The sequence below is a fragment of the Nuphar pumila genome, chromosome 3 (assembly GCF_984573655.1).
Source record: "Nuphar pumila chromosome 3, dmNupPumi1.hap1.1, whole genome shotgun sequence".
In the NCBI taxonomy this organism is placed as follows: domain Eukaryota; kingdom Viridiplantae; phylum Streptophyta; class Magnoliopsida; order Nymphaeales; family Nymphaeaceae; genus Nuphar; species Nuphar pumila.
The window spans coordinates 114,533,089-114,677,267 of NC_143251.1; the positions used below are offsets into that span (position 1 = coordinate 114,533,089).

The 144,179-nt window shown below is 37.0% G+C and overlaps 3 protein-coding genes and 1 long non-coding RNA gene across 4 annotated transcripts; 2 read left to right on the forward strand and 2 right to left on the reverse strand.

The window, feature by feature from the left end:
• Positions 1-21,332: 21,332 nt before the first annotated feature.
• On the forward strand, positions 21,333-27,750 carry LOC149843372 (protein SHOU4-like). Its single transcript, XM_089999750.1, has 4 exons — positions 21,333-22,238; positions 22,578-22,733; positions 23,616-23,827; positions 27,558-27,750. Exons 1-4 carry the CDS (start codon positions 21,333-21,335, stop codon positions 27,748-27,750), a joined length of 1,467 nt encoding a protein of 488 aa, XP_089855876.1.
• Positions 27,751-36,409: 8,659 nt separating this feature from the next.
• Positions 36,410-38,921, forward strand: LOC149843373 (uncharacterized). The gene is made up of 2 exons (XM_089999749.1): positions 36,410-36,551; positions 38,019-38,921. The coding sequence occupies exons 1-2, from the start codon at positions 36,450-36,452 to the stop codon at positions 38,304-38,306; spliced, it is 390 nt and encodes a 129-aa protein (XP_089855875.1). The 5' UTR covers positions 36,410-36,449; the 3' UTR covers positions 38,307-38,921.
• A 165-nt stretch (positions 38,922-39,086) lies between these two features.
• Positions 39,087-47,096, reverse strand: LOC149843374 (uncharacterized). The gene is made up of 3 exons (XR_016430868.1): positions 46,708-47,096; positions 45,661-45,737; positions 39,087-39,229 (listed from the first exon to the last, which is right to left on the reverse strand). It is a non-coding gene; the product is annotated as an uncharacterized LOC149843374 (long non-coding RNA).
• Positions 47,097-51,810: 4,714 nt separating this feature from the next.
• Positions 51,811-103,355, reverse strand: LOC149843375 (non-canonical heme oxygenase HOZ, chloroplastic-like). Its single transcript, XM_090001805.1, has 9 exons — positions 102,978-103,355; positions 83,450-83,638; positions 83,197-83,299; positions 83,011-83,090; positions 82,841-82,903; positions 60,225-60,316; positions 53,852-53,963; positions 53,648-53,773; positions 51,811-52,128 (listed from the first exon to the last, which is right to left on the reverse strand). The coding sequence occupies exons 1-9, from the start codon at positions 103,275-103,277 to the stop codon at positions 52,009-52,011; spliced, it is 1,185 nt and encodes a 394-aa protein (XP_089857931.1). The 5' UTR covers positions 103,278-103,355; the 3' UTR covers positions 51,811-52,008.
• Between the last annotated feature and the right edge of the window lie 40,824 nt (positions 103,356-144,179).

The window sequence follows — 144,179 nt, forward strand, 5'->3', positions numbered from 1 at the left end:
GAAACTAACAACCCTAAATAACATGAACTGGGCAATAAAATGGGTACTCAGTTCTTAATTCGCCAACCCCAACAACGACGCCAAAAATTTGATGCATCTTTTTCAATAGAGTAGTTTTGAGATATATTTTTAGTAAAAATATTTGTGCAAACCGTGCATCAAATAATAAAAACCGGTTCACACTAGTGGTGAAGTCCGAGTCGAACTCAAGGAACGGGATAAGTGCATTTGTACCCCACACAGAACTACTCTTGTTGCCTTGAAAATAAAAATTAATGAATTAACTTAGTGAATAAAAGAGTGCTGCCCTCTGCGGAGGGCTTAACAAAAAAATTTAATGATTTTATTAAAGACCCAATTAATAAAATAAATCCTAATCTAAAAAGAAAAGAAAATGTCTTCCATGCTCGAGTTTCTAGTCTCTCTTGTTTTGTTGATATAACCTTTCATTTCTTTTGAAGGCTCTTTGAGAGGCCTGAAGGGTCTTTTAAGAAGACCTCAGAGGGTTTTTAAGGGTACTTTCGAGAGTTCACCGCACGTCTCAATGCTTCCTCGCAAGAATAAAAAGATAAAACACAAAATAAAGTACAAAAACTAAAAAGAAAATCAATGTTAGTTTCAGCCAAAAATCACAAAAACATGAAATAAACTATCATAAAACACTCGTAACATGTGACTACCTACTACACTAAAAGACAAAATAGTAAAACTAACTCCTAACAAGAAACTAAGTAACTAAAGATCAAGAAAGTAATTAAACTAATATGGATAACTAATCACTAATCTAACATGAATAAATAGCATGAATAACTATAACGAACTAATGAATAAAGTAAGCACTAACAATAACAAATAAAACAATGCCAAGCGAATTATAATACTCAATTAAAGCTAAAGATTAAGCTAACAATTAAACTAATGACAAAGAATAAAAATGTGTTTTATGGATTTCAACACCTAAAAATAATGACAATAATAAATGTCAACCTATGCTAATTATTCTAATTAACTAATTATTAAATAAAACTAAGAATCGGCTAATAAGTATTTAATTAAAACTAAACTATCACTACAACAAACCAGCGAATTAGCGACGACCTAAATCCGTCGCTAATCCGATGCTAATCCGTTGCTAAACATCTTAGCGATGGATTAGCGTCAGATTAGTGACAGATAGCTTCCATCACAAATTTTTCGATGCTAATATGCGATGGCATATATCCGTCGCCCATTCCGTCGCTAAGTAGCGACAAACTGTATATGTTGTCAGTTTCGTCGCTAAATTGCGACATAATAACGAATGACAAAATCTGTCGCAAGGTCGTCATCACTAAACAACGACTTCAATTTGGTGACGGATTTATAGTCGTCGCTAATCCGGCGCTACATACAACAGTAATATTAAATAGCGATGGACATATCCGTTGCTAATCCGTCGTAAAAAGAAAAAAAAAATTAAAAAAATATTTGAAAATTAAATATCGAGAAAAAAATTCTCGTGATACAATTTATATTTCCTGTATAATTTATATTTCCTGTGAATAAAAAACAAAATACACATCAAAATACATATAAAAGGAAACTGAAACAATTAATCGATCCATCATAGAATTCGCAAGTTCTAATTATTTACAATTTCATATTTATATTTTTGAAACAAAAAGAAGGTAGAACAAATTCAACACATAAATCTAATCATCACCAAGATTTTGTGTGTCCTCTTGTTCAGTGTCTCGATCTGTCCCTTCAACTCTACTACGCTGATTATCGCCAGCAACCTACACGAGAAAAGAAATGTCAGTATTGATAAATAAAATATACTGAAATATAGCCTACTCTATATGTGATTCTATCATGCACATATGTGTTCTAAGGCAGTAAAAAAACTTTATACATGATTCTATCATGCTCATATGTGTTATAAAGCAGTAAAAAAACTTCATATGTGATTCTATCATGCTTATATGTGTTCTAAGGCAGTAAAAAAATTATATATGTGATTCTACTATGCTCATATGTGCTCTAAGACAGTCAAAAAGTTGTATATGTGATTCTACCATGCTCATATGTGTTCTAAGGCAGGCAAAAAACTTTATATGTGATTTTATCATGCTCATATATATGTACTCTAAGGCAGTAAAAGAATTATATATGTGATTCTACTATGCTCATATGTTCTCTAAGGCAGTAAAAAAACTGTATATGTGATTCTACCATGCTCATATGTGTTCTAAGGCAGACAAGAAACTGTATATGTGATTTTATCATGCTCATATATACTCTAAGGCAGTCAAAAAACTGTATATGTGATTCTACTATGCTCATATGTGCTCTAAGGCAGTAAAAAAACTGTATATATGATTCTATCATGCTTATATGTGTTATAAGGTAGTAAAAAAACTTTATATGTGATTCTATCATGCTCATATATGCTCTAAGGCAGTAAAAAACTGTATATGTGATTCTATCATGCTAATATGTGTTCTAAGGCAGTAAAATAACCTTATACATGATTCTATCATGCTCATATGTGTTATAAAATAGTAAAAAAACTTTATATGTGATTCTATCATGCTCATATGTGCTCTAAGGCAGTAAAAAAACTGTATATGTGATTCTATCATGCTTATATGTGCTCTAAGGTAGTAAAAAAACTTTATATGTGATTCTATCATGCTCATATGTGCTCTAAGGCAGTAAAAAAACTATATATGTGATTCTACTATGCTCATATGTGCTCTAAGGCAGTAAAAAAACTGTATATGTGATTCTACCATGCTCATATGTGTTCTAAGGCAGGCAAAAAATTGTATATGTTATTTTATCATGCTCAAATGTACTCTAAGGCAGTAAAAAAATTGTATATGTGATTCTACTATGCTCATATGTTCTCTAAGGCAGTAAAAAAACTATATATGTGATTCTATCATGCTTATATGTGTTATAAGGCAGTAAAAAAACTTTATATGTGATTCTATCATGCTCATATGTGCTCTAAGGAAGTAAAAAAACTGTATATGTGATTCTATCATGCTAATATGTGTTCTAAGGCAGTAAAATAACTTTATACATTATTCTATCATGCTCATATGTGTTATAAAGTAGTAAAAAAACTTTATATGTGATTCTATCATGCTCATATGTGCTCTAAGGCAGTAAAAAAACTGTATATGTGATTCTATCATGCTTATATGTGCTCTAAGGTAGTAAAAAAACTTTATATGTGATTCTATCATGCTCATATATGCTTTAAGGCAGTAAAAAAATTGTATATGTGATTCTATCATGCTAATATGTGTTCTAAGGCAGTAAAATAACTTTATACATGATTTTATCACGCTCATATGTGTTATAAAGCAGTAAAAAAACTTCATATGTGATTCTATCATGCTCATATGTGTTCTAAGGCAGTAAAAAACTATATACCTGCCAAGCACCATTGCTCATGTTGAATGCAGACGAAGTTCTCCTGTCCGAAATAACGTTGCACAACTCATTACGGACAATGTTGGGAATGACTTCATCTAAAAAGTACTGCATTTTGTCCTCAAGACGCTGACATTCACCATCCCAAGACATAGCAGGGTCATTTGGACGTTGAGAGTTGATGCTGGCAGAAGAACTCTGTGGGCCCGAGCTGCAGGAGGCAACGACTGGTGTGGTGTTCATGTGACTCCCAAACCCGAACACACGACCCTTTTTGGGTTCACCGGTTGCAGTCACCTATGTTGCAGAATCAAAAGACGGATGCTGAGTGGAGTCATCGTCATATTGTTGTACCATTTGCTGCTCGTATGACTCCTACAATGTAATGATTAAAATATAAATTAAGAATTAAGAATTACAATATTTGTGATAACATAATTTATAGTAACTTGTCTATTACAATGTTTATTAATAAAATAAATACATACCGCTATCGCTCTCGCCTTCTCTGATACGAACTCTCCCGTGGTCTTACATTTATGTGTTTCAACAAACACATCCTTGTATGGTACAATGTCTCCTTTTTCTGCTTTCTGCAAAGTGAAATGATAAAAGATTTAGTTAACAAGTTTGCAACAATACTTATAAAACTGACAATATATATTGATGAGTTACCATTTTCTTCTGGTGGCTCCCAAAAGTCCTAGATCCACATGTGTGTAGATGGGCTTCGGACATTTTCGCTCGATTTTGTGCAACCTTCGCTGAGCGGTTTCAAAATGCATCCCCCGCCCACTTGTCACACATTCCCTCCTAATAATCTCTCATGATAGTAATAGGGCCATGACCCTTCCACTGTAATGGATCATCTATTTCGCCATATGCTTTTTTGGCTGCAGTCTTCATATTGTGTAGCATGTCTGCAAATCGATTGACAACCACCTTCTGCCACACTTTCCTTGCATCATGTTCCTCCACCGTAGTCGCGAAGCGATTCAAAACCTATATATATTTTCAGAAAGTTAGTAGACATGACTATGACAAAAAATTAAATACGAAACACATTAACTATGACAAACAACTATATACCGTGAATGAGGAGCACAATCTGTCTATCACCTCTTTTGGATACTCTTTCTATTGAGCGACCAGTCCTGGTAGATGTTGAAGTAGCGAATTCTTAATATCGCGTACTACTTCTTGTGGCTCAAACCTCATGCTGCACATGAATTGGTACACAATAAATATCAATATACAATATTTATAAGATATACAATAAGTGAAAATGAAATACTTACGATCGATTATCGATATACACTATTCGAATGAGTCTTCTTGTGCCAGACTGAGAAGACCCTGCATCCTGTGTTGGCTCCTGACTTATATGATCAACTGGTGTAGGTGGGTCATGTACATGCACAACATCATCTGTAAAAAAATATGTTAGAAATTCTCAGAATGCACATTTCAACTAATCAAGTATCTAATTAGTTAAATGATATACCTATCAAAGGAGCCCGTGAAGATGAAGGCTGAGACTGGCTACCACTGGGTGATCGACCACTGTAACATCCATAAACCATATTCTAACAAATAAAAAATGTTAAAATATACATTCAAATTGTTTCAAATCAATCACATCAAGTATTTCAATATATTCAAATAATTCAAATCAAGTATTGCAATACATTCAAATCATTGAAATTATTCACATCAAGTATCATTATACAATTTCACTTGGAAGTCATAATTAAATTGAAATTAACTACATACAAGCATGAATATAATCACATCAAATATTGTAATACATGAAAATCATTCATATAAAAAAAATGTCAAACATGTACCTGCAGCAAACACACTTCAATATCTTGCTAACTACTACCATGCCTAGCATGGAATCCATACTTCAAAAATAAGAACACTTCTATTCTCGTACATTAAAATCATGCTCAACATGATCTCCAAACTCCAACAAAGCAGTCCTAGATATCAACAACTAAGTGAGTGTGTGAACAATAAAGTGTTGCATCCAATAAATTAAATAACATGTGAAGTGCTTGCATCACTTACTCACCACAGGTATTTACCTGATTTGCATTGTTTTTGTCAATTACTTACCACGGGTGGCGGAGCACAAGCAGAATACGTTGAGAAATCTGCAAGAGATACTGTGTTAAAATAAAATCACACTGTGTTAAAATGAAGACACTCCAGAGGCAGTGATCGTCTCCCGAAGCGACAGGCACAGGGTGATGACGTGGTTTAGGAACTCCACGAGCGTCGGGTTCCTGAACCACGACCCGTCGCCCCCTGCCAAAAAAAAAACAGAGGCCGGAGGGGCGACCACCTGCCGCAAAAAAAAAAGAGGCAGGATCGCCCCCTTCCCCCCTACTAGAGGATCACGGGGGCGACCCCCTGCCCAAATAAAAAAATGAGGCAAGGGGCGACCTCCTGGCGGAGAAAACAAACGAGACAGGGGTCGCCCCACTGCCGAAAAAAAAAGAGGCACGGGGGCGATCCCTTGCCCGAATAAAAAAATGAGGTAGAGGGCGACCCCCTGCCCAAAAAAAAAGAGGCAGGGGGTCGCCCCCCAGCCGAAAAAAAGGGGTAGGGGGCGACCCCCTGCCGGAAAAAAAAAAAAACAGGCAGGGGGGCGCCCCACATGCCGAAAAAAAGGGGCAGGGAGCGACCCCCTATCGGAAAAATAAAATAAACGACAAAAAAAGGGGCAAGGGGCGACCCCCTGCCAGAATAAAACAACGAGGCAAGGGAGCCTCCCCCCTGCCGAAAAACAGAAAACGTGGTAGGGGGTCGCCCCCTACCTCGGTTATTTTTTTCGGCAGCCCCCCCCCCCCTGCCGGAAAACAAAAAATGCAGCAGGGTTGCACCCCCCTTGCCAGAAAACAAAAAACGCGACAGGGGGATTGCCCCCCTGCCGGAAAACACAACACGCGACAGGGGGTCAACCCCTTTGCCGAAAAATACTAACGAGGTAGGGGGGCCGACCCCTTGCCGGAAAATAAAAAATGTGGCAGGGGGGTCGCCCCCCTGCCGAAAAACACAACACGCGGCAGGGGGTCGGCCCCCTTGCCGGAAAACACAACATGTGGCAGGGGGTCGACCCCTATGCCAGAAAATACTAACGTGGCAGGGGACCGACCCCCTGTCGAAAAAACTAAAAGGGGCATCCGCTCCTTTTATCAGAAAAAAAATGTGTCTTTTATCTGAAAAACCTGGGCGACGTCGGTCGGGGGGCGGCGGACCGGGGGCAACGGGAAGGGCGGCAGGCCGGGGAGCGACGAGCGGTGGGCGGTGGGGGCCGGGGAGACGCCGACGGGTGAGATATGGGGCAGCAGGAGGGAGAGGGCGGTCGGCTGGAACAACATAACAAAAAAGAGAAAGAGGGCTCTGATTAGGGATTTACACGACATTTAGCAACAGATTTCGTGACGGCCTAAATCCGTCGCAAAGCCGTCGTAAATTAATATAACTACGTAGCGACGAAACTATTCCGACGCTAAATCTGTTGTGAGATAGTGATGACACACTTTCCCTCGCCAAATCCACCGCTAAAATACGCGGTTATTACGACCAAACATTCTGTCGCTAAGTCGTCGTTAATTTGCGATGGATTGTGTGACGAAAGCTATTCCGTTGATATTTTTGTAAATATTACGGTTCTTAGCGACGGATTTGTTTCTCTCATAAATTCGTCGATAATTAGCGATAAAAAAAAATTGTCGCTAATATCCGTCACTAATCCCCTATTTTCTTGTAGTGTATTGCAACTACTGAATTGAAATCAATGATTCACAAACTAACATGCATTAAACTACAACTACCTAATGAATTGAATGAAATAAACTGCAGAACAACACAATTATTCTAAAAAGAACACAGCTACTGCTTTATCAAATACATGAAAATCGACAAAACCTAAATCAGCTACCATTACTTAATCTAAACTAAATTTTAACTAAACTAATTTATACAAGTAAATTAATTAATTCTACTAACAACAGCAACTAACATGAATTAAAATTAAGAACTACTAAAAAAATAAGTATCTACTTTGGCACACAAATCGAGAAAATGGCTACACTAAACTAATTACGACTTTTTTTTTCTTTTTTTTTTATATTTTCACATGCAAGAAATAAACTAAACTAAATTAAATGCAAGAAATATGCAATGAATAAATAACTACATGCAATGATATGATGAATGTCATGCAAAAGCTAAAACTAAAACTACGAAGATAGGGAAGAAAAAACATACCTTCTGGTCCATCTCCGACAAAGGGGTTGAGAAAAAGAAAGTGATTTTTACCTTAGAGATGCATGTACCTTCGTTGACCAAGGCAAGAAGAACCGGCGATAGAAACATGTTAGAAGTAAGATGAATCAAAGGAAGAAAGAAAGAGATCGAGGGAGAACCGGTTGGGAATGAAGAAGGGGAGGAAGAGAAGATGGAGAAGAGGCCTACATTTTCTCAGAAGGAAAAAAATGTGGGTTATAGGCTGAAAAATACTATTTATACTAAATATTAGGTCAAAACACGATTTTCTATGGAAGTCCAAAATTTTTTAGAAATTCCAAAATAGATCTTCCTCAAAAACGTATTTTTCTAAACTAATTAAAATTAGTAAATACACTCATAATCTAATTAGGCTACGAATTAAAAAAAATTCTAAACTAACTAAAGCACTGAAAAATACAGGGCAAGTTATGAAATATGTGATTTTTTGATATTTTCAATTTCAATGTGGTTTCTCGAAAATAAATATAAGAATGAGTTTTTAATGTGATTTTTTTATGGATCATGCATAAGATAATATGAATAAAATATATGCATGATCATGCCCCTATTACTATGATTAAAAAAACCTTTGTGATTGCATTAGGTATTTCTTTGCATGAACTTGACCTCTACAAGGGTCAACTTTTCCTCATTGTTGAGTAGTGCTTCCTTGGACAGTAAGAGGTGGTGAAATTCACTGTAGATATGAGTTCAACATGAATAGTAACAGATATGCGAAAGAAGGCATATTTATGTGATAGGCTCCTAAGGATATACGTCACATATCTTTATTGCGGACATGCTTGCCAGCCATGGCCATTTGTTGCTAATAGATTTGGCCTTCTAGACATAGTCTTCAATAGACTTGTCAACCTTATGCATAGTCTATAATTGGCCTTTCAATTGCATCATCTTTGACCGAGAGTGGGCAGCATACCCCTCTCTCAAGGCCTTCCAGATGTCAAAGGAGTTTCTCAAACCGATGACTTGTGTGTGCACAAATTCGATAAGAGACGAGATAATCCAGCTCAACAAGGTCTGATCTTGCCTAAACTCCATCATTTGGATAGGGGTTTGATCCATATGAACCCTCTCAGATGATGAGAGATAAGCAGAGTAAATTGAGACTCCCATAGCATATAATTTTCTATAAAAATTTGGTAGAGAGCAAATACTGCAGGGAGCTAGAAGAGTGTAGAACATGCGAATATGAAACAAAAGAACTTATCTCAGGCGTTGAATGTTCTATCTTAGATCACACACACAACCACAACAAGACCAAGCTTCACTAAAATGGCTGCTCAGTCTTATGTTTTAATACCATAAAGAAATCAATGAATGTGTGTATGGTAGACACACGACCAAGATGTCAATTCTCACGATGGGTTGCACACACTCATGATTTTAACGTGATTCAGTCTTCACTGACCTACCTCCACGATGTCTCTGTCTCTCTCACTATGAAGTGAGATAGAAACTCTTCTATTCAAATAAGAAGAGTGATAATATGCATTGGAGTCTCCCACATATTATAGGAGAGTTACAACATGCATTGGAGTCTCTCGCATTAGGATATAATATTACATTAGTCTCCCTTGTTAGAACCTCTTCCTTCCAACGTTTCCTTGTAGGGCCAAACTTCATCCTTCTCATTAGGAAACGTTAGTGATCAAATTTAGTGGTGGCCATTCTTGCAAGCTGATTGTCTGGACCACTTGTATGAACTTGCGTTTCAGTTGGCTGTTTCTGAAGACAGTCCAAACGGAGAGGGTGTTGCGTGTTCTCCCCCGAACACGCACTGTAGCTACAGCGCATGTTCGGGGTCCCGATTGAGCGCCGTGTGGCGCTCAGTCGGGTGTACGGGGTGCCGTACAGCCCGCAGGCTGGTGTACGACACCCGTACACCCGACTGAGCGCCACACAGTGTTCAATTGGGACCCGAACAATAGCTACAGTGCATGTTGGGGGGGTGCACATATAACCTGCCCCGGTCCAAACGATTGATTTTACCCAACGCAATGTTATCACAGAGCACAATTTTGACATATTTCTTGGTATTTGGGAAAACACTTCAAATTTCGAGAATATAACAGTTATTTCTTGTAAATTATCTAAGAGTTATTCATCACTTTATATATATATATATATATATATATATATATATATATATATATATATATATATATATATATATATATATATATATATAAAGAGAGAGAGTTGAAAGCATCATATTGCAGTGTTATAGGTTGTACTATATAACACTCAGTCAAAAACACTTCACCTAACGCTAAATCCCAAACTAAACCACCATGTATTTTTTCATCTGTCCCTTCAACACATTTTTTAAATCCACTGCCATGTGATTAGGTGCTAACATAACATTCAAAGGACAAAAGAAATCTCAAACCCTCTAGAGCAAGTTGATTGTGACTGGAGAATATATGAAACTTAGTCAATGATGTCAATTTCATAAAACGACTTCATGGATTACAACATTTTGTGAAAGGCAAGAAAGCCCACGTGTTAATAACCATCACCAATAGAAGTTAATGATCTAATTCACAAGTTCTATAAAATACTCAAATCTGCTGCAGTTTGGCAGTGAGAGAGTTGAATATATAAGCTGCCACTTTGGAAAGTAAATTTGTACATTTATGTAAGGTGGATTGACAAAGCAATCATCTGCTGTTTGTCTACGCCCTTAAGTAGATGAGTTATATTTTATGATTGGCTTACTCATGCTTCAATTTTGGGGGAGTTTACAGTAAATTGTATATTTAAGTTTGTGCTCTTTTTATAAAATACTTCTTTAGAATAGGATATGTGACTAAGTTTCATACAAAAATGCTTTAAGTTCAATGACCAATGTAGCTCCCTCTTGCTGTGATAGAAGACCAGTGTCTTCCATATGTTGTTTGATAGGTAGTTGTAGCATGACATGAAACGTTGGTCTTCCCATTAACAAATCAACCGTTAGTCTTCAAGGACCACTACCAAGTGTTCGCCAGTCCCTCCCAACCAGGTGCATTTTGATTGCACACACTTTTAGTGTGCTGCTGCACCTGATCACCCACCATCTTTAGGATACAACCTGTTCACTGTGAGGCCCAACAATAGATGATGATGGGCGATCAAGTATGTGATCTCTCTCTCTCTCTCTCTCTCTCTCTCTCATCTCATCGTGCGCGTGTGTGTGTGTATATATATATATATATATATATATATATATATATATATATATATATATATATATATATTATTTGCTTTTAAACAATTTTGTCTCTTAAATGTCTCACACTTGAAAAAATTTATAGTTACATGCATTTTTAAACTGATGGAAAGTTGTAGATGTATTTGTCATTGTTAATATTTAGTAAATTGCATATTTTGGCTCGTACCAACTTAACCAACAATTTTGATTTTTCCTCTCATCGTCAAGTTTTTAATACAATATCAGCCAATTCGTAGGCATTACATAACCTACCCATGACAAAAAGTGAAAAAATGCATAATTGGCAAACTCGTTACTTGGGCTCGGATCAGACTCTTACTGGGTTACCGAGTCAGCAGCTTTTCTCAGTAACTCGAACGAGTCAGGACTATATTTTATAGTGTAAGCAAGCACATGAATAAGACATGAAAATAACTAAACTTCAAGCTAACATGTCAATAGTTAAGTTGCAAAATTATATAATTAATTATACATGATAATTAACTTTTTTTCATTGAACAATATTAGATTCTTCTTAACAAGTGAACTTTATATAAGAATTATACATTAAAATAATAAAATACATGATAGAAAATTTTATTTAATATGTTGGATCGGCAGTCCTAAGTCGTGACCCAGTTGGGGTCAGACCTGAGTAGACTCCCCGGGTTTGCCAACTATGAAAAACGGCCTTGTTTTTGCACCTTGCTCATCAAATGTTGATGGTGTTGAAAAATCGCAGGTCTATAAATCCATGATTATTATATATTTAGCAGGACTATCTTAGCACGTATTGTTTGGATGTGGACCGTACTTAAAGGGGAGGACATTAGTTGGAAATCAATGGCTATTTTGATTGCACTTGTGGTCATGTTAATTTCTTTGTAGCTGTCTACTTTTATCCGTGCCTACTATATATGCTATATGAATGGACTCTTGGATCATCCTATTCTGACACCGGCATAGGTTTTTATAAGCTTTCCCTGCATGGCCAGCATGGTGGTTGTGAAGGTGCCAAGTTGAATGCTCCGGATCAAACTTGGCGGGCGCATGGGTGTGTTCATATATTTCAAAGGTGAGCCACCTAAGGCCAGATGGTCATAGAGCCCCCACAGGGTTTTCCTTGTCATACAAAAATATTTAACGGTCTAAAAATTTCATTAAACCTTAAAATTCACATTTTTTATAAAAAAAAAACATGATTTAGTGTTGTTTTCTAGCAAATTCAAAAAGCCGAGTTTAAAACTTGAATATTTCCATTTGTCAATATATCATGTTTTTTTTTTACGAGAAATTCAAAATCTCACCTGATTTTGTGACTAGGACCATGGGCCGGTGGGTCCCACACTCGGAGATCAAGCCATGAGGTGGAGGACAAGGTGAGTTGGACACTATAAAGTAATTCCTTATGTGCCCGCAGCCAATCACATGACAGCATTTCATGGGCCCTACAACAGCAAAATGCAGGTCTGACTCAAAATGCTATCATGTGATTGGCTGTGGCATAAGAGATTCGTACATCCCAAGTTCAGGGTTGTGCACCATACGTCCAAGAGGACTTTGGATAATTCAAAACCTAAACCCGTTCTGGGATCAAGTATTATTGAACCTTGGAGGTGCTACCAGGCCCATATCCAGTACCAGTTGATCCAAGTATGGGTCTGTATTCAGTTGGACCCAGGTCCAGAAACGGACCTACATTAGGACTGGGGGGCCTGCCCCCCAAGAATTTAAAACTTATATTGGAGTCTTTATCTGGCTGCTCCCAACACAGGTAAAAAAAAAAATCTGCACTCTTTAGCTACTGTCAGGAACCTCCTCTAAAGAGCATTTTTTGAAAAAAAAAATTGGACAACCCTAGCGTTCAACAATATGCTCTCTCTCTCTCTCTCTCTCTCTCTCTATATATATATATATATATATATATATATATATATATATATATATATATATATATATGTGTGTGTGTGTGTGTGTGTGTGTGTGTGTGAAAACTAGAATATATTTACCAACAAAACATGTTTGTTGGTTTGAACTAGGCATTTTCGACACTTTTTTGCAAATCTAACCCTGCAGATGCATTCAGCGTTAGATCATGTATTTTCAATTAAGAATGCAGTTTTTTATGCTTTAATATTTACAAAAAATTTGAGCCAAGCCTTAAAAGATCCTTCTTATACATCTTAATCTAATGATCTAAGAGTCTGTTTCTATAAAACCAAGCTTCTACATCACATCTGTACGGTGAAATTTTAGTAAAAAAAAAACTTTTTAATATCTCGGTTCGTACTAGCAAACATGTTTTGCTAGTAAATATATTTCAGTTATATATATATATATATATATATATATATGAGTAATGGGTCGGTGCTAAACCTATTTGACAGAGCCGTACCTGTGATTTATGGGGCCTGAGGCCGAGGGAAAAAATGGGCCCCCTATTAATAGTAGGAGTTCGGGGGGGGGGGGGGCAGCGCCTCCGAATTTTTTTCAAAGAATCAAAATAACAATAAAATTTGCATTCACATTAAATAAATATAATATTCCAAATATTTATATTATATTAAATAAAAATATATAAAATATTTATATAGAATACCTAAACAATACTCATTGGCCTTAAAAATGGGCCCCTAAATTTTTTTTGGCCCAAGCCTCATTGGCCTCTTTACAGGTCCGGCTCTGCTATTTGATGCTAAACTGCATACTAAATAGGTTTTTCAGGCTTTTTTCATGTTATTTTTAAATTTTGACAGTACAAATGTGATCTATATACTTGATTTTATAGGGATCACCTCTTAAAGCATTTGGTTCCAACACATGCTTTGGCTTTTAAAAAGTTCAAAAAATCAATGGCCCAAAACTTTTATAAATTTTTGAGGCTCCAAACATTATTTTTTTCATCGAAATCACATGGTCCAGGTATGGATTCTTAGTAAAACAGCCATGCCCAACACATTTATAGGGCTGGAACTGCATAAAAAGCACCGGAATAACTGAAAAAACCATTTAGCATGCGGTTTTAGCACCAAATGGTTTAGCACGGAACCATTACTATATATATAATGCATTCCTTAGGCCCCCTTTTTCGTTAGGTCTCGTTAGGCCTATTAAAAAATAATAGTTTTAAGTATTTTTTTTCTCACGTCTAACACCGTAGATATGATCTATAGGTTTTGTTTAGTGAGAACCAACTTTTGGATCGCCGAAATCTGACCTGTATACAGTTTTTTTTTATGATGATTCAAAATCAATGGTTACGAAGGTACCAGTTTTTCTAAACTGATAAAAATATGTTTTTTTCTAAGAGGTGATTCCCACTAAATCAAGCATGCTGAACACATCTAATGGTTCAGATCTATCATAAAACACTTAAAACCTATGAGACAGAATGGGGCAAAACAAGAAATGGGGCCTAATATGTTCAGTTCTCATATATATATATATATATATATATAACTTTTAGATTACAACTCTTTTTTTTTTGCGGGGGGGGGGCTTACATTTTATAGGATTGACAGAACCTCAAACCATGACTACGGATCCAGTCCTTTGACAAAGGATGGATTCAATCCTAGCCATCCAATCAATGGCTAGGATTATTCCACATTTTTGCCTGAATGAAGACTAATCCTAGCCATCCAGATGATTCATCTGGATGGCTATGATCCACGTAGGATGGAACCCATCCTATGTCAAAGGACTGGATCCTTTTTGCCCAGTGACATTATTTAGGTGGGACTCTTTACAGTTAGTCCCTCATGGGGTAGGAAGCAGAGACTTGTCCACTTAGTTGGTGCAATTCAAATGTATCCATGTGAAAATCCCACAGCATTTTCGTTGTTTGAAAAAATGTGACCCTATGTCCTTAATTTCAAGACAGTCCAATTATTCTCATAACCTTTTTTCCATTAGCCAAGGACGAACATGTTACTCTTCCTCATTAGCAGTACTACAACTATAAAAACTACTAAGGCTGGCCCTTATTATATTTATGGTTGCAGTAGTTGTCATCACCACTATTATTATTGTCATGATCTCCAGCATCCTTTATTATTTTAAAGCTTAGGCTCTTCTTATAGTCTATTCTCTTGGTGCCAAACATGTCCTTGATAAAAACGCTTGAAGTAAAAATAAGATTTGTTTGAGTATGCAACTTGAATTGCAATGGAGAATGACTTCAACAGCCCTGCTTATGCATGACTCATGATGTATAATAGGGCTAGCAAAATTGCTAGGATGGAATGTGTGCAAATAAGCCTAGGCTAGTTGTTCAAAACCTAACTTTATTGATCAATACAATGTTGCATACAATGAATATGAGCAAAGGTGCAGCAAAAAAAAAAACAAAGAAATTTAGGAAAAGCATTTACTCTATGTGGTATCCTTTGAAGTATTTGTGCATCCTGATTAGGGGTGTCAATGGGTCGGGTGTGGTTCGGACCCAGGTGCAACCAGACCTGGCCTCGATTTTCGGGTATGGCATCGGGTCTAGACCTGACCTGAGTCTAATCGAAACCACCATAAGAAAAATCATACCCAAACACAATAAGAACTACATGAACCAGATCCAGATCATACCCGGGAAAACAATATTTTTTATCATTTTTACATTGAAACATTACGGGTCTTAATTGGAACTCGGGTCGGGCGTGAGTCTGGTATAAAATTTCACAAACTATACTGGGTCCATGTATTAATCGGACCTTTGGGTCAGACCAGGGTCTTTCTTATTTATCACTATACCCGAACCTATAGGCTTTGGTTCGGGTCAGGCCCGACCCGTTGACACCCCCTAATCCTGTCCTTATCCCACTAAAAGTAGTTTTTTATTGAATTACATAAAAAGGCATTATGGGTTCACACATCTTTTACTCCTTTCCAAAATATACTGCTTGCTTTGAAGAAAAGGGACAAATAATGCTTAAGATCAATCCATCATCAGACGAACAGTTATTAAGCCAAAAATTCAGATACATTATGGGAAAATAAAATTTTCATGGTAGAGAAGCAAAATAAGGATTTTTTCAATGGTCGCTCCTTTTTTAAACTGATTTTTTTAAAGGCAAGCTGGGGTTAGGCAGCCCCCCACCAGTTACTATTCAACGCACCACTGGGTTTTGAACCTGAAACGTCCTACCACAAGGGGATGTGCACTCACAGCTCTTACCAAGCATGCAGAGGCCCCCGCCCCCTGGTTCCTTTATAAAACTGTTAGCTTTAAGGGCACGTTTGGAAGAGAGAAAAACTCTCACGGAAAAAGAAAGTTTTGCCTATGAGAGTTTTTGATATGAAAAGTTTACTTTCTTATGGAGGAATGTTTTCTATCGAAAAGTGTACTTTCGAAAAAAAAAATCTCTTAACTAAATAGTTTCTCTTGTTTGAAAGGGTCAGAAAATTTGTATAAAATTTTCATTTTGCATTACTTTTCCAACATTTTTCTCGCTTCCAAACGTGCCCTAAGTGAATTGACTACCAGACCTTTGTAAACATGCAAGGAGTTTGATTAGAAGCAGGACCTAGATGGTTTTTTTTTCTCTGTCACAATGATTCATGGACTCGAAGTCCTGGGATTCTGTTAGACTTTAAGTTCAGTGTTTTTCTTTCAAAAATTGAGACACGAGTACACATAATTTTTAATCTTTAATCTGTATATTTTAACATTAAAAATTAGTTTTTATTGAATTAAAATTAAAACCAATAAAAATATTAAAATAAGGACCGTACATGTCAGTGTACGCAGCCAAAATGGTTTTTTTTTTATCTCTAAAAATTGTAGGATCTAGATGTCATCTCGTGACAAGAAGCCTACCACGAAGTGTTTGAGTTTGATAAAAAAATAATAATAATAAGTTTCCATGATTTTATGCCGAGACATAATTAGATTTCCAACTACAAAGCCTAGCCTGTTCTATACTTGTGCATCTATGTTGCAATTGGCTTAGAATTTAGATGTAATTATATGTTTGGTGCATTTGATGGTCAACTTTGTCCCTTGTATGGAAAGAAAGGGACCTAGGCTAGGCTCATGCCTATGCATAGGTCGTCACAAGCCAAACAGGCCTACCTATCCCACAAATGGAAGGGCGTGCGCCATCACGTGAAGTATGAAGTACTTTGGGTAGGGATGTTGGAGTTCGTGATCTTGGTCATGTTTTACCCGCCCCCTCTGGCATGTAGACAAATAAAGTTTGCAAACTCGGTCACGTTTCACCTGAAGCCATAAACGTTTTATTGGCACTCACGAAATCTTGAGGCTGAATGCATATCCTACAAATCATTGTGAATGACGGTAAGGATGTGATTAGGGGTGTCAATGGGCCGGGTTTGGTTCGGATCCAGGTGGAACCAGACCTGGCCCTATGGTATTGAATCCGAACTTGGGTCTAATCAGACCCACCATAAGAGAAACTATACCGGGACTTTATAAGAACTACATGAATCAAATCCGGTAAAATAATAAATTTTTAATCATTTTTACATTGAAAATTTGCGGGTCTTAATTGGAACTTGGGTCGGGTATAAAGTTTTACAAACTATACTTAGCTCCATGTATTAATCAGACCATCGGGTCTGGACTTGGGTCATAATCGGGTATTCTTACTTATCACCATACCTGGACCCTATACGGGACACCCCTGTCTGAAATAATTAGTTTCAGATAGTTAGTGATGCCTAAAACATTATCTATTTGTGAAACAAGGATTAAAAAACCATTTTATGAAGCAAACAAGTAGGGATGCAAACGGTTCGGTTTGAAATAGCTAAATACAAAGGAGAGTCGGATCCCGTCAAATCAGAAACAGTTAAAATTTGTGAAACCTCATCCGATCCATTTGAATCCTTACTAACAAGGCAATTTAAAAATTTCCTCGCTTCTGTTAGGGTTCCTCGCCATAAAATAAAAAATGTAATTTAAAATGACTAATCTGTCCTTTGGTGTTCTCTATTATATATATTTTTTCATCCAACTTCCCAATCCAAATTCAAATCAAACCCCATTAAATTAGATTAAGTAATGCCTAAATCCAAAGGGAGTCTGACCTGTTTTATTGGATCCAAATCTGATTAGTCACATATATATGTAAATTCCTCATTTGTATAGTAGTTGACAAGGTAAGCTTTTTGTAAATTATCCTTTTTTTAATAATGGTAGTATAATTTGTGCTTCCTTCACCTTGGCGACGTTTTGTTTCGTGCTCTTTCCCATGAAATAGACTCTCTTTCATAGGAAATAGGGCAGTGGAACAAAACACATGTCTGTGAGAAATTTATGGTAGGACCCACATAATTACAAAGATTTAGTGTTGGTGTACTTTTGTTTTTTGATGTGAGGTCCGCACCAAATTAATAACCCGGTCCGAAATCAAAGCGCACACAGATCCCATTAGAACAGTGGGAGATAAAAGCAAACAAAGCATAAAAGAACAGAGGCAGTGGGTTGGGGTGTGTGTCACTGTGTGGGGGATCCTACTACCAGAATGGGAAATCCAATCCCTAAAATTGAGGACTTCTGTTAGCCATTACCAAGTTAGAACTGTCACAGTCAGGGAAACGTGAGACATCTTTTGACAAAAAAAGACAGAAAAAAATGTCACCGAATCCACTGCCAAAGAAGCCAAGGGCAAAAAAAAAAGAAAAAGCTCAAGGGTAATATAGTCATATGAAGAAATGCAGAGAGAGAGAGAGAGAGAGAGGTTCAAAAATCAAAATCTTTCAAAATCCAAACCGTAAGCGCTATTGATATCACAAAAGCTTGTGGCATTTTTGGAATTTGGTTGGAAGAAGAAAGGAGAGCTGTAGAAAAAATAGTTGAGAGAGAGGTGTAGTACGATGGGCATGGCGATTGCCCTAAGTCCCTTGTTTTTCTTCATCGACTAGTCCTGCGTAAGTCTTGTACTCCCCCACTATCTCCTTCTCTCTTCTTTTCTTTCTCTGTTTCTTGGGCCTTCTCTTTCTCTCTCTAGAATGGAAACCTCTCATTCCTAATGCTGCATTTTGTGAAATCCCAATGTACGCCTCACCATTGCATTTCTTTTCGGGTATTTTGTAATCACAATGTGGTTGTTCGCCTGCATATTCAAGGATTTCTTCGAGTGCTTGGGATGATAGAATAGTTGTGGTTTTGTTTGGTCGTTTGTTTTATTTGTTGGGGTGGTTTTGAGTGGCACTTTGTCATAGTTGTGGTCTCCCCTTCTTGGGGTGAATTGTTGTTGGTTATGGTGGGTGAAACTCTTAGTTATCTTATCTTTTTTTTTTTTTTTTGGCTTTTTATGGGAGGAGAAAGGGTTAGAGTTGTTAATTTGAAAATGGTTGTCATGGTTGCGGTTTAAGCCTTATCCTTTTTATTCAAAGTTTCCTTTTGTGCTTGTAATAAAATGAATTTCGTTATATTGTTTTGATTTGCAATCAATGGGTTCTTTTCGGCTTCCTTTTGTTTGTCGTGGGGAGCTCATGTGATTTTTGGTATTCTTTTTGGTAATTTATTCTGTTATTTCTCTTGTCCTGTGTCACTAAAAGGGAATTTGTTTGGTACTGATTTTTTATCTATAAAGGTCGAAACTTGTGAGTACTTAATTGTTGGTGTTTCTGATTTATTGCTCTTTATCTTTATTTTCTTTTTAAATCGTGTGCTGTTCTGCTTATGATTTTTGGTTTTGATCTTTGCACCTCCCCAGGTTCATTTTATTCTTTTCAGAATTTAGGTCAGTGCCATGTTTTTCGTTGGAGATTTTGTTTTAGGCGTCTTATTTTGAAATCTATGGTTGCTGCATTTTGATTTAGCATTCTAGTTTGCTTGTAGTATTCACTACAAGTTGAAATCTTACGACTATTTTGATGCTTGAAAGTACCAAGATAATTAATACCGATGATTGTGATGATGATGTTTTATAGGTGCTACTTTAAAATCTGTGATTTCAGCATTGTAATTTAGCATTCTTGTTTGCTTATAGTATACACGATATGTTACCATGATTCCACTAGTTTTATGCTTAAATAACTGTACGAATAACTACTATGCTAGTAAGTTAATAGTGATGATTTTGATGATAATGTTGTTTTCTTGTTATTTTATTTGTGTTGTTTGGGTATTCTCAGGTCATAGTATTTTCAGGTCTGTAATTTTATTGTTGATTTTCTGCTTTTACTACAGAAAAAAGGCTCTTCGATCTTCCCTTTTTGCTTTTAGAGAAAAAGGGTGTGTAATATTTTGTGTGGGTGCTAGGGCTGGTAAACGAGCTGAATGAGCCAAGCTTAAAGTGTTCAAGCTTGGCTCATTCTTGTCACTGGCCAAGCCGAGTTTGAGCTCATATTGAGCCCAAGTTAAATGAGCCAAGCTCGAGTTGGTTTGTTTATAGAAAAAATGCATTGGTTTAGCGCTGGAAGAAATAGGATTACAAAAAATACATGCAAAATATATTTTTTAATACCTAACGAGCTTATATGAGTTGAGCCGAGCCGAGTACCTATTGTTCATATTCATCTTGCGGAGTCTATTTTATGTGTTTGAACAAGCTCTTTACGAGCCGAACATAAGCCTAGCTACAAGCAGCTTGGCTTGTTTCCCTGCCCTAGTGGGTGCAAATATATAAGTTGGCTTTGAATGGTACTGCATGCCGTTTGACTTCTCTGCTTCTCAAATCAATGAGCAACTCGTTGCTTCCTAGTTTGTTATATGTGAAACTGGTCATGCTCTTTATGACATTTGGTTTACAGTTGCTTATATTTTGTTTGGGACGCTTAGGAATTTTCTGTTACATTTTGGTCAAAAGTGGCCATTCCGTACGGAACACTTCAGTTGTTCCTAATTGTTCAGTCATTTGTTGCCTTTTCTCCCAGATATTACTCATGTTTTCAATCTCAGAAAGGGCTTGAAGTAAATCCTATGATTGGGACATTGATATGCTAATAAGTGAAGATATTTGGGTTGTCTTGTATTTGTGATCCCATGCAATTTATGTGTTTTTGATGCAGGCCTCTAGAAGGTTGTCATAAGCTGTTTATGATTTCTTGCTATTAGTACTTCATTTCTGAGATTACTCGTGGGTTGGGCTTGTTGGATCAGTGATCATTGTCATGTGCATCTACCTTTTTATGTCAAATCGTTTGACTACTGTTGTTGATTGTGCATTTGCAGCTTTTGTTCAAAGATTCTGTAAATTCTGAGCAATGTGTTTTTTTCTTTGTTCATCTGCAGCAACATGCTCGAATACCACATCTAGTGCAACTCCATAGCTGAAAGAAGATGCCAGTAGAAAAGAAATGGGACACCCACCTTTGACCTGTGCTTAACTGTTTGATTGCAAGTGACAGACAACACTTTGGGATTGGAACAAGTTGAACAGCTTTGTTGGCATCTTTGTTTGGTCCAATTCTTTAAAAAAGGTTGATGGGTTCAAGATTTCCATCTCATCAGCTCAGTAATGGGCTGTATGTCTCAGGCCGGCCTGAACAGCCTAAAGAGAGGCCAACTACAATGAGCTCCACAGTCATGCCCTACACAGGTGGAGATATTAAGAAATCTGGGGAGCTTGGGAAAATGTTTGACATTCCTGTAGATGGTTCAAAGTCAAGGAAGTCTGGACCTATGCCTGGTGCACCTTCAAGAACTGGATCATTTGGTGCTGCTGCTTCACATTCAGGGCCAATCACCAACTCTGCAACAAGAGGTGGCTTCTCTACATCAGGTCCTGCTTCAGCTGGTTCAGTTCCCGGTTCTGCTCAGGGACCTAATAGACAAAAGTCCAACTCTGGGCCACTAAACAGATATGGAGATCCTGTCAAGAAGTCTTCTGGACCTCAATCAGGTGGAGTTACACAGGTGGTACGCCAGAACTCTGGTCCTCTCCCCCCAGTACTTCCTACAACAGGGCTTATAACTTCAGGCCCCATTTCTTCAGGGCCACTTAATTCATCGGGTGCACCTCGCAAAGTGTCTGGTCCCTTGGACTCTCTTGGATCAGCCAAGTTACATAGTGCTTCAAAGATTCACCAACAAGCTGTCACTAATCTCAGTCATGATGATGGGCATTCCTTTAGAAGGAGCTTCCCAAAGCTTGTTTTGTGGTTACTGATTCTACTGTTTATAATGTTATTTATAGCTGCTGGATTTATTCTTGGAGCTGTGCATAGTCCCATTCTACTTGTTGTGATTGTGGTCATCTTTGGGCCAGTTGCTGCACTCTTCATTTGGAACACATGTTGTGTCACAAGAGAAATTAAAGGTTTCATTGCCCGGTATCCAGATGCAGAGCTCAGGACTGCTAAAAATGGGCAGTATGTCAAGGTCTCTGGGGTATGTAAACTGCCACAATGTGTGTGTGTGTATGTGTGTGTGGGGTTGGTGTGTGTGTGTGGAAGAAGAGAGAGACCATTGGTGATGCTGGAAGTGTTTGTGGTGACAGTCCCCAAGGACACCAACCTTGCTGATCTTTGCAATATTTTGAGTCAGTTTGATATTTTAGTTAACAAATTTGACTTGTATTTGCCAAGGGCATGCTGGTCTTCATCTATGCAATAGTATGGTCATTTGATTAAAAAAATTGGCCTACGTTTGCTTCTCAAATATATTGTAAACTATGTTTTTAGGAGCCAAATCATCTTTCTGGTTATGATGAGATTTATTTCTTTTCAGGTTGTTACTTGCGGAAATGTCCCCCTGGAGTCATCATTTCAAAAGGTTCCTAGGTGTGTCTATGCTTCAACAAGCCTATATGAGTACAGGGAATGGGATTCCAAAGTTGCTAATGCTGAGCATCGTCGCTTTACTTGGGGACTTAGGTCTTCGGAGGTAGGTTTCATGCATGCAACCAATTTAGTGTGCTATGTCTAGTGTTTGATGACCTTGTTCATGATCATTTTTTTCAATGTTTATTTTATTACCATTTTTTCACTCTTTGTGAGATAAGTATAAATTATGTAACATAAAAATTGATTACTAGTGAATGTCTTGCTTTTTTTTTTAATCTTTCTGTGCACTGAGAAGTTGTAACTTGATCCAGTTCTTAGTGAATGATAAGTATGGCTATCATATACTTTGTGGTTTGGTGTGGTATCAAAGGCAACCTCAAGGGTTTCAGATATATCTTTTCTTTTTCTGATAACTATAATATTTTGTTTTCAGGAAAATGTACAAGTATATGAGAATTGTGAAGAGAAAAAATGTTTTACTATCTAAGAACCAAGCATTACTTGCGTAACCAAAGATTTTTCAAGATTGCTGGCATTTATTCCAGCTTAGTGCCATATACGGTGAGGCTGCCTAGATATCACAAGGACCAAATTAAGCTTAAACCTGAAGCTGTTCTCTCAGCATTCATGATGTTTTTTGTTAGTGACAGTCTCAAATTGTATAGTGCCATTTTTGTGTGTTTTATGAACCTGATAAAATGACAACATTTTACCATTCTATCTTATTTAGATAGGTGCTGTCTGTACAACTAATTCAAAATAATGTTTAACACTCAGGTTATTGGTTTCATCTTGAGAATTATTATGTCTTTTGAACAGCTTGAGCTTCGTATAATTTCTTTCTATATTGTGTACCAGTAAGATGTCTTTCAGTGGCTTGGGTGACATTATGCTCTTAAACCTTCCATCTATTATGCATTGTCTTCCATTTATTCTCTTGATATTCACTTTCTTTTCTTTCTTTTTTTATGAATTATGGCAGAGGCATGTAGTCGACTTTTACATCTCTGATTTTCAGTCTGGATTGAGAGCGCTGGTGAAAACTGGCTATGGCGCTAAAGTAACTGCCTACGTAGATGAGTCTATTGTTATTGACATAAATCAGAAGAATAGAGAATTGTCTCCTGAGTTTATTAGGTGGTTAGGGGAGAGAAATCTGTCAAGTGATGATCGTATTATGCGTATGAAAGAAGGGTAAGTTGTCTTAAAATCTCTTTTACTTTCTAATCCTTTGCTTTTGATTTGATTGCTTAGCTTTATTTTTTTATAATTTGCCTTTATTTCACCAGTGTTATGTTTCATCATGTACAACTTATGAGTTTGGAAATTGCTGACTTGTGATCTTTTAAAACCTATTATGCTCATAACCAGAAGATAGTTTTCATGGCTTCTACATGAATTAAAAATCTTAGATGTGCTCCTGGTTTCATGTTCATCTTTCAGCCATGTTACACAAGAGCTATTAATTGACAGGTTGTCAACATAATCGTGATCATTTTGTTTTTGAGCCACCTAATTGTGTTTTCTGTTGATGATACAAACTTACGGACAAAATAACCCAGTAAACATTCCTGATTCTTCTTCAAATAGTTGGAACATTAGTGCCATAATTGCTAGGCATTAGTGCATGTACCGAGTCTGATACTAGGTGCAAGTTCACCGAGTCTGACAAGTATTTGAGTGCAAGTTCACCGAAAATGCACGTTGATATGGTTTAAAAAATATTGGTGTTAGTTCCTTGTAAGCTTTGATGCAAGTTTCTAAAAGAACTGGTATGTATAAGTTGAAGAAATTTTATTACAAATTTACTTGAAAAACTTACTGCTATAATTTTCAGCAAATTGCTAAAGGTCTCTCATAAGCATTCATACACTTTCTGAAAGAGTTGGAATGAATTAATAGGAAATTGATTATGATTCCTTGGCAGTATTGGTGAGATGTTCGCATGTATAGAATTAAATAGCAATGCTAGTTCCTAGTTCTTGTTAACTAAATGGCTGTTTGAGTTTGTAGTTTATTTTCAAAGTCATAAAGGAAATTCAACCTTTAAATAGTGTCTTATTTTGAGGTCTGGCATGGTTATGTTTGGTTCAAAATAAATTGGCTTCTGAAAAAGTCTAGTCCAAGGTTGCTAAACTAGGAAGCGAAAACGGGAAATGGTATGGGAAGGGGAAACAAAAAGCGAGAAGCGATGCATTTTAAAATGTATAGGAAGCGGGAAGCGAGGAATAAAAAAAAGCAATATAAGAATTGAATGGGAATTATGTAGTCAAAGACTCAAAAGAGCTAGGTGGTGCCTAGTCGGTGGACCCCTAAAAGACTAGTTAGAGACTAGGCGGACTGGTCAGTACCTTAATTAAAAAAAATACAAATGAACTGCTAAAATTAGTAACAAACGTGTATGCAACATAAAATCAATCAACAATAAGTAATAGACCAAAAAAAACATGTTGAACATTACAAAACCTGTCCAAATATTAAAAGCTATTGAATAAGCAAAGCAAACATCTATCAACAAATGTCAAATAATTTAAAAATAATCTAAATTCTTAAAATAAAGTGCTAAAACTAACATGTATCCAACATAAAATTAATCAACAACAAATGCAAGAAGCATAAGATATTGCTATCATCAAGCATAGTAAACATGTTATATTACAAATCCTGTCCAAATATTATTAAGACTAACAATAAAGACGTACCCAACTTAAAATTAATCAACAAATGTACAAAGTACAAAATACCACTATCGTGAAAAATAGCTGTATAGTAAACCTGTTATATTACAAAACCTGCCCAAAAATTAAGAAGAATTGAGTACACAAGCGAACAATTGCCAATATCAACAAAAGCTATGCAATTTAAACATAATCTGAATTCTTAAAATAAAGTTAATCAACAAATGCTTAAGTATAAAATATCACTATTATCAAGCATAGTAAACATATTATATTACAAAATCAGCCCAAATAATAAGAACAATTGAATAAACAAAGCAAACAACTGCCAATATCAACAAAAGTTATATAATTTAAATATAATATCATCTTAAAGATATTAAAATAACATCCACGTTGTTGATGCTCCATCATTAAATCTAAAATAAAAGACAACCAATTAACCTTCAAATAAAATATACATATGCATATTCATTCAATGTCACATCCACACACATAACAATTCAATGTCACATCTACATAAACAAACACTTAACTAATATACATATATATATGTATTGTATTTGTATATGATTTACAATTAACAATTATACGATAAAAAAATCAAACAAGTACATGATTACATAATTTACATAAAAACACATAAATAACATATATATATATATATATATATATATATATAATGAGTAATACTAAACTCACACCCAATTAAAAAAAGTTAATAAAAATACACAATTTAGAGGAAAATAATCAAAGAAACATATACATATTACATGGATACTAATAAGTAATAAACAGTTGTACACACAGTAACAAAATTAAGAGCCGACAAAATAGGGACAGAGCAATTACAACAATTACAAAACTTATAGCAACAAAAAAAATCAGCAGCAACAAAATCTGATTAATCATCACTCTTGGATACAACCTCTCCTATTAACCTTTTCAGCAAACCAGAAAATTGTTTAAAGAAGGGAGAGACAAAGATAGAAGAAGATTAAGAAGCGGCAGGGTAAGGGAGAGAGGGAAAGAGAGACACAGAGAAGAAGAAGAAGCGGCAAAGGAAGGGAGAGAGAGAGTGAAGAAGAGGCAGTTTCTTGTGCTGTAATTGAAAATTCTTTTACATTAAGATTCAAGATTTATTACTATATTGTTTTTCTGTTTGGCTGTGACTTATACCCAATTAAATTTTCTGCTATGTTAAGAAAAATCTGAAAATTGTTTAAACAGAACGAGTTTGTCATTTTTTTATTCATATTTGTGGCATTTTTACAATTTAACAATTGAATTTCTTTGCATCTTCAATGCTGTTAGATTTCAATTTTTTCTATGAAAAAAAAAACATCTTGGCTTTCTTGTGATTGCTAAGCAGCTTCCTTATTTTGATCTGTCCTGTTTAAAATATTAGTATTTTTAGTTCAGAGGTGTCGATATCATGCCAAAAGAAAATTTGTGTACTATTTCACATGGATATGGCTGTGGATAGTGGATGAGATCATTTTATGAAGTTTCCAATATGATTAGTATATAAAGGGATATGGAACTGGAGTCAAAATGAGGTGTGGTGTGTATCTTGGTAGAATAAAAGGTGGTTAATTGGCATCTAAGTTATGCATTGTTTCTTATTTTCATTTGTTAGGTGCCTGTTGTACAATGTGCTTTTGCCCATTTTGCATGGCGTTTGTATATCCTGCAGAATACTAAATTTTCTTTTGGACTTTTTCTTTTCACACGCTATGGAGATTAGATGAGGAAGAAAGGGCAAATTACTTTATATGCATTCTGCTCAGCTCTTTAGTTATGGAGTTGGGTTCCACTCATCCCCTATGTCATCCCCCATCTTCATACCCCTCGTAGATCTTATGATGCAGGTTGTTTTGATCAAATTTGTCCTTATAGATGGATTCGGCATGGTTGATTTAACAAAAATCTACCTATGTATCATATTGTTTCAACCAAAAAATGTTTTTTTAAATCACAATTTTTTTTGTTTTATCAACCATTGATTTTTGAATAGCCGAAAAATGCTGCACACAAGTTGGATTTCGGTGATTTAAATGTTGATCTTCACTAAATGAATGATGTAGATCACATCTATGAAGTCCTATTTCACCAAAACAACTTGCATCAATGAAATCCCAAAGAGGGGTATGAAGATAGGGATGACATAGGGGATGAGTAAAACAAACTTCTTAGTGATGTCTGTAATCACCTTCTGATCTCTCTCTTTCTCTCTCTCCATATAGGTATATCAAAGAAGGGAGTACTGTCAGCGTAATGGGTGTGGTCCAAAGGAATGATAACGTGCTTATGATTGTTCCTCCTGATGATTCATTCTCCACGGGATGCCAATGGGCCAAGTGCTTCTTTCCCGCCAACCTAGAAGGGATCGTGTTGAGATGTGAGGACACATCAAACATAGATGTTATAGCCGTCTAGTTGTTGCTTCATGGTGGCCCTCAGGCACAGCAATATTTAGCTTGCACGAGGTGAGGAGAAATTGACGGTTTGCTCACAGTTGCTTGTATAGCTTTCATGTGTTTTTCTTTTCTTTATGCCTTTACCCCTTTTAATTGTTTAGCTTTTCTTAATTTTTGTCCTTGTAAGGAAGTAAGGAATATGGCTTTAAATGATTGATAGTTGAGGGTGTGGTTTTGTTCTTGAAGAGTATGCTGGGTTTGGTTTTATTTTGAAGAATTTAGAGAGAGAGAGAGAGAGAGATTACTAAGGCAGGGGATCAACACAAAGTTGAGCCCGAGAAAACAAAAAAATAACAACAGATCCAAAACAAAGAGCCGAAGCACAAAGGCAAAACATAAAAATAGAACATATAGATCATCCAGGGTCTTGAGGAAGAGAAGGCGGCTGAAGGGGGTGGATAACAGGGGAGGAGAGGCGCAAAATTGCGTACATATCAGTCAAGATGCAATGGACGAGGTTATTGAAAGCAACCGGAATTTGACGGAAGATTACATTGTTGCGAGTCATCCACAAAGCCCACCAAGAAGTAGGGGTGGCAATTTCTGACCGACCCACCAACCCGACCTGCCAACCCGCTTCTTAGGTAGGTTGGTTTGGCTTAAACGGGTTCGTGTCGTAAACGGGTTGACCCGCCTAACCCATTTATTAAACGGGTCAGGTTCGTGTTAGGGGTATGCCAACCCGCCAAACCATTTAATAAACGGGTTAGGCGGGTCGGGTCAACATGTTTACCCAAACCTGACCCGCCAACCCGCCCGCTAACTTGCCAACCCGTTTACCCAACCTGACCCGTTTATTAAACGGGTTAACAGTGTCGGGTTGGGTTACCTGTTTAATAAATGGGTTGGGTTCGTGTTTGCCATAGCTGACCCGTTTAATAAACGGGTCGAGTTCGTGTTGAGGTATGCTGACCCGCCAACCCGACCTGATTGCCACCCCTACCAAGAAGTAAGAAGCCACGTAATTGTGAGACAGGAATCTTTCACGCTCGACTTTATCTGGGGTCCACCGCAGGTTATGATGGTACACATTTGTAGTATAAATACATTCAATTTGCTAGCCTGCAGGAATTCTTTTCCACATATATAGTAACACAAAAAGCTAAAACAAGGGATATCTATGGGACTTCAATTTGCTAGTATAAAACATTCAATTTGCTGGCCTAGGTTCAGATCCCATGGGTGTCACCCCCTGCGTAAGCTGAAGCTTGGCAACTCCCTGGGTCGGGGGCCATGCTGACAGGACAGTGACCGCAATTAGGGCAGGCTGAGCCAGTGCAGTTAGGTCTCCGTGCCTGGCGGTTTCTCTGATTAAAAAAGGGATATCTATTGGACTTCAGGTGCTGGTTGATAATTCTCCTTTCTCAAGGATTATGTTGTATCTTGAAATAGCACCAGGACATGAACCTGCCAAAGTGTACTGTATACGGATTATAAAGCGTTCTCCAATCTGATGGATGACATTCCGCTCCAACCTGAATGTTGGCTATTTGTATCTCATGTAATAGCCACTTCATTGAACTATGGAATCTTTAACTATGGTTATGTTCATGAAGGCTTCCAACAATTATTTGGGTATTCCATTTCTGTTTTCATTTGGGGCAGCAGCAGTTTCACAGTTAGTCAATAGAGGAGCAGCTTTGTTGATCCAGTTTTTAACTACTGCATACTGCAATTTTCTAACTTATTTTGTACACTGCAAATTTTCAACTTATTTTGGTGTATCTTTGCTTTGGTCATAGGTGGAGATGAAAAATCACAGCTGAAAAAGTAGCAGTGATTGTTGGTCACAAGATCAATTTTGTGTCCAACTTTCACAAGATTCTAGGCAAAAATAACAACAGCAGGCAATGTAAACTTTTCTCATTCACTAACTTTGAGAAAGTGTTGTGATTGTGGTCTATCACAAGATTTTGAAAAAATGGAAAATCACAAGGCATTAAAAACATGCCTTAAAATCACAATGTATACATTTCTAATTCACTAACTTTGACTGTGGTCTACAATCCCAAGGCATTGAAAACATGCCTTAAAAGTCCAAACGCCCTCAGCCCTTCTTATCTGAAAAGTTGGGTAAGTTCGTGACTGCATTCTAGTGCTCAATGCAACCTCATCCTGCTTTTTTGGATGAGCGGGTACATCCACGAACCTTTTGCAGCGCCTTGTCCAAACTTTTGCAGAAAATGATTGTATTCTTGAAATGCTTCACATTTTTTGAAATCGGTCTGGTATTCAAATTTCCAAATGTTTGACTTCTTTAGGACAATTTTACCTTTAGCATGAGCGAATCTGAGCATTATATTGGTACATGTTTTGGGTATCACAAACTCTCACTAAATGGTAGTTGTATGGGTAATTTGACACGTTTTTTAAAATGCTTTATAATTTTTTATATTCTTCTCAAGTTCAAAAATATAAATAACTAGTTTTGAATGTCTTTTTTACCTTTTACATATGTGAAATTCACGAAGTTTGCATGAAATATTGTTTCGCTCTCGGGTTAAAATGAGGTTCACATGTTTTTTTTTCAGACTTCACGAAATTTGCATAATAATATTTGTGAACATCCTATCAAACTTGAACAAAATGAGGAAGTCCATGTATATTTTATGCAGATCTTCATATATTTTATGTAGACTTGAGTAAGTCTGCATATATTTTTTGCCGACTTTCTCAAGTCCACACATATTTTATGTGAACTTTCTCATCCTTACCCATGTTTGTTGTTTGCATGTTTAGGAAAAGCAATCTATCTTGCAAATGATGTTTTTTCCCAACCGCTCAACAGATTAAGGTGATCTTGCTGGCAGTAGAAAGCTAAAATATCGACTTGCCGCTTTTCTTTTTCTGTTTTTCTAAAAATTTTATGCAAGTGGCTAGAAAATAGCATAGACAAGATGAAAAAATGTACAATCACTCTTGTTCATTTCCTGTTTTAGGAATGCTGTCAGAGCTTTATCTCAATGCCCTTTCGTTATTTTTCAACAAATTAGGTGTCATTCAAAAGGTATTTTTATCTAGTTTCTTTGTTCTTTTTGTATTTTTTTGAAATCCTTTATTTTCTATGTCAAAACATCTTTTGAAATATAGATTATTTAATTGTTCCAGTATGCATAGCATGCTTTGTTTTGGTTTTGGAACTAAGAAATGAGAACTCTAGAGGAGTTTTCAGTTTTGACTCAAAACATTAAACTTATAGGCTTGTGTGTCAGCTTTTCAACAACTATAAAAACATAAGTTTTTGATGTCGATTCAGAAAGATACATATATGAGAATAGAGATTATTCTAAAAAAAGTCATACATTTGAGAGAAAGTTTGCATATATAGAAGAAAGTTTTCATGTGTAAAAGGTAAAAAGGTTTCTTTAAATTCAGTTATTTATAATTTTGAACATGGGAAGAGTATTAAAATTATAGGGTTATTAGACTAACACGTCAAATTAGCCATACAGTATGGTCATTTTTTATTTTTTTTGCATACCTCACAAAATTTGCATAACCAAGTCTACAAACTTCCTTTAGTTGAAACTTGTCTAAACTTTATAAATATTTTACTAAATTCACATATATAGTAAATAACAAAATCTATGATCTTCGTATAACTAAAACTTGTTGAAACTTCATAAATATTTTATTAAATTTTCATATATAGTATGAAGTTTACAATGAAATTTGTGAACTTTCTATAATTGTACCTATCAAAACTTTGCAAATATTTGACTAAATTTGCATATATACTACAAACTAACCAAATCTGTGAACTTTTTATATTTGAAACTTGTCATAACTTTGCAAATATTGTACTAAATTTGTATATATAGAACGAAGTTCACATAACCAAATTCATAATTTTTTTGTAATTAAAATCTATCATAACTTCACACATATTCTACTGAATTCATATATATAGTATGAAGTTTGTATAGAATCCTTCAGATCTCCTTTAAGTAATTGATCATCAAGAAGATCTGCAAATATGAAGTGATTTGCGTAAATTTTTGGCATACAAATTTTCTTATATTCACATTTTTGCTGAATCATGTATAAAGTCAATTTTGTTCACTTTGTTTCTTTTCTTGTTTGTTTATGAAAAGAACCCCAACCAGTTTTTTTCTAGAATCCTCAATATTTTCACTATATACCTTTTTGGCAATTCCCATAAATTTTTTTTTTGCATTTCAATGAGGTTGTGGTATCCTTCGCATCGACTTCCTCTGTTAGGTTGGAAGATGAGTTTCATATAAACAATATATATACGCATTGATTCATCATAATTTTTTGTTTGCATTTCGATGAAGTTGTGGTATCCTTCGCATCGACTTCCTCTGTTAGGTTGAAAGATGAGTTTCATATAAACAATATATATACACATTGATTCAAGCCATTGCTTCAAAAAAATAATGGTTTCAATAATTAAACATATGCTTATTACTTAAAAAACTTTTCATCGATGATTCTGAAAAGCCAACAATGAATTGTCGTCAATGACTCATTGGTAATAGTGGTCGAAAACTATTGCCGAGGGAAAGTATGTTGGGGACCACTGGTTGAAGACCATAAAAAATACTTTAGTTTATGCAAAAATAGTCTTGAGTTGCGGATAATTTGTTTTTAAACAATCGAAGGGTCACATTTAATGATTGTACGAAACTCAACAAAAAAACATATTTTATTCATTCTCGATATTTGCCTCATTCAGTTGAAGTATCTCTTCCTGTCCCATCGCGGTTTCTTCAGTCAAGGATTTCGTATGGTGGCTCCCACTCAGGATAAGGGTCAAACCTGAACCATTTGCAAGAGGTCATTTACTTTAAAAGTTATTTCAGTCTCAGCAATGAGACGCCCAATTTCTTCCCCTTTTCAAAGCTTTAGGGAACCCTATATTTTTCTCCTTTAGCAAAACCCCTTTCGGATTTGTTCAATTCATAAATATGTTAAAAAATCTACATATAAAGAGTATATTCACAATGACCTTATTTATGAAGTTAGTATCTTATTTGTGATAGTTATTTCAGAGTGCAAACTTCACGAAACTTCACAACATTTATATGTAAAGATTATCATATATTTAAAGATCTCATTGAGGATCAGTTACTTAAAGAGATATGCATGATTCTATGCAAACTTTATACTATATATGTGAATTTAAGAGAATATTTGAGAAGTTTCAACAAGTTTCAGTTATAAGAAGTTTGCATATTTGTTTATGCAAACTTTATACTTTATTTGTGAATTTAATTGAATATTTGCAAATTATAAAAAAGTTTCAGTTAAAGAAAGTTTGCAGATTTATTTACACAAACTTTGTATTATATGTGTGAATTTAGTAGAATATATGCAAAGTTTCAATAACTTTCAGTTACATAAAGTTCATAGATTTGGTTATGAGAATTGTGTACTATATATGCAAATTTAGTGAAATATATGCAAAGTTTTGATAAGTTTTAGTTATAGAAAATTCGTAGATTTTGTTATGCAAAATTCATATTATATATACAAATTTAGTAAAATATAATAGATTTGGTTATACGAACTTCGTTTTATATATATGAATTTAGTAAAATATTTGTGAAGTTTCGACAAGTTTCAGTTACAAAAAGTTTATAAATTTGGTTATGCGGGTTTCGTGAGGTGCAAAAAAAAAAGTGTGAATCTATCTTTTATTGAGAGTTTGTGATACCTGAAGAGCGTAATGATATATCGTACGAACTTCATAAGGTTCGCTTGTACAAAGGGTAAAATGATCTTAATAAAGTCAAATATTTATGAATTTGGACATAGTGCAAATCTTGAAAATTGTGGGATATTTCAAAAAATTATGTCATTTTTTAGTGTACAGTCATCTTTCAAACTTTTTGATCCTCAAAATAGAAAAAGGTGTGGATCTCACTTTACATGGCAGTTCTATTATCATTTTTATCTGCCCCCTAATGGATCTTCAGAGGGCTCTCAATGGACCATTTTGGCATGAATCAGATAAGGATCTTTCAATCTCAACTCCTTACAAAAGAGGTTGACATTGGTAATTTGGAACAAAAAGAAGAAGCTCTGATGTGCAGAGGACGCAATAGTGCCAATGATTGCGCTTTAACAGGGTTTGAATTAATCCAATTTGCTTAGGTAGATGCATGTGGTTCTTGTTGGATTCGATCAATGGACAGGTATAGTCTATTTCAATCAGGATGCTCACTGGTTCTAACTCCAATCCCTTCCAAGTTCTATGTCCCTTTTCTATTTCGAAGGCATGGTCATTCCTTTGGGACAAGGGGTAAGCCCACATGTGATCGTACGTATGGCAGGCAGAGCCTGCGCAGCTAAGTCTCTGATCTGGAGGTCAGTTTCTACATGTATATAAAAAGAGTTGAATCAGTTTAATGTAGCTTATACGCATAGGCCACGGGGGCTGGGGTCCTAGCCTCCGAGTTTTATGCAGCCAGCATGACAACCGTAGGTATGGCAGGCTGAGTCAGCGCAGCCAAGTCTTAGTGTCGAGTGCGGTATTTTCGGGTTATAAATTCAAAAAAATCAATGCAAGTAGTATGTTCTAAAAAGGTAACCTTTGTGCTCAATATAAGTCAGCCTTGACCCATGGGGTTTGGCGTAGTGGGATGGGGCCTAAACTGTTAGACGGACAGTCTAGGCTCAAATCCCATGGGCATCCTCCTGATCAAGCCTAAGCTTGGCGACTCCCTGGGGTTGAGGGGTAAGCCCTCTTTACACCAACATGGACGGAGACCATAGTACATCAGGCTGAGCCAGTGCAACTAGGTCTCTGCGCCTTGGGCGGTCTCTCCCAGAGAAACTTGAAAAAAGATAAGCCAGTCTTAAAACATTTTGTTTTTGTCTAAGTAAAGAAAAGTTTGGTGAATTTTCCAAATTTTCCAAAATCATAGGTGCATTTCAAAAGTTTCCTTAAATATTTATAAAGCAAAGAGCCGCATTTCATCCAATAAAAAACCATTGTTTCCTACCTTCTCTCCAAAGAGTCACGTTTAAAGTTGGTACATGAGACAGGTTCCAGTTTGACTTGTTTTTTGTGTTGAGTCAAGCCAAGCTTGCACTCATGAAAAGCCCAAGCTAAAAGATCGGATCACCAGTTAGCTCATATATATATATATAGGCTACTAATAAAGGTAAAAAACTAATGAGTAGAAATAATTTTTTTTTATCAAATATTATTTGTTTAGTACGAAACTTATTTTGAATCATGTGATTATGACAAGTAATTAGGTTTTTAAAAGAGTTCAAAAATCAATGGCTCATAATGTGCTAAACTTTTACAACTCAAAAGATCATAAACACATCTATATGGTTAGACGATACAATTTGTACCTATCATTTTTAGCTAATTAGTTCCTTACTTTCATTAGCAGTATATATATATATATATATATATATATATATATATATATATATATATATATAGAGAGAGAGAGAGAGAGAGAGAGAGAGAGATTATGTGTGTGAGTGACTGAAACATGTAAATCAACAAAATATGTATATATATTAAAATAGTAAATAATAAAATTTAAACCTTAAACCTATTAAGCTAAGCTCAAACTGACTCATTTACAACATAAGTAATTGTTTGAAACTTTGGATTAAAACTCGGAACTTATTGATTGCAACCAAAACACTTTAACCATCTTCATTCTATGATAAAATATATTTATTATCAATTAACAAGTAATAGCTGAATATTGGCCGTACTTGTCGAGCCAGTTTCAAAAGTTTGAACAAGCTTTTTATGAGCTGAGCCATGAGTAGCTCATCTCGTTTACTGCCCTAGTTGTGCTTATTAGATAGGGATGACAATGGACCGGGTTGGGGGCAGGGGACAAGGTCTCCACCCCCACTCCGTGTCAAAATCCAAACATCCATCCCTGCCTCCATCCCCATTTCATGTCCTCCATCCCCGGTCCAAATGAGGGCAAGGCAGGGCCCGGTTTCCGGTCCATCTATTGTCATCCCTTAGAAGGATTTGGGATGGGGCGGGAAGGGGATCGGGATGGGGATGGGGATGTGGCAAGGTGAGAGAAAGCATAAGTTCATCGTTGCCTTCATCCCCGCACGAGAATAGATTTTAACCTTCATCCCCGCCTCCATCCCTGTTTCATTTATCCCCGATTCAAACGGGGTGAGGCAGGGTGGGACTCATTTTCCTCGGGTCCACTGCTATCCCTATTATTAGATGGCCCATTGAGCTTGGTCAGATATAATTCACATTGGACACATTATTTGATGATGTGGATCTCCAAAATAAGATCCAACTGTTTCTTTGGATCGGTTTCAGATGTATTTAATCGGATTATTTTTTCAGATGCAGCCAAACATTTTGGTTCGGACTTATTTTCAGATTTTGTCGAATCAGAACCATTTGCAATTTTTACATGTAAAAGGCTTTGTCCTTTTTGTTGGATCCTGTATTTCCACTACATCTTGGGTCACAAATCAACATTACCTCTTTTTGTATCATGGGATCCAGGCTCGGATCCCGGTCTCTTGATTGCATCTCAGATCCGAATTTGGATCTGACAAGACATGATCCGGCCCCAACCCGCCCGCACCACACATCCCTTGGGTTTATAAGCTCGTGGCTCCAGCGTTTCCCATAGTACTCAAGAGCAGCAGCAAGTGAAGTGTGAGGTGTGAAGTGGGATGCCGACTCTGAATCTCTTCACCATTGATTCGGTGGTTGCGTCTGACATCCTCAAAGACGCAACCAAAGCGGTTGCCAAAATCATTGGCAAGCCTGAATCTGTATGTCAGTATGACACTCCATTTCTTCTTCTTCTTCTTCTTCTTCTTCTTCTTCTTCTTCTTCTTCTTCTTCTTCTCTCTCTCTATATATTTCAATCATGCGAAATTCTGAATGTTTTTGTTTGGTTCTGTTGACATGGGTTTCCTTCATTACTCTGTAATATTCTTTCTTGGGTTTTTTTTTTTTCTATTCACTTATGTGTCTGTCTTGTTTGGTTGCTTTAATTCTGGCTTCATGGTTGTGTAGGGGATGTAATGCCGGTTTCTTTCCTCTCATCATGTCTTTTGTATTTGTTGGTTGTGAATTATGCGATAATTTTTGAAGGCCGAGTGGCTATTTGCTTCTTTAATTTGCATTTTGATGATTTTAGTTTTTTTTTCTTTTTCAATATTCGTCTGAGTAATGATTTTTCTGCATATGATGATTTTATTTGATGAAATAGTGGCTCTCTTTCATGAACCAAGTCTCAGTAGATAATTTTATTTGTTTGAGGTTTTTGTCGACTTTTTCCTTCCTTCTTTGCTGACATGGATTTCTGTGAAGACTTTGACAATGGCAGTTTCTGCTTTAATCTTCCGCATCTTTAGTGATGCGGGTCTCGTTTTTTCAGCTTCTAAGCTTATACTTTTAATGGATAATTTAATGTTTCCTTTTAAGTTCAATTTAAGGTTTTTCTTTGGTTTCTGGGCTTCTGATTTCTTGGATAATTTAAACTATGGTGTGGTTTTTCTCTTTTGGGAGAGGGTGTTATCTGGGTGGATGATCACAGATAACCCCTTTATGAAACCAACCCTACAGGTCTATTGGTTATTGTCTATGTCACATGGGTGCGGGTGCGACACGGGTGCGGCGGAATTTCAAAATTTTTGGACAAGGGGACTCGGTTATATATATATATATATATATATATATATATATATATAATAATAATAATAATAATAATAAATTAATAAGATAGCATCGGGAACGATCGAAGTAATAAGATAGCACTGGCCATGTGACTGTGCACACGCTATATATATATATATATATATATATATATATATATATATAAATTGATTTTTTTTAGTTTTTTGCCCTCAAAAATAAACTTGGTCAAAGTTGACCGAGTCCAAAATGTGAACGGACTTGGCCCCGGTGCGTTGACTGAGTCTGACACTTGGTTGACCGTGTCCGAAGCCGCACCCATGTCGGGGCGTGTCGATGTTGGTGCGTCGACCCCCTAGCTGAGTCCGTGTGACATAGATTATTGTATACCCATAATTTTAACAGATGAATCCGTGGTTATTCTTATTTTTCTTTTATTGCTATTGGCTTCATGTAATTTAGTTGTATGTTTTACTTACCTTTGTTTCTTTTTCTTTTCATGGTATATGTACTATGTAGCATGTGATGATTATGGTGAATGTAGGTGTAGCCATTGTATTTATTTAATTTTCTTTCTTTTTGCTTCATGGATTGTTCAGTATGTGATGATTATACTGAATAGAAGTGTGCCCATCACGTTTGGTGGAAGTGAAGAACCTGCTGCATATGGGGAATTGATTTCCATTGGGGGCCTTGGTCCAAGCGTTAATGGAAAGCTGAGTTCAGCTATCGCAGAAATTCTTGAAACTAAATTATCTATTGATAGTTCAAGGTTTTATATCAAGTTCTATGATGTAAAGGTAAACATTAGTATGTTAGTTTTGACTTGTTCTTTTGTGCATTGTTTTCTTATGTTGCTTTTTCCCCAGAATCAGAATTATGTTTGATATTCATGGTTATTATCAGATTCATTTGCATATAGGCTAAGGATTGAAAATTGACTGCATTACATTCATGCATCTCATCCTATGTAACACAGACTCTTCTAGCACTTAGACACAGCTTCCTTTGTGTCAGGTGAAGCCAACCACACTAAGGCTCATTTCTGTCCAAAAGTAGATTCAGTTAACCCTAACCAAGTTCATTTTTATTTGTATTATATATATAAATACATAAATGCACACACATACATGTAGTGTTAATTTAAAACTGCACCCAAGTTTTTTTAAAGTGTCGCATCCGCACCGGTATCCGCACCCTCACCTATGTGACATAAATCTCATCCTATTTGCTTATCTGCTGATATGCCGTTACTGTTTTGGATGAATAAACACATTCTGCATGTAGACAATCCTGTATGTGAATGCAGATCTACCAATTGCTTATTCTAATAATGAAATTCCAAGTTCTTTATTTCATTCCCTTTTTTCCTCATTGATGCCCATGTGAAGTTTTTTATTGACTCTATGTATGGACTAGAAACTTCATTAACTGAGCATCAGAAATTGTTTCATCTGCCACAATTTTTCTGCAACAGGCCTAGAAGAAATTAGATGTATCTAGAGATCAATGTTGTCAGTATCAATATCAGCCCTATATCATTTGGCCAACAATTCAGGTGAATTGACCGATACCGATACTCAAGTGAATCGTTCTGAATCGGCCAAAAAATAATTAAAAAATATTATGTGTCAATCAGAACGTGACACATGTTAAATCCATTAAAACAATATTTAAATAATATTAAAAAATAATTTTAAGTATTTTTTTACATTTATTAAAAAATAGCCAATTCAAGGGTGAAGCATAGCAATTTTCTGCCAATACGTACTGACAACATTGCTAGAGATATCAGCAAGAGAGTCATCTTCTGCACCATACAAGAAATTGTTGAATTAATTAAATGCGCATGTAAATGAAGACAAACTACCTTAATGAATCCAGCAAGGAAACATCAGATGTGAGTGCATGTATCTCAACCCAGTGTCACCTATATTGGCAATATTTCAAAAATATTGCTTCCTTATCGGCTATTTCAAGGTGGACAATATTAAAGGGAATATCTCGTAATATTTTCAAAACGTCGCCAGGAACCGCTTTGGACATCAATAGAATGTGGTATTTTTCAAAACTTGGCCAATATAGTGATATTTTTGAAAAAAATAATTTATATATTTAAAGCCCAATTTTTTGAAAAGCTTTTCAAAGTTATTTCCTTCTATTTTTTTGAAGAATACCTATTGTTTTCTATATTTCTTATTATTCATATTTTTTGTATTTTTAAAACTCCTGAGATTTTTCAACTTTTGAAAACCTCTCTGAGAAATACCCTTGTCAAGAAATACCTTGAACAATATAGATGACTATGCCTTAACCAATGAAGATAAGGCTTTGTGTTGGAGCCGGTGTTGGAGAGGAGATGAGAGGGGCGACGAGAGTGAAGATTAGCCTGGAGTTGTCAACAACATCCTTGTAAGGATGTAGTTTAAACTAGCCCATCTCCACTCCCAACACCATTCACATCTCCCAAAACGTTATTCTCAAACACCTGTGAGGGTAGGTGGTATTAATTACACCCTCATTAAATACCATCTCCACTCTTATCTCGGGATCCCAAACAAAGCCTAAAATGCCTTAATGAATTCAACAAGGAAACATCAGATGTGGACTCACAATATCATCATGGTCAAACCAAAATGAACACTCAAAGAACCACAAATGGGTTCACTCACAAACACCCACTAAAGGGAAATAAAGACAAGAGCTAAAAAATAATGATTTTATTTATCTCAACATATGCAAGATGCATTACATTATAGTGGGGCTTTGCCCCATATTTATACACAAGTGAAGGAGGCCATAAAGTGTCATTGGGACCCCAACGATTTTCTATGTTGACTAGTTCAAATACTACCAAAAACTAAAGAAAACCTAAAGAGACTTCTTAATTATTATTCTTAGTTAAATTACATGAATATATATATATATATATATATATATATTTAACACTCTTCTTCAAACTTGAGGTTGGATAACCAAAAGTTTGTCCAAGAAAAAGTGAAATCTAGGAACGAGTGGTTCGGTAAAAAGTTCTGCCAATTGATATTCTAAAATAACATAGGAAAGATCAATAGTGCTGTGTAGAAATTTCTCTCGTACATAATTGTAATCAAACAAGAGTGCACTATTAGAACGCCAATGAAAGGCTACACAAGTGCACGAATATAAAATGATCACTAATGGACCAATAGCAATCTCACGAACGTGATACCGAAAAATCACTCTCAAAAAATAGCACAAGGCTTAAAGCCAAAGGAGAGTTTTATAAACACACAAAAATGCAGTTAGACTGTCTCCCAACAGTCAAAAATTCTGACATGTACAAACAAAAAGCAGAAAAAGTAAGAAGTGAACATAAAATAAAAAATTATATTTCAGTCCCTAGTGAACTGTTCTAAATAAAAGGATAGAAATACCCTTGTCAAATATTTGTATACACTTAAATTTTACAATAGTGACAATCCATCTCAATGTGTTTGGTTCGTTCATGGAAGGTCCGATTGCCAAAAATGTAGATGAAACTTTTATTGTCACAGTATAGTCGTGATACTCTTTTACTCTGAACACCCATGTCAGCTAACAATCTCTTTAGGCAGACTACTTCTATAGTGGTTGTAGCCATGATTTTGTATTCTGCTTTAGTTGAAGAGAGAGAAACTTTTAGTTGCTTCTTGCACTTTCAAGAAATCAATGATTCACCTAAAAACACATAAAAACCAGTGGTTGAGTGTCGGTTATTTCGATCACCTTCCAGTTAGCATCAGTATAATCTATTAAATGTAAGGATAAAGAAACAGCCAAGAAAAATCTTCGAAAAATAGAAGTTTTAATATATATAATAATAAACAAAATTGCTCCCACATGAACAATAATAGGAGCATGCTAAAACTGACTTGTTATGTGAATTTCTTGCGCAATGTCAGGTCTCGTAATTGAGAGATATGACAGTGCCCCGACAAGTTATTTGTATGGTGTTGGATTTTCAAGTGGTTTTTTGTATCAATTTTTATTTTGACATTGACAATTCCGGGAGTGTCAACCTTCTTATCATCCGAGATACCATACCTGACAACAATATCTAAAGCAAACTTAGATTGAGTCAGCAGATAACCTCTAGAAAAATAAACAACTTTTATATTAAGATTTTTTTTAAAAAACCTAAATCAGTTATTTAAAAATTTGTTTTGAGAAGCTTTTTAATGTGTTCAGCTCCCTATTTATCATTACTAGTGATGATCATATTGTTCATGTAGAGGAAAAGTATAATAATACTTGCATCAAAAATTTTAACAAACAAAGCTGAGTCAGTAAGACAATATTGAAATCCAACATCAAATATAACTTGATTAATACTTGTTTAAGACCATACAAGGCGTTGTCTAAGCGAAAAACTTTTTCTTTAGGGATAACTATGTCAGGCGGTATTTTCATATAAACTTCTTCAACCAAGTTTTCATTAAGAAAAACATTTTTAACATCAATTTGATATATAGGCAATCTCTTCAAAGAGACAAGGGCTACTAAGATACTAATTGTAGTCATTCTAGCAACTTGAGCAAAGGTTTTCTTATAATCTATTCTATGATCTTGAGAATATCTCTTGGTAACTAATCTGACTTTATACCTTTCCAGAGTTTCATCACTCTTGATTTTAACCTTATATACCTATCGACAACCTATAGGTTTCTTTTTGGGGGAAATGTCTTGGATAGTTTAAGTATTCGCCTTTTCTAAAACATCTAATTTCACTCTCATAGCTTCTACCCACTCAGGATGTTCCTTTGCATGTATTAATGTAATGTAGGCTTGATACTTAAGGTAAAAATGACTCATAGGAGACAAAATTTTCAAGAATTTTTAATACTCTAGATGACCTAATTTGTATTTCTATTTATTTTTCATAATTGGTATACTTTTCAAGAGTACATGGATGTTCAGAATTACCACACCTGGAATATTGGATACAATCTTAATCCTTATGAGATTGTTCTTCACTCATCACATCACTGTTAACTTCTTGATCATCATCAATATCACAATCACCAATCTTGGGAATTAAATCCAACAGAATAGGAGATATATTTTTTAAAGAAGAAAATGACATTCTGTTAATAAGATAAACTGCAGTTAATGTGGCTTCAACCTAAAAATCTTTAGGTACTTGGTTTGTAATAAATAAAGTTCTTATTGTCTCTATAATATGCCTATGCTTTCTTTCGTCTAAACTAATTTGTTGAGGGATATACGGACAATTTTTTATGTGTGATATTGTATATGTGTAGGTAATCTTTAAATTCTTTTGATAAAATCTCTTTCTGAATCAGTACGAAAGATGAAAATATCATTCTTGAATTGGTTTTTAACTAAATTGTGAAATATTTGAAAATATGAGAAAACTTCAGACTTGTGTTTAAGAAAATAATCCAAGTGTATCTCATAAAATCATCTACAAAAATTATATAATACATAAAACTACCCTTTGATATAACAGGTGTTGGACCTCACACATTCACATGTATTAACTCAAGTGATCAAGAAGAAACAAAGGTTTATTCTTGAAATGATAATCTCTTTATTTTACCAAGAATACAATTTTCACATATAAAAATTTTAAAATTACAAAAAAAAAATCATCTTTGGAAAAAACTGAATCTTGGATATACTAGGATGACCAAGTCTCTTACGTTATAGATCCAAATTCAATTTCTGAACATTGCAACAAAATGTATTCTTAGGTATTTCCAAGAAATTCATGTAGTACAAGTCTCCTTCTCCATGATTGTCCTTAATAAGCTTTTATGACCGGCGATCTTACACTCGACAACCATGAGAGGAGAAGGAATGTAAAACCCACGTTTAAAAAAAAAATTTAATTACACAGGGGGGGAGCAGGAGGACGCGACAAGGGCCATCGGCCTTTTGCCGGCCTCCCGGCGAGACGTCAGAGAGAGGAGGGTGTGACAGGGAGACGACCGACCTCTCGTCGGTCGTTCGATAGCCCACAGGGGAGGGCGGGTGCCGCAGGGGCCACTGGCCCCTGTTGGCCCTCCGGCAACCTCAAGAGAGAGGGGGAGACAACAGGGGCCCGTAGGCCATCTGTCGGCCCTCCGATTGACACAGAGGGAGAGGGATTAGAAAACAGGAGAGAAGGGGGAAAAGGCGTACCTTCAAGGTCGCGGGCGGTGGTCGCAGCGACGGCGTCAATCGAACCAGAGGGAGGAGGCGTCGGGGTTTGCGAGAAGGGGCGCCGATGCGAGGAGGAGGTGGAGACTCGAGAGGGAGGTGTGCCCCCTCTGCCCTCCTGCGATGCTCTTAAAGAGCTCGGGGGGGGGGGGACGAGAAATGGGAAAACCCTGATGGGTTTCCCTTCTCAAGTCGAAGGCGCGGGTGGGGTGTGGCGCTCGGAAAGATGATTTGTTTAAAAAAAAATCTTCTTCCTGAGTCGGGTTTTAAAAACCCTAACAAGGATTGGCCCAGGTCGGGTCATCCCCCTTTTGTCGTCGTTATTTTGTCAGGCAGGGGATAAGGCCCCTGCCATTCGTCGGTTCATCAGGCAGGGACCGAGATCCCTGCCATTCTTTGTTTGTCAGGCAGGGGTCGAGGCCCCTGCCGTTGTTGTTTGGTCAGGCAGGGGCCGAGGCCCCTGCCATTCGCTGCTTTGTCAAGCAGGGGCTGAGGCCTCTACTATCCACCGTTCGCCGTTCAGTTCGTTCCTTGTAAGCAGGAGCCTTGACCCTTGCTACTTATCAGACTCCGTAAGACAGGAGTCTCAACCCTTGCCACTCATCTGATTCCGCTGACAGGGCAGGTCTTACCACTGGCCTTATGTTCTTTTTGACAACTACGTCATAATAACTCTCACACTCTTGCAGATTTACGCAACGAGTCTCGTTCGTGCTCCGCGGCCCGACCCTCGTATTATCTACACACGTAGGCGTACGCAACTACACAACATCCTGAGGTAGGGGAAAAATCGTCTGAAGACTTTGGGAAATGTTTGGATTCTGAGATATTGCATGTCTGTATAGATAAGTATGACTTATTCCTGTTTGTCTCGGACTTGTTCATTCACATGCCAATATGCATTCACTCATGAATCATCTCAATTGGGACAAGTGAACAACTCATGCATTTATGTACATGCAAAACACACATCAATGCATGTATGCACATGCATTTGAAACAAACTTCATATAGTATGATGCTTAAGCACGTCACATCAAGTCAAAGCATATAAATAATTCCAAATCTTGACATGTCTCGAGAACCAAAATACATGCGCACCACACATTCTAGAAAGTTATATGCACATTCAGAAATACCAACATGTATCATGTGTATGCTACAAAAATATTTATAAGCATGTCTTTGTTCAATTCGGATGCATACTCAAGTCAAATGCATACTTTTATTCATGAACCAGTTCCAATTAAAATATGTGAACACGCATGCCATGAGGTACGTGCCAAAATATGTCAATTCCATGTATGCACATGTATATGCAAGCAACCTTGCACTAATGTCTTAATCAAGCATAACATGTCGATTCTAAGCACAAGAGAAATATCATTCTTTCCTTGATTCACCTCTAGCAAAACATGCATACAAGTATATAAGCATGCGAGTGCAATAATAATAAACTTTCATGATCCATGTTTTCAATATATGCACATGTCCATACATTCACATGCGTATAAAGAAAAACTAAATCTTTAACACATGTAAACCAGGGGATAACATGAACACTTTTCATATGAGAATCTGTATATAGCCATATGCAATTTGCTGAGTCAATGAACTTGAAAACAATTTTGCAAACCTAATCACCACCTAAGCCTTGATCTTAACTATGCCTAAAAAAATCAATTTTATAAGCATCGATCAAGTCATTCAAACTATATCCAGCATGAACCCAATTCAAGAACAGAAAACGCAGATTAAGCTATATATATACAAGCATAAATCTTGATCATAACAAACAGAAATAAATCTCGATCATAACCCAATATGAGTCTGTTTTTGTATAAAAACCCCATACACAAAATTTTTATGTGTAAAGAACCGAAAACACCCATATAAAAGAGGATCTATGGATTCTCATCCATGTAATCTGGATTCTCATCCATGTAATCTAGAGTGAACACATAGAATCACTCTTTAACCATGGATTTGCACTAAATATTGCATGGAAATCGAATTGTTATTTGATTTCTCACATGATTCAAAGGAAAGAACCCATACCTCAGAATCGATGCTTGGGAATAGCTCAGGGATGCAGATGGCGAGGAACGGCTCAAGCGGGGCTCGTCGACCGAACACTTCAGAAAATACGCAGTTTTCATTTCATTATAACACATATCTACTTTTGTGTATGCACAATAGTGTGTGTAGCAAAAGTATGAGCAGAAATTTCGTTCTTATTACTTAATCTCAATACCAAGCAAATCATAGGCCCACATATTCTGAAATTTTACTGTCAGATGGTTTTCCCATAGACTTTACTTATACCAGAATTTTAACAAAATCTCCAAATGAGTCGGGACATGATCACAGACTAGCAATCGCAACCCGCACAAGACCAAATAGCAGTAACAAGTTCCAATAATGTATGCCGGTGCACGCACGCGCTACCTATGGTTGATCAGTCTCACAGAAATGGTGCATAACTGAGAAACTAAATAAATAAACAAAGAGTCTGAACAAGAACTTTAACTTACAATCTTGATATTACCCAAACCACTAAATAACCCTAGAATCGGGTGACAAAAAGAGAAAGAACCATCACTAAAGAAAACAATCTCCTTAATCGTATGTCGTTGGACCCAACTGCATATCTGAGGAGTCCTATAACCTAAAAATAGGTAAATCGAGAGATGTCAGGCCGATATCCCAATTTCCTTTCATGCCAAAACCAAAGTTTCTGTGTATATATGTGCAAAACCTTATTCACGCAGGTTATGCCCATATAAATGGGTTGAGCAATGCTACTAGCATACTTGAGACCTATGCACTGCAAAAACCCTCGTAACCCGAAACCAAAACCCCTCCTTTTTTTTATTCTTGGCAGTTGGAATCTGAAATCTCTTGAAATCTGAGCCCCATAGCTTGTAAACATTCTGAATCAACCCTCCTGAAATTCTGAAATCCCTCAAATCAGAGATTTGGGGTTTTCGGTAACATAAGCTCCAACATCTCCTTTACTATTCGAATTAGGGCTTCCCTGCAACCCACATCGACTGCTCGAACACACTCAATACCCAAACAAGTAAAAATAGTAGTAAGACCTACCTTTCCAAGCTTTTCCGACATCCTGGAGGATGTTGCTACCGAGAGAGGGTGGTTCGCCGGCTCCGGTTGCTCCTACCGTCGTGCAGGTCACGATTGAGAGGCTACTGTCGAGAGACGATGGTCGGTCGGCCCTGTTGTTTCCATTGCCGCGACACCGGTCGAGAGGGAGAGTGAGAAGGCGAGAGAGAGAGAGTGCCAGAGAGCACGAGAGGGAAAGAGAGAGCGCTCGGGAGGAAAAGGGGTGTGAGAGGAGAAGGGGTTCGAGAGAGACCCCTATATAGGAGGGTGCCCGAAAAGGAAGGAGGTTTCCTCCCCCTCCTGGTGGCTGCGCATACCTCCCCTCCCTTTTTACGATTTTGCAAGTGTTAGGGTTTTGAACCCTAACACACCCCTTTTATCGGGCAGCCCCTTATCGGGCTTCTTTCCTTTTTCTTTTATAACACTTATCAGTAACAGGGCGCGGCCCGGGTCCGAGTCTCAGCTGTAGCGTTGATCCGTGGTTTGCCCACGGTTTGTATCTGTAGGTCTCGCAGTGTGGATCCGCAGGTTGGATCCAAATGGATCCACCTGCGGGTCCTCGTATTAACAAGTTATATATATGTATATATTATGTTTAATATTATTTGTATTAGCCTTAGTTATTTTTCTTTCAAATATATATATATATATATATATATATATAAGTTATTATATGTATATATATTGATCCTGGATCCGAAATGCGGATCCCATGCCCAACTGTAGAAAAATACCTATTATTTTCAGATAAATTTAAACAATTAATGTCAAAAATCGAGGTTATTACAATTTTTTTGCTCAAGGACAACCTACTTTTGTGCCAAACCTTTATGAACTTGGGAGAAGGCTAAATTTGACTCAAGAATTTGTGTGTTTTCCTCTTTGTTTACTAAAATGTATTTAAGTACTTGGTTTGACTCAAGGTTGCCGGACTAGGAAGGGGGAAGCGAAAAACGATACGGAAAGTGGAAGTGAGAAGCGATGCATTTTAAAATGTATAGGAAGCGGGAAGCGAGGAATAAACAAAGAAATATAAGAATTGAATGGGAATCAAATGAAACATAAATAAAAACTAAAATAAAAGTGACTAATATTAAATGTCATGATTTTTTTGTGTAAAAATTAAATTTTTAATAAAATCTAAAAATGATGACTGCCAATTTAGAGAAAGCACATGGAAGTTACTGAGAAGAGTGAGAGAAAACATATAAAAAACATGAAAAGTTGAATATGAGAACATATAAGAAAAATAGATGAAGCGCGTGGAAAACATAGGAGAAGTGTGGGGGAATCGAGGTTCTCATTAAGTTTTGAAAGCAAGGAGTATCATGCTTCCGAAGCGAGTGTCCGGGAAACAAGCTTCCCACCTATTTAAGAAGCTTCTGGTAACTCTGGTTTGACTCTAGTTACCAAATTTTCCTGTCATGAATAAGATGCAACTGTGGAGGTGGTTTTTCAAAGGACTTGCAAACTAAGACAGTGTATTCAAATGTCTAGATATACCTTATTGTCCAAGCATTTTGTCATTTGACTCTGTTCGAGTTAATCTAGTTATCCAACACATTATGTTGATTCAGCAAGGCTATTTATTGCCTTCTAAATAGAGTCTCTTTGAGAGGCAGAAGCTTGAGCAATGGTTGTGTTTGGGCATAAACTCATGATAGCTGAAATCAGTCCTCTTTTTTTTAGTGGATTAATAGATGACATTGGCCAACTTAGTGTTGAAGTCTTCTGCATTTATCTAAAGCTCAGGATATATGTAACCTCTAGGTTGAGTTCTGAACAGGATGAGATGAGCTAAAGGATGGTTTCTGGTCTTTAATATTGAAAGCATAAGCTTTGATTGTAATAAATTAACTGATGCTCGATGCAGCTTATTCTCTGGAGGCTTTATGAAATTTTTTAATCTTTTGTAAGCTCATGTACTGTGTTTTTTTTTACCATTTATTGGAAACACTGATTCCATCTATTTTTTTCATTATTCCTGATTGTTGATCTGTGCAATCATGATCGGTTCTTTCCATTTCTTGTGAAGGGAAACTTTTTTGTATTTAATGTCTCTACATTTTAAGCATTTTGCTTACTGCGCCACAAATGTAACCATTTTCTGAAGATTCTGGCAAAAACTCTTGGGGGTTCTGATTGTAGCTTTGGACCTAGATAAATGAGACTTTGTTAACTCCAGCATGAAGTGATGTAATTGTTCATGTTGTATTACCTTTTTTCTAATGAATTATATTTCCTTCTTGAGCCATAAAATTTATCCTGCAAATATGAATTCATTTGCTAGACATCATATATAGCTTTTGACTTGCAGATGGCCACAGGTTTCTGAGGATTTTTTCATGTGCTACATTTTACCTATTCCCCAAGTGATGGCAGTGATTAAATTTTCTTCATTGCAGAAAGTTGTCATACTTTGCCTAATTCTTCGATGTTCTCGACTGGACCTATAACCAGATTTACACAAAAAAAATATCGATAAATAGTCCCCTTCATGCATGGCATGCCAACTAAAGCTCTTGAAACAACCAGCAAGCAAAGCATTACATCCAACTCGGCTTCATCTGCCTCTTCTTTCTGAGGATGCATCTTCATCTCTGGCTGCTTACTGATGTTCGTACATACATAGCTCCATTAGTTGTAAAAGATATACATTGCCTAATTTGAGGTTCGCAATACATTGGTGGTTTCTACCAAAAAATAGAACTTTGGACAGGTCATCCTAGGACGGCGCACCAGAGAGAGAGAGAGAGAGAGAGGTGATCTTGCTGCATTCTAAGAAGGTTGCTTTGAAGTGTTTCTCCTCCAGCTATGAACACCCACTTTAAGTTCTCTTTTACCGTGGAGAACACTGAAGGGTGCTATGCGTGTGACAATGTATCTTATGCAAAATTTTGGTATCCGGACATGGACCTGTCCTAAAAGAATGACGGTCGGTCACCTCAGGCCCATTGAAACAGGGATGCTGGCTAAGTTTGGATTACATTAAGCCATCAAAATCCTTTGATCTATGTATGTAAATGAGTGGGATTTCGTTATCAATGCAGCATATAATACACCCAATCCATCAGATATTGGCTGATTGGTTTGAATTCAGACAGAGAAAGGGTAGTACTGAATCTGACTAATTACGTATATTCAGATTTGGATGTAAAATTCTAGACCGAATCCAAATCCAATTATTAATTGGATTCAATTTCCTTTAGATATTGGATGACATCCCTCCTTTTGTCCCATGCCTCTCCCATAGCGAACTTGAAACCAAGCAAGAGACAGAAAACAGGGCCCAGACATATCGTTGCATAAAAGGGAGAATCACTTGCTTTTCATCTAAATGTGGAAAATGAACCCAATCTTAATCGCTTTGAACCGGGTTTGTAACGTAGAGCACCATGTTTGTCTTTCCATTTGAGATGATCTTTCAGATTGATTTATTATGTCAAGTGAAAATAAATCCAGGCCTGATTGGGCCAAGGGCATGACTAGTCTCTCCTGGACACCTCTCAAAAGCAGTAGATCTTATGGTACATATGGCCAGTTTGTCCAGGAACAGAACGTGCATCACTTATGAAATTTACCTAAGGACCAGTTTAAGCCAAGCGTTACCCGGGCTTTTGTAATGCAATAGTTGGTGAGAACGCTGTTTAGGAAGTTTGATAATCATTCTTCATCCATGTGACTCGGGTTTAAATCAGCACATGATAACATCAGGGATGTTATCAGCTTCAGTTTTGACATGAACTCGCATATGCATTTTTTATTTATGCATAAAACAAGACCGAAGAGGGTGACTTGTGAAACATCACCAAGGCTCTGTTTGGAAGCCGGTGTTGGAGAAGAGATGAGAAGAGTGACAGAAGTAGAGAAGAAAATGAGAGATGAAGCTGGAGTTGGCAACTACATCCTTACCAGAATGTAGCTGTAGTTGAAAATGGCCCTTCTCCACTCTCAACACCATTCTCATCTCCCAAAACAGAGTTTCCAAATAGGTGGTATTGATTAAACCCTTATTGAATACTCTCTCTCCTCCCACGTGCTCCCAAAACAGAGCCCAAGTTGATGAGGCATCACAAGTTGGAAACTCACATCCCATGCCACAAGGTCGAATCTGGGTGTACTCCCTGGCAGTCGGGCAAGGGGCTACCTCAAGAGTTTTACCAACTAGAGATCTGCAGCCTAGCCAAGAAATAAACAAAGAAAAGAATGAAAAAAAGAGCCAGGCTGTTGGTTTTAGTTAGGGATGCAAATGGGTCAGATCCAGAATGGAGGTTTTGCAAATTTTGGCTGTTCCGGACCAGTCCAGATCCGAATCCCCATGTATTTAGTTGTTCCAGATCCGAACTGTTTGCATCCCTATTTTTAGTCATGGGATCAAACCTACTCAGTCCCTTTCATACAGAAGTCATTTGCAGAGAACTATAGGAATTATCCACGATCTTCTGAATGAAAGTTTGGCCTTCACAAGATCTCCGACTCTCAACAGAGAAGTAGAGGACTATGAATAACATGCTCAAATGGGTATGACATTTTTCATGAAAAGGATCTCAAAAAAATAAACTACTCAAGAGACTATTTGGGACCTAATATGTAGCATATTTAGCATTATGCTTCAAGGGACCAACACCTGTGAAAGATCCTTCATCCAATGGGAAAACCAAAGAGGCACAAACTTTCACTCGTTTACAAGGAACTTTTATCAGATCATTTTGACAGAAGATAATAATTCTAGAAAGTGGAAATAGCAATCTTCATGAACCCCACATTATGCCAGATCCACGGAATTTATAGGAACATCACGTCCATGCCAAATTATAAGTTATAGGACAGTATAGAGATTTAAGCAATTCCTTTGTTTTGGAATCAAAATGATGCACATTGACAAGCCCACAAGACACCGTATGATCAATGGGCACTATGGGATCCAAAATTATACACCACATACAGAAGTTATTAGCTTATAGCACCTCTGATAGAAGACAAAAAAAAAGTAGCCAGATCCACAGGTTCAAACATCATGAGAAGTATCACCACGCTAATACCACTCCAACTTATTTGCGAGGAAGTAATAAAAGTAACATCTACTTGTAAACAGGATTTTTATATTCTAACAAGTGCCCAATGGTTCTTGTGACATCACAAACTAAGTTTGTTTTACAAACATATATAATCATCTCCATATTCATGGAGAGGTGCATTTAGCTTTGGCTATAGGAAAAAGAAGTGATGGCCTTTAATTTTTTTCCACGACCAAAAGAGAGGGACACGCAAAAAAGGTAAAGGTTAACCTTTATAAAGTAGATTTAATCTAGAACCCTTTACCAATTTTTGGAGAGCAGCCTTCGCTTCCTCAAGAGTTTCAACTTCATGGCCAGCTTGAAATGGTATTCTTTGAATGTTGAACTGTGCATAAAATGAGGTCAGACATGGCGGGTAAAACAAGTGACAACATACACATTACAAGGAGTCCAAAAGTGGTGCTATACAACCATCAGACATCTGTGCAATAAGACCAATCAGCATGCAGATTAAACCCAAACACCATCATGCATAATCACAACACACCTACATCGTTTATCAACTTTTGTTTACCATAAAGAGATTATTACTTCCTCCTGAAAGTAAGAATGTATGGAAAGCTGACATGCGTGCAGACACAACTGTACACAACTGTGCAACATGAATGCAGCATCCATTAGGAAAGATTTTAACAGCAATGTTTGCATGTAAATTTGCAACGCTGACATGCATGCATCCAAGAAACATAAGACCAAATCTACATGTATACATACGTAACATGGTTCACACATCGTGCCTTTGCAAGATGCAACTCTAAATCTGCAACTACAGACAAACAGGCTTTTTTTTATCTATAGACTTCCCTTAATATATATATCATACTCACTGATATTTTGAAAATATGCGATATTATCGCTTTTCAAGGTCAGCCGATATTTTACCGAGATTTTCAAATTTTCACCAGAACCTAAAATATCGTGATATTTTCACAAGATATTTCTGAGATATTCCCAAGATTTCAAAAACAACTTTTTTATATACTTTAAATATCTTTTTTTTGTTTATTTTTATATTTTAAAACCTTTTTCAATTGTTTCTTTATATTTTTGCTAAAAAAACTAAAATTTCTATTATTTCTTATCTTTTTATTATTCATAGCTTCCAAGATTTTCCCGATATTTTCCAAGAAAAATCACTTTTTGAAAATATTTCCAAGAAAAAACATCGCTGAGAAATTTTATATATATATATATATATATATATATATATATATATATATATATATATATATATATATATATATATATATATATATATATATATATTGTTTACATCCATTGAAAGTTATGCAATGAATAGCAGTTTCCACAAACCAGAGAACCAACTTGAAACATTAGATACCCCAAGTTCACAGAAGGGGTCATACGGGTTTAGGATTTGGCATCAGTACATGGCTCTTGAACTTACCTTAGACATGGCTTACTCAACTTTGCCTAGGTGCAAAGCTAAAGCCATCATGGCCTCAGGCCCAGCTGGAGGAGGCCATTAACAAGTCAGCCACCTCAACTACCCAAGTTAGACCAAGAAACTCCTAGATTGAGTAATCTGAGTGTCTTGGCAGCTTGGACCAAGGTAGTTGAGATCTTATCAATGTTAGTTTCCAATAGCCCATAGAATCACCAGAACTCATACAGGTGGGCCAGTGATAATGTCTGATGGCTTCCCATGTTAGTTCAGTTTTAGCCATCTTGTGACAGTTCTTAAATAGCTGATAGAACCATCCAAACTCTCTGCAGCCAGATTCTCTGAATCCTCCAAGTTCCAAACTTGAATCCTGGATTACACAATTAATAACAAGACTTGCGAATCACTATGAGAAGACCAAATGCTAAGTGAACCACACCTGTGTACCCTGTCTAACTCGGATATCAGTGCCTTTGCTGTCTAGGGATATGAAAGCTGCATCATCTATCTCTGAGTCTACTGATAATAGCTCTTTAAGCGGCTTTGAGAACATCGCATTGAGTTCCTAAGGAAAATCCAACCAATCTTATATCACCAAGAAAATCCACAAACTCTGAGAAGCATTTTATAATTAGAAACCTACCTTCAGATGCTGTTCTCCCCCATTCACAGCAATTTTATCAGGCTGAAGAGTTTCATATTCGTTGACATCTACCCATGCAACAGTGCCAAAACCACCAATAAAGTAGATATCACTGCAGATTATATCGCAAATATGATAATTAAACCCTGAAGAAGAAAATGACCCTTCCTAGCAATAACAGAGTTCAGAAAAACAAAGAGAAGAGGAGGCACTCGAGAAAATCAAGTATCAACAAGCACTTTGGTCATTACAAAATACACTATACTTTTTTCCTACCATCCACATGCAAAGGTAAGGGTACAAGTAAGCTCTATTTGATTCAATAGACATTTCCATATCTGCAGCTTTACAACAAAAAATGAATCAATAGCAATTCAGAATGAAAATTTCAACTCTAGGTTAAAGTTTGGTTAAATTTGTAACTGACAAATGATTCAGATGGACAGGATCCTACATTGAATTGGTCTACTGAAAGTTGTCTTGGTCTAACCAATTTCTGACTTACATCAACAGTACCCAAGCCACCTGAGTTCAAAGAAGACTTCAGCCAAGACGTGAGTTATCACATATAATATGCATGTATGCAGATCTGATTACATTTCCAGCCAACTTATTTTCAAATCAATCAAGTAGGTGAAATGAAATGGGGATCTTCGAAACACGAGCTTTGATTAACAAGAGCAAGTGTCAAGAATGACACTAAAGCATAACCCTTAAAAAGGGTATAACTGGAAACAAAATAAAAATAAAAATGTATTCTTTATTGATATGAAAAACCAATTGCTTAAGAAGCATTGGAGTGAAATACAAGAGGGGCTGCACCCCTTTATATACACAGCTGAAAGAGGACTCAATAGAGCTGTTGGGCACAGTCCAACAGCTCTATTTAGAGCTGTTGGAATGTGTCAGTCCAACAGCTCTTAATAGAGCTGTTGGACTGTGTCAGTCCAACAGCTCTATTGCTAGTCAAGTCTGGACAGGACTTGACTAGCAACAGTCATTCTAGTTCAAGCTGAACTAGATGACATAAAGACAAAAAATAAAAATAAAGGAAAAAAAAATACAGAAAAGAAAGAAATTAAAAATGTATTTATATATATATAATAATATAATATTATTATATATACATATATGTACAGTTTTACATTTTAACACTCCCCCTCAAACTTACGGTACAATGAGCGAAAGTTTGTCTAAGAGAAAGTGAAATCGGGGAGCAGCGAGAGGCTTTGTAAAGAGGTCTGCTAACTGATATTCTGAAGTGACATATGGCAGATCAATTATCCCGTGTAGATATTCCTCTCTGACGTAGTGACAATCCATTTCGATGTGTTTGGTGCGTTCGTGGAATGTTCTGTTACTGGCAATGTAGATCGCACTTTTGTTGTCACAACACATTTGTGAAGCCTTTGTTGCTTCAACTCCCATGTCAGCAAGCAGTCGTCGGAGCCAAACTACTTCCATGGTCGTGGTTGTCATGGCTCTGTATTCAGCTTCGGTGGATGAGAGAGATACCTTCTGCTGCTTTTTACACCTCCACGAGATTAATGATTCCCCTAAAAAGACACAAAAGCCAGTGGTTGAGTGTCTGTTATTGGGATCACCTCCCCAATCAGCATCAGTATATGCAATTAAATCAAGAGAAGAGGAGGAAGATAAGAAAAGTCCTCGTGAAAGAGAGGACTTGATGTATCTGATAATACGCATGACTGCTCCCATATGAACAGAAGTAGGAGCATGTTGAAATTGACTTGCTGTATGAACAGCATGTGCTATATCTGGTCTGGTAATGGATAGATAGGAAAGTGCCCCGACAAGCTGTCTGTAAGGAGTAGGGTCTGCAAGAAGTTCTCCATCATCAATCTTCATTTTAACATTAACAACTTCTGGAGTGTCAACTTTCTTATCATCAGTAATACCAGACCTGAAAACAATATCAAAAGCAAATTTAGTCTGAGATAATAAATATCCTCTAGGAGAATAAGCAACTTCAATGCCTAAAAAATATCTCAACAAGCCCAAATCAGTCATTTTAAAATGAGATTTAAGAAGTGTTTTGATTGTTTCAACTCCCTGTTTATCGCTTCCGGTGATGATCATATCATCCACATAGAGAAGAAGCACAATGATCCCTGCATCAGAATTCTTAATAAACAAAGCAGTGTCAGTTAAACAGAATTGAAAACCAATATCAATCATAACACGACTAAACCTATCATACCAAGCTTTTGGTGCTTGTTTAAGTCCATAAAGAGCTTTTTCTAAGCGAAGGACTTTACCCTTAGGAATACTTAGACCAGGAGGGGGTTCCATATATACTTCTTCAACTAGCTTTCCATTTAAAAAAGCATTTTTGACATCCATTTGAAAAATAGACCATTTTTTGATAGAAGCTAAGGCAATTAAGGTTCGGACAGTAGTCATACGAGCCACCGGAGCAAAGGTTTCTTCATAATCAATCCCATATTCTTGGGCATAACCTTTGGCTACTAAACGGGCTTTATATCTTTCAAGAGTACCATCACTCTTGGTTTTAATTTTATAAACCCATCGACATCCTATAGTTTTCTTCCCTGGAGGAAGATCTTGAATATTCCATGTAAAAGCCTTTTCGAGTGCATCTAATTCAACTTTCATGGCTTCTATCCATTTGATATCATTTTTTGCTTGAAAATATGTGGATGGTTCTTCATATGAGTGAATTAATGCAATAACTGCCCTATATATGGGTGAGAAAGACTCGTATGATACAAACTTTTCTGGAGGCCTCGAGATTCGGGATGATTGTCTAGTTGGAATGTTAGAATATTTCTCAAGTGCACATGGAGTATTAGACTCTTGTCGCTTGGAATATTGAATACTAGTATCTCTATGAACTTCTTCATTTTCAACATTAAGATCAATAATTTTTGGATCATCATCAAAGTTACAATCAAGGTCATATTCATCAGATGTTGATGTTAGATCTAGCAAAAAGGAGTACTCAGTGACGTCTTTTAATTTTCTAAAATCAAAGAAGCTCTCCTTTTCAAGAAAGGAAACATTTCTAGACACATATAGTTTATTATTTTTGAAGTCAAAACATCTATAACCTTTCTGGTTTTCAGCATATCCTAAAAAGGCACAGGGAATCGCACGAGGGGAAAGTTTATCATTTTTGTCAGTAAATATGAAACATTTGCACCCAAATATTCTTAATCTAGAGTAGTCTGGAGAAATGTTCATAAGTTTTTCAATGGGAGTGATATTTTGTAACGAAGAAGATGGCATCCTATTAATGAGATAGGTGGCAGTTAAGGCAGCTTCTGCCCAAAAGTCTTTAGGGACTTGATTTGCTATTAATAAAGTTCTAGTGGTTTCTATAATATGGCGATGTTTTCGTTCTGCCAGTCCATTTTGTTGAGGTGTATAAGGACAAGATCTTTGATGTGTGATGCCATGCAATTTAAGATAATTTTGAAAATCTGTGGATAAAAACTCTCCCCCTGAATCTGTGCGAAAAATAGTAATATCATTTTGAAATTTGTTTTTAAGCATATTATGAAAAGTTTGAAAGTATGAAAATACTTCAGACTTATGTTTGAGAAAGTACATCCACGTATGTCGGGAGAAATCATCGACAAAAATAACATAGTAAACAAATCCTCCTTTAGAAATTACTGGTGCAGGACCCCAAACATCCGAGTGTATTAATTCAAGTGGTCTTGAAGAGAAAAAGGTTCTGTTCTGAAATGGTAATCTTTTCATTTTGCCGAGAATACAATCTTTACAATCAAATGATTCAGAGTTACAAAATTTCCCTAGATTTGGAAAATGTTGGATTTTGGCTATATGTGGGTGACCAAGTCTCTTATGCCACAGTTCCAACTCTATTTTTTGAATATTATAACAAAAAGCTTTCTTCGGCATTTCCAAAAAATCCATGTAATAGAGTCCTCCTTCTCTATGGCCTTCCCCAATCAGCTTGCCTGACTGGCGATCCTGTACCCAACAACCATGAGAAGAAAAAGAAATATTACACCCATAATCAGAAATTTGAGATACAGATAAAAGATTTAAATTTAATTTGGGAACATGTCTAATTTCTGGAATAAAAAAATTTTTTGTTTTATAAATTTTTTCAAAATCTCCTATTCCTTCTATTTCAAGAGAAGTCCCATCAGCAGTAAAGACCTTTGACACACTTGTTTTATTTTTAACACATTTGGATAGACTTTGATTATTTGGGGTCATATGAAAAGATGCACCAGAGTCAAGAAGCCAAGAAATTTTACCTAAATCAGAAAAAGATGAGGCTGCTGCGCCGGTTGAAGCTTCAGATGAGGAAGAGGCACCTTTGATGAGAGGCTGAAGGATCTCCATTAGTTGGGCCAGGGAAACTGGTGCATCCTGATCTTTAGGCTCCGATCCAGCAATTGCAGCTCTTTTTTTCTCTCAGCTCCTTAAGTTTGGGACATTGTGGCCTGTAGTGTCCCGGTTCATGACAGTGATGACAAATAACTTTCTTCTTATCATAGTCACCATTTTGTCGGTTAAAGTGAGGAGGCCTATATGATCGAACATGATTCCCTGGTCTAGACACGGCTAAAACAGAATCATCTTCAATTTTTAAAGAACCTTTCCGGAGACGATTTTCTTCCATTGTTAACTCTTCAATAGTTTCAACAATAGAAGGAATTTTTCCCCGGTGAAGTAGGGCCGATTTAGTGGCTTCAAATTCCGGCCTTAATCCAGTGATAAACTGGTAAAAATGTTCAACATCGAGTTGTTTCTGACGAAGCTCGATGTCTTCGGCACAATGCCACTTTGGTTCTAAAAGGGAAAGTTCTTCCCAAAGTTCGGACAACCCATTGTAATATTCACGAATAGTTTTGTCTCCTTGTGTCATCATTCGAACTTTTTCTTGGAGGTTGCACACGTGTGCAATATCTTTAAGGGAATACATATTCTTAAGGTATTCCCATGCCTTATCGGCATGATCAAATTTGGCAAGACTTGAGCATTTTTTAATGTCAACGCTATTGATAAGCCATGACATTATCTTTGCATGAGATATTCTCCATTCTTTCCATTTCTTCTCGTATGAGGCAATAGCCTTGATTTTCTCTTCTTCCGATAGAGGGACGTCTTTATCTCCCTCCTTTTTAGTAAGAGATAGCTTAGGTTCCGAATCGGAACCATCCACAATCCCCCATAAGCCTTTTTCCCATATATGGTGCTTCATGATTGAAGCCCATGTTACATAGTTCGTATCGCTTAGTTTCATAGGCATGATGGTGACTTTATCATTGTCATCCATCGATTACAAGGAGAGAAAGAATAGGGATAGAAGAGAAACAAGAAGGAAAATGAGAAAGAAAGAAAAAAAAAACAATACAACAAGATGTGAAATCTTCTCCAATGAAGTGATAAAACACTTCTCTTCAAGTGGCGAACACTTTTGCAAACGGGCACGGAAACCGAGGCAGCTTTTCCTCAAGATTTAGTACTTCCGCGGCTTTGATACCATGAAATGAAATGGGGATCTTCGAAACACGAGCTTTGATTAACAAGAGCAAGTGTCAAGAATGACACTAAAGCATAACCCTTAAAAAGGGTATAACTGGAAACAAAATAAAAATAAAAATGTATTCTTTATTGATATGAAAAACCAATTGCTTAAGAAGCATTGGAGTGAAATACAAGAGGGGCTGCACCCCTTTATATACACAGCTGAAAGAGGACTCAATAGAGCTGTTGGGCACAGTCCAACAGCTCTATTTAGAGCTGTTGGAATGTGTCAGTCCAACAGCTCTATTGCTAGTCAAGTCTGGACAGGACTTGACTAGCAACAGTCATTCTAGTTCAAGCTGAACTAGATGACATAAAGACAAAAAATAAAAATAAAGGAAAAAAAAATACAGAAAAGAAAGAAATTAAAAATGTATTTATATATATATATATAATAATATAATATTATTATATATACATATATGTACAGTTTTACATTTTAACAGTAGGTCCTCCACAAATTGCTCACATCTAATAGCAGTACAAAAAGGGATTTTGCCACATGCAATTACCTTACCATTCATACACTTATTCCTATTTTTAACTTTTGTTGGGTTGTGGTTTTTGGGGCAGGGGGGCAAAGATTTTGATCTAAAACAGTTCCATGATGTGGATTGAAGAATTATTTCCTTTTGACTAGAATAATCCTATTGACTGAACAACCTCTCTCTCTCTCTCTCTCTCTCTCTCTCTCTCTCTCTCTCTCTCTCTCTCTTATGGAAAAAACAACAAAATGCAATGTGAAAGGTAGATCAGAAAACTGAACCCTTTGCAACAGCAGCTTCAAGAATGCAACTCTACATGGTGTCATTCAAGGACAAACCTGATACATTCCATTCTGTAATAGTAGAAATTTCCCCACTGTTGGGATGCCCCATGTTGATGTTTTGCAATGTAGTGTTTATGAGCCCATTCCTACAAATATGATCCGTTAAATAAATAAATTGCAACAACCATGTAACAAACAACTGCCGAAGTCAAAGCCACAAGAGAAGTTAAGGTTTACCTTTTATTATAATAAGCTAAGAAAATACCATTAGTGATTAAAGGACACCGGCATGAGATGAGCTAAGACAGTTTCCATATGAGGCCTGGGTCTATGCCTCAAAGGTTTCATTGATCAAAAATGCAATTACATAATGAATTTACTGTATGCGAGGAGGTTGAAACTGACAGTTGAAAAAAATTTACTTTGAGGAATTGCAGTTAGCAAAAAAATAATAAAAGAATAACAGGAGCAGAAAAATGATAACAATGAACAGAATAATGATGTAGCAGACAACCAAATGCTTCTTATTTATTCTATTTATGATGCACATACTAACATGATTCCATATATTTGATGTACTTGGATTACAAGTCCTTTTCCTTATTTTTCTTTGCTTCTCTCTTTTTTGGAGGAGCACCCAGAAAAAAACTTACCTGGAGTGTAAATATTGATCAATATCATCAACCTTTCTATTGTAAATTAAGCATTTACCCATTAGTACAGTATTGCTTTTACAAATATAAACATGTATTTGTGAATGTTATAACTTCCACGGCCATCTATCACGGCTAACATGTTCACCACAAACTTAAACTATTAATAAATCTAAAACACCTTAACGGTTTCATGCATTAAGTGTTACCATGATGGCATTTTTGTACTTTTATAAAGAATAATGACACATTTATTAGCAGCACTTTAGATATGCACGATGACTTTAAATTTTTTTTAACATAATTACTAATGTTCAATGATGGTGACACATTTAATTATTAAATTTGTTAGGGTTTATGTAGTCAAAAGCACTAGGAGATACCTATGTGTTGGCTCATCTAGGTGCCTAGGCTTGCCTATGCAATGATTAGGCATCCCTTAGAAATCTACACAAATCCAATAATTTTAAATTATAGTTACAATTTCTTCTAATGCTACGAATAAAAATACATGCATGATTTTCTAAGTGTCCTCAACCCAGGGGATTGCCTTGAACCTAGTTGCTGCTAGGCATTGTGTGACCACCTAGATCACATAAGGGTTGTTTGATGCAGCGTTTTGCAGGTCGTGTGGGATGCCACATCCTTTTTATCATATTATTTTCATTCCAGCCCCTCTGATATGGTTAGAACATGGACGAGGGAAATATTTAAAAAAAAAAAGTCAGGGGATGGGTCCTCTCTCTCTCTCTCTCTCTCTCTCTCTCTCTCTCTCTCTCTCTCTCTCTCTTGCAGCTGATGGATGAGGTCGACAGGGGGTGAGGCGGCGTTGGGGGTCACCGGCACCGGTGGTGAGGTGCCGACGACTTATGTTAAGATGTATGTATATAATGTATACATACATTATATATATACATTATATGTATTTATTTATCACTATAATAGGTAAATACCCTTTAGGGATATTTTCATCTTTTCTTTGTGTAATAGGTTCTGTCCTCTAAGACAGATTTTCCCTTTTTCTTTATTTTTAGTTTTGTATTGTCTTTATCCCAAAGACCAAGGATACTAAGGACTTTTGCTCTTAAGAGTCGTTGGAAGCATCCCAACGGCTATATTTATAGCCATTGGGAGCTCCCAACGATTTTATGGGAGCTCCCTTTTGGCTCTTCATTTGTGTTAATGCTTTTCTTAAGCACTTATGCTCAATAAAGATGAATATTTTTTATATTTTGTGTTATTCTATTTAGTTCCTTAATGTTTTGTATGCACTTAGTTTTTGTATTGTTGTCCCTTGTTGGCTATTGTTTTGTCTTATAGTGGACTTGTGCTTGTGCACATTATGATCGCCATCTTGTAAGCCCTTAGTGTCATTGGTTTGTGCTTATGCAGTTTTGTGATCGTAATCTTGTAAAATCCTTAGTGGCATTATTTTTGTATTTTTTGCTATTTCATCATATGGTATCAGAGCTAAAAAATTCTTCTTGTCATTTTGCCTCTTTGGGGTCTTGGGATTCTTTGGTTCGAGTTCGTGCTTCATGAAGGATTCATGATCATTGTGTAGCTCGGATTTAATGAAAATATAGACTTGGTATATATCTAGTAGTATTTCTTGTATTATCTATTGCATGCATTATGCATGAGAAAATACTTATTTTTTTATTGTTAAATATATATATATATATATATACTTATTATTATTAAAACAAAAAAATTTGTTTAAATAGTTTTTTTTATCATCGTTGGACTTGCCTTTTTATTAAATATCTTATAAGACTTATTTGTTTATTTTTGAGAAATTAGATATATGTATGTTTTGAAATCATGTTTGAATCTTAATTTTTTAAAACTTGCTTTATTTGATATATATATATATATATATATATATATATATATATATATATATATATATATATATATATATATATATATATATACACACACAATCGTGTATGCTTGAGCATGTATTGTTGGCATTTAGATGCTTTATTTGAACAAGTCATGATTATAAATGTCAAATCATGTTCATATTGTTGAACTTGGTTTTGTTCTTTTTTAATAAATTGTTATATATTTTAAAATAATTTGAGATATTTTACAATAATGATGTTGTGTGTATTTCACAAGTATAATTTTATAAAATTTTGCTTGAACTTGTGTTTAATATTTCTCTTTACTCTTTGTGGATTAAAAATAGCAAATGAAGTGTTAAAAAAAACTAGCTTATAAAATAACTTTAATTGATATTTGATCCTTATGCACTCATGAGTGCCTTACATGATGAACAAGATTGTTTGTTCATGCATAAGGTATTAAGCATAATTTCTTATGAAAAGTCATTCACTTTAATAAATGTCTTTTATGGGTCTTTTGTGGGACAATAGTTATGATATTAGGTGTTTATATTGTTGATCCTTTTTGTGGTACTTATGATTATGTTAGTAGTCTCATGGCATTATTTTACATGTTTTGCATGTGATTTAAATATTATATTGCATACTTAGTTTTTAATAAAATATTAAGTTAATAATCATGAGAAAATTCTTTATATTTTTATGGGAGTTATATGTCTTTTTCTCATGGTTCATTTTAGTACTTGTCTATTTTTGATGGACATGTTTGTCCACTTAGATCTTTGGTGGACATGTGTGTTCTTGATTAAAGACTTTTGATTCATTGCATACTTGTTATTTATAAAATATAAATTTTTATATTGTGTTTTTGATGCCTTAAATCTATCACTTGTATATATGCTTAAATTTGTTCTTATGCATGTCTTTTATATAAGATATATGGCTTTAAGTTATTTAGATTATTATTATCTCTTTGTGAGCTATGTCAGATGGGTGCGGGTGTGGGTGCGAGTGCGGGTGCGGGGGTGCAGCACTTTCAAAAAACTTGGGTGCGGGGGTACGACAAAAATATAATATAATATAATATATATATATATATAAAGTCCAAAAGTTGGACATAAATGACCCTAGGTGCGGTCAACGCACCCAGGGTCAGGTTGACTGCATCAGGTGTTGCACCTACGTCGCATCGACGCGGGTGCGACACCCAGTTGGCCGAGTCCCTGTGACATAGTTTGTGAGAATCCATGATTAGTTGTACTTGTGTATGCACTTGATTTTTATATGGTTATTTGAGAATCTCTATATATGTTTTGGTCCTCTTTAATGGCATTGATTATCTCATAATAGACTTGTAATCTAGATTCAGCTATCTCTCTATATTGCTTGCTTATATTAATGATGCTTATGATTGCATGTGCATATAATTGTACTATATTCAATTTAAGTTTTTCATCTACCATTATTGGATTCGATTTGAAACTTTGTTTTTTCAAATCGGTTCTTATATTTGAACTCACTTGCTTGGAAAATGATTTCTGTGAATATTTATTGTCTTCTTATGGCATTTGTTGTGTCTATCAGAGAATTTTATACGATGCATCATTTCTCTTTGCCTTGTTATATTTTATTCAGAGATGTTATTGGGGTGAGTTGTGTGCACCTCGTTTTATGTCACTTTAGATTGTCAACTTATGGTTTGACTCCAATTGACAATTGTTTGATCTCTGGATCTGAGTGTCTAGTATCACTCATTTGTTATATGGTCATTGTTATTATGGATGATTATAACTCTATTTATCTGTGATGACTATCTATTTTTGAAACCATGATGTTTCGAAAGATGGTTAAAATTGACAATTTTATTGATAATATTAGTGTGTTTTTCATTACAAGCTCTCTTACCTTTCGTGTTTCCTCCTATTATGCATTATATGTAGACAAGAGATGTTTGTTCACACCTTCGTGTGTGTTTTTAGCCTATTATTGACATTGTGATTGTACTCTTGATCTAATCAGTGATATGTTGAGATTAAATGTCCTGTTGAGGTTTTAAGCGTAAGTCTTCTAAAAGGTAAGTTATTTGATATTTCATAAATAAAGAGGGATGTGTAAGTAATTTTTTATATAGTGGCGTCTCTCTATTTAATGAGGAGATTAGCCCTAATAGAATTAAAGAGTTCTCTCTTCTCTCAGCCGACTTCTCTCTCTCTCTCTGCCTCGATTCTGGTGCACCTCAGATAAGTTTCCACATGGTATCAGAGCGGTGGATCTCGAGAGCGTGAACATGTGATCGACCTACACCAAAAAGGCTGGAAAAAAATTTATACAATAAACAGGTGTGCGTATTTCTTATTCTTCTTCTAATTGCATAGATCTGATTACAGATCTGTGTCATGACACAGATCTGTAACCAGATCTAAATGTCACGGCGATGGTGGTGTCAACTGAATCTGGTTGCGGCAGAGTTGGGTGTTTTCTATCATACCAAGGATCTGGATGTCGGGAAAATTAATTTTTCTTTTGTTGACTTACTGGCTGTCACAGGCCTACCGCAACCCTCCTCCTTTATCCGGGCTTGGGACCGACAGTGTATAACTACACAGGCGGAGTTTAATTTTTATGAGTCGTCAGTTTATAGATAATGTAGTTGAGGTCCGTAGGAAGGGTGATAGAATTTTACTTATTAAATTAGTATTAGGTACGAATATTATTAATATTATTAGTGTTTATGCACCTCAAGTAGGTTTAGATGATTCCATTAAGCATCAATTTTGGGAAGATTTAGATGGAGTAGTACAAGAGACATCTTATGGAGAAAAGCTTTTCATCGGCGGTGACCTTAATGGACATGTAGGCATTAGTAGGGATGGATTTGAGAATATCCATGGAGGCTATGGTATAGGAGAAAGAAATGAAAGTGGAGAAAGGATTTTAGATTTTTGTTTGTCCTATGATATGATCTTAGCAAACACTTGGTTTAGGAAGAGGGAGTCTCACCTAGTAACATTTAAAAGTGGGGTTAATACGAGTCAGATAGATTTTTCCTACTTAGAAAGAGAGATAGGGGTTGTTGCATCGATTGTAAGGTTATACCAGGAGAAAGTTTAGCTACACAACATAGAGTCTTAATTTTAGATCTTAGAATTAGACAATGCCGCAAAAGGGATAGACATAGGATAGATCCTAGAATTAAGTGGTGGGCACTGAAAGGAGCTAAACAAGGAATGTTTGTAGAGCAGGTAGTTAAGGAAGTTGATTGGTGTCTCGAGGAGGATTCAGAATCAATATGGAATAAGATAGCGGGTGGTATGAGAAAAGTAGCTAAGGAGGTATTGGGTGAGTCTAAAGGCGGTGCACCACTAGGTAAGGATACATCATGGTGGAACGAGGATGTCAAATTAGCTATTAAGGTTAAAAGAGAGTGTTATAGAAATCTAAGTAAGAGTCGTGATAATGAGAATTTGGAGAAGTATATGATAGCAAAGAAGGAAGCTAAAAAAGTTGTTCGAAACGCGAGGGCTAAGGTATATAAGGAGGTTTATGACAAGTTGGATACCAAAGAAGGCGAGAAGGATATTTATAGGCTTGCAAAGATGAGAGATAGGAAATCGAAGGATTTGGGTATGGTTAGATGTATCAAAGATGAAACGCAAAGGGTTTTAGTCAAAGATGAGGAGATTAAGGAGAGATGGAAAGATTATTTTGATAAGCTATTTAATGATAGTCATGCTCAAGATCTTGGAGACTTCTCCATTCCTTTTCATGAGATAAATCGTGACTTCATGCGCAAGATTCAAAAGAAAGAGATTGCAGAGGCTTTGAAGAAAATGAAATCAAGAAGGGCAGTTGGCCCAGATGGTATACCTATCGAGGCTTGGAAATGCTTGGGAGAGAAAGGTTTAGAATGGTTGACAAATCTTTTTAACTTGATTTGGCGAACAAATAAGATGCCTAATGAGTGGAGGAAGAGTACTTTGGTGCCTTTATATAAGAATAAGGGTGATATACAAGATTGCACAAACTATCGTGGTATAAAACTCATGAGTCATACTATGAAACTTTGGGAGAGGGTGATTGAGTCTAGGTTGAGGAAGGTTGTCATGATATCGGAGAATCAATTTGGTTTTATGCCTGGAAGATCAACTATGGAAGCTATACATCTTCTTAGACAACTTATTGAAAGATATAGAGAGAGGAACAAAGATTTGCATATGGTTTTTATTGATTTAGAGAAGGCATACGATAGAGTACCTAGGGACGTTCTCTGGTGGACAATGATGAAGAAAGGTGTTTCTCTCAAGTACATTAGTATAATTAAAGATATGTATGAAGGAGTAGTAACCAATGTCCGCACTTGTGGAGGGGTGACAACCAATTTTCCGATAACGGTTGGGTTACATCAAGGATCTGCTTTAAGCCCTTTCCTATTTGCGATAGTGATGGATGAGCTTACGAGATCAATTCAAGAAAATGTTCCGTGGTGTATGTTGTTTGCTGATGATATTGTTTTGATCGATGAGTCTAGAGCTGGGGTTAATGCTAAGTTAGAATTATGGAGACAAACATTGGAAGCTAGAGGTTTTAAGTTGAGTAAGAGTAAGACTGAATATATGGAAGGTCGGTTTAGTAAGCAACGAAGTAGTGATGGGAGTGTAGTGAATCTTGGTGAGCAAGATATACCGGTGAATGATTATTTCAAATATTTGGGATCCATTTTTCAAAAGTATGGAGAAATTGATGGAGATGTAAATCATAGGATAAAGGTTGGGTGGATGAAATGGAAAAGTGCTACTGGAGTGCTGTGCGATCGTAGAATGTCATTGCGGTTGAAGGGAAAGTTTTATAGGACGACTATTAGACCCGCTTTACTATATGGTACGGAATGTTGGGATGCCAAGAGACATCATATTCAAAAAATGAGTGTAGCTGAGATGCGGATGCTTAGATGGATGTGTGGAAATACAATAAAAGATAAGATTCGGAACGAAGAGATACGTAAGAAGGTAGGTGTTGCACCCATTGAAAATAAGATGCGAGAGAATCGTTTACGGTGGTTTGGACATATTCGGCGAAGGCCTAATGATGCTCCAGTTAGAAGGTTGGAGAAATGGGAAAATATATTAGTTAAAAGAGGTCGGGGTAGGCCTAGGAAGACTTGGATGGAGATGATAGGAAAGGATATGAATGCTTTGAACCTCACTGAGGACATGGCGTTGGATAGAAATGATTGGAGGAAAAGGATTCATGTGGAAGACCCAAAATGAATTTCTTTTTTGGTTCATATCGCTGACCCCAATTGTTTTGGGATGAAGGCGTAGTTGTTGTTGTTTTGTTGTTTTGTTGTTGACTTACTGTAAATCATGCTTCGTGGGAGCTGGTGTGATTTATGTGTCATGTGTAGTTGCTCATATCAGATCGTGAAATTTTTTTTAAGCAGTCGTGGGATGTATGTGTCGTATGCAGTTGAACAAAGTAATCTTGTCCTTGGAGGTCGTGTTCGATGTTGTTTTGGTTCTCTCAGAACTACATTCCTGATCTAATTTTTTTTAATTGCTTTTGATATGGGTTGAATAACCTAATGAAGCCGTGAATTAGGTTGTCATATGATCGTGAAACACACTATTTTTCTTGCTCTGTTGGCGTGAACTGATTTCTGATATGGTGAAACAGTATTATGTTGTCGTGGATTTGAATGACGCGTGATCATCAAACACGTTGTTCCTGTGTCAACTGCCGTGTGCTTGATGAACATCCCAGAGTAAAAATTTGAGTGATTAAGAAAGTGAACTTTTTGTTTTTTTTGCAGCTGTATTAGCATCAAATATATCTCTTATCTTGTCAATACTACTCAGTATGGGTGAAGCTTCGAAACTTGATTCCAAAAATGATGTTATTGGGGAGTATAAGGCTTTTGCAAATCCCTTCTCATATGGTTCTTCTGTGAGATTTAATGAAACTAACTATGCCAGGTGGTCCTGTTAAAATATGTATATATATACATATATATATACATATACTTATATATATACATTCGTATATATATATAAGTATATACAGTTTCCCTTTTATTGAAATACCTGATAGGGGTATTCTTGTAAAATCACAATATAACTTTTTCTTTTTTACTTTTTCCTTTTTCTCTTTTTTCTTTTTCCCTTTTTTCCTTTTTATTTTCTCCTTTTTTTGTAAGACCACAAGGGCCCCACACTTGTAGTCGTTGGGGCCCCAACGGTCAGATTTATGACCGTTGGGGCTCCCAACGACTACAAGGGAGCCCCTTGTGGTCCCTTCCTTTAGTCTCCTTCCTCTATAAATAGAGGAGGTATTCTCCTCTTGTAAGCATTGGGTTTTCACCCTTCTCTTCCTTTCTTCAATAAATCCAACTTATGACTTTAAGTCATTTTCCACTTTTGAGAGTTTTGTGTGTGCACTTTTAGTGTTTGTGTTCTTGGCTCTTGAGGGCACTCTTAAAGAGTGTTTTTTACTCCATAGGTGCTTCCGCCTCTTTTCATTACATGGTATCAGAGCTCGGTTGGTGATTGGGCTTCTCTTTACTATCTTGGAACGTGTGCCTCTCAAATTTTAAGAAGAAATGAAGGATATTTGGTGCCGATGGAACGTGATTCTAAAGTGGAGCTTTCTTTTAAACTAAATGGGTCCAACTATCTCATGTGGGCCTTCGCGATGGAAAATCATCTAAGAGGTAAGAAACTTTGGGGTTTTGTTATGGGAACTACTCCCGAACCCTCTCTTGTTCTCACTAAAATCGAAAATGAGGTTGAAAAAGCTTTAGATGGCGATGAGCACATCAGAGCTATCAATGACCATCAATCCAAAGTTGAGGATCGGGAAAGTAACCATGCCAGCCAAAATTTGGCATGGTTTATGAACAATGTTGACCTTAAAAATTGTGCTAATATTGCCAAATTTAGAAGGGCCAATGAAGCATGGTTTTTCCTTGAGGGTATGTATACCCAAAAGGATCTTGCTCGACAATTTTTTTGTCAAGAAAAAATCCGTTCCACCAAACAAATGAATATGAGTGTCCGGGACTATTTTAGCTCTCTAACCCCTCTTTGGGATGAACTTGCTCTTCTTGAGCTTAAATAGGTGGCTCCGAAAGATATTGAATTAAGAAGGGAACAAATTGAAAAGGAGCACTTCTTGGTCTTCGCCCAGAATTTGAACAAGTTAGGGCATCTCTTCTCCATAGAAGCAAAGCCCTACCTATTGAAGACGCCCTCGCTGAAATATGCCAAGAAGAAACTCGACTTGGCTTAAGCATTAAGAATGATGAAGTTTTGGCCGTTACTAGGCCCAGATCAAATGTTAAAGCCTATAGACCTCCTCACTTTAACAAAAATAGTAATGGGCCTAGAAAGAGAATAATATGCCATTATTGTAATGAACCGGGACACATTAGACCGGTTTGTCCAAAACTTAAAGGAAAAGTAGCCGCAGTTGGAGAAAATTCTCCAAAGAAGGAAGAAGAAAGTGCCAAAGAGGAAGATATCAAAGAGACTCTTAATCATATCTCCGAAGTTCTCCAACATCTTCTCAAGACTTCTTCCTCAACATCCAGAGCCGCCATCGCCTATTCTTCATCACCTCCAGGTATGTGGATAATAGACTCTGGTGCTTCTTTTCATATGACATCTCATAAAAACTCTCTTTCAAATATTTTTTCTGAACCCATATCCTCTTATGTTTCAACGGCCGATGGAACATCATTGAAAATTGAAAGTATTGGAACGCTTGATTTTAAAAATTCTCAAAAAAAATTCGTTCCTAAAGTAAGAATCGTTCCAAAAATTAATTTAAATCTTTTTTCCGTCTCTCAAATCACCGATCATGGATGTCAAGTCTCTTTCTCACCTAAAGATTGCACCGTGCAGGATCTCCAGTCAGGGAAGCTGATTGGGCAAGGCCATAGAAGAGGTGATCTCTATTTTATGGACTTTTTTACTCTTCCATCTAAGTCATCTTGCAATCTTGTAAAAGACAAAAGTATTGGAATTTGGCATGAGAGACTTGGTCATCCAAATTTTGTAAAAATGTCTCTTTTTCCGTTTTTGAACAATACTTGTAAAGACAATCACATGACTTGTAAAGATTGCATTTTTGGGAAATCTAAAGCTACTCTATTTCCTCAAAGAAGTTACTTTACCACTCGGCCATTTAAACTTGTTCATTCCGATGTGTGGGGACCTTCCCCTATTTTGTCTAAAGAAGGATTTTCGTATTATGTGGTCTTTATTGATGACTTCACTCGATTCACGTGGATTTACTTCCAAAGTCGCAAATCCGAAGTTTTCTCCTTCTTTAAAGAATTTCATGCAATGGTTAAAAATCAATTTTTGAGAAATCTATCTATTCTTAGGTCCGATTCGGGAAGCTATGTCCAATGATTTTTAAAGCTATTTAAAAGAAAATGGAATTTGTCATCAACATTCTTGTCCCAACACTCCGCAACAAAATGGTCTTGCGGAAAGAAAACATAGACACATAATAGAAACTACAAGAACGTTATTAATTTCAAAAAATATCCCAGAATCCTTTTGGGCCGAAGCAGTTCTAACCTCAACGTATCTTATTAATACAACCCCTTCATCCTCTTTGAAAAATCTTTCTCCATTTGAAAAACTTTACAATATGTCTCCCGATTATAAAAGACTAAGGATTTTTTGATGTAAATGCTTTGTTCTAACTCACAAAAATGATAAACTTTCTCCTAGGGCTATTGAATGTATTTTCTTGGGATATGGCGAAAAACAAAAAGATTATCGATGTTTTGACATACTAAAAAACAAACTTTATATCTCAAAAGATGTCACATTCCTAGAAGAAGAAAATGGTTTTTCGCACCAACCAAATGAAAATATTGATTATTCTTTTTTATTTGACTTATTGCCTCAAGAAAACATCATAGATGATCATATTGATCCCAGTGAACCCCTTGGTGAAGATCATTTTGAACATCCAAATGATGATCAAAACTTGGAAGAAAATGTTTCAAGACAAATACAAGTCTACTCTAGAAGGAATGAAAGAAATCCTCCTTATGCCCTTGAAAAATTCTCCCAAAGTGAGTCAATCGAAGAGACCTCTCAAAGAAAATCAAATCGGATTTCCAAAATACCCAATAGATTTGTTTCTTATGATTTTTTTTCTCCTAACTTTCGAGCATGCCTACTTGCTCTTCACTCCTTTCATGAACCATCTCATTACAATGATGCTAAACAATATGCTCATTGGAATGAAGCTATGGAACTAGAACTTAATGCTCTTAAAAGGGCGCAAACTTGGAAAATCATTGATCCTCCCAATGGCAAGAAACCCATTGGATGCAGATGGGTTTTTAAAGTAAAAACTAAGAGTGATAGTTCATTGGAAAGATATAAGGCTAGGTTGGTAGTCAAAGGGTATGCCCAAGAGTATGGGGTAGATTATGATGAAACTTTTGCCCCAGTTGCTCGAATGACTAGTGTTCGAGCTCTTATTGTTATAGCCTCTGTTAAAAAATAGTCAATCTTTCAACTTGATGTCAAAAATGCCTTTTTGAATGGTAATTTAAATGAAGAAGTTTATATGGAACCGCCTCCAGGTATGAATTTAAATAGAAAATTTTTGAAATTAAAAAAGGCTTTATATAGACTTAAGCAAGCTCCTAAAGCTTGGTATGATAGGTTTAGTAATGTATTAATCAATTTAGGATTTTCTTCTTGCTATACTGACACTGCTCTTTTTGTTAAAAGGACAGGTGACTCCATTATTATGCTTTTGTTGTATGTTGATGATATGATCATCACTGGGAATGACAAAAAGGGAGTAAATGATGTAAAGTCTATGTTAAAAGAAACTTTTGATATGTCTGATCTTGGATATTTGAGATATTTTTAGGAATTGAAGTGGCTTATTCCGCGAGAGGATACATCCTATCTCAAATGAAATTAACTGCAGAAATTTGTACCAAATCAGGAATATCTGATGAAAAGAAAGTTGAGACTCCCGAAGTTATTAATGTGAAACTGAGACTTGAAGATGGTGTTCTTCTTGAGGATTCAACCCCCTACCGTTAATTAATCGGATCTCTCACCTATCTATCCATCACACGTCCAGATATAGCTCATGCGATTCATGCAGCAAGCCAGTTTCAACATGCACCTACTTCGGTTCATATGGCGGCCGTAATGAGAATTGTGCGATACATCAAAAATACTATATCCAAGGGACTCTTCTTATCCTCTTCTTCATCTCTTGACTTAACTGCTTTTACTGATGCTGACTGGGGAGGAAATCCCAATGATCGTATCTCAATAACGGGTCTTTGTATTTTTTTAGGTGAATCCCTTATTTCGTGGAGATGCAAGAAGCAGCAGAAGGTTTCACTGTCATCCACTGAAGCTGAATATCGGGCCATGGCAATGACAACTATGGAAATCGTATGGCTCAGGAGTCTCCTTGGTGACATGGGCGTCCCAATTTTCACTCCCACCAAGCTCTGCTGTGATAACAAAAGTGTGATATACATTGTCAGCAATCACACTTTTCATGAGCGGACCAAGCATATCGAAATGGATTGCCATTATGTTCGAGACGAATATCTCAGAGGGACTATCACATTACCATATGTTACTTCAAAGTATGAACTAGCTAACTTCTTCACCAAGGCTCTCCCAACTCCACGATTTATGTTTCTTCTTAGCAAACTTTCGGTCTTCTCCGCGTAAAGTTTGAGGGGGCGTGTTAAAATATGTATATATATACATATACTTATATATATATACATTCGTATATATATATATATATACATTCGTATATATATATATATACATTTGTATATATATAAGTATATATATACATATATGTATATATATACAGTTTCCCTTTTATTGAAATACCCGATAGGGGTATTCTTGTAAAACCACAATGTAACTTTTTCTTTTTTATTTTTTCTTTTTCTCTTTTTCCTTTTTCCTTTTTTTCCTTTTTATTTTCTCCTTTTTTGTAAGACCACAAGGGCCCCACACTTGTAGTCGTTGGGGCCCCAACGGTCAGATTTATGACCGTTGGGGCTCCCAACGACTACAAGGGAGCCCCTTGTGGTCCCTTCCTTTAGTCTCCCTCCTCTATAAATAGAGGAGGTATTCTCCTCTTGTAAGCATTGGGTTTTCACCCTTCTCTTCCTCTCTTCAATAAATCCAACTTATGACTTTAAGTCATTTTCCACTTTTGAGAGTTTTGTGTGTGCACTTTTAGTGTTTGTGTTCTTGGCTCTTGAGGTCACTCTTAAAGAGTGCTTTTTACTCCATTGGTGCTTCCGCCTCTTTTCATTACAGTCCAAAACTTTTATGATGTCGGTATCTGGACATCGTAGAAAACATATTCGGTTAGAAACTGAACCAAATGAAAAGGTGGGAAAATATATTACTTGGGACGAAGATATGACATCGTTATGTCATGGATCATGAATAGTGTCGAACCTCATATTGCAGATGGTCTAATTTACTATAATACAGCCAAACAGATGTGGGACAACCTTCGAGATACGTATTCTCAAGAGACTAATGTGAATCGTATCCTGCAAGTCGAACAAGAGATATATAATTTGCAGTAAGGAGATCAGACCTTGGCTCAGTATTATACCTCTGTCAAAGCAACATTTGAAAGACTCAATGCCCACAGGCCTTTTTGTTGTCCGCAGCACAAGGATCATCAAGAACAGACTATGGTTGCTCGGTTTCTCACAGGTTTATCTTCAGAATTCTTTGTTGCAAAAGTCCAAATGTTGACTGGATCTGATGTACCTACTCTTGTTGATGCATACAATCGTCTGAGTAGACTTGTTATTTCTCTTCCACAAGCTCAACCTATGTCCCAGTCATCTGCTCTAGTTGTCCCATCCGGTTATGGACGTGGAAATTTTTAGACTATTAGAGGACGAGGTTGTGGAAGAGGTATGGGAGGCAGAGGCAAACTTCAATATACTTTCTATGGAAAATCTGGACATTTAGAAGACCGTTGCTGGGATAAGCATGGACGACCAACCTCGTCTACATCAAGGCCTAATGTTCCAAAAGCGAATGTTACTACACTAGAGGTAGCAAATGCAAATGATAACACTTCTGCAAGTGATAGTATCACCCTTAGTCGAGCAGAATATTATGAGCTGATAGCTCATCGTCCTTCAAGCTCCTCTTCTCCTGTAGAAGGTGTGGCCTACTCAACAGGGGATCATCTTCATTTGAATGATAGTAAGTAGATTATTGACTCTGGTGCATCGAGACATCTGTGTGGGAATTCGCTTTTCTTTTCAGATCTAAAGGATATTACTGCTCACCGAGGAGTCTCATTAGCAGATGGGAGTTCCTCACCAGTTGTTGGTCAGGGAAATATTTCTATATCTTCTTCCTTGCAATTGAAAAATGTTCTTCATGCTCCCTCATTCCCTCAAAGTTTGCTCTCTGTTAGCTGTCTTACAAAAGAACAAAATTGTAGAGTAATATTTGACCCGATGGGTTGTCATTTTCAGGATTTGCTGACGGGAAAGAAGATTGGTGGAGGCTATGAAGAAAATGAAGTCTACTACCTACATTATCCAGTGGGCAATGTTTATGCTGCAGTAGAATACTCATCCAGTCTTGTTCAGTGGCATCGTCGTCTTGGTCATCCTTCATTGTCAAAGCTTCGTTATGTCTTCCCTCAAATTCCGTCAACTACATCATTTCAGTGCGAAGCATGTCAGTTGAGCAAGCATCATCGGATTTCATTTCCTTCTAGTCAGAGTCAGTCCAGTCATAAAGTTTTTGAACTTCTTCATGCAGATGTATGGGGTCCTAGTAAGATTCCTACCAGGACTCAGTGTCGATATTATCTTGTTATTGTTGATGATTTTTCTAAGTTGTCGTGGGTGTTTTTAATAAAAGAAAGATCTGAAGTTCCAAGTATTATCAAATCCTTAATTCTCAAAATAAAAACTCAGTTTGAATCTGTTGTCAAGATTGTTCGCACTGTTAATGCTCTTGAGTTCAAAACCAAAGCCTTGTTGCAATTTTATCAAGACCATGGTAATCAAACCCAAACTACTTGTGCATATTTCTCTCAACAAAATGGTGTGGTTGAGCACAAACACAGGCACCTCCTTGATGTCGCACGTACCCTTATGATTCAATCAAATGTTCTTGCGATATATTGGGATGATGCGATTATCACTGCTTGTTATCTGATCAACCGCATGCCTTCATCTTCCGTGGGAAGTCAAATTCCACTACATATCTTAAATCCTAATGTCCCACTCTTCTCGTTCTCACCTAAAATATTTGGGTGCGTTTGTTTTATGCACAAACTTGGACCTGACCGTGATAAATTAGCTGCTCAAGCTACAAAATGCATGTTTATAGGTTATCCTAAAAATCAAAAAGGGTATCGATGTTATGATCCAATTTCTAGGCGAGAGTATGTCAGTGCGGATGTATCTTTCTTGGAATCCATTCCATATTACTCTAGTACCGGTACTCAAATGCAAGTTGATCCAGCTAATTCTTTTCCACTTCCTGTACCTCCTTTTCCTTTGGAATCTGTGCCCTCATTACCTAAACAATCTTTATCTTCCTCACGATTTCATAATCCTCCATTAGTATATGTGCGTAGAACTCCATCTCCTCCAGGGCCTTCATCTTCTTCTTCTCCTGAGGTAAGTACTACTGACAACTGTGACCTTCATGATGATGATAACAGGCCAATCGCTCTTCGGAAGGGGACCCGACAATGTACCTTATATCTCATATCTCATTTTGTGTCTGATGCCCGAATTAGAAATCAGATGAAAGCATTTATTTCAGCCTTATCTGCTGAAACTATTCCTTTGAACTATCAACAAGCAGAGCTCGATAACAGGTGGAAGCAGGCTATGCAAGAAGAAATGGATGCCTTATTGTCTCAACATACATGGAATCTAGTTGATTCCCCAGTAGATGCTGACATTGTTGGATGCAAATGGGTATATACAATAAAGTACAGATCAGATGGTTTTATTGAAAGGTACAAGGCCAGATTAGTAGCAAAAGGGTATACTCAGACTTATGGTATTGATTTCTTTGAAACTTTTTCTCCTGTTGCACGGATGGGTACCATTCGTCTTGTTCTCTCCGTAGTTGTTCACCATGGATGGAGTTTGTGTCAATTAGATGTGAAAAATGCATTTCTATATGGGGATTTGTCTGAGATAGTATACATGCAATAACCTCCCGGTTTCGAGGTTGAGAGGGAGTGTCAGAAGGTGTGTAGATTAAAAAAGGCGATATATGGTTTGAAACAAAGTCCACGTGCATGGTTTCAAAAGTTGTTTGAAGTGATGTCAAGGTTTGGCTTTAATAGGTCGGCGGCAGACCATACATTATTTATTAAGAAAACTAACTCAGGTATAGTTGTTATGGTGGTATATGTGGATGACATCATTCTTACAGAAGATGATATGAAAGACATTGAAGCTACAAAGGTTCATCTTCAAAAACATTTTGTTACAAAAGACCTTGGCTCACTTAGATATTTTCTGGGTATAGAAGTTGCCAGGAGCCGTGAAGGAATGGTTTTGTCTCAACGGAAGTATGTTCTTGACTTATTAAAAGAAACTGAAATGTTGGGAGCTAAACCAACAAATATTCTCATGGACCATAAAGTTCAGTTGTTTGAAGAAGGGTCGAAACCTGTTGATAGCAAAAGCTATCGCTCACTGATAGGAAAGCTACTATATGTGACTGTGACCAGACCTGATATTGCTTTAGCAATAAGCAAGGTTAGCCAATTTATGGACAAACCAACTGAGGTACACTGGAATGCAACAATAATGATTCTCAGGTACTTAAAATCTTCTCCTGGAAAAGGGTTATTATTCAAGAAAGGTGGAACCCTAGAAATAGTGGCTTACTCTGATGCCGACTATGCAGGATCTGTAGTGGATAGAAAATCTACTACAGGATTCTGTGTGTTTATGGGAAATAGCCTAATTCCATGGAGAAGTAAGAAGAAAAATGTGGTGGTTGCTAGGTCAAGTGCAGAATCAGAGGGCTATGGCTCAAACAGCTGCTGAATTAATGTGGGTTCGAACTGTACTAAATGATCTTCCGGTGAAGGTTTCATCTCCTATGACAATGATGTGTGATAACAAGGCAGCCACATATATAGCGAGCAATCCAGTCTTTCATGAGAGGACAAAACATATTGAGGTTGATTGTCACTACGTAACAGATATGGTTCAAGCTGGTCATATTGCTACCAAATATCTAAAGTCGGAGGACCAAGTTGCAGATATATTTACAAAGCCTCTTGCTAGACCAAATTTCTCAAAATGTTGTGACAAGCTGAGCATGATCGATATCTATGCTCCAGCTTGAGGGAGAGTGTTGAGATTAAATGTCCTGATGAGGTTTTAAGCGTAAGTCTTCTAAAAGGTAAGTTATTTGATATTTCATAAATAAAGAGGGACGTGTAAGTAATTTTTTATATAGTGGTGTCTCTCTATTTAATGAGGAGATTAGCCCTTATAGAATTAAAGAGTTTTCTCTTCTCTCTCTCTCGATTCAAGTTTCCACATGATACACTTGAGTTTTGAGTGTCATTATATGTGGACAAGAGATGTTTATTCATATAGTCCATCGTTGACATTATACTCTTGATCTAGTCACTGATATACTTGATTTTTTAATGTCATTATATGTAGACAAATACCTTCGTGTGTGATTTTAGCACATTGTTGGCATTATGCACTTGTTCTAATCGCTGATACACTTGTATTTAAGTGTCATTATATGTAGACAAGAGATGTTTATACACACCTTTGTGTGTATCTTTATTTTTTTAGTGGTATGATGACTATACTCTTGTTCTAGTCGTCGATACACTTGATTTGAGGTTTGAAGGCCTAGTGAGGTGATTGCTTATGGTGGTTAAACTATTGTTAAAATTTGCAAAATATCACTTCTTGATATTTGTGAAAATTTAGATCTTTTCATACTTTTTGCAAATTAGTGTTGATTTGCAATTAACATTCTCTCTATGTCACATGGGTGCGGGTGCAGGTGAGGGTGAGGGTGAGGGTGAGACACTTTCAAAAGACTTAAGTGTGGGGGTGCGGCAAAAATATAAAAAATTATATATATATATATATAAAGTCCAAAAGTTGGACATAAATGACCCTGGGTGCATTGACTGCACCCAGGGTCAGGTTGACTGCATCGGGTGCGGGTGCAGCACCTAGTTGGCGAGTCCCTGTGACATAGCATTCTCTTTGTTATGTGGGTTTTCAAAATCTCTTATTGAAATTGCTAATCTTTTACCACTTATTTTTCCTTATACAGAAGATGTTTATGGATAAAAATTTCAAGCATTTTTTGCATACTTGTGATGTTTAACAAAATCTTATTCTTTATATTGTGAGTCTTCTTGTGTTTGCCCCTTTGTGGGTGTTGAGTGTATTCCTTGCGAAAACACTTGTGTATTTTTCACTTGATATTGGTGAACACGTTTGTTCGTAATTGAAGGCTATTTGATTTTTTACATTAAAATCATGTATTTTATTGATAAAAATAGTTATTTTTATTTTCGTCTTATGTGCATTAAATATGCTTTAATTGCATGTTAGATATATATGTGTGTTTCATATTGATTATCTTGTTCATATTATTGTATGCATGAAGTTAATAAGTTCTTTTTTGAGACCTCTTTTTTTATTCTATGCATGATTGAAATGCCTAAGTTATTATTTATGTATAATTATTTATCTCATCTTAATGAATCATATGTCCTTTAATGATCAAATTTTCTTATGATCAATGTTATGTTTTCTTGAAAAATATGTTGATTTTATGATTATGATTCAATTTCATAAAAAATCATCCTTTAGGAATACTCCTCTTGTCTTTCTTAATGATTATCTAATGTTTCTAAAAGTATTACTATTTTGTCTGGAAATTTTATTTTTGTTTTAAAATATATTGGTTTTAAAACTTTATAATTATTGGGCTAAAATATTTTCCTTGTGCACTTGGAACCTTTTGGTTTGTTCTTTCTCTACAAGTTCTTAAAGATGTGATGGGTTAAGAAAGAAATACCTTCGATGCATCATGGAGACAGCTGATGAAGGCGTTTGGGGATGATCACCAATAAAGACATTTAAAGATTTGTATTTGCAAAATTCTCTGATATGTCATAAAGATGAAGATTTTCCTTGAAGAATCTCAAAGATTTAGATTCTGTCCTTTGATTCTTTTTTGTATTTTCAAACTTTCGGTATAACTAGCAAGTCCGAAGGGGTGTTAAGATGTGTATATATATATATATATATATATATATATATATATATATATATATATATATATATTTATTTATTTATTTATTTATCACTGTAATAGGTAAATACCCTCTAGGGGTATTTTCATCTTTTCTTTGTGTAGTAAGTTCTGTCCTCTAGGGTCAAAAAAAAATTTTCTTTATTTTTATTTTTGTATTGTCTTTATCCCAAAAACCAAGGATATTAAGGTCTTTTGCTCTTAAGAGTTGTTGAAAGCATCCCAACGACTCTATGGGAACTCCCTTTTGGCTCTTCCTTTGTGTATATAAGAGACCGCTTATCCTCAGGTTTTGCAATGCTTATCTTAAGCATTTATGCTCAATAAAGATGAATATTTTTCACATTTTATGTTTTTCTATTTAGTTCCTTTGTTTTACATGCACTTAGCGCTTGTGTTGTTGTCCCTTATTGGCTATTGTTTTGTCCTATAGTGGACTTGTATTTGTGCACATTGTGATTGCAATCTTGTAAGTCCTTAGTGGCATTGGTTTGTGCTTATGCACTTTTCTGATAGTAATCTTGTAAAGCCCTTAGTGACATTGTTTTTGTATTTTTCTCTATTTCATTACAACTTCTTGGTTCCTCTCTCTCACTCTCTTTTTTTCTTCATTCTTCGTTCTTCTTCTTAGTATGTTAAAATACTCATATGGTCGGGCGGATAAAGTCTTACGATCCAAAATGAAATTATCCAACCCATTTTCCATGTGTGTTCATGCTGTCCGCATTCAACATAAAACAAACGTTGAACACAAAGAGCACAACCTCTTGTACAGTCGAAACAAACGTTGGACTTGGTACAGTTATTATAGAACGGACAAAATGAGTGTTCTGTCCATTTTGTTTGTTCATTTGTTTCAAACACAAGCCCATAGGTGCCTAGGTGAGCACCTGGACGTGCTTTAGAATACTAAATTTAGGGTTATAAGTTTTTGTAGTATATATAGGGTAATGTTTTATTACAAACGTTTATAGCATGTCCAAAATAGTGGGGATTGGCTTTTCATCATGTTTTGTTGACGCAAAAAAAATTGATTTTTATGACCAAAGTATCGGACATTGTAGGCCGCTGATTTTTGAAGCCTTATAAGAACTTGTCTATGTGTCGCAACCGGACAATCAAAGAACCGATTCACACTAAAAAAAAATAAGATCGCATCGGCAAGGTTAGTTTTATGACAAACAACAAAAAAATATGAGAAAAAAAAACATTGGTACCAGTGTTGTGAAAAGCGTCGAGGCGTAGCGAGGCGCTCCACCAAAATCTGAGGCGAGGCGTAAGGCGTAAGCCTCAATTTTTTAAAAAAAAAATCATAAATTTTACATTAAAATATAATATATAAGAGTCTATTCGTATTATTTTGACTATGTTGAACACATCCATGGAATCATATTTGGCCAACAGGACCTTCGCCGTATGAGCTTCAACTAAGGGGTTTGGAACCAACAAAGGATAGCAAACATTTTCCCTCATGTATATATTTCATTTGTGCCTGGACTTGGACATGGACCCGATTAACTTATATCTGGTTGGACCTTGGATCCATTATAAACCAGACCCGCTTAACTGGATAGTCTAATAAGGGGAGCAGATCGGGTCATGCTGAATGGAGAGCCCCTAAGCAATGTGCGTCGGCCCCTAAGCTCGCAGTGGTAGTGAATGGAGAGCCACTCATTTTATACTTATGAGCAGAAATGGGTACGATATGCATTAATACCAAAGGACGGTGGATGAATGGGATTGCCTTTCTCACTTTCCATCCGCAATCAAAGACAGGTCTGGGTGAATATATTAGTACTCGCCAAACTGTACATACACACTCAATTTGGGAAGCAGATCAGGTCATGCCGACATCGTGGCCATTCGATTTGCATTTTAAAAAGCTTAAAAGTCAACAAAACCACGTGGCATTCATCCAAAATGCAAACAGACGGTCCGCATGAGCAAAAACGCTCATGTTCAGCAGGACCTGATCTGCCCCCCTTTCCTGTGGACCGCAAACTAGCCGATCTCCACTCCCGACTCTTCCTCTTCATGAGAGTCTCTCTCTCGTTCACTCCTCTCTATGTTTACCCCCCACGCTCCCTCTCAGATCCCTCTCTCTCTCCCTCTCTCTGCTCTGCCTACTCCACTACCACCACCAAGAGAGTCGTCGCCGCCGCCCACTGCGCAGGTGAGTCCCCTCCTCCCCTTCTTCTTCTTCTTCTTCTTCTTCTTCTTCTTCTTCTTCTTCTTCTTCTTCTTCTTCTTCTTCTTTTCTTTTTTTTGCCGCTGGCGACAACTGCAGCTACCCTGTTGCTGCTGCCACAAGCCAGGCGGAAGGGATTGGCCAAATGCCACCCTGTTGGGTGAGCTTACGCGGACTGTTTGCCTCGCAGAGAGACGAACAGAGAATGAGGGCCCTCAATATTAACCCTAATTTTCAGTTAAATGGGGGCTTTGACCCCCATTTGACCAAAAAATTGAGGCGTGTACGCCTCACTTTGAGGCGCGCCTTGCCCCGAGGCGTACCCCTCAAAGCGTATGAGGCGTACACCTTAGGGTATTTACGCTTTTATGCTGCGCCTCAAGGCACAAAGGCCCTCGCCTTGAGGCGAGGCGCGCTTTTTGCGCCTTGAGGCGAGGCGCGCTTTTTGCGCCTTGAGGCGCGTTTTTAATAACACTGATTGGTACCTACAAACAACTGTAGCAAATATGGTCCCACATTATATATAAGATGTTTTGGTGCATGTATAGCAAACAAGAGATTCTCAACATGATAATTTCATCTCTACAAATGAATACTCTGAACAAAATGCTTTGCACCTCAAAATCACCTGTTTATCAGCAGGAAGTGGGTAAACATCTCCAAAAACTGTTACTCCACTCCATCCAGGTACCTAAATTTGAAATCGGTTGTTTATGAAATTAAATCATGAAGAGAAACCATTAACAACCATACGTACAACAAAGACAAAACATGCTTCACACCATACAGCCAGATTACCTGAACAACAAGCGTACATCGTGGATCAGCTAGCAAATTTCTCGTGTGGATAGCCAATGGTGAAAATGAAAAGATTGGATCTGTAAACATGATGAGAATTATTATATGTTGCTAAACTGGAAAGTTCTATTCACTGCTCTTTCACAACAGTTTATTTACAGCCAAGTTCTCAAACATCAGACTTACGGCCCATTGAATCTGGTGCAAAGTCAACTAGTGAACCAAATGGATATCCCTGCCGTCGGTGATGCATACGTGACATCACAGTGCATATGTGAGCAAATCTGACCTTGAATTAGCAACACATAAGTGGCATGACAATAGATTCAGTAAAAGACATAATGCCTCCATTTGCAACATCAAAAATGACTTAAAATATCTGCAAAAAAAATTGAACATCCACTAAAAGACAAGATTTCACAACAGAAAATAGTTACACCTGCTCCATCAGATTGCGAACTGCCAAGGCTGGCCGAGGTAAATCATGAGCAGAAGTAGCATTCTGAACCCCACCAGAAACTGGTGTCCTGAGAAGTCCCCGACTCCCGCCACTCATTCCAACCATAACCGGTGTTGTCATCAAATTCTCATCAGAACCTCCTCTGCCACATGGTTGACTTGATCTATCCTACAAGTAGAAAATGAAGCAAACACGACAACAAAATCAAATTTCTGAATTTAGTAAGTTAACAAGTGAAAACATATGAATGTATCCTATGAGAAAAATACACTGCATTTTTCTGTTTTTTTGTTAGTTGTATCCACGTAAGAAAGAACAAATTTGCACTGACAAGAAAAATCCAGTTAAACAGTTGACAACTGACACCATTTATGACACAAGTTTATTTGTATCTAATGCCACAAGCATGATATAGAAGTTACTCAACTTTTTTTACTTTTTCTTTTCTTTTTCCTTTTTCTCCTTTTTCCTTATTTTTTCTTTTTCTTTTTTGTGCATTAAATGCACCTTCATTGGGGGCCCCAACAAGGAGTCGTTGGGCCCCCAACGGTCACAATTGTGACCGTTGGGAGCCCAACGACACCTTGTTGGGTCTCCCAATGGTGCCTTTTCTCTCTCTTCTCTAAACCCTCTCTCACTCCTCTCTTGCCTATAAATAAGTGGGGTCTCCCCCTTTGTAATGTGTGGCTTCTTCAAGCCCTTTAGTGCATTTATAAGATTTTATGCTTTCTAGCCATTATTGGCTTTTGTGTATGTCCTCTTTTGGACTTGTTCTTTGATTTCTATGTGTGAATGTCCATTGTAGGACATACATTTCTTTTCCGCATATTTCATTTCATGGTATCAGAGCCTTGGTTGTGCTCTTGATTCATATTGTTTGTTGTCTTGTTCTATCTCTCTTTGCTTGTCCTCCATTGTTGATTATATAATGGAAGGAGAACAAAAGATTGATCTCTCCTTCAAGCTCAATGGTACTAACTACATGATGTGGGCCGCCGCCATGGAGAACAACCTCAAAGGTAAAAAGCTTTGGGGATACGTTATGGGCACCATTAGGGAACCTCAACTTCAACTTACGAAAATAGATGGTGATCAAGAAAAAGCCCTAGAAGGAAATGCTTGCATGAAGGCTATGGAAGATCATCAATCCAAGGTTGAAGATTGAGAAAGTAAGCATGCAAAAATTCTTGCATGGTTCATGAACAACGTGGAGCTAAAGATTTGCGCCAACATTGTTAAATTCCGCCTAGCAAATGAAGCATGGTTCTTTATGAAAGGTATGTATACCCAAAAAGACCTTGCTCGTCAATTCTTTATCCAAGAGAAAATCCGTACCATTAAGCAAGGTGAAATGAGTGTAAGAGATTACTATAGCACTCTTGGCCCTTTGTGGGATGAGTTATCTCTTCTTGAACCTAAATGGGTATCAAGTGAAGATGTGGAAATGCGAAGAGAACAAATGGAGAAAGAACACTTTTTCCAATTTTTACATGGGCTTAGGCCCGAATATGAACAAGTGAGGTCCTCCCTCCTTCATAGATCCAAACCACTTCCTTTGGAAGATGCAATAGCCGAAATATGCCAAGAGGAAACACGTCTTGGTATGATTAAAGGAGGAGATGAAGTTCTTGCCATGACTAAACCCGGCAATCATATGAAAACCTACAAGCCTTCACACTTTGGGAGGCAAAATAACTATAATGGCAATTATAGGAAAGCCATTTGCCATCATTGTCAAGAACCGGGTCATATAAGACCTAATTGTCCAAAGATAAATGAACCTCCAAAAGGTAAAGTTGCTATTATTGAAGAAATCCCGCAAAAGAAGGAGGAGCCTATGAAAGGGAAAGAGTCCTTCTCCCTTGCTCAACTATCCGAAGCACTTCAAATCCTACTCAAGTCACCATCAACTTCGGGAGCCGCCATTGTCTCTTCTTCTCCTCCAGGTACGCCTTCTTGGATTCTTGACTCTGGAGCATCTTTTCATATGACCCCTATTGAAAATGGACTATCCAATATATGTAGCAACTCCAAAAAATCCTTTGTTTCCACCGCTGATGGTACCTCTTTACAAGTTAAAAGTTTTGGAACCTTAGATTTTTCAAAAGATTTTTTTGTGCCAAATGTAAGAGTAGTACCTCAGCTTAATTTAAATCTTTTATCTGTCTCTCAAATATGTGATCATGGATGTGAAATCTCCTTCTCAACCCAAGATTGCTCTATACAGGATCTCCAGTCCGGGAAGCGGATTGGGCAAGGCCATAGGAGGGGAGATCTCTACTACATGACCAATTTGAAACTTCCTACTAACTCATTTTGTAATTATGTCCAAGATAAAAATATAGAAACTTGGCATCAAAGACTTGGACATCCAAGCTTCTCAAAAATGTACTCCTTTCCTTTTGGAAAGAGATTTTGTAATGAGAAACATTTTGTTTATAAGAGTTGTATTTTTGGAAAAATGAAATTCACCCCCTTTCCAAAAAGAACATTTGTGTCAAAAAGACCCTTTGAACTAGTTCATTCGAATGTTTGGGGTCCTTCTCCAGTCATATCAAAAGGAGGATACTCATATTATGTTACTTTCATTGATGATTTCACTCGATATGTGTGGATATATTTTCTCAATCTAAAATCCGAAGTCTTTAACTTTTTTAAAAAATTTCATATGATTGTCAAAAATCAATTTTCAACTAATATCTCCATTCTTCGATCCGATTCCGGTGGAGAATATCTATCAAATGAATTTCAAGAATATTTGGAAACCAATGGAATTTGTCATCAAAGGTCATGTCCTAGGACTCCCCAACAAAACGGTCTAGCCGAAAGAAAGCATAGACACATCTTGGAAACCTCTAGGACTCTTCTCATTTCCAAAGAAATTCCAAAATGCTATTGGGCCGAAGCCGCCTTAACCTCTACTTATTTGATAAATAGGATGATATCCTCATCTCTACAAAATATATCTCCATATGAAAGACTTTTTGAAAGAACACCCGATTTTAATAGATTAAGAATTTTTGGGTGTAAGTGTTTTGTCCTTACACATAAAAGAGATAAGTTATCTCCCAAAGCTATCGAATGTGTGTTCTTAGGATACGGAGAAAATCAAAAGGGTTTTAGGTGCTTCGATCCCAAAAACAACAAACTATATGTATCCAAAGATGTTACCTTTTTAGAAAATGAGAACGGTTTTGAGAAAAATAAAGATATTGATGAAAGCGAATATGCTTTCTTATTTGATCTTCTCTCTCAAGAAGATGTGACTCCCCCACATTGAGGATGTTTCTAATGATTTAGAGGATACTCCTCTTAGTAATGTTGAAAATGGAAGTAATGATGTTGAAAATAGGTCAATACAAACCTATGCTAGGCATGGTCAAGAAACTCCCATTAGTGCGTTAGAAAAATATTCTCAAAGTTCCAACCAAGAAGAAACCTCTTTAAGGAGATCTAGCCGGATCTCCAATCCACCAAATAGGTTTGTTTCCTATGAGTCCCTAACACCTAAATATAAGGCATGCCTAATTGCATTACACTCTTATCATGAACCATCAAACTATAATGAAGCCAAAAACATTCCTCAATGGGTTGAAGCCATGAAACTAGAACTTAGTGCCCTTGAAAAGGCTAAAACTTGGGAAATAACTTCATTACCCACTGGAAAGAAGTCTATTGGATGTAGATGGGTCTTCAAAATTAAAACTAAAAGTGATGGGTCATTAGAACGTTATAAAGCTAGGTTGGTAGCCAAAGGGTATGCTCAAGAGTACGGAATAGATTATGAAGAAACCTTCGCTCCCGTAGCTAGAATGACTAGTGTTAGGACTCTTATTGCAGTTGCATCCATTAAAAAATGGCCTATCTATCAATTGGATGTTAAGAACGCATTTCTTAATGGCGAATTAAGTGAAGAGGTCTATATGGATCCTCCACCAGGAGTATCTATTGGTGAAAACAAAATTCTTAAACTAAAAAAGGCACTATATGGGTTAAAACAAGCTCCAAAAGCTTGGCATGACAGATTTAGCAGTGTAATGACTAGTTTGAATTTTCGTTCATGTTATACCGACACTGCGTTGTTTGTGAAAAGTGTAGGATCTTCAGTAGTGATTCTCCTACTATATGTTGATGATATGATCATCACTGGAAGTGATGAACAAGGAATCCATGATATTAAGAAAGTTTTAAAAGAAAATTTTGATATGTCTGACCTTGGTTTCTTAAGATATTTTTTAGGTATTGAAGTTGCCTACTCTCCCCGAGGGTATATTCTCTCTCAGATGAAACTTGCTGCTGACATTTGTTCCAAATCTGGAATTTCCGATGATAAGAAGGCAGACACCCCTGAGGTCATCAATACAAAGTTAAGGTTGGAAGATGGAACACTTCTCGAGAATCCTACTCCCTACCAGCAACTTGTTGGGGCCCTGACCTACTTATCCATCTATCGGCCAGACATAGCTCATGCAGTTCACTCAGTCAGTCAGTTTCAACATGCACCTACATCTGTGCACATGAGTGCAGTCTTAAGAATAGTCAGATACATTAAAAACACCATAACTAAGGGAGTTTTTCTTTCCTCTTCATCATCTCTTAATTTAATTGCTTATACCGATGCTGATTGGGGAGGAAACCCTAATGATAGAGTCTCAACTACAGGTTTTTGTGTTTTCCTAGGTGACTCTATGATCTCTTGGAGATGCAAGAAGCAGCAAAAGGTGTCATTATCCTCAACTGAAGCGGAATATCGTGCAATGGCCACTACAACCATGGAGCTTGTATGGCTTAGAAGTCTCCTCAATGATATGGGCGTAATCATCTCCACTCCTTCGAAGATGTGTTGTGATAACAAAAGCGCCATTTACATTGCAAGCAATCACACCTCCATGAGCGGACTAAACACATAGAGATGGACTGCCACTATGTTCGAGATGAATACTTAAAAGGAACCATAACACTGCCCTACGTCACATCCGAGTACCAGTTGGCAGACTTCTTCACTAAAGCTCTTGCTACTCCTCGTTTCATGTTTCTTCTCAACAAGCTTTCGGTTGTATCCCCGTAAAGCTTGAGGGGGGGTGTTAAAATATACATGTAATCAATATATTTATATATATATATATATATAAATATATATATATATAAATATATTCACCCATACCCGATAAGGGGTATTTCTGTAAAATCGCCCAATAGGGGCAGTATAGTCTTTTTCCTTCTTTTACTTTTTCTTTTTTTTTCCTTTTTCTCATTTTTCCTTATTTTTTCTTTTTCTTTTTTGTGCATTAAATGCACCTTCATTGGGGGGCCCCAACAAGGAGTCGTTGGGCCCCCAACGGTCACAATTGTGACCGTTGGGAGCCCAACGACACCTTGTTGGGTCTCCCAATGGTGCCTTTTCTCTCTCTTCTCTAAACCCTCTCTCACTCCTCTCTTGCCTATAAATAAGTGGGGTCTCCCCCTTTGTAATGTGTGGCTTCTTCAAGCCCTTTAGTGCATTTATAAGATTTTATGCTTTCTAGCCATTATTGGCTTTTGTGTATGTCATCTTTTGGACTTGTTCTTTGATTTCTATGTGTGAATGTCCATTGTAGGACATACATTTCTTTTCCGCATATTTAGGTTGGGTGGATAAAATGGAAGAGTGCAACTGGAGTGTTGTGCGATCGTAGAATGCCATTGCGGTTGAAGGAAAAGTTTTATAGGACGGCTATTAGGCCCGCTTTACTATATAGTACGGAATGTTGGGCTGCCAAGAGACATCATATTCAAAAAATGAGTGTAGCTGAGATGCGTATGATGAGATGGATGTGTGGAAATACAATAAAAGATAAGATTCGAAACGAGGAGATACGTAAGAAGGTAGGCGTTGCACCCATTGAAAATAAGATGAGAGAGAATCGTTTACGGTGGTTTGGGCATATTCGACGAAGGCCTAATGATGCTCCAGTTAGAAGGATGGAGAAATGGGAAAATGTATTAGTTAAAAAAGGTCGGGGTAGGCCTAGGAAGACATGGATGAAGGTGATAAGAAAGGATATGAATGCTTTGAACCTCATCGAGGACATGGCATTGGATAGAAATGAATGGAGGAGAAGGATTCATGTGGAAGACCCATAATGATTTTCTTTGTTGGTTCATATCGCCGACCCCAATTGTTTTGGGATGAAGGCGTAGTTGTTGTTGTATATATATATATATATATATAAGACTCGGTCAAAGTTGTGACCATTAGGGGACAGGTGATGCGTTGTGAAGCCTGATTCAGGATTTTTTTCCTTACGGGAGGGGGGGGTTCCCCCCGGTACGGGTCCCGCTGCGCGGTCAGCGGGCAGGGGTCCAGGGGGGGCGCCCCTGGCAGCACCCCCCTCCCCCCTCCCAAGTTTTTTTTTTTTAAATTCTGTAGCCCAGAATTTTTTTTTTTTAAATCCAAAAAATGGACCAAAATGACCCTAGGTGCGTTGACCGCACCCAGGGTCGGGTTGACCGAGTCCGAGCCGCACCCGTGTCGGTGCGTGTCGACACGGGTGCATCGACCTTGGAGCCGAGTCCGTGTGACATAGTTAAACACAAAGGTTGATTCAGCATTCATGCTTCAAATAGAGTTAGGCTCAACAGCTGCAAATTGAGTTTGAGGAATGACTGTTTGATCTGCACATCGAACACCTGTTGTATATACCAAAGCACAGTCAATCCACCAGTTTTATACTCGTCTCCAAACTCGTGATGGTACATATTACACCATCTCAAGTTTGAGGGGGAATGTGAAAAATTATACGTTTGACTGTGCTAGGGTCATAGTTGTTCATTTTCCTATTATTTTATATTTCTTAATGTACATTGTTCTAAATGATAGTTAGGTAGGGGAATTTTAGTCATATTCTTTACTATGTTGTGTTTGCCCTAATAAAGAAGACGGGCCCATGTAGTTTTCTCTTAAGGACAATATTACCAAAAGGACTCTATGTATAAAAGAAATATAAAAGTAAAGTGATTGAAAATGTCTAGATATTACCATGATATCGTGACAATATCATGATAATATCACAATAAAAATGAATTTGAAAATCTCACGATATTTTACCTTTAATATTGTTTGCCCATTAAAAAGATAGATATACGTTGTCACAGGCCTATTTTCGTCAATAGGCCAGCGTGGCACGACGGTCCTTCCTTACCGCCGCAAGTCTACTTATCGCTCGTTCGCCAGTCGCGAAAGCTTGTAATCAGAGTGCAAGAGAGAATGGAGGGAGAAGAATTGCAATCACAAGAAACAATCACAACGAGGGTGAACAAAAGAAAGCTCAACGCATTTGATTCATTCACAATTTAGCCCGTAGGCCTCTTACAGTTTAAGTATACGGGCTGCCCCTTCGGAGTATTGATTAACCTGAACTGGGCAGCTTACATTAGACTCAACGAAAGCAAAACAGACTCTAGATGCAACCTTACCATGTAAGTCATAAGGGAACATGCTCTCCCCTTCAAATCATGCGCCGTCCTCGGCATCATCTGTTTTATGGTAAGCCCTGATTTCAGTCGGGTAGCGGCTGCTCATTCGGAAAGCTGACTCCCACGTAGGTTCCACTGTTTTCTCCCACTGCACTAGGTATTTCTTCGCTTCGCCCAAGTAATTGATCTCGTAGCGAAGGATCTGACTGAGGTGTTTCTCGGCCAGTTGTGTTGCCGAGGCTCTCTACATGATGAGAGCGCATTGTGGCACGCTACGTTCTGGATCTCCGTCATCTGTATGGAATTGTTTGAGGTTGCACACGTGGAACACCGGGTGCACCTTGAAATCTGGGGGCAACTCCAGCTTGTACGCCAATTTTCCCACCTTCTTTGTAATGGTGAATGATTCTTCATACTTTCTGATCAGTACGCGGTGCCACCCACAGAATATACCTATGTGACCAGGATAAGGCTTCACCAACACTTGGTCCCCAACTTGGAACCCAGCAGGTCGACGATGCTTGTCCGCCCACTTCTTCATTCTCTTTGCTGCCTTATATAGAAATGCCTTCGTCAACTTATTTTGCTCGTGTCAGTCTCGAACAAACTGATAGGCGAAAGATGACCTTCCCTTTTCTTGCACGGCAAAAGTGTGCAAGGTCAGCGGTTGCTGCCCCGTGGCTATTTCAAATGGGTTGTGGCCTGAAGACTCGCTCTTCTGTAAATTGTAACAAAATTGTGTCACGTCAAGGAGCGTCGCCCAATTTTTTTGATTGGCACTAACAAAGTGCCTAAGGTACTGCTCGAGTATCCCGTTGATGTGCTATGTTTGTCCATCAGTCTGCGGATGGAAGCTTGTTGAAAACAACAAATCAGAACTAAGTAGCTGAAATACTTCACACCAGAACTTGCCCGTGAAGCGAGCATCGCGATCACTCACAATGCTCTTTGGTATGCCCCAGTGCTTCACCACATGCTTTACAAATAACTCTGCAGGGCACTCCTTAAAAGTTGGGATGAATGTGACATACTTTGAGAAACGATCAACCACCATAAGGATGAAGTTGGTGTCATACTGTCATCTACCTTCGACAGACTAACAATGAAGTCCATGGAGATGCTTTACCAAGGACGTTCTGGAATCGGTATAGGCTCAAGGAGGCCAACAATCTTCTTGTTGGTCCCCTTGTCTTGCTAGCAGACGAAGCATGTTCGCACATACCCCTCCACATCGTTCCTCATCTGCGGCTAATAGTAGCCGCGCTCAAGGAGTGCTAAGGTCCGTTCTTGACCAAGATGGTCGGCCCATAATGTATCATGGCACTCCTTAAGCAACTCTCGACGAAGGCTTCCCTACCGCGGCACGAAGATGCGTCCTACTTTTGTCACGAGAGGGTCGTCTTGTAGTCAAAATTGTTGAGTCTTCCCCGCCTGCGCCAGACAAATAAGGTGTTGCGCCGTCGGAACGTACTGCGTATCTTAGCAGATGCGACTCAGCAAAGCGCCTTCCAAATGCACTTTGAAAGGCTCTACACGCGCTGCAGCCAGTTCAGCCTTGCGGCTCAAGACATCCGCTACAACATTGATCTTCCCAACCTTGTACTCTAAGGCAAACTCGAACTCAGCCAAAAACATCTGCCACCGAGCTTGCTTAGGCGTCAGCTTCTTCTATATTTGAAAATAGCTCGTGGCAACATTGTCCGTATTGACGATGAACTGGGCACTCAGAAGGTAGTGCCGCCAAGTCCTGAGGCAATATACGATGGTTGTCATCACATGTTCATGCACTGTGTAATGCCTCTCTCCATCTTTTAGCTTACGACTCTCATATGTGATCGGATGACCATCCTGCATAATAACTCCATTGATGGCAAAGTCTGAGGCGTCTGTGTGGACCTCAAATGGTCTCGAGTGTGTTAAAGAAGAGGTGATATGGTTCTGGACTTACATCTGGTCCAGATCCATACTTTATGTTTAGTATTTCTAATTTGCATATGTGCACATATTTATATTTTGTTTTTATAATCAAAGATATTTTCGTCCACAGTATTTTGTAAATCACTGTATATAAATACAGCCTTTCTAGGTCACGTAATGACCTTTTCAGTGTGCAGCAATCCCTTCTCCTTCTCTATCTTTTTCTCTGTTAAAAGTTGACGTGGGCTAGAAATACAAATTCCAACATGGTATCAGAGCAAGTTGAACCAATCCATGCTCACTAAGGTTGGTTTCATCTTTCTTCCCTCTCTTCTTTTGTCCAGATCTGAATTTTTTTCTTTTCTCTTCGGTTTTACCTCAAATCTGAATTTCAGATCTGGGTTTTCTTGGTTTTCTCTATATTCTATCATTTTCTTCATTCAGTCTAAGACAGATCTGATCATATCAGATCTGGTATTGTTTTTCTATTTAGATCTATATCTGAAGATCTGTGTATTATTTTTCTCTAAAACATATCACGTTGAAATGATCTATTCTCTCCTCTGATCGTTTTTTGTTCTCTCCTCTGATCGTTTTTCCTTATTCTAATCATTTTTCTTATTCTCAAAACCAGATCACGTTAAGACTGATCTGTTCTCACAAACCCAGATCACATCAAAACTGATCTGTTTTCTCTTCTATTGCCTCAATCATCCTTTCCTTCTACAATCGTTTCGGTTAAATATTCTTTTCTTCTAAAATCTTTTCATTATTCTCCCCTAATCTCTCTCTTTAACAGTTGTATCATACTGATGTATTACATCTTGGTTTTCTACAACAGAAGTTTTGTTTTCTCCATTTCATTGTTGTTGGGTCGATTGTTTTATTTTTCTCACAAAAGATATCTTTTTTCTTTGGAATCACGTAATCCATTGTTCTGAAATACTGGGCGTCATAGGGATCTATGTTGTGGTTCTGGTACATAACCAGAACTAATATTTAAAAAAAAAAAGGGTATACACAGTACGAGATCCATAATCCAAACGCATCGAAAAGTTTTCAATCCATATTTGAAAAAAATGGATTCGTCCTCTACTCATTCTGGTCTTTCCTCTAGCTTTCTGAGTCAACTTGTTTCTGAAAAACTCAATCATTCAAATTTCTTGACCTGAAAAAGACAAATAATTCTCTTCATGCGAAGCCACGATCTTTCTGGGCATTTAGATGGATCAACTCCAGCCCCGCTTCAATTTATCACGCAGGAAACACAGAATGATAAAGGGGTTGTCTCATCTCGGATTACTCAAAATCCTGACTTCACAGCTTGGATGAAAAGAGACCAAGCACTAGTCGCGTACATTACTTCTACTTTATCACAGGAAATACTAATTGCAATTCCAGATGATTGTTCAGCCGCTGAACTATGAAATATGTTGTGGCTCAAACCTATTCTCAAATGTCGGAGGCAAAAGTTTTGTATCTCAAGCGAGAATTTCAGTCATTAAAGAAGGAAACTATGTCTGTCATGGAATATCTGAACAAGGTAAAAAGCATCACAGATCAATTGACTCTTGTTGGATGTGCGATCTCAGAGAGAGATAAGGTGTAGCAAGTTTTAAGTGGACTAGGAGCAGACTATCATGTTCTTGTCACGTCTCTCACATGTTTGCCTGTTTTACCTAGTTTTAAAGACTTACAGGCTAAACTTTTACATTATGAGATCAGTTTGAAGAACCTTTTTGATGGTGATGGTGGGCAACTTGACTTACAAAATGTTTTGGCTACTGGGCTGGTTTATGGACAAGGTCGTGGTGGAGGAAATAATCATCGCGGAGGTAGAGCTCGAGGACGATATGGTGGACAAGGGAGACATGGGTTGCTTCCTACCCCAAACATGCCTCCTAATACTCATGCAAGAAATCCAAGAAATATTCTCACATGCATCCTCTATAATAAAAGAAGACACATTAAAGCTGACTGTAGGTTCAACCCTCAGAACAAAGGCAAGAATTTTATTACTCAGTCAAAAAGGCAGACTGGTGAGAGTAAATTTAGTGGAGATGTGCAACAACTTTTATTGGCAGCTCTTTCAAAGATGACAATAGCACAAGATGACCAAGGAGTATGGTATATAGATTCTGGGGCAGCCACCCATGTCATGGGAGATGCAGGTAAACTCTCGAACTTATCTCCTTATTTTGATAATGGCAGTATTGTCACTGGAGATGGAACTCATCATTCCATTTCTCACACCGAGAATGCCATAATACCCTCCTTAAATTCATCTATAAAATTGTCCAATGTTCTACTTGCTCCTAATATAAAAAAGAACATTATTTCCTTCTTCAAACTTGTTGATGATATACATTCTTATGTCGAATTTACTCCATCTTCTGTGTATGTCAAGGACCTTCAAACAAGGGAAACGTTCGTTAAAGGGGAGCGACGAGAAAATATGCATATCTTCAAGGAAGATCCTTTTATTCGTGTTTCTGCTCTTGTCGTCTTGAAGCCTTCGTTGGAGTCCAATGAATCCTCTTCTAAATGTCTTCTTAGTCTGTCTAAATATAATAAGTCAAATATTTGGCATAGTCGACTTGGTCACTGTAGTTCCTCTTTTGTTGAAAAGCTTGTAAGAGATAATCTTATCTCCTCGTCTAGTTTGAGTCCTACTTTTGGTAATGAGCAATGTACAAGTTGTCAATTGTGCAAGAGTCATGTTATTCCCTTCAATTCAATTAATAAAAGAGTTTCAAGACCTTTTGTATGGGGTCGTGCACCTACTTGTTCTCCTTTGGGTAGTCGATACTATATTGTTTTCATTGATAGTTATTCTCATTATACCTGGATATACTTTATGAAACATAAATCGGAAGTTCCTCAATTGTTCAGAACGTTTCATGCCTTTGTCAAAACTCAATTTTCGTCAAATATTATGAATTTTCAGTGTGATGGGGGAGGTGAGTACACTTCAAATGACTTTATTGCCTTTCTTCAAAACAATGGTATAAGTCATAGAGTTTCTTGCTCGCACACACCGCAACAGAATAGTGTGGCTGAACGGAAACACCGTCACATTGTTGAGAGTGCGATGAGCATGTTGCATGACAGTCATATTCCTATTGAGTTATGGACAAAAGCTTTTCACTCTGCGGTTTATATTATAAATCGCTTGTCGATGGTCATTTTAGCCAATAAATCACCTTATTATACTTTTTTTGGACAACACCCAAATTATGATAATTTACGAGTTTTTGGATGTGTTTGTTATGGGATATCGTTGCTACGAGCCTCTGATCAAGCGTGTTAAGATCTCCAAAAATGTGGTTTTTGATGAGTAGAACTTTGAAGATGGGCATTCCTTACAAAATACGCGTCATAGTGTTGAAGTTTATTCTCCATGTTTGAATGTCGAGTTGTTTGCTAACATCAATGGAGTGTTCATCTGATTGCAGTGTTGCTCCCATGCCTATTCTTGTACTCAAATTGAGATTGACAATTTGCCGCCCAAGGAGATTGAGAAGTTTTCAGGACCAGTCTATACAAGAAGAGCAGCAAAAAATATTTTCACCATTACTGATGAGATTGTTAATGACCCTGAAAATCATTCCTTTGTCAAAAGATCTGAAAGAATTCGACACCCAATTCAGAGATGGGTTAGTTATGATAATTTCACTCTGGATTTTTAGTTATTTCTGTCACAGGTTGAAAAGCAAGATGAACCTACTACCTTCTATCAGGCAGTCAAGTCCCATAAGTGGATAAAGGCAATGAATGAAGAAATAGAAGCGTTATATGAATGTCAAACATGGGAAATTGTTTCCGGACCCAATGATAGAAATATCGTAGGATCTAAGTGGGTTTATAAGATCAAGTATAAGCCTGATGGGAGCATTGAACGACACAAAGCAAGACTTGTTGCACGTGGTTTCATTCAAGAATATGACCAGGATTATGATGAGACTTTTAGTCCTGTGGTCAAGATGGGGACAATTCGAATCATATTATCTCTAGCCGTCAATCACAAATGGACATTGAGCCAGATGGATGTGAAGAATGATTTCCTTCATGAGGCCCTTAAAGAAGAAGTTTATATGGAACAACCACCTGAATATGCGGAAGGAGATCCTAAGGCATATGTCTGCAAATTGAAGAGAGCTCTTTATGGTTTAAAACAAGCATCACGGTCCTGGTTTGATAGTTTTTCTCTTAAAGTTCAAAATCTTGGTTTCCGTAGATGCACTATTGATCACTCACTCTTTATCTTCAAAGACGAGCATACAATCACATTCTTATTGATTTATGTAGATGACATAATTATCACGGGCAACTCTTGCAGTCATATCCAGGAAGTCAAGGAATTCTTAAGTCAAAATTTTAAAATGAAGGACCTTCGAGAACTGAGGTACTTTCTTGGAATAGAAGTTGACAAGAAAGACAATGTGTTGACCCTAACACAACATAAATATACTCTTGACTTGTTAAGTAGAGCGGGAATGAAAGATTGCAAGCCTTTAGCTACTCCGAGCATTTTACAGCAGAAATTGAGTTCCCACGATGGAAACTTATATGATGATCCCACCAGATACCGAAGTATAGTCGGAATGCTCCAGTATCTTACCTTCACTAGACCCGACATTGTCTATTTTGTAAATCAAGTGTATCAATTTAAGCATGAACCTCGAACTGGGCACATGGATGCAGTTAAACGGCTATTGAGATACTTAAAGGGTATGGTAGGAGATGGACTTGTTTACAAGAGAAATCTTATAGATAATGGGGCTCATAAAATTTTTATCTATACAGATGCAGACTGGGCAGGAGATCCATATGAGAGAAGGTCAGTTTCAGGCTATTGTATATTTCTTGGTAGCAACATCGTGTCCTGGAGTAGTAGTAGAAAACAGAAGGTTGTTGTCAGATCTAGTACTGAGGTTGAATATCGTTCCATGGCAGCGGCCACAGCAAAAGCTACGTGGGTTAGACACTTGCTAACAGAATTGGGAGAATCTATCTCAAGATCATTATTATTGTGTGACAATCAAACTGCGATAAATATTTCCTTTAATCCCATTCATCATAGTCGCACTAAACATATCGAGATAGATCAACATTTTGTCAGGCAAAAGGTTGAAGAGAAAGATTTGAGTCATACTATGTTCGCACTGTAGATCAAGTGGCTGATATGTTTACAAAGGGGCTGACCAAATATATTTTTTGGTTCTTAAAAAGTAAGTTGTCTATGATTCGAGATCATGCACAACTTGAGGGAGGCTATTAAAGAAGAGGTGATATGGTTCTGGACTTACGTCTGGTCCAGATCCATACTTTATGTTTAGTATTTCTAATTTGCACATGTTCACATATTTGTATTTTGTTTTTATAATCAGGGACATTATTGTCCACAGTATTTTATAAATCACTGTATATAAATACAACCTTTCTAGGTCACGTAATGACCTTTTCAGTGTGCAGCAATCCCTTCTCCTTTTCTATCTTTTTCTCTGCTGAAAGTTGACGTGGGCTGGAAATACAAATTCCAACAAAGTGATCAAATAGTTAGAGCTCTGGCTCCCTCACTAAGGTTTTCTTCAAGCTGTCGAAGGCATCTTGGCATGCTCATGTCCAGAGCCATACCCGATTCTTCTTTAACAAGTCAGTGAGTGGCGCAACAATGAGAGAGTAACCTTCAATGAATCGCCGATAGTAGTTTGTCAAACCAAGGAATAACCGCAACTCTGGGACTTTGCTTGGCGAAACCCATTCCTGGATGACTCTTATCTTTTGCCCATCCATGCATAGCACACCACGCCCCACAACGTGGTCGAGGAATTTGATCTCCTCTTGACCGAAAAGACACTTCTCTCGTTTAACACAGAGGTCATTCACCTTTAGCACCTGAAACATTGTTCGCAAGTGCCAAACATGTTTCTCCATGTTGCTGCTATAGATCACGATGTCATCCAAGTAGACTACTACGAACTTGTCTAAGGGTAGAAAATTTGATTCATTAGGGTCGTGAACGTGGTTGAAACATTCGTCAACTCGAATGGCATAATTAAGAATTCGTAAACACCATAGTGGGTGACGCAAGTTGTCTTCGGCTCATCGCCATCTACAATCCTCACCTGCCAGTAACCCGATCTCAAGTCCAACTTTGAAAAGACTCGAGCACTGCCCAACTGATCGAACAAGTCCGCTATTAGTGGCGATGGGTACTTGTTCTTTACTGTGACCTTGTTTAGCGCACGGTAATCCACACACAATCGCTTGGAGCCATCATGTTTCATCTGAAATAGGACTGGTACACCAAATGAGGCTTTCGATGGACGAACGATGTCTGCATCCAACAACTCATCCAACTGCCTGAGCAACTCTTTCAACTCAGCTGGCCCCATGCGATATAGAACCATTGTAGGAGGCTTCGCTCTCGGGGTCAACTCAATCCTATAGTCAACCTCGCGTCTTGGTGGTAGACGCTTGGGCAATTCTAGAGGCATCACCCCCCAAAACTCCTCCAACAGTAGGGCTAGGGTCGGCAACACTGCTGCTTGCACCTTCCCTTCTTCTGCGCGCACAGCAACTAAGAATGTTTGCTCTCCACGCTTGTCACCCTTCTTCAACTGCATTGCCGACAACACTGAAGTCTTACATTTCTGAGTAAGGCACTGAACTGTGTGTGACAGGTTTGACCCCATAATCGTCAAAGTTAAACTTTGGCAGCATCATCACATTTTGGCTGCGAAGAAACTTCATACCCAAAATTATCTTAAAATCGTCCAGGGGCACCACAGAGAAGTTGACCTTATTGGCCCAACTCCCAATTTAGATAGCCACATCCATTGCTTCACCAAGAATGAGCTTGGCCTCAGAGTTCACTGTTTTAATGGTCATCTGCTTTGGCCCAGGCTTCAAGCCCAACCACTCTGCCTCTTCCCGCGAGACGAAATTGTATATGGCCCCAGAATCTACCATTGCTGAAGTAAACTTCCCATTCGTAATGATCTTTAGGTACATGAGTTCCTTACTGACTTGCATGTTTTCAGTTGCGCAACTTCTAACTGTGTTAATCGATCGCATGACCCCCATCTTTGGTTGCATGGTCTCAGTATCACTACATTCTACCTGCGACGCATTAGCATGCATGTTGTCCTTCAAGAGTCGTTTTGGGCATTGCTTTGCGATATGCCTATCCCCACAGAACCAGCAAGTAACAACTGCTTCCTTATTGTTGTTGTTATACTTCTTGAAGTTCTGTTTCTTATCAAATTGGTGGGATGTTGACGCCTCACCTTTATTGTCGCGTTGCTCATCCTTCTCGCCTCCGTGGTCAGGCTTCTTCCCGATCTTGGTTGATAAGGTGAAGGGCTTGTGTTGAGTGTCAGTTAAGCGCTCGGCCATCACGTATACATCTTCCAAAGTACTGAGGTTGCTCCTTTCCACTTCAGACTGTGCCCATGGCTGAAGTCTCAAATGAACCAGTTGAGTTTGTCCTCATCTGACATGTTAGGCACCTCAAGCATAAGCTTTCGAAACATTCTGACATAGTCTTGTAACGAACCAGTATGTTTAAGATCTGACACCATTCTGTAAGCTTGTCTTTGCGCATTCCTCGGCATGAAGTAGTTACGCAGTTCCATTTTGAAGTCACCAAAGGTGTCTATCACGCAGTGACCCCCTCTCCATGCCATTGCGCTTCCGCCTCCACCAAGTGATAGCATTTCCATCCAATAGAGTTGTTGCAACCTTTATCATGAGATCTTCAAGCATCACATTCTGAATATTCAAGTAGTCTTCTACTTTGAACAAGAAGTTCTCAATGACCTTGCTGTCGCGAGAACGATTGAACTTTGCTGGTCTTGGCACATCAATAATTGATGGCCTTTCACCATTTCTCCCATTTAGGGTCACTGTCCGCTGCAATATGCGGTTCTTCAACTGAAGATCCCCTACTTCAGTCTGCAAGTCAGCCATTGTTGTCGTCAACAAAGTGACCTGTTCCGCCAGTAAGATCACCTGCTCTTGCAGGCTTGCCACCACATCATTCAATCCACCGAATGATTCAACTGTACGTGAAATCGCTTCTTCGTGCGAAGTCACATCTTTCACCAGCCTGTTAACAGTTGCAGCCATCTATTCTTGGCCCCGAGGTGAACCCATCTCCTCAGTTTCGGCAACTATCTTGCCTTTAGTGTTACGCAAGTTTTGATAGGGCACCACGATGTTTTGCTTACAAATCGTAGTCTGCCGGCACGTCTGTCGACACCAACTCCGGAGTCTCTTCCCCAGCACGAGAACGGGCTCTGGTAACACTTGTCACGAGACTATTTCCTTAAATAGGCCAGCGCGGCACGACGGTCCTTCCTTATTGCTCGCTTGTCAATCGCGAAAACTTGTAATCAGAGTGCAAGAGAGCAAGAGAGAATGGAGGGAGAAGAATTGTAATCACAAGAAGCAATCACAACGAAGGTGAATGAAAGAAAGCTCAACGCATTTGATTCATTCACAATTTAGCCCATAGGCCTCTTATAGTTCAAAGTATACGGGCTGCCCCTTCAGGGAATTGAGGCAGCTTACATCAGACTCAACGAAAGCAAAATAGACTCTAGACGCAGCTTTACAATGTAAGTCACAAGGGAACATAGGCAATATTTTCAAAATATAGCCAATAACTATGACTATGCTATTTTTCAACAAATATACACACGCACCCACACCTACATGAGATAGCTTGTGGGTAGTTTGAAGGTAGCTGAAAACCCCTAAAGAAAGGTCTCAACCAAGAAAAGCTTGTATTCTGCCATTTAATGATCATACAACAAATATTCAACCAAAATATTAGATATGTAGAAGGCAAGCACTTAAGGAACATCCATTTAATATATGATTATTCCTCTCTTCCCGTATCACCCACCACACAGTAATAAGGAGCCAGCAATTTCCACACATACTTCCATTTCCTGATATGCAGATTGAGGAGGACCCAACAAAAGCCTCCTAAGACATGCGTCCCCAGAGGCTTCAGTAGTAGGAATGGTTCAGGACATGGTCAAAATATCTAAAAAAGGAGGGATTCCACAACAAGTGTGCAGTTGATTCCTCATCATGAGCGCAAATTACAGGCATACTGGGTCTGCAGAAACCCCTTCTTTTCATATTATCATGCCTAAGTACTTTGTCGAAAGGCATCAACCATGGAGAAACCTGTGATCTAGGGGATGGGCCTAGTCCCAAAACACAAGGTCTGGAAACAGCATCACATGTGGTTTCAGCAGCAAAGAGAAATTTTGCAACTTCACCCAAAAAAAAAATCCAGAGTAGCGATGCTAGTAATAGAAAATGACCACAAGTTATCATAAAAAAACAAACAAATAAATAACACACCAGATAGGATTCCCTAGTTGATTATTTGTGCAACTTAAAGATAACCATGAACTCCAAATACCAAAAATGCTGGTCTGCGAAGAAAAGCATGTGAAATGCTTAATGTACCAAGAAGAAGGAGAATCCATCTCTCCACCATTTGGAACTAAAAGTCTCAGCAGTAAAAGGTGCTGCCAGGCCAGGTGCACATTTCCAGGTGCAGTAAATCTTTAGTGTGAAATGAGGTTAACGATTTTGACAGAATAGGTCTGGTTTGAAAAGAACATGCCCTTCTTAAAGCACCATAAAAATACCACTCAATTCAATTGAGAACACTTAAAGAAACTGTAGAAATTGAACTTGAATAACAGCTTTAGCGGAGTAGAGTTAATTCGTAAAGACCACCTCCTCAGATACCAATGAGATCACTGTTGAGATGACTGAATTAGTAAAGGACTCGAGATTAACAAATTTGTTTCTTTGAAGATAAACAAATGAAACGCATCAGAATAAGAAGGCAGAGAAGCCCACAACGAAATGCGAAAGCTACTTCTTTTGCAACCCAAAATCCACAAATTCTTCTTTTAAAATTTAAAAATAGATAAAAGGGGAGGAGAGGAAATACAATCAAACCCATCGATCACATGCCAAAAGAGATTATTTTCTCCAATAATTAAGACCCAAGAAATGAAAACCACAATTTGAAGGAAATTACAAACCACCCACTTCGATAACCACCCAAAAAAGCCAAAAAAGAGTCGGATTACTTCACCTCATTCGAAGAAGCGTCTTCAGAAACCAAATCGAACCGGTTTTCCGTCGTCCCCCAATCAGCACCAGGATCATCCTTCTCGTTGGCAACCGCTCGAATCGGTGAAAAAGAAGTTCTCAAGCGAAAACCATGATCTAAACAAGCTATGTAACACCCATGATTGCGACAATCGGCGTTTTGCATGATCTTAGAGAACCCAACCAAGGAAGCCGACACTCTGCATGGTTGTGGCGATGACTGGAACAATGGGGAAGAATCTAGAAGTCTAGGTCTCAAGATGGAACCGCAGATGGCTTCCATAGTAGAGAGAGCTCGAGCTGCAGAGAGAGAGACGATTCTTTTTTGGTATTAGTCCAAATTTGTCCCATTTCAGATTAGTGAGAGACGGTCATTAGGAATGACTGGTTAGTACTTAGTCCCGAATCTAATACCAATATCCATTCCTCATGAATTAGTAATTTTGTGATGCGACGCTTAAACAGACCGGGCCCAATCATAAACGGGTTCAGGTCAGACTCGGGTCCGGGTCCAACTGGATCTTAGGTATAAAGGACAAAGTTGGATCTTAATTTAAATATTATATCTCATGTGGGATTATAAAAAAAATGGATAATTTTGAAAAAGACATCTACACTCAACATAACCCTCATGTCTTTTAAAAAGTTTTTTAAAGCAAAACACATTTAAGCACACTAATGCCATCTTTAGGCTTTAAGCAGTAGTAAGCATAGATATAATGCATGAAAAAGTATTTACTTGTTTCAAGTAAGAGAAACACCACCATGTCCCTAGTTCCAGAAACTTATAAAAGCGTGAACAATTTGGCCTGCTCAAGCTTTTGTTTATTTACAAATCCACTCCTAACATTTCAAAAATTACATCCAACTGCTCAATGTGAGATACCATGTATCAAATAGGTGTTTGCAAACGTGTCCGATTCAAGAAGCCAAATTTGCAAAATTTGGCTGTCTTCTGAACTGATCTGACTTTCCAATGTATTTTGAAAACTGAGATCTGATCCGTTTGCAACCTTACTGAGAGCACCCCAGTTAGCCTAACCATTTTGATGATTGTGGATGATAAAAAAAGACACCTTTACTTTTTAAATGTTAAAAGTGGATTTGTAAATACACAAAAACTTAAGCATTCCTAATTGTTCCATACTATGTATCAAATAGGTGCCAGAGAGCAACCCTATTAGCCTAACCATTTTAATGATGGTTAATGATTTAAAAACAACACTCATTTAGCCTTGACCTTGCCATCTTGTATGCCATAGTAGTTGAACTCATCCTTGATAACCTATATATGTTTTAAATCATGAAATTTTGGCGCATTCTTAGCTATTAAGATTTCAAATTTTAAGCTCTTGAAAACCTGCTTTCATGGCACAATTGTATGATCCAAAACATGTTCTCTTGAAAACTTACAAATTGAAATATGCTAAATGAATAAGTGAAATGAGTTTTTTTATGTTCTATTATTTTTCTTTTTAAGCATACATATGTGACCTGTGTGCTTGGTTTCATAAGGAGTGGTTCTTAGATCTTCCTATTTCAACAATGGGTAGGTGTTCAAAGGGTTTGAAAATTAATGGTCCAAAGCTTTTATAAATTGTCAAATGGCAAAAACAGCTTTTTTTTCATCAAGAAAACATGATCTAGGTGTCAATTCCTTAAATTGACCACGAGTGAATCTATCAGATCAGGATGATGAGAAAAGAGAGAAAAAACTACTTAGACCCATTTTGTATGTTGACATATATATATATATATATATATATATATAGTATTTGCTACTCTTGACTAATGAACCTCTTAGCGAAAAAATATAATATTTTATTCATTTCAAAATTTTTTATACATCTGATCCTTGGGATGTGATATACATATTAAGCTTTAATTTGTTTTTCTGATGTATAAGTCAGATTTTACTAGTGTTGAAAAATAAAGTTTTACTTTGAAAACCTAAAAAAACAAAGTTTTACTTTGAAAAACTTTGATCCAAGGGTTGACTAATACTAGTTTGACCATGATACATCAATGAAGTCAGATTTGACCAAAAACAATTTTCCCTATGAGTTCCAAATAAGGGGTTCCTTATCCACGTTGGTGGCAAATGTTATATAAGTTAGTTGGTCAACAACTTAGAAATAAAAAACAAAGAGTTCTTTCCATATTAAGTTACTATAACACATAAGAAGATAAAAGTGTGCAAGCGATCTTTGGTCTTACAAATTGAAATATAAAGACCAAAAAAAGTATTCCTTAATTTAGCTTTATTTGATATAAAGGCCAAAGAAAGCACTTTTTATGAATAATGCAGTGTGACTAAGGTCAAGTCTCGATCTTAAAATGTATTTAGTAAGATGTGACAAAGGAACACAAACATCTTACAAATAAATAGTCAATAAATAAATTATTTTTTAAATTTTTTTACCAAAGATAACATAAATATTTTATAAATAATTAGAAAAAGTAAGCCACTCAATATGAAGAGGGATATCAAACATATTTAATACATTTTATGTCTTTCACCAATTTATCTTTATCATTAATTATACACTCACTTTCTCATAAAAAAATATTAATATGTATTTGTAAATTAGCATAGTTAAATGAAACCTATTTAATTATTTCTCTAATCAAATCACTAACAAACCTATTTAGCTATTTTTCTAATCAAATCACTAGCCCATTTAATTAAAAAAATACATGCTAATTAATACAAAACAAAAACTAAAATTCTCATCTATGTGAATTGAAACAAAAAAAAAACTAAAATTCTAAGTTCTAACCAAAGTCAAGTATTCATTATTCATATTTTAATGCTAATTAAAAAAATATATAACACCCTAAAAGCATAATCCAAAATTCAAGTCATTTAAACAAATATAAAATTGAAACCTTAATTTTTATAACATAAATTATGTATTTATATTAATCAAACATATAAAATCTTAATTAAAAAGCATAAAAATACCTAAATTAAATATTCATCTTATTAAAAAACAAAATAAAAATCTAAATGATATTCGAAAAATATAAAATACTTTAAAACTTAATTAAATATTCATATTATTTTAAAAAATACTAAATAAAAACCTCAATCCTAGCAAACATCATTCATAATTTTCATACATAAGCTAATTGAAACAAAAAACAACAAAGCTCCCAAATTTCTAACTAAAATCAACCATGTGGATAATGTATAACATTGATTTAAAAAATATAAAAATAACTAATTAATATCCATCTCATTAAAAACCTAAAAGCTAATTGGGAAGTAAAACACAAAAAAACCTAAACCCTAGTTATTGAAATGCAACTATTTAAAAAAAGTAAATAAAAAATCTAAATCCTAGTCCTAATAAACAACAATCATAAATTTATATATTAATTAAAAAATCATAATAAAAATACTAATTAAAAAGATTAAAAATTAAAATATTAATTAAAGTGCACAGGAATGAGAGAGAGAGAGAGAGCCTCTCATTATGTGCGTGTTGCGGTAGCAACGTGTGTCAGATGACAAGAGGTTGCCTTGGTGCCTAAGAACCGTATGGGTCTAAGGTTGTGGGATCAACTCATCAAGAAGAGAGAGAGAAAGAGAGAGGGTTTGACCCCGTGGGCCTGTGGTTGTGTCATTGTAGGGCCGTGGGTGGGGGGTGGAGGGGAAGAGAGAGTGGGGCATCAAGGGGTGTGCCTATGGCTGTGGGGTTGCAGGGAGGGCCGTAGGGTGAGAGATTGAGCGGGGGGGGGGGGGGGCTGTGAGTGTAGGACGGTCGACTGTGGTGGGTGGTTGTAGGTTTGTGGAAGGGTGAGAGGGGTTGTGGGAGTCCTATAGGCCTACCCTTATGGGGTCATGGGAGGACTGAAAGGCTAGAGGATTTTGGCAGTTGGGGCCTGCACAGTTGCGCTGCAGACAGAGAGAAGAGAGAGAGAGAGATTTAGGTTATCAGGGGCAGGAGGCCGAAAGGGGCTGTCAGCCCCCTTTGGGTCGGGCACGAGTGCCTTGGGCACTGCCCATATATGATGTGGGTCAAAGTGGGCACGTGCCCACCCTCTTCACAACGTGCCTCTGCCCCTGACCAACACTGTTGAGCAATAAAAATGTATACAGGTTGAATTCATTCAAATCTAAACGCATGTGTCACAACATGCATTGATCTAAATTCAAAAATGTCCAAAATAGATGAATTCGAATGTGTTTCAAAACTTCAGACCCATAATTGATGCCTGAGATAAATGACCACGTCTGGATCTAATTTTGACCAAATCGAATGTGTTTACACCATATGTCTGACCTCATCATAATCTGATTGAGTCCAAATTTAACCAAATCATAGTTCTAGAAGATCTTTGAAAGATTATAATCGAATGTAAAATATTTACAAATTTTGTGCATCACAGATACGTCTTCCGATGTCCCTAGGGCTGTCATAGGATCGAATCTTATTTGGTATTCGACCTAATTTGACTTTATTTATTTGCATTTGGTAAGCCAAAACCATATCCAATTATAATTCAATGCAGATATGATTTTGATTTTTTGCTACCAAATCAGATGAATACTCAACAGATATCCAGATATGTTTACATCACAAAAAGCTTATCTGGTGTGAATTTTTCATATTTCTAAGTTCTAACCAAAGTCAAGTATTCATTATTCATATTTTAATGCTAATTAAAAAAATATATAACACCCTAAAAGCATAATCCAAAATTCAAGTCATTTAAACAAATATAAAATTGAAACCTTAATTTTCATAACATAAATTATGCAGTTATATTAATCAAACATATAGAATCTTAATTAAAAAGCATAAAAATACCTAAATTAAATATTCATCTTATTAAAAAACAAAATAAAAATCTAAATGATATTCGAAAAAATATAAAATACTTTAAAACTTAATTAAATATTCATATTATTTTAAAAAATACTAAATAAAAACCTCAATCCTAGCAAACATCATTCATAATTTTCATACATAAGCTAATTGAAACAAAAAATAACAAAGCTCCCAAATTTCTAACTAAAATCAATCATGTGGATAATGTATAACATTGATTTAAAAAATATAAAAATAACTAATTAATATCCATCTCATTAAAAACCTAAAAGCTAATTGGGAAGTAAAATACAAAAAAACCTAAACCCTAGTTATTGAAATGCAACTATTTAAAAAAAGTAAATAAAAAATCTAAATCCTAGTCCTAATAAACAACAATCATAAATTTATATATTAATTAAAAAATCATAATAAAAATACTAATTAAAAAGATTAAAAATTAAAATATTAATTAAAGTGCACAGGAATGAGAGAGAGAGAGAGCCTCTCATTATGTGCGTGTTGCGGTAGCAACGTGTGTCAGGTGACAAGAGGTTGCCTTGGTGCCTAAGAACCGTATGGGTCTAAGGTTGTGGGATCAACTCATCAAGAAGAGAGAGAGAAAGAGAGAGGGTTTGACCCCGTGGGCCTATGGTTGTGTCATTGTAGGGCCGTGGGCGGGGGGTGGAGGGGAAGAGAGAGTGGGGCATCAAGGGGTGTGCCTGTGGCTGTGGGGTTGCAGGGAGGGCCGTAGGGTGAGAGATTGAGCGGGGGGGGGGGGGGCTGTGAGTGTAGGACGGTCGACTGTGGTGGGTGGTTGTAGGTTTGTGGAAGGGTGAGAGGGGTTGTGGGAGTCCTATAGGCCTACCCTTATGGGGTCATGGGAGGACTGAAAGGCTAGAGGATTTTGGCAGTTGGGGCCTGCACAGTTGCGCTGCAGACAGAGAGAAGAGAGAGAGAGAGATTTAGGTTATCAGGGGCAGGAGGCCGAAAGGGGCTGTCAGCCCCCTTTGGGTCGGGCACGAGTGCCTTGGGCACTGCCCATATATGATGTGGGTCAAAGTGGGCACGTGCCCACCCTCTCCACAACGTGCCTCTGCCCCTTACCAACACTGTTGAGCAATAAAAATGTATACAGGTTGGATGCATTCAGGTCTAAACGCATGTGTCACCACATGCATTGATCTAAATTCAAAAATGTCCAAAATAGATGAATTCGAATGTGTTTCAAAACTTCAGACCCATAACTGATGCCTGAGATAAATGACCACGTCTGGATCTAATTTTGACCAAATCGAATGTGTTTACACCATATGTCTGACCTCATCATAATCTGATTGAGTCCAAATTTAACCAAATCATAGTTCTAGAAGATCTTTGAAAGATTACAATCGAATGTAAAATATTTACAAATTTTGTGCATCACAGATACGTCTTCTGATGTCCCTAGGGCTGTCATAGGATCAAATCTTATTTGGTATTCGACCTAATTTGACTTTATTTATTTGCATTTGGTAAGCCAAAACCATATCCAATTATAATTCAATGCAGATATGATTTTGATTTTTTGCTACCAAATCAGATGAATACTCAACAGATATCCAGATATGTTTACATCACAAAAAGCTTATCTGGTGTGAAATTTTCATATTTTGAATCCAAATCCAAAATTTTGAAGCCTTTTAGCAAACCTCCAATTAGTCAGATTGGTATTGGCCACATCTAACCTGAATCCAAACAATTTACATCCCTAAATGTCCTTATGAGAAACAAGCATCCAACATACATCAAAGTTTCTTTATTTGGTTTGGCAATTTTTGGTATGAACCTAGATTAGTTCCAAGACTATATATTTTAATGTATTATTCCAGATCTGAAACTCGATCTTCTCAAATTTAACCCCAACTTGATAGGAATAGAGTCTGGACCTAATAATGTAAGTCTGATTAGCTATCTGGGTAACATTCTAACTACCCCTTATATATACACCTAGATCTACAAAACATTTAATAAAATATTAGAAAATTAATGGGATTAATGAGGAGCACTCAAAGCTACCAAGGTAAAAGTCTTTACACTTAAGGATTAGTGGAGATCTAGCCAACATAACGACCACATGTTTAATGTCCTAGAAGTAGTGATGCACAACGAGCCGAGCTAGCTCGGGCTTGACCCGTTTAAGCTTTGCTAGAACTTATTTGAAAAAATAAATGAGTTAAGCTTGAACAAGAGTTCAAGTTCTATACATGTAAACGATCCAAGCTTGAATAGGCAATCCAATTCGAATAAGCTCGTTTAGCCTAATTAAGCTTGGCTCACATAGTTATATAAAAAAAATAGATTTTATATATGTATTTTTTTCATAATATGGTCACAAAGAGAAATCTTACCTCAATTGATAAGCATTGGTTGTCTTTGAAAGTGGCATAAGTTCAAATCCCACTGTTTTCCTTTCTTTTTAAAGAAGGATTTTAGTATTTTACACAAATTTCAAAGTTTTTTAAAAAGCTTTTAAATTAAAAGTGTTCAACTCGAGCCATTTAAAAAAGTTTTTAAAATTAAAGGTGTTCGGACTGAGCTGAGTAGCCGAGTTGTTTTCGGTTCGAGCCGATCCCAGGCAAAGGTTGTTCAATCTCGGCTCGAGCTCGAGCCAAGATTGAACGACCAGATTTTAATCTTGAGCTGAGCCAAGCCGAGCCAGTCCAAGCTCAGTTTGAACCCATATCGTGTGCATCCCTACTTGGGAGAAGTTCTGCTAGGCGAAACTTTTCCTAGGAGAAAAAGTAGCAAGTACCCCTCACATCTTTCTCACAGCTATTTTTTGGGACTTCCCTCAGGCGTCAAATGTGATAGTAAGTACACATCAATTGTCAATACTGACTATTATCAAGGCACTGATCTCTTAACTCATCTTTTATATGTCCACAACCGATCACATGGTAGCATTCCATAGATCCCAGTAGAATAGAATGTGGGTCCACTATTAAAATGCTGCCATGTGATTGATTGCGCACACATAGGAGATGGGATAGAAGATCACTGGATCCGGGATGAGTCCTAATAACCCCATTGAATAAGGCCTTGTTCTTGTCAAACTTTGCATGTGTTTTGTTATCCCAGTGGTATCAATGGTTGCTAGAAAATTGAGCCCCCACAAAACTAGGGATGGCAATGGACTGGGGTGGGGGCAGAGGAGGGTGACAAGGTCTCCACCCCCGCCCCGTCTCAAAATTTGACCCTCCATCCCTGCACGTGGATGGATTTTAACCTCCACCCCTGCCTCCATCCCCGTTTCATGTCCTCCATCCCCGGTCCAAACGGGGGGGGGGGGGGGGGGGGGTCCCCTTGATCTATTGTCATCTCTTAGGCGGCGATCGAGATGGGGACGGGGCACGGCGGGGGAAAGCATAAGTCCATCCCCACCTTCATCCCCGCACGGGGATGGATTTTAACTTTCATCCCCGCCTCCATCCCCTTTTCATGCCCTTCATCCCCGGTGCAAATGGGGTGAAGTTTAAAACATTAATTTTTGGCGAGATTTTCAAAATATCGCGAGATTTATAAAAAACATAAATACCATGATTTAAACGTGATATTTACTTTTTAATTGGCTATTTATCATGAAAAAATTATGTATTATTATTTTTAAATAAATTTTATTAATATTTTCCTATAAAAATTATTTTTTATATTTTTAATTTATTTTTTTTATTGCTGATATTTTGCTGAAAAAACTCAAGATTTATGAAAAATTTTCAAATTCCCGCAAGTTTTTGAAAAACTAGATTTTTGCCGTTTTTAACGTTTGTCACTATGGTTCTATCTCACTTTATCTTCCCAATCCTTTTAGATACACGCACATATACACATGTTCTCACATACACATATGGATTGGGTTAACAACCTAGCTTGTGCCCAGCTTGTGTAAAGTGCTCATTCGAACTTCATGAAATTGGCTCAGCAAGCTCGAGCGAACAATGGGTGCTCAGCTTATATGGGCGTGTTGTTGTTGTTGTTGTTATTATTATTATTATTATTATTATTATTTTAGGAGAACCACAATATGAATTCATCAAAAGAAGATGTCACCCAGAGAGAGTGCACTCAGAAAATGAAGGGATGTTACAATTTATGTGATAGACTATAAATTATTGACTTGTTTGCTTTGCAAGCAATAAATTTAGAATTCAAATTCTGTAGCTTACAATTGTGAAATAATGGACATATTTTGCTGATGAATAAGTTTGAGCTTGGCTGAGTAGATTTACAGCTTAGATTATTTTCATTTTTCTTTTATGTAAACAAGCTTGCTCAAAACTCAGCTCGTTTCACTCGTGCTCACCATGAGCTGGAGCTTAATGGACTCAGTTTGGTTTGTCTGGCTTGCTTGCCAATCCTATATGTGGACAAAGCGACAATTTTCTCACATAAGCATAAGAGTGGTTCTCACGGTTGCCAGTTGCGACTATTAGGAGATGAGAAATACGATAGTTAGATGTTAAAGAACGCTTTTCTTCATGGAGTGCTAAAAGAAGCATGTTTTTATGAAACAACTGCCAAGATGTGAAATTTTGGATTTTTCAAATGGTGTTTGTAAACTAAAGAAGGCATTGTACCAACTCAAACAAGTGTCTCGGGCATGGTTCGAGCCATTAAGAAACTTCTTCCTCAACAATGGTTTTTATTGTAGCCTTGACGATCCTTCAATGCTTATGTGCGAAGACAAGCAGAAAATTTTGATTCTTCTTGTTTATGTTGAGATTATACTTGGAAGGGAACAAACTTAGTTAAAGAGTTTGCCATTAAAGACTTAGGCCAATTGTACTACTTCCTTGGTATAGACGTAAACACACAAATGAAGGATTATTGTTATGCAAAGCAAAATACGCTAGAGACATTCTTGAAGTATCCATTTATATATTAGTAATATTCTTTGTGCCTTATTTTGGTGTGGAAGGTAGAATCTTATAATGTGAGTAAAAGAGATGATGGTATATTGCATCTAAGAGAATATGCACTAGAAATCGTGTATCTAATGGATTATAAAGTTCCATTGAGAGCCTTAGGTGTATAATGGTTGGATCGAGCAGCTATAAGGACAGTGGTGGCAGAGTCGTTGGGTAGAATAAGAGTCGAAAGAAGGCTATGTAGCTGTTGAGGGATATGTGGATTGTGGAAGGTCTGCTACAACCTTGGCCATGGCAATGTATGGACATTAGGTGTGGTAGGTTGGATAAGAGTGACCCCACAAAGGGTTGGTGGTGTGAGGAAGATCAATTGATGGATCGACAATTTTGTTCTTCATTGTAAAGATCTATTTATGAGTTTAACAACTTTGTCACGAATCTTGTCAACTTGTAATTTATTTTTGTGCTGGAAAAATTGATACTATATATGATGTATATGATTGTAATGAAAGTTTCATTCCATTTTACTGTTTGATTTCATTGATGTATAATACATCTTGCTTATTTTCTACTTAATTAATTTCTTATATATTCTAATTAACTGGATCAATGCAAAAAATTTGGCTACTTGTTCTACTAATTAACAACAACGTGGCTATAAACAGCCTATATGTGAAATAAGCTAACAAATCTTAATCTAGTCTTGATAGGCCTTTTGATGGTCTTTTTAAGTCTTAAATGAACCTCTAAATGGACCGGTTATCTTCAAAGGACCATAAGTAGATCTGACATATACGTCGATCTGAATCTCATATGTGCTAAGATGTATTTTTCTTGGTCGGCAGAAGGGACACAAAGTACCGTAGATTTTGATGCACCTAAACAAGGTCTTGACTCTTGAGCGTTGATAAGGGCCATGACAATCACCATCATTCTAGAACTGATCCAATATCCATTCTCTTGGTTCTAATTCCAACTATCATGCCTCTTTTTCTATATACATTTTTGTTTGATATTAGGAGTGAAACTGGGAACCACAATCTTTGATGGTTGTAGGGGTGGTGGTTGTACCATAGATCTTGTTCACTTGTTTTGGATTGTGCAGTAGCAGGCAACAAACAGGCATCTTGCATTCTAGGCATGGGATGTTTTTTTTTTTTTTCCTATGTACTATCTCTCTCTTGTCTTCCCAATCGTCTAGATACACACACATACACGAGTACTCACATGCACACATATGGATTGTGTTGGAAAACAAGTAACAACCTAGCTTGTGAACTTGTAAGGAGCTCATTTGAACTTCATGAAATAGGCTCAGCAATCCCAAGACAAACAATGGGTGCTCAACTTATACGTGTTTGTTGTTATGATTATTATTATTTTTTTAGGAGAACAAGTATGAATTCATCAAAAGATGGATGACAAGGAGGAGTCGCCCAAAGAGAGAGTGTGAAATGCATACCTAATCAGAAAGTGAAGGGATCTTACATTTTACATGATAGATTTACTTGTTTGCTTTGTAAGCAATAATTTTAGAATTCAAATCCTGTAGCTTACAACTGTAAAATAATGTATTTATTTTGCAGATGAATCGGTTTGAGCTTGGCTAAGTAGATTTACCGCTTAGAATGTGGAGGGTCTGCTACAGTCTCAGCCATGGCGGCAATGTATGGACATTAGATGTCGTAGGTTGAAGAGGAGTGACCCCACAAACGGTTGGTGGTGTGAGGAAGATCAAGAGAGGGATAGACGATTTTGTTTGTAATTGTGCAGATCCACTTATTGTTGGGTCTTTTCCGGCATTGCCTCTCATGTGACAGGGAAAAACCAAAAACTATTATTTAAAACAGTAAATCACACAGGAGAGAAGTACCTGAGGCAGCCATTGGCGGACTGCTGTGGTTACCGGAGATGGAGGTTGCCGGAGGTTCTCTGCTCAGCCAGGCTGCAGCTACCACAAGCGCAAGCTTCCTCAAGCAGCCGGTGAGTAGACATGTATTCCCCTTATCAGGGTCGCTCATGATACCTTGTATTTATAAAGCATAGGGTGGAAACGGTTTGTGTAACCGTTCCCCCTTATCGTATGCTGATTTATTGGATGGATCATCCCTGATGTGGAGATGTATCCACATAGTGGTGGTTAATCCAACACTTATGAGTTCAACTTTGTCAAATTGTAATTTATTTTTGTGTTGGAGAAATTGATAGTAACTATGAGGTTGGTGATTGAAATGGAAGGTTCATTCCATCTTACTGTTTAATTTCATAGATGTATATACATCTTGCTTATTTTCTAGTTAATTAATTTCTTAGATATTCTAATAAACTGGATCGACGCAAAATTTTTTGCTACTTGTTCTACTAACAACAATGTGCCTATATGTGAAATAATCTAACAAATCTTAATATAGTCTTGACAGGCCTTTTGATGGTCTTTTTAAGTCCTCAATGAACCTCTAGATGGACCGGTTATCTTGATAGGACCATGCATAGATCTATACGTTGATCTGAATCTCATATGTGCTAAGATGTGTTTTTCTTAGCCAGAATAAGGGACTCAAAGTTCCTCGGGGTGTACGTTGTACTCCACAAGAGCACACAAGTGCCAAAATGCAATATACCGCTTGTTCAATGCGTCTTTGGAACTCGATGGTCACTCTAATGTCTATGATCGGTTTGGAAAACAAGTGACAACCTAGCTTGTGCTCAGCTTGTAAAGTGCTTATTTGAATTTCATCAAAGAGACTCGGCAAGCCCAACACATGTATATGTATTTATATATTAGTAATATTTTGTGTCTTAATTTGGCATGGCTGGTGAAATTTTATAATGCAAACAAAAGAGAAGACAAAATATTGCACCTAAGGGAAGCTGCATATAAGGGATGCATGGAAGCAATGCATGCTCTAGGAATTGTATATTTAATGGATCCTAAAGAGCCATCGAAGAGCCTTGGGTGCATAATGGTTGGATCGAGAAACTAAGGAGTGTGGCGGCGGAGTTGTTGGGTTGATTAAGAGTTAGAAGAAGGCTATGAAGCTGTCGAGGGATATGTGGTGGGTCTGTTATAGACTCGGCCATGGCAATGTATGGACATTAGGTGTGGTAGATTGGAGAGGAGTAACCTGACAAAGGGTTGGTGGTGTGAGGAAAAGACCAAGAGATGGATGGACGATTTTGTTCATCATTGTATGCAGATCCATTTATGAGTTCAACAACTTTGTCAAGAATCTTATCAATTTATAATTTATTTTTGTGTTGGAAAAATTGATACTAGCTATGATGTAGATGATTGAAATGGAAGTTTCATTCCATTTTAACCGTTTAATTTCATTGATGTATGATACATCTTGCTTATTTTCTAGTTAATTAATTAATTTCTTAGATATTCTGATTAACTGGATCGGTGCAAAAATTTTGGATACTTAGTTCTACTAACAACATCGTGATTATGAACGTGAAATAAGCTAACAAATCCCAATCTAGTCTTGACAGGCCTTCTGATGGTTTTTTTATGTCCTAAATGAAGCTCTAGATGGACCAGATATCTTGATAGCACCATGCGTAGATCTAACATATAAGTCGATCTGAATCCCATACGGCGAGAGAATGAGCTAACCCATTTTGATCCTTAGGGACATAGTTAATAACTACCCTATTAAGGCCAAGGAAGCAATCAACTAGTTGTTGCAGGGGACCCATTGAAGGGCCCTCTGACTTCCATTTTCTGGGAGATTTCTTTTACAGAGTCCATTCACTAAGATTCAACCATCAATTTTGTGGAAGTTGGGAGATCTTGAATGATGTTGAGCTAACAGCTGTACCCTCCATCTTGGATAGAAGATCTGTCGATTTTCCAACTTGCACTCGGGTCTCGGACTGTATAGCCAATCTGCCAATGAGTTCTGAATTTGCCCCAAATGTTAAATTTAATCCAATTCCTTTCGGGAGGAAGCCACCGGTCATTAAAGTACCATCGATTGATCACTGGGTGGTGTTCGTGTTTGCAAACATGCAGGATGCATTCTCTTATTGCCCTCCTACAGTATTTTCAAATTTGACTGACTTGTTGGGGTTTTGACTAAAAACTATTCCTAAGTTTAGGATGCATTTTTCTCATTTTCTTAAGTTTCGTAGGTATCTAGTCTTTCCTACGAGTTTAGTCCCAAGGTTGTAGAAACTTTTCTTGTACTTTTTCATAGGAGTGTTTGTTGGATCATTTTTCGGATCACACAGTTTCACAATCGTCATCATGAAATAAAACATGATATAAATCAGGAAATACAACAAAGTATATAGCATGATCAACAGACGACCGAAACAATAACAGGGTGCAGGCATGTCGGTTTCCGCAAGCAACCAAAATTCAGACCACAGCAAATAGACAAACAGTTGCATTGAACACAAAAACAACGAAAGCATGTTAATACTGTGTAAAAGGCTAAGGCGTACGAAAGTACTCCCCTTAGAGAAGATTCGCCCCCACATACTGTGCAAATCAGGGTCTGGCGTCCTTCCCCAGGATACAATAGCCACGACGAACCAAAAGGGTGCACTCCGGCCGGTCGTCCTTCGAAAACAACCTCCACGAACCAAATGTTGCAGAACACCCTTTCGGGAAAACTCAGGAAAGAGAGAGAGAGAGAGCAACAGAAGAGATGGGAAATCGCAGAGCTAGAAATTCGTCTGTCTTCGTCTGTCCGTAACCCCAGCCATCACCACGCTTTTATAACCCACGAACGGTTATGAAACGTGGAAGGACCCGTTACGGATTCTGAGGAGACGTGATCCGTTAACGGTCTTCAAAAGATCGAGACCCGTTACGAAATCCGAGGGGCCATAACGGGCACAGAATACGAGGAGTCGTGACCCGTTATCCATTCCCATAACCCGTTACCGAATCCAAATAACCGAAGAAACTTTGGGTAAAAAGATACTTTGTCTTGATTGGATATGGCCCTAAAGGGCCAATTACCCGAACCCGAACCCGAACCCGAACCCGAGCCCGGCCCGGCTCGGCACGACACGGCACGGCGAGCGCACGCGCACGCATGTGTGGTGGTCATCCCACTCCCTTGTTCTCAGGAACAAGTGTATGAGTTCACTAGTTGCTTATAAAGCCCTTAGAAAACTCAAGCAAAAGCAATATGGGACTATTCCACCTCATCAAGACCACTTTCTTTAAACAACCCATTTTCTTCTTTGAATTTTCTCTCCCTTCCTTCTTACACCTAACATTCCCCCACAAATTCAAAGAATGAAACGGGAGGAAACCAAGATGCAAGATGAGACAATCTTCAACAGGACATATCATGCTTTCAGCAATGGTACCTTCCGGTTTGAACCACTACCTTAGTTGACTAACTTTACCCCCACAGGAATGAAGTGAACTGAAGTCTTGAACTTGAACCTTTGGTGTAAGAGTGTCCATCAGCAACAACACGATAAAGGTTCTGGTTGTAATCTTTAGGGGCGGCGCGTTAAAGGCCATGCGCCCGAATCCTGTTTCATGAGTGACTTCAGGAATAACCCAATTCCTTAAACTGCGGCCACACAGTCACACTCACATAGGTGGGCTTCTCCAAAGATGCACTGCTAACATCTCGCCTTGAAGGCTTTGAACCCATTCAGAGTTTTAACTCTTCCTTAACTTGCAGCTACAACACCTTTCCAGAGTAAACAGGGGAACATACACAGATACATAGTATCATATAAATAAGGTGATATCCAGTTCACCCTACAACTTGTTATTACCACATTGAACCTACTTTGTGGGATCTCCACTCAGATAGGTTGGGTTGCTACTGTAGATGAACTACTGATGGGTTTCAGTCCCATCCCCTCTCTGGATTTTAGGACTAATGACTTATCTAGTCCTTTCGTTAATGGATCAGCTGCGTTCTCTTTGGATCCAACATAGTCCACAACAACCACTAACTGAGACACCAGTTCCCTTACAGATTTTATTCTGACTTGGATGTGTCTTCTCTGCTTTTGGTTATATTTTGTGCTTTTAATCTTTGCAATAGTGGCCATATTGTCACAATGCACAGATATCGCAGGAATTGGCTTGCACATTAAAGGAAGTTCCTCAAGAAGTCCCTTTAACCATTCAGCTTCCAATCCTGTGACATCTAAAGCATAGAGTTCAGCCTCAAAAGTAGACCGGGACAAGATGGTCTGCTTTACTGATCTCCAGGCGACTGCACCGCCACCCAAGGAAAATACATACCCTGTCACGCCATAATTGCCAGAGTTCATGGCTATCCAGCTCGCATCACTGTATCCTTCAAGGACTGCAGGGAATCTCTTGTAATGCAAACTCAAGGAAATGGTTCCTTTCAGGTACCTAAGTACCCTGTCCAATGCCTTTCAATGAGTGCGATTTGGACAACTTGTTTATCTGTTTAATTTTGTCACGAAGAACGAAATATCTGGTCTTGTGCAATTTGCAAGATACATCAAACTTCCAATAATCTGGGAATACCTCAATTGAGACACAGGAACACCAGTCGTATTCTTATGAAGAGGGATAGAAGGGTCATATGGAGTTGCTACAGATCTCCCTTGGTTATAGCCAAATTTCACAAGTACTTTCTCAACAAAGTGAGATTGAGAAATGGTTAACCCTTCAGCTAAACGAGTCAGCTTTAAGCCTAAGATCACATTTGCAACACCCATATCCTTCATATCAAACTTACTACTAAAAAACGACTTTGTCTCATTAACAATTCCCATATTGGAACCAAACAATAGAATGTCATCTACATACAGGCATAAAATAATACAACCATCACTTTTAACTTTACAATAAACACACTTATCAGATTCATTGACAACAAAGCCAAATGATAAAATAATATTATCAAACTTTTCATGCCATTGTTTAGGGGCTTGTTTTAGTCCATATAATGACTTAACAAGTCTACAAACTTTAACTTCATTACCAGGAGCCACATAACCCTCAAGTTGATCCATATAGATCTCTTCTTCAAGATCGCCATGCAAGAAAGCGGCCTTCACATCCATTTGATGGACCGAAAGATCATAAATAGAAGCCAGTGCAATAAGCACCCTAATAGTGGTCATCCGGGTAACCGGAGAATAGGTATCAAAGTAATCTATTCCCTCCTTTTGTTTGAACCCCTTGGCAACCAGTCTCGCCTTGTACTTGTCAATGGATCCATCTGGTTTCAACTTCTTCTTAAAGATTCATTTGCACCCAATTGTGGAACTACCACGAGGGAGGTCAACCAGTTCCCAAGTACCATTAGAGATAATGGAGTCCATTTCACTCTTGATGGCATCTTTCCAATGCTTTGCTTCTGGTGAAGCCATTGCATCTCGAAAAGTGGGAGAATCATCCTCGATAAGGTAAGTGATAAAGTCACTTCCCAAATCCTTAGTAATCCTTGGTCTCTTGCTCCTTCTAGGTTCAACCACTTCCTCAGACTCACCGGGTCTAGGATGGGAACAAGATGGTTCTACCCTCACATCTGTCATCCTTTCCACATGTTCGGGAATGGAACCAGAAGTTGAAGGTATATCTAAAGAAGACAGATTCTGAGGTACACCAACTTTCATGGGAAATACATCCTCAAAGAATTTAGCTTCTCGAAGCTCTACAATAGAGTTAACATCTATGCCAGATATCTCAGACTTAATTACTAAGAACTTGTAGGCATAGCTGTTCTCTACATAACCCAAGAAGACAACATTTACTGTTTTAGGACCCAGCTTTTTTTATTGTGCTTTGGGACAAGTACCTTAGCAAGGCACCCCCACACTTTAAGGTATTTTAAGCTAGCTTTCCTATTTCTTCAGAGTTCAAGAGGGCTACTATCCTTATGCTTCTGAGGTACTCTATTCAGAATATGGCAAGCCGTATTCAGAGCATCCCCCCACATATAGGTAGGTAATCCAGAACTCCCAAGTAGAGTATTTATCATGTCAGTTAGGGTTCTATTCTTCTTTTCTGCAATCCCATTAGATTGAGGAGAATATGGAGCAATAAACTCATGAATTATTTCAACAGACTTGCAATATTCATCGAGTTTATTGGAGGTATATTCTCCCCCTCTATCAGACCTCAATCTTTTAAGTTTTCTACCAGTTTGTGTTTCTGCTTCATTCTTAAAAATAAGAAATTTATCAAAAGCTTCATCTTTTGATTTTAGCAGATACACATAACAGTATTTAGTGCCATCATCTATAAAAGTGATAAAATACTTTTTATGATTTCTAGTTAACACTCCATTAAACTCACAGATATTTGTATGCACCAGATCCAATATTTCAGAATCTCTAACAATCGTATGGAATGGTTTCCTATATTGTTTTGCTTGCACACAAATTTCACATTTTTTAGTTTTATCAATGGAATGCTCAGGAATCATTTTCAAGTTCATCATGTGTTTCACAGAATTGAAATTCACATGACCTAATCTATTATGCCACAAATCAGATGATTCTATGTTATAAGCAACATTAGACAATGAATCAAAAGAAACATCATTTTCTAATTTATCACTGCAAACATGTTCAACACGAAGTTTAAATAAACCATCGTCTAAATATCCCTTGCCAATAAAAGTTCCAGAATGTAAAATAATAACTTTATTACATTTAAAGTTAAATTCATAACCCTCTCTAACAAGACATGAACCACTTAGAATGTTCCTTCTAACTACAGGCACATGGTGCACTCTGTGTAAAGATAGAACTCGTCCTGAAAGAAACTTCAGATCCACATGTCCAATCCCTAACACCTTTGCAGCCATTGAATTGCCCATGGTCACGGATCTGCCTGCAGCAGCCTGGTATGAGACAAAGACAGACTTATTAGCACAAACGTGCACATTAGCCCCAGTGTCAACCAGCCACTCTGTTGGCTCATAGACGTGATAGATTTGCGGGTTAACAGAAACATACCCAGTACTGGTCCCAACGACCTCAGTCACCATGTTGACTTGAGGCGTTCCGTCTGTGGTCCCATGAGCTTTGGCCTTCTTGGAAGGACATTCCTTAGCCTAGTGCCCAACCTGCCCACAGTTGCAGCAAGATTTGTTCTTTGCCTTTTTCTGGATTTTGGCCTTAGGTTTAAACTGGTTTTTCATTGCAGATTTCGATTTTTGTCTTTTGCCCTTAAAAGCTCCGGTCATCATGTTCACCTTAGGCGGTTCAGTTGGCATCACGATCTGTTTCTGGCTCCGACGCTCCTCTTCAATGGCAATGACTACCATAAGATCATCTAGGGAAATTTTCCCTCTACGGTGCTTGAGAGACATACCAAAGTCTACCCAAGACTTAGGAAATTTCTCTACGATGGTCATAACTTGAAACTTCTCAGGAAGTTTCATTTCAGCCTCAGCCAAACTATGGAGCAGTAGCAGAAACTCGTGTGCCTGCTCAGTGACCGACTTGCCTTCTACCATCTGATATTTCAGAAACTTGGCAACAGAGTACTTTTCACGACCTTGGTCTTCGGTATTGTACTTCTTGTCAAGTTGATCCCATAAACCCTTAGCAGTGGTAGACGAAGAACAGTACACATCGAACAATGTGTTGGACAGAGCCAACAGTATGCAACCACGGCATATACTGTCCTTTTCTTTCCACTCTACAGCCGCATTGACTGCAGAAGGGTCAGGGTTAGTATCAGACACCGAAGGGCAGTCAATTTCCAGAACATTCAACAGCCCTATCGTAGTGAACCAGATCTTCATGCGTTGCTGCCAACGCTTGAAGTTCTGACCGGCAAATTTTTTCGGCATACCGGACATGTCCACTTTTAGAACAAACGCAGAAGAAGACGACATGCTTAGAATCTTCTTTAAGACTGTTGGATCATTTTTCGGATCACATAGTTTCACAATCGTCATCATGAAATAAAACATGATATAAATCAGGAAATACAACAAAGTATATAGCATGATCAACAGACAACCGAAACAATAACAGGGTGTAGGCATGTCGGTTTCCGCAAGCAACCAAAATCCAGACCACAACAAATAGACAAACAGTTGCATTGAACACAAAAACAACGAAAGCATGTTAATACTGTGTAAAAGGCTAAGGCGTACGAAAGTACTCCCCTTAGAGAAGATTCGCCCCCACATACTGTGCAAATCAGGGTCCGGTGTCCTTCCCCAGGATACAATAGCCACGACGAACCAAACGGTGCACTCCGGCGGGTCGTCCTTCGAAAACAACCTCCACGAACCAAATGTTGCAGAACACCCTTTCGGGAAAACTCAGGAAAGAGAGAGAGAGAGAGAGCAACAGAAGAGATGGGAAATCGCAGAGCCAAAAATTCGTCTGTCTCCGTTTGTTCGTAACCCCAGCCCTCACCACGCTTTTATAACCCACGAACGGTTATGAAACGTGGAAGGACCCGTTACGGATTCTGAGGAGACGTGATCCGTTAACGGTCTTCAAAAGATCGAGACCCGTTACAGAATTCGAGGGGCCATAACAAGCACGAAATACGAGGAGTCGTGACCCATTATCCATTCCCATAACCCGTTACCGATTCCAAATAACCGAAGAAACTTTGGGTAAAAAGATACTTTGTCTTGATTGGATATGGCCCTAAAGGGCCAATTACCCGAACCCGAGCCCGAGCCCGGCCTGGCCCGGCTCGGCTCGGCACGACATGGCTCGGCATGTGTGTGTGGTGGTCATCCCACTCCCTTGTTCTCAGGAACAAGTGTATGAGTTCACTAGTTGCTTATAAAGCCCTCAAAAAACTCAAGCAAAAGCAATATGGGACTATTCCACCTCATCAAGACCACTTTCTTTAAACAACCCATTTTCTTCTTTGAATTTTCTCTCCCTTCCTTCTTACACCTAACAGTGTTGTCTTAGAGGGTAAGACCCTCAAGGGCATTGGATTTCGAGTTTGTGCATCTCTTTATTTTTTGACCTTGGACCTTGAATCTTCTCCCTTGACCTTTGACTTTGGATTTTGATTTAGATCTTGAATCTTGGACCTTGAATTTGAGTTTGGGTTTACGATCGGTTTCAGTCTTGGACCTATCTTATTAGTATTTGGGACAAATTTAATCTCCAAGTCTAAAACTAACATTTGACCAATCCATTAATGAACTTTGAATTTGCATTTATTTATTTGGATCTTACTTGAATCCGTTTGGACAAGCCCAATGTTTTTGCATAGGGTTTTAATGGTCTAAACAGTCCATAGCTGCACATCCCTATTGACCTTTGACTCAATCATCCTATCCTAGTTAAGAGATTGTTCAAGATGGTTCATGTCGGTCTCACCTAGTACAGAGCATGGACTGTTTTTTTGTGTAATGACAAAAGTTTAGTCGTATCCTAGGAGCATAGTTGCACGAGTACCTATTGCATTGAGGATTTGATCATATATGGATCAACTATCACTTGAAAGATAGCGCGTGTACAGGTGTGCCTCTGAGTGCACATGGTTCAAGCTCAATTGCTTGACCCACTAATTGAAACATATTTTTCAACAATTTTTAAGTGATAGTCTTGCATATGTTGATTATAAAGGTTGAAAACCAGAAAATTTCCATTTTGTTCCGGTTCGATGACACAAATTTCAAAAAGTGGCAACACAAGGTGTTCATCTCCCTCACTATTGCGAATGTAGTGTATGTACTCACAAAGAAATATTCAAAAGAACGGAAAGACAAAACCATTGTTGAAAATTGAAAGAAACAAAAGTGGAAGCAAAATGATTTCATGTGTTGATATACTAAATGCTCTCTCAGATGCCTTGTTCAACCTCTACCCGAAAGTCAGCACGACGAAGAAGTTGTGGCAAGCCATTGAAAGCAAGTAAAAAATAAAAGACGGAGGAAATCATAAGTTTTTGGTTAATAAGTATATGAATTTTAATTTCTTTGATGATAAGTCACTAATACCTCAAGTTCATGAGATACAGATCTTGGCTAATCAGATCAAGTCAGATTGTCTTCATCTTAGAAAGATAATAGAAATGAGTTAAAACATAAGAATGAAGAGTTTACCTTAGAACAACTTCTCCAACATCTTAGAATCAAGGAGGAAGATCAATCTGAGATAAGAAAGATAAAGTAAAATAAGTTTGTGCAAAGATAAACATGGTTGAACCCAAACAAAGGTTCAAAACTAAACTCATGAATCAAAATAAGAACAAATTCATTGCCAATTGCAACGTGAGAGAATGCCGACACAGAAAGAAATTCTAAGACAATAAAGCTAGTAAACCCGATGACAACCATTTGTTGTAGTTAATGAGATATTCATGATTAATTAAGATAAAATATGGTATATAAATTCTGGATCAACGATCCTGTAATGCCTCCAAAATTTTAACCTTAATTATTATTCAAATATTAAAATTTTGAGACCATTTTTTTTATAAGTATAAGTAAATCAGATCTTATAATGCAATTTTTTTTTTTAAAAACGGTTAAGACTTTCGGCGAGGTTACACTAAAGATAACAATTAAATCAAAATGTATAAGATATACACATTTCAAACCACATACAATATAAAACTGAAATATGAATAGTTTTAATTTTATTTCAAATCAGAGTATAAAAATGATAGTTCAGTCTCTACATGATCAAGTACTTAAAATGAAAAGATCATGTCTACCAAGATTGCAAGGTAAGAGTGGACCTTTGAGGATGCAACTCAACCAGTCTTTCGCTCCAACTACTCATCATACTTTACCTGCATTACTTGTCCTCCATTAAACGAGGCCAGACTCGCTAAAGTCTAGTAAAGCAACTCAAACTTAAAGAAAATATATCAAGCATTTAAAGGTAAAGACATGATATATTATTCATCAATCATCAAGTGATAGACAAGAGAATAACATCCTATGAGTCATTCATTTCAAGCATTCAAACATAAAACATTTCATCACTTAATATTCTATTTAACTTTAACTCATATAATAAAGTATAATCTATATGCATTCAAGTCATACAAGTCATCACATAAATATATATATGCATCTATGACATTCAGATCATTGCATTATTTTTACATGCATTCATAATTCTTATAAACAATAAGTCAAATCATATTTGACTATTGCAGCGTGAAACACACACACACATACCTTCTAAGTAATTTAGTTAGATATTTATGATACACATCAATCATGATACATATATATGAATTTTCACTTTGACAATTATAATGCAATCATTTGCAATGAAACTATGTAGGCGTGATGTATCATTCACCTAATAAGTCAAAACTAGTCATTTATAGGTATGACGTGTTATTCACCTATACGCTAACATAAGCATAACAATCATAACCTCATATCAAGATCTAAAATCAATAAGGATCTGATTCTTACATTTGAGTTTAGTATATAATCATGCTACAACAAAAAAATTCAAATCTATAGATTCATAACTGGCTATCTCAATCAACTTAGAAGATCATCATAATTCATCATAACATTTTATTTAATCATATAAATATTTACAAGATCTATGCTGGATTGCTTGGTTTGGAAAATGTACAATCTCACAAGGAGTTACCGCCTTAGACGGATGGTTTGTCTAGTCTTGGATAATGCACTTCCTCACAAGAATATACCATCTTCGCGGGCTACCCGCTCTTGAACAATTCATTTCCTTATAAAAACTTACCGCTCTAGCTGAATCACATGATCTGGTCATGCACACCCTCACAGAGAATCCTTTAGGAACAGTTCATCAACGGGTACCATATCCAATGAAAACTATTATAATACATGCATTAATATAATTGACCACTATCAGGATCGATGGCCACCGACACGGTACAAGCATGTATACAATCAATATGCATCACATCATACATTACTTCATATGACACTTAAATCATAAAATCACACATTTAACTAATAAGGTTCCATGAACCATAGTTCACTATTGAACTTAAATATTTATCACATGCATTCATAATTTTATATCACGTGATATTTAAATCATATCATACATATGTATATTATCCTATGTATGATATCATCGCCACAAGGAACATTACATTTCATAAATTGAAGCTCAAAGCATGCGTAAACAAAATATGAGTTCTATGAATGCATACGTGAACATGCATATTTCATAATACGATGTGACTAAACCTCAAGATATATAACTTATATGTAGTTTGAGTTATGCACATATGATTCAAGTCATATATACATTGTTTCACAACATGAATCAATATGCAAAGCAAACATTTCATGCATAATGTGTCTCACACATAGTATATATATATATATGCTTATATTAATAGCATTTATACAAACATGTAGGAACATAACAAGGCAATGTGTAGCCTAGTGGAAAGAAAGAAAAAACATGTAGGAACAAACCAAGAATGCAACCAAAGATGATGCTGCCATTTGAGATGTTTCCCACACTTATCTATTGCAGAGAAAACTTTGTTTCAAGTTTGCTATTGGAAGAGAGGGGTAGACAAAAGGGGGAAACGAGAAAAAAAAAACATTAAAGGTACATTTGGTTCGATGACATGAGATTCACACTTTAGAAAGTTAATATCATTTGCTTTTTTTGCAAAAGCAACCAAACATAATGTAATGCTCTAAAAATTTTAACTTAAAAAATTTAGGAAAAAATTTAAATGACAACCACATAGGTCTGAATACAACTTTCCTCATAGGGCTTGGATCCGGGTTTAACAATGAAGATTCTAATATGAAGCAAATCAGAGTAATTTAAATACTCATAAATAAAATAAAGCAAATTTGAGCAAAATAGACATCATTCCAAAATTAATATGATGCAAGGTTTAGACAATTCAAGCTTATCAAAATATCAAAAATAAAACCTAGCAATTTTGGTCCATCATCTCTGTCTTGCATCCCAACCCACGTTGTTCAGCAGATCATTCCTCACTTGTATTCCCTTTAAAGAGTCAGAGTCATGAAAGTCTGACACGTATATACAAAAAATGCAAGAAACTATATAACATTAAAACATATATCACATTTTAGATGTTCATGAAAATTATCAGCCTGACATATATGGAATGGAAAACCATACATGTGTACTTATCTATCTAATATGTTCAAGCATGTTTTTAATGCAAACTTGTGTGATTGGCAAGGTCTTTATTTTTCTTGAATTGAAAGCTCCCTCGGGTACGTCGGGGATGCATAAACATCGTAATAGAATAAAACACTTTGGGTGTTTATTATGCTATTGTGTTTTATTGCCCGAAGGTCTAATTGCCCGAGAGCCCAAGCGGACAACCAATGGTCAAGAGATAGCTCTCTCTTGGCACTAGAAGAACAAGAATTATGATGCATTATGTACTAACTGTAGTAGCTTTAGACCTATCACCTAGGACACATCGATAGCTCCGACCTCCTAATCTGTGAGTGACTGGAGACCAACTAGAATGCCTTGCTCTCATAAAATATCAAGAAGATAGATGAACCTATCATGTGTCAATTGAGACTTATAGCAAATAGTTGTAATGAGTTATGAAGGTTGTCTATCTCATAACCCATCTGATTGCTCTGGTGTCTTAAACCATTCAAGCATCTCGCCAGTGATGACATAACAACATTTATTAAGTATGCATGTTTATCATTTATAGTGTATATCATTTGTATTTCTAGAGTCCTTCATACCCCCAAGCCTGTTACATAGCTAACACTTGTACATGCAGGTCTTATAATATGAAAATAAGTGCATGTCAAACCCTAATTATCAGGTGGTTTCCCTGAACCTCAAGCTCCCACATGAACCACAATAGTTTATGCATATTGTCAAAGGTAACCTCTCATTTCATTATGCATACTAGTTCAGACATTCTAATATTTAATATACTCATGTTTGGAATCAACAAGATATCATAATTAATCACACCCTATCCAGTTAAATAGCTAGTTTATGGGTTCAAACCAATTTAAACCTATAACTAGGGTCAAAGAAGGGGTAATTTCAACTTAGGAGTCGATCCATAAAGTTTCAATGTTAACTCTTGTTCAGAAGAATTGATTTATAAAACACCAGGGTTGACCCTTTCTTTATAAGAGTCAACTCTTCTTCAAAAGAGTCATTCACAAACATGCCAGGGTCAACTCTTTAGAAATAGGAGTCGATTCATAATATTGAGGGTCAACTCAAAATACAAAGAGGTGATTCATAATACTTTAAGGTTGACTCAAAATACAAAGGGTTGATTCATAATACTGATGATAGACTCAAAATACAAAGGGTCAACTAAAAATACAAAGGGTTCACACAATATACAGTAGGGAGGGTCGACTCTCATAAAGAATCAATGTTAGAAGCACAACCACCCTAGTATTAACCCTTCAGAACCATGGGTCGACCCTCGGTCTGACTAGTGACTTAGTGAAGCAATAAGGGGTCGACTCTGGTTTGCAGAAGTAGACTCCTATGCTTCACAACCATAATTATCACCTCTAAAATTGAGATTTAGATTGAATTTCACTGAGATAATTTTGCATGATAAACAAGCATATATATATATATATATATATATATATATATATATAATTTTAATCTCACATAATACCAAGCACTTTGCATAAGAATACCTACCTCAAAAGTTTGTGTAGTTGGATGATGGCAAAACAAACACGACGTAACACAGTGAATGTTGTTCAAACAATTTGATGGAAATGGTGGCAAGGTGGTAATGGTGGGTGTGCAACACCGGCAAAGTGGTGGTGTTGTGCACGAAAGTTGGTCGGGCATAAGATGGTGGCGTCCGACAGAATGGGGGAGGAGAAACAAGGGTAGAGGTGAGAATGTGGCAGTGTGAGGAGTGGTCGAGGAGTTTTTCAGTAGGGATGGGTGGCAATTAGGTGTCACAGTGGTGGATGACCAGTTGAAAGGGTGGTGGAGGTGGGTTGAACCAAAGAAGAAGAAGAATGTGAGAGAAGAGGTAGCACATACATGAAATGAGAGTGAGAGTGTTGGAGGGGAGGTATTTATAGGAAGAAGGGAGGAGTGAGGGAGGTGACACTTGAAAAGGTAATGGCTAGTGTAGGAAAAAGGTGACCATATGTAGAGGGAGAAAATCATGGGTGAACAAGAAAACCATGTATGGGTTTTAGGTTGGATCATGGGTTGGATCTACCATGATCCAATCTAAATCTCACCATAATCAAATATGTTTGGGGTCCCAAGTTTGGCTAACTAAGTTCTCATCTAGTTAGGCATTAAATTTCAACTAAGTCCCCTAAAAAAAGAATAAATAAAATACCCTTACCTATCTATTTCAATTCTAAATAAATCTCTTTAAAAAGAAAAAATTACTAACATGTCAATTAGTTAATTAGAAGGGACAATCATATCCCTTTTGCAATTGGCTGAAATGGTCAACACTGGTTTAGATGACTATGATACTCAGGTCCTAACTATGTTTGTAACTTTCAAAAAATAACTATTTTGCTCCAAAACTTGTTGGGCACCCTTCAAACTCATTTCAACTCAGTTTTTGATGAAATAAAAAACTGTTCTTCTCAAAATTTTGATATAAACGCAACTACATATTTGAAAATCATAAAATAGACCTTAACATTTTCATTATCTAGATATTAAGAAATTTGAGAAAAATATCGAAATACGTCCAATATTACACGTAAAGGGTATTCTCGTGAGAAAGTGAATCTCATTTACCATTGCAAATGGTCATTTTAGAAAGTAAATCTCATTTGTGTGAGAACTCGAATCTCATAAGACCTCATGAGATTCAAGTTCTCATCAGATTTAAAGAGTGAATCTCATGTTATATGCTTATGTGTTCTCTTAGGGTACGTTTGTTTGCTTGTGGGGTACTGTGAAAATGACAATCACTTTCTAAATCTCATAAGAACTTGAATCTCATGAGAGTTCTCACATAAATGAGATTCACTTTATCATGAACGTACTTTTTATGTTGGTTGCCTTTGCAAAAAAAAAAACAAAAACAAAAAAAACAAAAACAAATGAGATTCACTTTCTAAAGTACATGAGAAAGTGAATCTCATGTGATTGAACCAAACATACCTTAAATGAGATTTGGAATCCCATGCAAATGAGATAATGAATATCATTTACACAGCTAACCAAACATGTGATTCGAAATCTCATGCAAATGTGAGAATGAATCTCATTTGCCTAACTAGCTAAACATGTGATTTGAAATCACATGCAAATAAGAAATGTTATGTGATTTGAAATCACATTTGAAGTGAATCTCATGTGAAATATGTGATTTAAAATCATATAACTTCAATCACATTTGATTTGATTTCATGTGATTCCAACTCACTTGAGATGCAACCAAACATACCCTAAGGTTTTTTAAAAACAAAAGCAGGTAAGTAGTTAATCAGAGGTGGGTGTCAGGATAGAAGTTGTAAATTACCACCTCCCCATTAGTGGTAGTCATATTGCAGAAATGACATCCATAAATGCACTTTGAACTCCCTCAAATACCAATTTTCCATGCTCCTAAACATAAAATGTCTATTGGGGATTCCACACTTTGGCTCCAGCATCCTCCGACGGTTGGCTCCCAAACAGAGTAAAACATTTTCCACCATTCAAGGTTGTAAACTCAAGGTATGATTGATGGTGTATCCCACGCATCGCATGGGATGAAAAACCTCATACTTTTTTAACAAATGTGGGATACAGTGGATGCACGGAATGTTGTCTGCCACATCCATTTTATGGTGTTATTTATGCTCCGCCCTCTTATTAAGAACAAAATAGGGGGAACAATTAAAAAAATGCATCAACGGGCGTGCTGCACTAGTCAATGCATCTCTCTCTCTCTCTCTCTCTCTCTCTCTCTCTCTCTCTCTCTCTCTCTCTCTCTCTCTCTCTCTCTCTCTTCTGTGTAGCGGAAGTTGGCAAAGATGAGAATGAACTAGTTGGCATCATGCATATCAACGTGGACGACGAGGGAAGAGGTGCCATAAAGGTTGGAGAAGGTGGTGATTGCCTTGACTAGGGTGGAGTCGAGGGTGCAATGGATCTTCGATTCTTGGAGCTGTTAGAGGATGTGCAGCCAGGAGTCGTGCGTGCAAAGGCAAAAGCCCACATGGGTGAGGTCAACATCAGATTTGCTGAGAGAGATGCAGTCAAGTTCAGCTCCAGGCAGCCCAAGGGGGGTTAAGCCGAACTCATCGAAGGGAATGATGGATCTAGAGTCAGATCTAACCGTTGAGTCTCTTATCTTTGCATCAGAGGGGCAGAAGAAGGAGAGGAGGAAGAAGAATAAGAAGAACAATAACAAGAACAAGAGGGGAAGTCATTGACATTTGGGTGAAGAGCGGCTGTCGTTTCTCTGCAGAGAGTTGGGAAATAGAGGGAATTGAGACTATCGATCTCGATCTCACCACCGACCGAGGGAGGAGAAGGAGGTAGGAGAGCAAGGGATGGATGTAACCCATAAATTTTTTATGTTTTTTAAGAAATAACAGTAAATTAAGGCTATATATATACTGAATAGGAAAAGAAAAGTCTCATATAAATAATATTTATGTCCACATTAAAGAGTATTTCAGTGTCGCCCATAATAAAGTTGATCTTGTGAATTTAGTATCATTCATCAATAGAAGTGTCTACCGAATTGTTAGTTTTGTTTTGTTCAAGCATCTTTCTCCATCTTCATTACAATGTACTTTAACTTATGAGTTGGATACAATTATTTTTTTTTTCATCGTAAGTAGAAGACATATGATACAGTGGTTCAATTTGAAAGTTCTTGTAGCATAGATCTCACAGATGCATCCTGTAATTTTTTTATACAACATTAGATACACTATGAAATTAATAAAGAAAGGTTAAAATTAATAATTTATAGTTACCAGAGTTGCCAAATTCGCAAGATAATTAGCATCACAATTTAAAATTACTTCAACATGGTCATTAAAAACAACTTTCATAGATTTGTTAGATGACTCTGTAATCCCAAGAGTGAGCATCATCCTGGATAACATTTGTGTAAACATTAATAATATATGTGGATAATATATATATATATATATATATATATATATTAAAAACAAAATATATTTTATTTACTGTTTGATAACTTCTTCTTTTGCATTCGACTTCATGCATATGCTTGTAGCATCACTATTATTGATATTCATGTTACATATGTTACAAGCATCATACCATGGGACATTGTCAAAATAAATAAATTCATTTTTTTTGCATTTCACTTTATAAACATTACCCGGTATCACGAATCACAAAACACATAAATAAAAATATACATAGATATGTACATACAAAATTTTGTATACAACGTAATGTTACTAAAAGATTTGTAAATTATATACCTCATGTTCAATCTTTAATAGTAATTTCAATATGTCATATCTTGAGCAACATAGTAACTAAAGGATGGCTAAGTTACATATTAGTATATGGAAAATTTATGTCTAGACAACCTAGGTTTCTATTGTTTAAGATAAACATGTATCTTTTTGAAAATTTTCACTGATAGCTACCTAAAGTTACTTTCTTTTTTTCTTTACTCTATTTAACTCTTAAATTGGCAGTTTCAATCCTTTTCGTCTAAATAACATGGTGATTTTAGAAAGAATGAGGATGGTGGGCTTTTTTTTTAATAGAAGGCATTCGAGCAATTTAAACTGCAAGACTCACTTCATATCAATGTCTTCAACATTAGCCACCTAAGCATTTCTGCATTTTTTTTAGCAAGTGGGCACCTGGAGTTCACGAACTGCGTTTAGAATACCAAAGGGATTGCTATATTGCACTATGAATCTCTCATATGTCTGCGTGCATGCATACACAGTAAAGACTAGTGAAGGATAAATAACTAATTTCAGATGTCTGATCCAAAAATAAGTAACATGGGTCAGATCAGTACCCATTGAGGCTGGGTCTGCTCAATCACTAGACACTACATATATTACATGGAATATTGCAAACCTAAGTTTACTAAGTTTTTGAAAATAAAAACTATATAAGGCAAATGGATTGGTGGCCCATAAATAAGCAATTAAATAATGCACCTTCATAAGTTAATTAGATTTAATATGTTGTGTAAATTTATACGCAAAAAAAAAAAACAAGAGTCAATCAAACTTAATAAGAATCTAAAACTTACAAAAAAAATCATGAACTGCATGTAGCAAAAGGGTATATTCATGAAAGAAGGTTGCTCAATTGGACGCAAGCTTCTTAAAAGGTAAAAGATCTAATTAAAACTAATGAGAACGTTAGTCTATCTAAAATAATGTGAATTACATTCAACCCAGTAAAGTTATTAAGAAGAGAACTTTTGGGCATAAAGAGCAGTGCCTAACTTTTTATACATATGAATTTAATGAGAAACTCATTGACTTGACCAAGTGAAAACGATGACCTGGACAATTCTTAGTCATGATTGTCATTCCATTTTCTTAACTGCGTTAGTGATCGATATGGGCATAAATTTTTCAGTGTCAATTACTTGAATCAGCTATGTATAATCCTACTGATTTTCATTTTCAAACAGTGAAAAAGGATGCTATGATATGTACGTGAGACAAGGTTTAGCCTTAATACAAAAAAGAAATTGGAAAGAAAATTTAGGAAAAATAATTAAAAGATATGTATTAGCAAAAAAAATAACAAAAAAAAAGATTTGTAAAATGGAAAGGGCTGGAAAATGAGGGATTTGGAAAGAATTATGAGAGGAGAAAAAAAGAAAAAACATTATAAGGGTGCCAAGGAAAGACTCATGCCCCCCTATTGACCCCTTGTTTGATTGCTTTCTCTCTCTCTTTCTCTCCCTCATTCCCTCTCTTTTTTTTTTCTTTCCTATCTTTGCCTTGCTTCTCTTTTCCTCTCTTTGATCTAAAGATGTACCTCCATTGAATCGAGGCTGAGTAAGGAGCTACAACCACAGTATGAAAGGAAGAAGGCAGATCATGTAGAAGAATTAGCCGTCTTTCGGCAATCAGATTCATAATTTTCTGCAAAAAGGTAGGTGAATTTATACTTTTCTTTCGAAACAAAATTCATAACATGAATTTCACTATTTTTTCATAAGAATAGATCCTAAACAAACCCTCTTATATATGGGTTTCAATTAGGGCTTTTGAAAGATGGAAAAAGAAAAGGTTTCTGAGAGAAAAACCTTTTTAAAAGCATGTTTATTTCAAAAATTGGTTTTTTAGAAAAGAAATCTATAAATTTTGAAAATATGCAAATTATGCTCTGATTTTCTTGAAAGTATTGATTTGTATTAGTGGAGTAGGTTGTTGTAGACATTATGAAAAAATTTGGTGAATTTCTATGGTCAAAATTTTGCGATATCACAATTTTTCTCAAATAGGTTTTTTTAGAAAATATTTTGGTAATTTAGGAAAATCATGGATTTTGTGACATAGATCATGTAATTTTTTTTTGTAGTTGGTAGAATATATGCATATGGGTATTATGTAATTTTTGTAGATTTTTTTGAATTTTATTTGCATATAAATTATGTGATTTGTTTTATTAATTATGTATTTTCCTAAATTAATTTTTAAAAAAATAATGCATGGGAGAGATGAGTTGATTTTTTCGGCCAAACGGCTGAGAAAAAATATGATTTGTCTCAATAAGAATAGATCAGACTTGGATGTGTAGTTCCACTATTGTTTTGATTAAAAATTATGTCAAATATCTATGGGTGTACGGATTCGGGTGACCCGGTTTGGCGCCACCCGAATGCATAGACCCAGAATTTCTGCTTTTCGAACAGACCTCCGACCCGTAAAATGCTCATAACTCCTTCATCCAAAATAGTTTTGTCGAGCGGTTTAATTAGTGCATTGGAAAGCTATCAATTTTTCTTATCTACTGAGAAATTATGAGCTTTGTCCATGGTCTGAATCCAGTTCGGCAACAGTTGAAACACAATCTGACATACCTTTAGTAAAATAATCATATCTCCCTCTTACAGAAAGCTGCCAGAATTTCTTATGTTTTATGAAAATATCAGATCGATTCGTCGACTACAAATTTTTTTGTGAACTCTGTAACAGTCGGACAAAGTTGAGGATTTCACGAATTGCGACCTGTCTTTAGACTAAGAGTCAATCTTTACATAGTTTGTGTGTATGTCACATAAATTCCTTAATTTTGAAGTGTACGCAATGTGTAAATGCATATGCAGTCCTATTTTTATGCAGAAGTTTACGTGTTTAGCATAAGACATGTGTTGCTAAATGAGATGGTTAGGCACAATGCCTAAGAAAGTCTACACCGAAAGATAAATGACCAAAGTGGTCCAATGAATGCAAGTTTCTGATTTTATTTCGAATATGGTATTGACTGCAGATATATTCATGATGATGAAAAAGATGATATGCGATGTTATGGATGCTTAAATTTATGTTCTTTATTGCATTGACTATGTACATGCATATGTGCTAACCTAAGCATGAAACAAATGAGATTTTCATATTCACATATGCTTAAGTTATGTTAATATCATGGTTGAAGAAAATATTTCAATGCTTTATTGAGAATGCATTCATTGCCCATAAAGTGACTAAAGTTTTGATGTTGCATGAAAAATACAAATGAAATCAAATAATTAAGTAAAACGATGCAATATTTCAAATAAAAGATACTTGCTGAGAGAGTGACAAGTGGTACAAAACTTCGTGGGTCAAGTATGTTTCGAGCACGAAAGGTTGCTCCTCCCCTCCCACGATTTTATAGAGAAACCTCTACATTAAACTGCAGCGTGAAGGGCTAAGTTACTCATGAAAAAATTTGATGTATTAGGATTAAAGGTGTTGAGAATCTCTCTCGATTTATCATTCCTCACATTGTCACTGGTGAAAGGTGTCTGGCCAGATCAAAGTCATCCTTATGTATGAAAATACCTCTGCGCCATGACCCTGATCTAGTTTTTAAGCCTGTATCGTACCAGCGGAGTTAAGAAGTGATAACTCAAAGATGTATGTGCATTAGTTAGACATTGCATGCATCAGTTAAGAAAGAACACTTAATTAAAGATAAAAATATGTGCATGCATTCAATGGTTTTTGTATTTGGTAAGTTCATGAATTGAATTTGATTCGTATTAAAAATAAAGAATGCATGTTTATTAAAATTTGATATTTTTGTGCTTGTTACTTTTAAGATGCATGTTTAGTCACTTAGATTGAATTTACTATGAAAAATTAGATGAAGTTCATGTTTTATATTTCTATTTTATAAGTTTTGTATATTTCACTCTACTAAGATAAGTTTTCAAGAAGTGAGTAGGTGCTTATGAGCGAAGGTGGGAGGTTGTGGTGGGGACCGAGCTTACCTTTTCTTTGCCTTCAAGACGTTTTGGACTCTAATTTAATCTTTAAATTTTAATTCAATGATAAATGTAATTAATTTTTGACATGTGTGGACCTTTGAGTTATTTCATGCATGGTGAATGAATTACTAAATTCTAAATTCCACAATTATATAGTTACAAGTGTTCATGTGAAGTAGCACGCCAAGTTTTAGACCCGATGTGTTTTTTCGTTGTTATTTGTTAAAAGATTTAAAAGCATTTCAAAAAAAAAAATCTCAGGTTATAAAAATTGGGGTGTTACAAAGGAGACAATGGACCAACAGGAATTTCGTGAATGGTGGTCCCCCCCACCCTTTTTCTCTGCTTTTGTGAGTCTTGACCTCTGGTTTAACAACCTTAGTGTCCCTCTCATAGTATGGATCCCTTGTCAATTAGGGTCCCACTGCATTCACTGAAAACTTGCTCCTCTGCGACTTCCCGCTTGAGAACCCCTGCGAGAAGCACTCAAACTCCACAGGAATTTGGCCCTACCGACTAACCAGTTGTCAGAGAATGCTAGAGACGACCAGCGAATGGTGTTCTCCGGTGCTATGGCATCATAGTGTTGGTCGTTGGGTGGCTCTAGTGTGACATGGGATAGGTCCGAGCCCGAGATCTTGGTGTATGTCCCAATTGTCTGCATTTCATCATCAAACAATAGACATTTGAAACACAACATTCGAGTTCTGTCCAAACAAACGTTAGACTTGGTACAGTTGTTATGGAACAAACAGAAGCAATGTTTTATTCCGTCATTTTTTTTTTTACTTTGTCCAATCCTATCAAACATACCCTCAAGGTCCTTATTTTAACCCCCAGCTTGCCAATTCAAAAAAAAAAGTTTATTTTGACTATTGTTAATAAAACTTAGGACTAGTTCAGAAATTTCAAAAAAGGTGGTACCGACAAAAATTTCAGGTAAAAAGTGTCAGTCACTAAATTACCCAACAAATACTCGTTCGTTGTAGTCAAAATTCTACCGATAAAAACATATAAGGGCAAAAAAAAATCATGATATATCACAATATTTAAAGTAAGAAGTCCACGTACTTTATTTTGCCGATCTTTTGCCTATTTCAAAGTTTCATTACTATTTTATATAAATTGAGTTATCAAACTTAATTAGTTTTTGATGAAAAGAGCAAGATTATCGTCAAAACTCATTTTTTAAGTTTTTTATGTATTTTAAAATTTATTTTTCATTCTTACATTTTAGTTGCCTAAATTTTTTATTTAGCATTTTCTTCTTAATTTTGCACATAGGTTTGGTCGCATCGGTTTGTTTGGATCGAGATTAAGTGGTGTGAAGAACATAAAAGTCTTGATTTAATGGTCAAACAGGTTTGTATATTTTAATCTAATAGATCTAAAGATAAAATTTTAACATTTGGCTTGTGACAATGGAGTCAACACATTGTCAACTTGCCGGGTATGGCCTAGTTATCCAACTAACCCGGTCACCATTTAACCAGATTCGGTCCATATCTCCAGATCCAAATATTTAAAGGGGTCGGATATGGTTCTAGGTTTTCAGATATTCATCAGTGACAAAATATGCGATGCAAAAAGGAAAATAAAAGGTTGGGACAGATGATGGGTTGTGCCTGATTCGAATCCAAAGTTGTTTTCAGATTCAAATAAGATCTGCATCCAGTAAACAAAGCATTAAGCATCTTTTTTTCTTTTTTTCTATGCAGTATTTGTTTTTTTTTTTGAAAGGCAAGCTAGGGTTAGACAGATCAACTATACCATTGGGTTTTGAACCTGCACAAGGTGACGTGTACTGGATGCTCCTACCAAACAGGCGGAGCCCGGGTTGGTTATTTGATATTTTTTTTATGACGAGGAATACTCACCAAAGCGAGGAAACCCCCACGTTAGGCCCCACGCAATGTTGTGAGAGGCGTACGCCTCAGTACTTGAAGCGTACGCCTCAGAGGCGAGGCGCACGCTCAAGGTACTGAGGCGTTGCTGTGATGCGCAAATTGCTCCTCATCAACCTCCGACCAGTTGTGACCACTGACCACCGGAGTTGCTGTGATGCTCAGTCTTCTCTGACCACCGGACGACCGGCATATCCCTCACTTCCGTACCAACTGGGCGCGTGGTCCTCCTACTGCCTCCCCTCCCACCGCTTCACTTCCATACCAGTTGTGAGAGGCGTACCTGAGGCGTAAGCCTCAGAGGCGAAGCGCAGGCTCAACGCCTTGCTTCACCTCATCGCATTTAACAACCTTGCCCCCACGACCACCTTGCCTTAAGTGGCCTTCTTCTTCTTTTTTTCTCTTTTAATGGCAAGGAATTCTCACCGAGAACCCGGGTAACTTAACGGCCATGCTTCCCTGTGAGGCAATGTTGTCAAAATCAGTGTATTCAATCGCTCCAATGACAATTCAAAAGCTGCCTGTTCAATTCATATTTTAAATAATTTTTAAGAGGGCTAAAAAAGTTAATTGAATGCTTTTTAAATAATTTTTTAAGCGATATGTGTCATCTGATGGTAATTAAAAAACAATTTGATTGGATATGTACACAGAGTTGGCTGTTAGGACAGTGATCGTAAGTACGACAGGCAGAGCAGGTCTCTTAGTAGAGAAAGAAAACAATTTAATTCGATTTGATTCTTAAGTTTTTTTAAAAAAAACCCGATTCACCTAGTGAACCAGTTTTGACAACATTGATGCGATATAAACCTCGAATAGGGTCTACGACCACCTTGCCTAACGTACTCTAACCATGGCATTTCATTTGTTAGGTTGGCATATTCTCTTTTTTCTGTCCTAGCTCTGCATTTTTAGAGCTTTGTACTGCCATTAAAATTAGTTTCATTCAGATGAAAAGAAAAGAAATATCTAAGAAAAAGTTTACTGAACTGCAGTTGGTATAAGGCAGAAGGAAAATACAAATAGTTCTGTTTGGGTTTCAATTCTTATTTCTTCGTTTACCTAAGTATTGTTATTCCAATCTTGTGAAAATGGATTTCAGAAAAGAGATCTAAAGCCTAGAGGCATGTTCTTAAGATCGCTATCTTTAGAACTTCAATCGCTCCACTCCGAGAAGTCCGAAGATGCGAAAAAGGGTTTGTTGCGACTGAGTTCCCAGGATACAACTAGGCTTGAACCTCCAGAGAGTCACTGCTTCGCAAGGACAGATGATCTCTACCACACTTGTACTCTGCAAGCCAAATCGAGAAGAAGGAAGAAGAAGATTTGGAGAGTCTGAAAATTCTTGTACTTTTAAAAGACGAAAATAAAAGATATTTATAAACTTTTAGAGAAGCCAAAACGTTTTGCGATAAATGAGATTAATGGCCATAAATCCGACGGTTTGAAAGTAGGATGAAAATATACCTAAACGGTCACCCACCTTTGACTGTCAATCAAAGGCCTCCAAAACCATCCAACAGTCATAATGCAACATTAACTCGATATACATGCAACTTAAAGCTTTTCAAACGACCAGATAACTCAAAACTGAAAAGTCAAAACGGATATTTGCACCTCGCAAATGCACCATCAAAACGCCACATTGCCCCTCAAGCGCCCTTGCACGCACGCGTGTGCGCGAACGAGCACGTCCATTGCTGCACAATGCGCAGCAACGTCCGCAATCCACCTAAAGACTCAAGGCTTACCAAAGTAAAGAATATATAACAAACTCTCTATTTAAACCTCTTGAAAAACTTTTCTCTCTTAGATATGAGACTAAATTTTTTAAAGCACTTTTGGTGGAAAGAAATCACCAATTTTAAAACTTTCCTAACAAGTTTGAGATGATAGCTTCCTAATTACTCAAGTTCTACACTTAAAATTTAAGTTTCCTCCAAGTAACTTCCCAGTTCTGCTTTTTAACTATGATGGTGTTGTCGGTCAGTGGAGGCATCTGTAATGGAGAGATGACCTATTACATATTTACATGTCTCTGCAATCAATCTAAATGGTGACTGTTTTCTGCTCTTGATAGTTTATTCAGGAAGGAAGGTAGTTAGTCTTACTCATGGTTACTAGAAGCTTCTACGTTTACTAGCCACTTCGGAAGCTAGAATTAAGTGATTCCGAAAACTCGATTCCCTTATCACAAGAAGCACACTTTTTTTTTCTTTTTATGACGAGGAACCCTCACTGAAAGCAAGGGAAAACACTGGTTGGGGCCCACGATCACCTTGCCAGTGGGGTTTGATCCAAGGCCTTGGATTCAAGGCCTTCACAACCACCCCACTGGCCACACGGGCCACCCTTTGGTGGTACAAGAACGCTTTTGAATACATCAGATTTTCAACAAGAAAATTGACTTTTCACTACATTTACCTAATTAATCAGGAATGATTCCTATAATGACAATGCTGCGTTTTGATCTATTCTAATTAGATTGAAGAACAAATCTTAAATATAATGGCAATATATTTTCTATAATTTTATAAAATTAAGTCATGAAATTCTAGAGAACTTAACTTATTTTTTAAATGCTTTTTACTAACTTCACTTTTCACTTTTATGTAGGGGTGTCAATGGGTTGGACCCCTGCTAAAATGGGTGGATCCAAACCCGGATCCAACTAAGTGATGCAGGTATCAGATTCAAATTTGGGTTCGACCAGATTTTTCATAAGAAAACCATACTCGGATCTGATAAGAATTACATAAATCAGACCTTGTCCATGCCCAGTAAAATAATGTTTTTTAAGTATTTTACAATGAAAAATTGTGGATCTAAATAAGAACTCAGGTCCGAACGGGTTTGGTATAAGGTTTAATAAACCATATCCCGACTCATTTAATAATTGGACCTCAATGGTCTGACCCAGTTAGTTAATCTGACCCCTTTCTTTGTAATCAAGCATTGATCCTATAGGATCCACTACGGGTCGGGATCAGGTCATACCTGATCCATTGACACCTTAACTTTATGTGTACTTATAAATCTCTCATTTCCCGCATCACTTCCCTATTCTGCTTCCCATCTTAGCAACCTTGGACTTACTCTTGTTCCCCACGTAGGGTATAATGTGGTACAGCTTTCTTGTACTTGATTATGGTTAGAATTTTTTTGAATAATTTTCATGGATCTTTTAGTTTCATGGCAAACCTTTTGTTGATGTTGTACAGGTAGTTAGCCAAGTGATAATGCGTTTCTTAGGCTCCTTTTTTCTCTCATTAGGCCCCTTCAAAAATTGTAGTTTTAAGTATTTTTTCTCATGTCAACCATCTTTTGGATCGATAGGTTTTGTTTAATGGGAACCATCTTTTGGATCACTGTATACAGGTCTTTTCGATGATCCAAAATCAATGGCTATGAAGGTACTGATTTTTTTTGGCTCAAAAATATATTTTTTCATCAAAAAAGCATGATCGATCCCTAAATCGGGCAGGCTAAACACATCTTCAGATCTATCATAAAACACAAAAAACCTATGGCAGAACCGGAAATAAGACATAATATGTTCAGTTCTCATATCTATCTATCTATCTATCTATCTATATATATATATATATATATATATATATATATATATATATATATATATATATATATATATATCATGTCTAATCCATAACTGACAGTGTTCAAACCATATATACTGCATTTTTTATTGGGGAAATCTTATCTCATAGAGTAGTCAAAAGCAGAAAGCTATATCGAGATCCAGTACAGAAACAGAGTATCGTTCCATGACTGTCGTTACTACTGAATTCACTTGGATCAGACATCTGTTATATGATTTGAGAGAAACTGCACCCAAATCGCTATTATTACGTGACAATCAAAGGGCCATCAATATCTCGTTAAATCCTATTCGGCATGATAAAAATTGAAATTGATCAACATTTCATCCAACAGAAAGTTGAAGATCAAGAGATAGAGACAAGATATCTGCAGACTGAAAAATAAGTGGTTGATTTGTTTTGGTATTTGAGAGGCAAGTTGTCCATGGTCGTTAGCCATGTTTAACTTATGGGAGGATATTAGCATGAGTCGGGTGGATAGATGGATCTGGATCTAAATCAATCCATCTTATATTATTTATTATTATTTCTTTATTTCATCTTAAATACCCCTTATTTAAATTCTTTTTTATCATATGTAATTAGGGGTATTTTTGAAATATATCTTATTACTACAGTTTTAGTCATAAAAGAATTTTTGAAATATATCTTATTACTACAGTTTTAGTTATAAAAGAAAAGAGGCACGATTTTCCCAGTTTGAGAATTACGTGCATTCAACCCCAATACTTTGTTGTCTTTTTTCTCTCCCTGCAGAAATCTTAGGAACCCTAAATCTAACAAAGTGCAAATAAATTTGGAAGCTTACCATTTAAATCGAAAAATTTTCTTTTTAAAATGATACAGAGATGTTCGAACTTTGATTGTTTGTCGCCAAAGGGAAGGTAAAGCTAGAGCATGTATTTTGATTATGTAGCGCAACTCACATAACCGATAATGTAAATGCACAAAAGAAATGTGTAAAAGTCTGCTCTAAACTAATAAAATTAATTAAATAAATGAAATAAAAAAATAAGCAAAAGGAAAGGTGAAATACATAAACAAACACACCTTTTTTGCAACTAGGGTCCATTTAGGCTTTAGAGTTCTTTTCATCATTTTCATTTGTTCAACAACACTTTCGTAGGAAAGTGAAGGTTTTTTGCAGTTATTCCATCAGAACCTCTGTACAAGTGAGGAAGATCGGACAAGCAGGTTTCAGCGGTCTTGCGTTTCTTTCTTCTTAGTGCCAGCACTCGGATGACTTCCTTCCTCCCTTGATCATAGGGGCATGCCCTAATTTTTAGGCGTTCAGAATGGATCTGGATCATGAAACTTTTTGGCTTCAGATCTAGTCCAAATGGATCCATACTCATCCCAGATAAGAGTAAAGGTTAATTGAGAGGAGTTCTCTTTGGAAGAAAGTTTATCTGGGGGAGAATATTCTCTCAAAAATGTGTAAAAGTGATTGGAGATGAAGCAAATGTGCCTCATTTCTTTGAATTGATTGTATAGCTAAATTGGTTCGTTTGTCCCAAGATGGACGACTAAACAAGTTTGGTCATCCTTTAGAGACAAAATAAACCAAATGTCAGATAGACTAGACGATCGAACCGAGATAGCTGCTCAGAGATAGACGACAAAACTGAGATATTTGTCT

Coding starts and splice junctions, on each gene's coding strand:
- LOC149843372 (XM_089999750.1), top strand. CDS start 21,333: ATGGGTTCAAGATTTCCATCTCATCAGCTCAGTAATGGGCTGTATGTC. Junction 22,239..22,577: donor AGTATGTCAAGGTCTCTGGG/GTATGTAAACTG, acceptor ATTTCTTTTCAG/GTTGTTACTTGCGGAAATGT. Junction 22,734..23,615: donor GGGGACTTAGGTCTTCGGAG/GTAGGTTTCATG, acceptor GAATTATGGCAG/AGGCATGTAGTCGACTTTTA.
- LOC149843373 (XM_089999749.1), top strand. CDS start 36,450: ATGCCGACTCTGAATCTCTTCACCATTGATTCGGTGGTTGCGTCTGAC. Junction 36,552..38,018: donor TCATTGGCAAGCCTGAATCT/GTATGTCAGTAT, acceptor TGGATTGTTCAG/TATGTGATGATTATACTGAA.
- LOC149843375 (XM_090001805.1), bottom strand. CDS start 103,277: ATGGAAGCCATCTGCGGTTCCATCTTGAGACCTAGACTTCTAGATTCT. Junction 83,300..83,449: donor TTCGCAATCTGATGGAGCAG/GTGTAACTATTT, acceptor TGCTAATTCAAG/GTCAGATTTGCTCACATATG. Junction 60,317..82,840: donor CACTTCCTGCTGATAAACAG/GTGATTTTGAGG, acceptor TCATATTTGTAG/GAATGGGCTCATAAACACTA.